The sequence below is a fragment of the Pelobates fuscus genome, chromosome 6, assembly GCF_036172605.1.
Source record: "Pelobates fuscus isolate aPelFus1 chromosome 6, aPelFus1.pri, whole genome shotgun sequence".
NCBI lineage: Eukaryota > Metazoa > Chordata > Amphibia > Anura > Pelobatidae > Pelobates > Pelobates fuscus.
The window spans coordinates 87,099,618-87,238,005 of record NC_086322.1 but is presented as its reverse complement, the minus strand read 5'-3'; the positions used below and the strand labels follow the sequence as shown (position 1 = coordinate 87,238,005).

Below are 138,388 nucleotides of genomic sequence, written 5' to 3'. Positions count from 1 at the left end.
GGAAATATAGTCAAGTCAACAATTTCCAACAAAGATGCATTGACCTACCCTTTTACATCTCATTTTTCAGCTCACCACAACATATTGTCTAGTAAATAAACCCTTGATAGTTTATTAATAACATAACAATGCCACAAGTTTAGTATAGTATTATTTTTGTCGTGCCTACATATGAGGTCCAATGTTCTTTTAGCAACTTTAATATCTTCCGGGCTTTAGCTGATACATGGTCACAGGTATTGGTGGAAGGGTACATGCCTAAATATTGTTTAATGCCCAGTGTTAATTTTAGAGGCAAATTTTAATTTTGTTTTAATTATAGTCTTTTGACTAAAAAGACATTTTAGTTTAAGTCGTATTTTAGCCATCTGACTTGTTTTAGTTGTATTTTAGTCGACTAAATGCCCAGTAGTTTTTAGTCAACACGACTAAAATCTAATGGGTTTAGTTAAAGCCTCTATCTGTCTCTTTTGTCACTTCTCCAGCCCGTCTGTGTCTCTTTGTGTCCTCCCAGCCCCTCTAGGTGTCTCTCTCCCAAGCCCTGGTCTGTCTCTTTTTCCCCTTCCACAGCCAATCTGTAGGGCTCCCTCACACACCAGTGTTAATTTTGGCAGCAAATGTCCATTTAGTTTTAATCATAGTCTTTTGACTAAAATGCCATTTTAGTTTTAGTTGTATTTTAGTCATCTGAATTGTTTTAGTTTTAGTCTAGTTTTAGTGAACTAAATCTTGAAAATTTTAGTCGACTAAAATTTGACTAAAATGGTTAGTCGACAAAATTAACACTGGTCATGCCCTTAGATAATGATGACATTTAGGTATCATAAAACACAGCGAATTCACCACGTGCAAGATATAAATGTCAAGCCACCGGATATTACGCAGGAAAGAACTAGGTTAATAACCAGGGCATAACCCTAAACACTGAATATAAAAAGAAGGAGAGTTGGTCTCAGAAGAAACTGGAATCAAAGCTTAAAATTTTTACCACCTGAATATATGAATAGTCCATTTATACATAACTAGCATAAGAAAAAATAGTAAAAATTAAAAACAAAAAAGATTTTATTATATATAATGACGTACATAGAAAACACAAGAAAAACAACAATAGTAAATAAAAAAGGAAGAAAAAAACACTACAAAAAGCCTAAAATAAACACAAAGTGGTGATGTGTGTAAACGATGTGAATTGTAGTGATTTAAAAGAGAGAACCAAAAAATCTCAGCGCTTATATCAGTATTAAGACCTCAAATAAGTTTTGCGGGTTAATATATATAGCCCACCCAGGGTATAAATATGAATTGAAAGAAGTTTGAATCTCTGGTAAAGGTATCAAATGTATTTGAAATTAGTTAGACCAAAATAGTACTTAGGTAGTCGCTAGACAAATTACTTTCAATCTGAGAGGGATAACTAATGTCATTTAGAGGTTAGATTCAATCAGCCTCTGATAAAGTTATGGTATAACTCAGAGATTAAATTGCATCATTGACGATACTTGTAGCCACTTAAAGGGACATTAAAGTCACCTGAACAACTTTAGCTTAATGAAGCAGTTTTGGAGCCCAGTCTGATGGATTGTAACTGAAAGGCTCAATCCCACTGTACCTAAAGGACTAACACCTCCTCCTGATAGCTCAAGGGTTATTACCCACTATCCTCTAATTTCAGTTTGATAAGTGTTGTTAAGTACTAAAAGTGGTCAATCTCCATGGAAACCATAGGAACCAGCAGGCATATTCTGTTGGTGACTGCACCCTTCTACATATTTACATCACTTTTCAGAACACGACACTTTTTTTAATTTATTTTTTCAAATAATCTTCTATTGTTCTGGAATTGAGTTTTGAGGCCAGTTCAGTAAGTTTTTCTCTCAAGAAATTCTTGACTATTGAGAGTTGACTATTATCAAATGGGACTGAGCCTTCTAGCCAAGCATAAGTAATGAGAGATGTTTCCTGGTGTCCATGATTGTAGAACGACTTTATGGATGCTGTAACAGCTACAGGTCTGGATCCCAAGCTGGACGCTAGTCACTAGAGTGAGATTGGTTACAGATTTAAAGGGACACTATAGTCACCTGAACAACTTTAGCTTAATGAAGCAGTTTTGGTGTATAGAACATGCCCATGCAGCCTCACTGCTCAATCCTCTGCCATTTAGGAGTTAAATCCCTTTGTTTATGAACCCTAGTCAGACCTCCCTGCATGTGACTTGCACAGCCTTCCATAAACACTTCCTGTAAAGAGAGCCCTATTTAGGCTTTCTTTATAGCAAGTTCTGTTAAATTAAGATTTTCTTATCCCCTGCTATGTTAATAGCTTGCTAGACCCTGCAAGAGCCTCCTGTATGTGATTAAAGTTCATTTTAGAGATTGAGATACAATTATTTAAGGTAAATTACATCTGTTTGAAAGTGAAACCAGTTTATTTTTTTCATGCAGACTCTGTCAATCATAGCCAGGGGAGGTGTGGCTAGGGCTGCATAAACAGAAACAAAGTGATTTAACTCCTAAATGACAGTGAATAGAGCAGTGACATTGCATGGGGAATGATCTATACACTAAAACTGTTTTATTTAGCTAAAGTAATTTAGGTGACTATAGTGTTCCTTTAATAGAGAGCAGTATTTAGATACATAGTAACAAAGAGAGTAGGTAAGTGTGGAGTAGTCTTAGATTCTAGATATTCTAGGTTGGGTACCTGTGGAGACTGGACTATGATTAACAACAGATACTCATGTAAGACACATAGTCACCTTATAGCCAAAGACCCACACATTCCCCAATTAAAGTACCCAAACAGCAGACACACTACCAACCATAATAACATATGTTTACAGCTAGTTTAAAATACGCATAAGGGGACAGTAAAGAAATCTACACGTAAATCAAAGGTTTGCTTTGATCTATATGGTCACTAGCATCCTAATTAAAGCTTAGTTGACTGTAAATTCTATCCTCCGCTCACCTTACTGTATTGTGGCACTACCCCTTAAGGTCTAGGATTGCTAAGTTCTATATTTGAAAGCTACATTTAGTATATTGGTTCCCTCGGGTAAAAAACACACCCCAAAGGCATCGGCTCGACGCGCGTTTCGGCGCTAATCTGCGCCTTTCTCAAGAGCAATGAGGGGGTCCCAATCTCCATGACTTTTAAAGGCGTAGGACCCACCTTCCACGACATCATATAACCAATCACCGAAGTTGGCCAGAGGACTGTGATGCCCATTACTGATTGCTGATATTGAAACTCTGGCTAAGGTAAATTAACTCTTGCCTTGCCAATTGCATTTATGACAAGAGTCAATGTATTAGCCCAGTGTTATTCACAACACTTTTTAGATTAAAGACAGATTCTTGCTTAAAAGTCTTTTATACATTTGTTCAGTAGAACACATTTAATTTAAAGGTAATATACTTTTTGAGACATTGTTGGCTATATGGTATCAGGATAGCCTTAGAGACCTATTTGGAAGAATAGACTGGGACTAAGAGAATACATGTATAAATTGTAAAGCAGGTCTTTATTTATGTTTTTATTTTCATTTGTTTAAGTGTCTAATTTGAAGGGTAAATAAACGAATTATAAAAGGAAGTATAAAATAACATTTAGGTATCATGCAACAATCAGTTATATAGCTCTGAAATTTTAATTAACTAGCAGGTATTTTATCATTATCGTGGAAATTAATGCCCTTGGATTCCGAAAATTTGAAAAATCAGGACTATTTCTGGGGCATTTGATGATGATGAACAGGATGCAAAGGAACTGCCTGCATAATATGGCGATACCAACGTCCATTTAATCCCAGGTGTAAATTACACATAACATGGCTTGAGGAAACAGCCCTGGATCTCACGTGAACTGGACTGCCTGTAGCTGCCTAACCAGACTTCAAATAAGAACTACTATTGCAGGTAGGAGTTACAGAACTGAGAAAAAGGACAAGGTATGTCCCGTAAATACACAAATACAGGAGAAGAATTAACAGGAACATCACATGACCTTTAACCAACATGAAACAATACTATATTTCAGTGGGACCTTGCTGCAAACCCTGTGTACACATGCATGTAAGTGGTATACTAATGTAAGTGGTTACATATTTATTCTCATATTATTTTCTAAATAGAGCAATTACTGGATAAATTGCACATGGAGGGTGAAGACCACCCTTATCATTTGTGCAATCCTAGGAGAGACTACTTTTGTTCATACTGACACGTACCACACGTAATTGTAGATTATGCTAACGTAGTGTACCTATAATCTTAATTTTAATAATGACAGGAGGCGAGTATTTTGCATAACTTTCTTTACTTTATGCCTCCAGCAGCACAAGTCAATCAGAAAACTTTAAACCAATCAGTAACAGGCATCACATCCATATATAAAGCCCTGACAGACACATGATTTCCTCTTTCTTTGATGCGAAAACAGTCCATTATAACGTCAGGGAATTCAAATAACAGTCTTGAGTAACGTGTAGAACATAACTTGGAACATGACTTGAAAAAACCTTCCAGCTTTATCTTGATCTTTATCTTTATGATGGTTACTCTGAAAAGAACAGAAATACGTGAAAGGTGGTGGAACCCAACTGATGTCCACATTAAAAAAACAGTACTATATGCATCTATATTTATATTACGTTAAAAATTTTTAACATTAAATAACCATGGTTTACTATAATAATCGCCACGGCTGTAACATCCGTCAACTATATAAGCATCCCATAAATATACTGAAATATCCAAAATCTTATAATTAGACTGAAAATGATAACCAGAAAAATTCGAATTTCCCAGAGTATAGGGAGGGAAACAGGGAGGGAAAATACTCGCCTCCTGTCATTATTAAAATTAAGATTATAGGTACACTACGTTAGCATAATCTACAATTTTATCACATGACAGGAGGCTTCGTATTTTGCATTTTTAAAGCTGCGGTATGATCGAAAGGATGCGTGTGCGGTTGACAAAATAAATATACGGAAGTTGTCTCGCCGTGTCCAATTCGCCGCCTGTAAAAAATATAGAGGCCCCTCATGAAGGCCGGAGAAGCAGCCGTGCCTCGTACCGAATGAGTACCTAAAGCACGTCTCCTCCCCCGTTAACGATGACAACCAGTGAACCCATCTAGACGGAGTGTTCATGGTAACTGGCTTGTATGGTTGTTATAAACCCCACCGATGTCTTAATGTGTCAATCTAAGTATTGTCGGGATCTCCATATAACCAAACACCGCTATAACTGCACAAAGACTGTGAAAAAAACGCCGGGAACAGGGTAAAACACGGACGCGAAAAAGATTTAGTTCTACGAGAACCGTAGAGGTCCTTCCTTCAGGTGATACCGAAAAACCATATACGTCGAACTCCAGAAGATCTGTTATCCGACGAAAATCCAACATTATGTGATTATGACTGACGGCGGGATAGGTTCGTGTTATCTGACTAGTTCCGAAACAAACCCAATCAAAGTCTCACAACAGTGATACTTTAACTCATGGTTTTGGACCGTATGCTACCCCACGGAAAAAACGGTCTATCAAAGGTTCTTGATCGACCGGAGTGTCGTGAATCGTACTATGCGCTGTCGAAATAACGGAACGTATCCCGTTAATGGAGCGGTCGAATCGTTCCGATCGGCCCGTCGTGAAAAAATTATGGGCAAGATTCAATATCGAGGTAGCTAGGGGTAATAAAAGGATCGTAGTCCCTTTCCATACCCCCGTGACTTCCAAGTGTTCCATGTGGATAAATCATTTCGGGAAATACCTGTTGTCCATGAGTCTCATGACTCTAGTTGGTTGCGATAGTCCCTTGACATACCCGTCTCCCTTGGAAGACACCAATCCACCAACTCTAGCCGCTCCTGCGTTAACAATCGATGATGTTCTCCCTTTGATCTGCCCGAAGGCAAGTTAAAACTGAAGAAGCAGAGGATGATCCCAATTAAAGACAATCATTCTAGAAGTCCCGCTTAGCTCCTTTACCTCCAACAGTGGGGGTAATATCCATTGTGTTCCGATCTGGCATACAGTAACAGATCGTACTCCGTGGTTATCAGCCCGTCCTAGGGCGTGGGGATTAGACCCCAATATCTATATGTCCTTAGCCCTTCCGGGTCTTGGTTGGGTTCTCTGACTTCCTGAGGTATGTCTTGCCAGACCTCCTCCTCCGAGGGAGAGTCCTCTGCCCTCCGTTCGTCTATGATTTCTAAGGACGATGGAGATAATGGTTCCTCATCCTCTCATGAGGGTCTTGTGGAGTGTCTGACACAATGGTAGTATGATTTTTTCCCGTCTGTGGGGAGACAGAGTATACGTCAGTGCGTATGTGTCTACACAGTGGCTTCCACGTACAACTGGGGGGTACCCAGGTACCAAATAATCAGTACCACTAGGAGTTTGACTAGTGGTCTGAAGAGGGGTCACCCTCTTATCGACCGGGGTGAACGGTCTTTAATGTTGGGACGGAGCCCGGTAATGGTCGGGACGAAGCCCGGTAATGGTCGGGACGGAGCCCGGTAATGGTCGGGACGGAGCCCGGTAATGGTCGGGACGGAGCCCGGTAATGGTCGGGACGTAAGCCCGGTAATGGTCGGGACGGAGCCCGGTAATGGTCGGGACGTAAGCCCGGTAATGTGAGGTATCGAAGACCTCAGTACGCTTTTGCAAGGAGTCACCCTTGTGTATGGAATTTTGTGGAAATTTTGCCATTGTGGATTGTGCGTACTTCGTTATAAGCCCTTGATTGGGCGTGGTGGTCACCCTTGTACAACAAATTGTTGTTGTTGATTGTTTGTATGTAGTGATTTCTGGGTAGTTCTTCAGTGCTTTGTAACAATCATCATTGCCTTCTGAGTGTTCATCTAATTGGGCAGTGCAGCCTGAGCCTGATGGGAGTTGTTCCTGGTTTGGTGTAATACAATCCCAACGGTGAGTTACCTGCAGTGGTCCTTTAGCACAGAGCTGTAGGAGTTAACTGCAGTGAGGAGTGTGCTTAGCCTGATGGGAGTTGTTCCTGGTTTGGTGCAATACCATCCTCACGGTAAGTTATCTGTAGTGGCCCTTTAGCACAGAGTTGCAGGGGTTAACTGCAGTGAGAAGAGTGCTTAGCCTGATGGGAGTTGTTCCTGGTTTGGTGTAATACCATCCTACTGGTAAGTTATCTGTAGTGGCCCTTTAGCACAGAGTTGCAGGGGTTAACTGCAGTGAGAAGAGTGCTTAGCCTGATGGGAGTTGTTCCTGGTGTGGTGTAATACCATCCTACTGGTAAGTTATCTGCAGTGGCCCTTTAACACTGAGTTGCAGGGATTAACTGCAGTGAGGAGTGTGTTTTGTTTCACATTATATTATGTGAGCATGAAGAATTAATTCAAATAATAGGATAAACAACAAAACTTCTCAGTGTACATGACAGAATATTTTGTCAGCTTCAGTGTAAAGCAATCATAATTTTTTGCTCTTTCAATCAAGTGGTGTACCTGTGATGGCACACATACTGTAATACTTTAATGGCACATAAAAACGTTAATAGAAGCAGAAAATCTGTGCCAGTTCGTGGGAATCACGAACTGGCGAAACTAAGATGGCCGCCGAGGATCTCGCGGTATCGCGAGATCCAAGATGGCCGCCGTTCGCGCGCAAATTTGCCGCGCAGTCCGCGACCGCGGCACGCAATTGCGGTCCGACGGACTCGGTCTGCACCCCCTCGCGCCCCCCTACCCACCCCTCGGTACCCTGGGACCCTTAGAGGAGCCTGGTGGTCCCGCGCGATCGCGGTAAAATGCCGCGAATCGCGAGGGACAAACAGGCAAGCAAGCAGACAGTAACAGATCCCAGCAGGGGAAACACAGTGGGAAAAACCCACCTAACAGTCCAGGGAGAAGGATGGATTTAGCAGGGGAAATAGAGGAGGCAGATGAAAAGGAAGGCCCCAGACAGGGGGAAGAAAAGAAAAGGTACAATACCAAAACCAGTTAAAGGGACCACAAGATCAATATGCATTATATATAGAAAACAGTTGAGAGCTTAATACTCTGACCTGTGCCTTGGCTGGAAGCAGCAAAGAAAGAGGAAATCATGTGACTGTCAGGGCTTTATATATGGATGTGATGCCTGTTACTGATTGGTTTAAAGTTTTCTGATTGACTTGTGCTGCTGGAGGCATAAAGTAAAGAAAGTTATGCAAAATACGAAGCCTCCTGTCATGTGATAAAATTAGCCACACATGCATAACTAGACATGCACACTTACAAAACTTGCCAACCCAATTAGAAACACATTTACAAATGCATACATATGGATAGATGGATTTAGTACACAACCACAGACTCGCTAACCTCTATAGATATACCAACACTAATCTATACACACGGCACGCTATAGGATGCATCCGTGGGCACAAAATAACACACATGCACACAAATACACAAAGACACACAAAAAAAACATACATTTGGACAAACATTTTCTTAATTTTACTCTTTCAAACTCTTCATTTCCTGCTGCTCTCCTTGCTAAGGAAAAGAAAGAGGGAGCTTCTATTGCATTTCCCTAGTGTTTAGTGTGGGACTTACCCCTAGACTCTGCTAAGCCTATTAGGCAGGTAGAGGGTGACAGCCTATGATTATACATATTTAAAAAATTAAAATAACAAAATAAAAAAAAGAGTCTCCTGTGGGTGGCGGACGGGCGGCAGCCAGGCGGAACGACAAGCCATGTGTTAAGCCGACAGTATTCTTGCTCTCAAACATCATGAATGCACATACACGCGCTCAAGTCATTTCACCAACATACATCCCCAATGGGGGGGCTAGATGACCTCGTGGTGGGGCTTAGATACATCCAAGATCTCACAAGGTGGCGTGGACCTACCTTAAAATTACGCTTTGGTTTATTTCCAAGTTCAGAAATTAGTTAATACAATTCATGGATAGCCATTGGCATGGACCAGGCATGCAACCCAATCCTATCTGTGTGATAAATTGTTACTGCAGTGGGAGAGCACCGCGCCGGCTAGGGTGACCTCTGGCTGATCGTGGGGCCCTTTGCTTCCGTAGTCACACGGATTCCCTCGTTATTGTTACCTTAGTGGCCCCCACTAAGTGGTCCCCCTTGGGCTGGTCCCTCCCTCACCGTCTCCCCTTATTTGCTGGAACATCGATACCGGGTTATCCCTCCGCATGCTCGGTTCTGAATCTGACACGGGGACTCATCAACATCAGAGAACACACGCACTTACATAGATTTCCCAAGTCACGCACACCCTCCCTGACCGGACTTCTGTGGCATTACCTCGCCCTTTGATCCCCTACTCGTAAGTTAAAGCCTGTGCCAGGGGCGTTCCCCTTAGTTGTGAACCTACAGGTAATCCATGTTACACAGAGGGAAGCACCCGGGGAGTGGTGTATCACCAAATTAATATATATATAGATTACAGAAGGTTTGTCTACATTAAAAGGTATTTATTTAGAAGACAACAACACAATACTATAAATGTATCACAAACACACAGCCCAGACCCACGGAGCAACAACCCTTTTAAATCTATCTATCTATATAGTAGTCCCCTTCCCCACATGTTTGATCTCACCCACGGTTAGGCCTTCACATCTAGTAATGGCTCACTTCTGCAAGTCCAACATCACATCCACCAAGGAAGAAAAGGAAGCAACAGAGTATAACATGGTTCACCATGATAGCACATGGCGTCTGCACATCTGTTCAGTAGCACAGCCAAGAAGGAACAGAGAGGAATGAGGATAAGGGGGAGTGGCTATCTCTCTCCTGACTTGTAAAGGTATTAAATTACCTACTTACCATAAGCTTATCCCCCTGTAAGAAAGATCTACATGAACTTGATCACATGACCCCTGGTCACCATGTTAGTTTGATGACAGAATGTCACCACACGGGGCACCAGTTTTAGGCCCCATCTGAGTCCCCATCACCTGTTGGAGCACAGACAGATGGAGGCAGCGCCTGTCATAAAACCCGCGGCTCATTCTTTTGGTCTCCCGAACAGCAGCTATGTCCTACCGTCCTAGCCCGCTGAGTGTTCTCACGTAAAACTGCAGGAGATTGAACATCCCGGAACGCAGGACGCCCCTTCTTTGAAGACTATGACAAAAACGGATCTCAATTGCTTTCTTACAGGAGACACACTTTCAGGAGGGGTCGTCCTCAGTCCTGAAGGACAGCACGTACTCACGCAGTGCTTTCAGCAACCACCATACTTCCAAAAAGGCAGGTGTCACCATTCTTCTGTCCACGCGACTGGACTTCACAGAAATGGACAGGGTGACTGACCTGGAGGGCAGACATATTTCCTCAAATCACACTTACACGCTAGTATGTATGTTTGCCCCCAAATGAAAGCAGTCACTCTACATTACGCCTTCTACGCCCTCTCAGAGTTCACTGAAAGCATGCTCATCCTGGGGGGGGGGGGGTGATCTTAACGTCCCTCTAGACCCCACACTGGATTCCTCATCGGGGCATAGCAGCATACCGCAGAGGGAAAACCGAGGCATACAGAAGGCCCTCTGACATTTAAGATTGGTGGATTGCTGGAGAGCACTGCACCCCACGGTAAAAGACTATACGCACTACTCGGGGGTCCACAAGAGATACTCAAGGATTGATTTCCTATTCCTCCAACAAGAATCACTGCCCAAGTTGCAGAGAACTGACATTGAAGCTGCAGCCTGGTCGGACCATGTGTCGGTACATATGGAGCTAGACTCACCACTCTCGCGACCCAAAACCATGAGTTGGAGACTCAACGAACCCCTGCTGATGGATATAGAAATCAGGGAGCAGATCGACTGAGCTTTAGAGTCCTACTTCACAGTCAATGTGCCGGGGGAGACCTCCAATGCCACCATCTGGGAGGCGCATAAGAGTGTCCCTAGAGGCTTACTTATTCAACTAGCAACTAAGAAAAAGAGAGACACCTCATGATAATGGACGACTTACTCGCCAAAATTGGGGGCATCAAGGCGAGACACAAAAGGACTCCCTCATATGAGGATTATATGGAGCTGCTAGACCTTAGGAGACAGCTGCAGGCAATGCTTGTAAAAAAGCACTACAGAAACATACAAAGATCCAAGGGATTTTTTAGCTACACGCGAATAAAGGAGGCAAACTCCTTGCACGAATGCTCAGAGGTCAACAGATTCATGCACAGGTGCACAAACTGAAACTAACAGGGGGCAAGATGACGCAAACGAATTCCCCCCCGCACCTCTCCCCAACCCCTAGCCCAATGACACCGCTGACCAACAACCGCCGGATCGGAGGGATCCTCACATCTAGGGCCTGGAGCTTCTTCGGCACAGGAATTCATCCCCATCCACAAAGTACTAGATGACACGGGACTGAAGCCTTTGCTGGAATTGAATGACAACTCAACCCCGACACATCGGCACTCCTTCCTATACATCATACATGCAACTACAATACTTCTACAATTCACTTGAAAACAAAACGGGCATCCACAGAGTCCTCACACCGTTCGAAACCCTTTGCCAGAACAAGACGACGCTAGACAAGGCAATCTTGTACCTCTACCAACTTACCCTGGTAGGGAACCGATCTGAAATACACATGTTCCAACGGCAGTGGGAACACATCGCGCTACATTCACATCAACTCATTGGAGAAAAATACTCACCCTACACCAGAAATCCTTGGCAAGTACCCGGTACCAGGAAATCAACTATAAACTCCTGTCCCAATGTTATAAAACACCAGCACTTCTACACATGATTTTCCTGATGATGGAACAAGTCCTGTTACACTCCACGCAGGGGACAATCTCGCATTACAAGAAATCCATTCTGAGGCACAGGCTCGAAGCAGCAAAGGTACTCATACCCGCTATGTGGAAACACACACAACCCCCGACACTTACGCAATGGTACAACCAGATGGAGGAGATCTACTTAGCGGAGACTATAAGGGCATCAGTGATGGGCAGAAGCAATAAGCATGTCAAACGTTGGAGACCATGGATTGAATAAATCGCGAGGAGGGAGGTTGGATCTGGTGGGGATCCGGGGGCAGATGAGGGGGGGGGGTGGGGAAAGCTCACAGCACATGGATTAGTGATACAAACTCCTTCCTTACTGGACAGGCTCTCCTTTCCTCGCGATACCATGATAGAACACAACACCCTGCAACGTACAGACATAGGACTGTTACCCAGCACCCGGGCAGAGAATAGGCGACCAACCTGTGGGAAAGACAGGTGCTTACCTGAAAATACCAACAAGAGGCATAAACCGCAGGGAATACCCGCACACTACAAGAGAGCAAGTGAGACCTGAACGTACACACACCCGCAAAAACCTTAGATTAAGATGATATTCCAGGAGTCGGGCTTTGGGGCCCATGGCCGGGTCGCTTCAGGGACCATACCGACAGATACAGGGAGGAGAGGTGGCAGGGACGCTGGCTCGGGAGCCAGGGCGTGCAGAGTGGGTGCCCTCAGCCCGGACCTGGGGGGGGCGTGGGGAGCGGCCAGCGCAACCTAAAGACCGTCCCTAGAACCATGCAAGGAGGGAGACAAATTCACGCAGCTTAACAACGAACTGTAGAGGGATGGTTCCCCAGGCCCAGCCTCCCTTAGCCCCATACAGGGAAAATACATCACAAGTAACCACATAGAGCCTAATTCCCATGAAAAACACTAAGTAGGGATAGGGGTCGGAGGGGAGAGGAGAAGGAGGGGGGCAACAAACCCTGACAAGTCAACTAAAAGGAGATCCTGAGACCTGACAACCACATATGCTAACTACATACCTTCATCTCAGGGTCTGCAATCACACATGCATACTTATTTAACCCCATAAGGACCAAACTTCTGGAATAAAAGGGAATCATGACATGTCACACATGTCATTTGTCCTTAAGGGGTTAAATAACCAGGGAAATGCAGCAAAATGAGACGTGGAGGTTACCGCATTTAATGATTGTGACATATGATACGAGATGAGACCGACGAGTCCCCAAACCATGCAGTTATAGAAAGACGTGCGTGTCTTTATTGCTTTGTTTTTGCATTTCAATATGTTGCCATTAACTTTGAAAAACATGCGTGACCTGCGTGTCACAAACTCTAGATGAGATGTATGTCCTCATGATCTGCCTAACAAAAAAACACATAAATAAAAATGATATTTACAAATGGTTATGTGGTGGAATTTCGGTGAATGTAAATTTAGTAGGCCAAGATTTCCATGTGGCATATGTGTATGTTGTGTCAGTTAGTTAGCTACACGTAGCTAGGATACTGTCATCAATGTACTGAGCATGTGCAGGAATGCAGGAACTGAAATTGCACTTATTTCCTTTGTCTTGGATGAGCCATGTGGTTTGACCAGATGTACAAGTCTATATTCTGCTCATTGATTGGTTAAAGGTATATGTGGGTGTAGCTATTAATGGGAGGAGTTATAGTGCTATATAAGGAATGTACACCATGTGTTGGTCTCTCAGATATTTTTGGAACAGGAGTTCATCTGAGGCCCGATCGGTATGTTAATAAAGACTTCTTACTTCCTGAAGACCTGCATCCATTTCTCTGTGTTTGGCTTCTGCTAGTTTACTCGGTAACAATTATACATATCTGCACCTGCTCAGTGTTACTGTGAAAGATACATTAAAGTGACAATTGAACTATGAATAACTAGGTGCACATGTTGAAGGATTGAGCCCAGTCTGATGGTGTCAGGGTACCTGAGGCCTCTACCTCTAAGGGAGGTAGAGACTTGGTGGTGTATCCGTCCAGGCGAGCTGTTTCCTCCGTTCCTCGCGGTTCATCCAGTCACTTAAACACCGGCCGCGAGGAATCCACGTCCTTTTCTAGCAGGACGCTCAATACGTGACGTCATGACGCTAGCACGAGCAATCTGTCACTCAAGTGTCCGATATCCAATCGGTACTTGTCAGAGGCGTGATTTCCATCCAGAGCCAGGGTATTTAAGCTTACTCCTTACTTCAGCTCATTGCCCTGTCGTGGTTCTAGCTTGTCTAGTCACTCAGTGCTCTGGTATTCTAGTTTGCTCTATTGGTTTTGACTCGGCTCGTTGTACTACCCTGTTTCTCTGTTATCCCTTGACCCGGCTTGTCTCTCGCTTATCTGTCTTCTCGTTCCCTCGACCTCGGCTTGCCTCTGACTATTCTTTACTCTCGGTACGTTAGTCCGGCCATTCTAAGGCCCGGTATACGTACCTTTCCACTCTTTGTACTCTGCGTGTTGGATCCCTGTCCCGATCCTGACATTACGACAGGGCCAATGGATCCTGCAGGTACAAACAGTCAGCTTGGTTCTTCGGATCCCAGGTTTGACGCCATGGAACATAGGATGGATCAGATGGCTTTGGCACTACAGGCACTTTTGTCTCGTGCTAGTAATCCACCTGAGGAGACACGTACTCCTTCTATCTCTCCTGCAGTCTCAGGTCTAGAGGTAGCCACTGTAGGTGCTTCTTCCCGTATTACCCCACCAGTACGTTATGGCGGGTCACCGGAGAAGTGTCGTGGCTTTCTAAACCAGATTAGCATCCATTTCGAATTACAACCCCGCTCTTATCCTACAGATAGAGCAAAGGTTGGATTTATTATTACTCTGCTCATTGAAAAAGCTTTGAGATGGGCCAATCCTTTATGGGAGAATGATAATCCACTCGTCTATAATTATAATGCCTTTGTAGCTGCGTTTAGAAGAACTTTTGACCCTCCTGGCAGAAAGGTCAATGCAGCTAGATTAATGTTGCGCCTTAAACAGGACAATCGAACACTTGTGGATTATGCACTAGAGTTCAGATCCTTGGCGGCAGAAGTTAAATGGAACGAACAGGCTTATATAGATGTGTTTCTGAATGGGTTATCAGATGTAATTCTTGACGAGGTCGCTACTAGAGAACTCCCTGAAAATTTGGAGGATTTAATTTCTTTCATATCTCGTATTGATGAACGCTTAAGAGAGAGGCAGAACACTCGAGATAGGACCCGTAGACCCTCCTTTAAACTAGCGCCTACCTTTCAAATCTCTGAGTTCGAAGACTTACGTATTCCTGAACCTATGCAGATAGGCAGTACTCATCTCACTGAAAGGGAGAGACAGTACAGGAGAAGGGAGGGTTTATGTATGTATTGTGGAGTCAGGGGTCATTTACGCCTAAATTGTCCCAATCGTTCGGGAAACGCTCGCACCTAAGTTCCTCTAGAGGACAGGCCTTGGGTGTTTCTACTTTGTCCTCTATTCACAACTACAAGGAGCTCAGGCTTGTGTTACCCGTTTCTTTAAAGTGGGAGAAGGGAGTAGTTAAGACTATGGCACTAATCGATTCTGGAGCTGCTGAGAGCTTTATAGATCAGGGTTTTGCTGCCAAGCATGCTATTCCATCCCAGTTAAAAGAGACACCTCTGGCTGTCGAGGCCATCGATGGTAGACCGTTACTTGAGCCTGTTATTTTCCATGAGACCATACCGATTAACTTGACTGTTGGCATCCTGCATAAAGAGGATATATCCTTGATGCTCATTTCTTCTCCGTCTATTCCCATAGTTCTGGGGTACTCCTGGCTGAGGAGACACAACCCTATTATTAATTGGGAATCAGGGGAGATAGTTTCGTGGGGAGAGAATTGTCAAGAAAAATGCTTGCGGAAGGTCTTACCTCTTGGATTAACTAATACATCGAATACCTCTGACAATCCTACAGAGACACAAATTCCGTCTCAGTATCTAGATTTAAAGGCAGTATTTGACAAAAAGAAAGCCGATACCTTACCCCCACACAGGTCCTTTGATTGCAAAATTAACCTACTCCCTGGTACCATGCCTCCCAGAGGTCATGTATACCCATTATCTATAAAGGAGAACTCAGTCCTAGAGGAATATATTCACGAGAATTTAGACAAGGGATTCATCAGGAGGTCCTCCTCCCCTGCCGGGGCTGGATTTTTTTTTGTTAAAAAGAAAGATGGTTCTTTGAGACCTTGTATTGATTATCGAGGCTTGAATAAGATAACCATTAAAAATGCCTACCCGATTCCCTTGATCACCGAACTCTTCGATCGTTTGAAGGGCTCTACAATTTTCACCAAGTTAGACCTCAGAGGGGCATATAACTTGGTGAGAATCCAGCAGGGACATGAGTGGATGACGGCATTCAATACTCGATATGGCCACTATGAATATACTGTCATGCCTTTTGGGTTATGCAATGCGCCAGCGGTATTCCAAGATCTGATTAATGAGGTTCTTAGGGAATTTCAGCAAGAGTGCGTCATTGTATACCTAGATGATATACTCATTCATTCTAGTGACATTGAGATTCATCACAAGCAAGTCAGGAGGGTTTTGCACAAGCTTCTCCAGCATGGCTTGTACTGCAAGTTGGAGAAATGTAGCTTTGATCAAACCCAGGTAACCTTTCTCGGCTATGTGATCTCTGGGGAGGGATTTAAGATGGATCCGGATAAGCTCCAATCCATTCTAGAGTGGCCTTTACCCACGGGTCTTAAAGCCATACAGAGATTTATTGGTTTTTCCAATTATTATAGGCGCTTTATTAAGGGCTATTCTTCCATTATTGCACCTATCACTAACATGACCAAACAGGGGGCTGACACTAAGAATTGGACTACTGAAGCTCTCCTTGCGTTCAAGACTCTCAAGGAGCTTTTCGCTTCCGCTCCAATTTTAGTTCACCCTGACACTTCTCTGCCTTTTTTGCTCGAGGTAGACGCATCAGAGACTGGTTTAGGTGCTGTTCTATCTCAAAGGTTGGGTGTTGATAAACCATTACATCCATGTGGATTTTTCTCTAAAAAATTGACCGGTACTGAAAGCAGGTATGACATTGGTGACAGAGAATTACTAGCGGTTATCAAGGCTTTGAAAGAATGGAGACATTTATTGGAAGGTACATTACATCCTGTTACCATCCTGACAGACCACAAAAACTTGTCCTATATCGGAGAGGCCAAGCGTCTCTCCTCCAGGCAGGCTCGTTGGTCGTTGTTTCTTACCCATTTCAATTACGTTCTGACTTACAGACCTGGGTCAAAGAATTCTAAAGCCGATGCGCTATCTCGCCAATATGAACCCTCTGCTTCAGTTGAACCACTTTTGTCTTCCATTGTACCCAAATGCAATATTATTGCTAATACCAGTCTCAAAATTCATTCTCCGCTACTTGACCAGATCTTGAAGTCACAACATCTAGCTCCCGGAAACACTCCTGAGGGAAGAAACTTTGTTCCTCCTGAACTTCAACTGGAGCTCTTACAATGTTTTCATGAAAGTAAAATAGCTGGTCATCCTGGTATTCGCAAGACATACTCTCTGATATCCAAGGATTTCTGGTGGCCTTCACTTCGAAAGGATATTGAGGAGTTCGTCGCAGCTTGTGAGACTTGTGCCAAGACTAAACTACCTCATGCATCCCCATGTGGCCTGTTACACCCCTTGGACATTCCTGAGAAACCTTGGTCCTGTTTGTCCATAGACTTTATCGTTGATTTGCCTGCTTCCAAAAGACAGACTGTTATTCTCACGGTGGTGGATAGATTTACTAAGATGGCCCATTTCGTGCCATTACCTAAACTTCCGACTTCTCCTGAATTGGCGGAGATTTTTGCGAGAGAAGTTTTTCGCCTACATGGGATTCCTTCAGAGATTGTTTCTGATAGAGGTTCTCAATTTGTCTCACGTTTCTGGAGATCCTTTTGTTCTCAAATGGGCATCAAATTGAACTTTTCCTCTGCCTATCACCCTCAGTCTAACGGAGCTGCTGAACGTACTAATCAAAAGATCGAACAGTATCTGCGTTGCTTTGTTTCCGAACACCAGGACGATTGGGTCGGTCTGATTCCTTGGGCGGAGTTCGCACACAATAACCTTGTTTGCGATTCAACTCGCTCTAGCCCTTTCTTCATGAACTATGGCTTTCATCCTTCGATTTTTCCTTCGGTTTCCTCTTCTCAGGGGATACCGTCGGTTGATGATCATGTCGCCAACCTGAAGAAATTATGGGATCAGACTCGACAAATTCTATTACATAGTTCCTCGCTGTTCAAGAAACACGCTGACAAACATAGAAGAGCGGCTCCTGTTTTTGTTCCTGGGGATAGGGTATGGTTGAGTACTAAGAATATTCGCCTAAAAGTTCCGTCCATGAAATTTGCTCCTCGCTACATAGGCCCTTACAGGGTTCTCACTCGTATCAATCCGGTTGCGTATCGCCTTGCTCTGCCACCTGCCTTACGCATCCCTAACTCTTTTCATGTCTCCTTGTTGAAACCCCTCATTTGCAACAAATTCTCCTCTAAGGTCCCCTCGCCTCGTCCTGTTCAGGTGGAGGGTCGGGAGGAGTACGAGGTCAGTTCCATCATTGACTCCAGAATTTCAAGGGGAAAATTGCTATATCTGGTCAACTGGAGGGGATATGGTCCTGAGGAGAGGAGTTGGGTACCTCAGGAGGACGTCCATGCTTCTCGCCTTCGCAGAGCATTTCACCTCCGCTTCCCATCTCGCCCCGGTTCATTCCGCCCGGTGGGCGTATCTGAGAGGGGGGGTACTGTCAGGGTACCTGAGGCCTCTACCTCTAAGGGAGGTAGAGACTTGGTGGTGTATCCGTCCAGGCGAGCTGTTTCCTCCGTTCCTCGCGGTTCATCCAGTCACTTAAACACCGGCCGCGAGGAATCCACGTCCTTTTCTAGCAGGACGCTCAATACGTGACGTCATGACGCTAGCACGAGCAATCTGTCACTCAAGTGTCCGATATCCAATCGGTACTTGTCAGAGGCGTGATTTCCATCCAGAGCCAGGGTATTTAAGCTTACTCCTTACTTCAGCTCATTGCCCTGTCGTGGTTCTAGCTTGTCTAGTCACTCAGTGCTCTGGTATTCTAGTTTGCTCTATTGGTTTTGACTCGGCTCGTTGTACTACCCTGTTTCTCTGTTATCCCTTGACCCGGCTTGTCTCTCGCTTATCTGTCTTCTCGTTCCCTCGACCTCGGCTTGCCTCTGACTATTCTTTACTCTCGGTACGTTAGTCCGGCCATTCTAAGGCCCGGTATACGTACCTTTCCACTCTTTGTACTCTGCGTGTTGGATCCCTGTCCCGATCCTGACAGATGGATTGTAACTGAAAGGCTCAATCCCACTGTACCTAAAGGACTAACACCTCCTCCTGATAGCTCAAGGGTTATTACCCACTATCCTCTAATTTCAGTTTGATAAGTGTGGTTAAGTACTAAAAGTGGTCAATCTCCATGGAAACCATAGGAACCAGCAGGCATATTCTGTTGGTGACTGCACCCTTCTACATATTTACATCACTTTTCAGAACACGACACTTTTTTTTATTTATTTTTTCAAATAATCTTCTATTGTTCTGGAATTGAGTTTTGAGGCCAGTTCAGTAAGTTTTTCTCTCAAGAAATTCTTTCTCATGTCCACTTTATTGTCACTGCCTGTCTCCCCTTTTGGAAACACTGGTATGTGTAGATGTTATTTGTGCTAAGCAATAAATTGTACTCATTCTTTGCTGCATGAAGCTTAATTTCTTGTCTGGGGAATATTAACAGAGAGTTGACTATTATCAAATGGGACTGAGCCTTCTAGCCAAGCATAGGTAATGAGAGATGTTTCCTGGTGTCCATGATTGTAGAACGACTTTATGGATGCTGTAACAGCTACAGGTCTGGATCCCAAGCTGGACGCTAGTCACTAGAGTGAGATTGGTTACAGATTTAAAGGGACACTATAGTCACCTGAACAACTTTAGCTTAATGAAGCAGTTTTGGTGTATAGAACATGCCCCTGCAGCCTCACTGCTCAATCCTCTGCCATTTAGGAGTTAAATCCCTTTGTTTATGAACCCTAGTCACACCTCCCTGCATGTGACTTGCACAGCCTTCCATAAACACTTCCTGTAGAGAGAGCCCCATTTAGGCTTTCATTATTGCAAGTTCTGTTTAATTAAGATTTTCTTATCCCCTGCTATGTTAATAGCTTGCTAGACCCTGCAAGAGCCTCCTGTATGTGATTAAAGTTCAATTTAGAGATGGAGATACAATTATTTAAGGTAAATTAAATCTGTTTGAAAGTAAAACCAGTTTTTATTTTTCATGCAGGCTCTGTCAATCATAGCCAGGGGAGGTGTGGCTAGGGCTGCATAAACAGAAACAAAATTATGTAACTCCTAAATGACAGTGAATTGAGGAGTGAGACTGCAGGGGAATGATATATACACTAAAACTGCTTTATTTAGCTAAAGTAATTTAGGTGACTATAGTGTTCCTTTAATGCTATGTTGTGTGTTAGAAGGGTCACAACCCTAAAGTGTCTTGTGCTGGTGGGATAGCCAGTATATCTCAGTTTGTAAAAGAGTCCACATGGTTTGTCATGGAACCAGCAGAGGAGGAAATAGAAGCCCATGTAGATGGGTAAGAGAGGCAGCAGCTCCTGGTGAAGATATGGGATCTTATGTTGCAGACGAGTTTTCAGAAATTATGGCTACCTAATCATCTGTGACTATTGGTCCAACCGAAATATATAATAACTACTCATAAGAGTGCACCTACTTTTGTAGGTACTGATTACTGCACACGTAGAGGTATTACAGTTTGTTTTAGTGTGACCATGTATTTGGAATTTTTTCAAAATAGTCTGTTTCTTTGCAACAAAGATTAGCCTGCTATGAATGCTAGTAGTCTGGAGGTTTGTGTTGTGGTTGATTTGTTATTTTTTGTTTAATTTGGGGCAAATATAACTATAAATTATTTTCGTTTGTATTCAGTATGCCTGGGATTTTTTTTTAAACATAATACAAGATGGATATTTTGTATTCGTGTAGCAACTTATTTAGCTACCATTCCCTCTAACAAATTAAGTCAGTAGCTAAAACACATTCCTTTTGAGGTGGCTTTTTATGTATTCTAATAGCCCAATCTATTCAGGCATTTTGCAGCATGTTTAATGACTAGCACTTCGTGAGAACTTTGCTATACCATGCCCAGAAAATGACACCAGAAATAAAATAGCTTTTGAAGACGCAATACATTAAATATGTGATTGTGTGGATGCATGTGCCCGTCCATTACACATTCCTTTAATGACATCACATTATGTCCCACACATTCTGGACTTTGGACATGATGGCAGTTCCGAACGTTCTGGTGTGAGCAGGGTTAACTCCCCCCAGGTATCAATTGATACCCGTGGCCATATTTAGTGTGTTTTCACTTAGACTGTTTTCAATTTCAATTTAAAATTCACTTTGAATCTCTGACAATTCACACTTTAATGATTAACACTATGAATGTTTCACACTCAATAACATAAGACGGGCTGTTCTCTAACAGGAATCTTCACTAAATGTCCCAAATTGTCGAGAATTACGTGTATTTTAAATTTTAGGCCACAAGACAAGAGCCGCGCAGTTGAAAACTTGGAAGGAATTTATCCATTCTGCTTTTTTGTCCCTAAATTTGAAACTCACTTTGAATTCCTGACAATTTAGTGAATATCCCCAAAAATTCTAATTTTAAATAAAAATTGCTAAATCTGAGGAAATAAACAAAAAACAACAACAAATTAATTACCCTATATTTTGACTCCAGCTGTTTTGACTTAAAACTAGCAAATCTAACCCCAAACTGAAAACAGCTACATTGAGAATGTAGCACAGCTCACATTTTATTTACCATAATGTTTTATAAATAAAGTTTTCTCAAGTTTTATAAATAAAGTTTCCTCCCTCCCCCCAGCGGCAGGAAACGTAAACTAGCAGCGTGGACGACACGTCACCAATAGCTGAATGCGCAAAGCCTTTCGGAAGTTGTAGTCCTGCTGCTTGCTGACTGCGCTTTGGATTGCATGAGTGTTGGCGCAATGCATGCCGGAAGTTGTAGTTTGCGCTGCCACTTTGACAGTAGTCAAAGGAGAGAGGCCGCGCCAGGACCACAGCTCCGGTACCGGTCCATTCCTGGTCCCACAGGCATGGAGTGACCGGTGACCGGTGACAGGTACTGTGTGAGCTATCATTAGGCACTTCCCATACATGCTGCAGATTGTACCATGTATAGTGAATTATAGGGAACACATGGTTAGAGCCATGTAACATCAATGGCTTTTATTACTGTGTATTAGTAGACAGATATCCTATTGGTCATGTTTAATTTCTACTGCATTTTTTTTTCTGGTATCTGCTTATACTGACATTATATTACATTTATAACATAAAATATTTAATGCATTATCTATCTGCTTACAATGTAATCATTTAATAAACACCCACCCTTTTTATTTGGAAAATTGTATCCATTCATTATATGTGGTGTTGGCTTCAGTTCCTATAAGAGGCATGCTATGAAAGGGGCATTCTTAATATAATTAATTAAAGAGTATCCCATTTGCCACGGCAAGGTTAGGATAGGATAAAATGTTTCTGTACTGTAATGGCCTCATGTAATTTAATTAAAATGTGTTCTTTAAATTTCTCACGTAACCATGGTAACCACAAATATTCCCCTAAGGTTATGAATTGGCTGCTTCTTGTGCTTTTATTATCTTAATTAAGTACCAATTTTAATTTCCTTATCTTCTTTCCTTTCACATAAATGTGTTGGCTTTTAACCCCAGAGTCACGACCCAAAACTCAGTTCCCATGCTATTTTTAATAGATTATTTTTGGTTCATTTTATTCATTGGGCCTAAGGCAACTGTCCACAATAAATGTCAAGAATGGGTCACCAAGATAATGTTTTGTGTGGTTGGTTTTTTTTTTTTTTTGGTTCCATTAAACATGTATTAGCCATGTGTTATTTTTGATCCTTTTTTTTTTATTAACTAGTCAAGATGTACTGTGATATATTAATGAGACACAAACGCATGCAGCTTGCTATTAAGTCGATATTATAATACACACACGTCAAGAGGAATACAATTCCTGCCATATAATCCCCTTTACCCCCAAAATTTATTAAGTGTGTTTTTACAGTTAATCTGCAATAATAGACCTGGAGATACAATCCACCTTTCAGCAGAAATTAAATTCTCTTTAAAGGGAAACTCTGTTTTGATGTACCAAAATTGCGCCTTTTTAATGTGTAGAAGCTGAACTTTTTCTCAGTGTAAAATATTGTCTTTTTTTGAAAAGCAGCACTGTTTACGTGTGTCTGAGGACACTCCTCTAGTGGCTGTCAGGCTAATAGCCACTTGACTAGAAGCACTAACTGCTTAAGGTCTTCATGTTTAAATCTATGATGTAGCTCATGATGTTGCAAAATGCCACTAAAGCTTCTTATAAAGAAGTACTGGATCCAAGTAATGTTTTAACAGAGTATTCCATTAATCATTCTAGAGTCTTTATAGCCAGGATGAGCAATAGTAGATCCCTAGATGTTGTACTGCTGCCACTTCCATGATGCCTTGACATTCTACATGTTGGCAAACCATCATGACAGTCATAGTATTACAAAATCTGGGGGTCTAACCTTTGCCTAGTCTTGGTTTAGAGCATTATTCTATTAAATCTAGAGACCGTATTTTGGAGCTGCACTTGTTAGCGTCCATAGTATCTTGAGAGCAGACGCTCTCTAAAATAAGATCAGAGCTCTAATGATGCAGCACAAATGCAACATTGCTCAAATAACTTTCATTATGATAAACAAGGTGTTTTAAAAGTACAATTTAAGTGGAAACTGAAGTACCAGCGATGAGACTTTTAAACCGAGCTGTGTAGCCTGTATCTGATGATATCCAAGGTAGTGGCAAATGGCTAATGAAATTATTTCCACATTTTACCCTTTGCAACCATTTAAATTCAGTATAGATTGATCAGTCACACCGTTAAAATCACTAACAGTTGAAGCGAATAACATTGATTTAATGTGTTAGTAGCAGGAAAATGGGCAAATAAAAAGGTCTGAGTCACTTGACAAGGACCCAACAGTGATGGCTTGACAAATGGGTCAGAGCATCTCCAAAATAAGTCTTACGGTTTGTATCCTGTATGCAGTGGCTAGTACCTACCAAAAGTGGTGCAAGGAAGAACAGATGGTGTACTGTCAGTCATGAGCATCCAAGGCTTATTGATGCGTTTTGGGACCGAAGGCTTGTTTGTCTGGCCCAATGGCACAGAACAACTATTGTAGCTCAAATTGCTAAAACAATTTAATGCTGGCCATGATATAAAGATGTCAGAACAGTCAGTGCATCACAGTTTTCTGTGTATAGGGCTGTGTAGTCGCAGACCAGTCAGCGTGCCCACTATGACCCCTGTTCACAACAGAAAGCGCCATCAATGAGGACGTGAGTGTCACAACTGACCATGGAGCAGTGGAAGAAGGTTGCATGGTCTGACGATCGCATTATCTTTTAGATCAGGTGTGTGTGTGTCATTTATCTGGCATTCATGTGTATGTTACCGTGACAAGTGCGACCTGCCAAGAGATTGTTGTAGACAACGTGCACCCCTTCATGGCATTGGTGTTCTCTGATGGCAATGGCCTCTTTCAGCATGATAATGCACCCTGCCACACTGCAAAAAATTGTTCAGAAATAGTTTGAGGAACATGACAAAGAGCTCAAGGTGTTGCCTTGGCCTCCAAATTCCCCAGATCCTAATTTGATTGAGCATCTGTGTGATTTGGTGGAACAACAAATCCCATTCATGGAGGCTCCACCTTGCAACTTGCATGACTTAAAGGGAAGCTATAGTCACCAGAGCAACTACAGCTTAATGTAGTTGTTTTGCTGTCTATAGCCTGTCCCTGCAGGCATTTTAATGTAAACCCTGGATTTTCAGAGAAAATGTAGTGTTTACATTGCTGCTTAGGGATACTTACAGTGGCATTCAGTCAGACGGCCACTAGAGGTGCTTCTTGGGCGCTCTGTATGGAGGCGGTAAACTTTTCCCATAGAGCTGAATTGATTCACTGAGTAGATGCTGATTCACACAGCGTGGTGTTTTGCCATTCATGCGCTGTTGCCTCCCAATGCTTTCGTTTTGGAAAGCATTGGATTGGCTGAGATTGCCAGTTGTGCTGAACTCAGCCAAAGGAGCAGTGTGGGTGGAGCCAGCGCCAGCAGATGTGCTTAGACCTACATGATATTAGACAGGTGGTTTTAATATTGTGGCTGATCAGTGTAGAGTAATTATCTGTTTAAAATTGTATATGTTTTTTTATATCACTTTTTCTCTTCTGTTGGTCTACTAAATTAACATAGTATTATTATGCCTGCATCTTCTCTGCTAAAGCTAAAAGTTGATCAGATCACATTTTTATACTGGTCCTATCTGACCAGCTGTGTGGTGAGGTTTATGTAAAGTACTGAGTAACTGGAAATGTGGTCCCTACTTAATTTACAGAAGGTGATGGAAATTCAGAATCAAGTACCTCCTTTTAACTTTTTATTTTTTAAATATGATTACAATTCTAGCTTTGGGCTTTTGGTTTTTTTTTTTTTAATTCTTTATTTTTTGTTGTGCAGGTAGGTACATAGATAGATCAAGCGCCACAACAGCGCACACGTTGTATACATGGAAAACAATGGCAGCAGTACATGCACATTTTTATATTTAGGATTTTAACAATTCTGTCTGAGCCAATATAGTATGCTTAATAATAAGTAGTATACATGTTAGGCAATGGTGAAAAGTTAAGTAGTTATGCCCGTGAAGGCTTGCTAGGTATAACGAAGAAAAAGTAACTTATATGGTTAACTTAGAGCGTAAGCAGGTGCGTTGCTAGAGTGAGTTTACAAACAGTATTGCAAAATTTAACATCGGGTAATTCAGTAGTGATGGTGGTTGCAAAGAACGGCAGTTTGGTCGGGACCCTAAGGTGAGGGTAGATGGCAGTGGCGATAAGGCACCGTCCTGCATCCAGCACAGTAAAAAAAGGAAAATTCAAGTCGGTCCTGCTATCTACATACATGCGGCTCTTATGAAATAACATTATGACTACGAGAGCCTAGATATTCATGTCTGAGTGCTACGTAAGGCTAGAAACAGGTGCCCGTTCAGTTTTACTCTCATAACGCAGAGGATAAATAGGGTTTCCCAAAACGTAAAGTAAATTAACGTAAACCTCAGCGGGATGAAAAGTGTGTAATTCTAATTGTAAAGTTAAAAATTAAAATGCTTATGGACATGGGTATCTTACGGGCATGCCCAGGCACTGTGTAGTGGATCTGTAAGCTTGGGGACGCGTGTGATGTATGTAGTGTGATTGCCTATGGCGTTATTGCCGTGCTGTGGGTAATATGGGGGCACGATGATAGTACCAATTTATAGAGGTTATGCGCAAGCATAGAGACATATATGGCAGCATAAGCAGTTCTGTGAGCAAAGTGTTAGCGTCTTATTAGTCCAAGGAAGCGCATACAATGCGTTGCTCTGGATAGGAGGGCTGTTAAGCAGCAACTTGCCCTAGGTCGCCAACGGGGCGCCAGATGATGCATTAACCGCCGACCTTGTGTGCTAGCAGAGAGTCTTCGGTGCCCAGGATTTTGCAGCAATAAGTACACACGAACTGGTTGAGTGTTGCATGAGTAAGTTGGTAGGAGGCCTCCTACTGGAGTAAATGTCCAGGTTTAGGTAGTGGTTGCTTTATAATTATCGTCGTGGGGTCTTCGTGGTACAAAGGGGGTTGCTCCTGCCGGGTCCCACGTGTGTGTCGGTGCTGAGGCGCTCGATGCTCCGGTTGTGAGTGCATCTCGTGGGAGGCCCAGAGTCTCTAAGATGGCCGCGGCTCCTTCGAGATCCCGGATAGGGTATGCGTTGCCGGCCTGGAGGACCGTTAGGACATGAGATCCCCGCCAACGATAGGGGATGTCCTTGGCTCTGAGCATTGAGGTGAAGGGCTGCAGTGTCCTGCGCCACCCCAAAGTGCTTCCCGATAAGTCGGCGAAGAAGGTGAGATTCGAGTGCTCGAAGTTGTAGGGGGTTTTTCCCTTGAGTGCCCCCAGTACTGCAGCCTTGTCTTGCTTAGTGTGAAAACGGACAATTAAGTCCCGTGGGGCCGTGGAGGGTGCCTTTGATGGTTTCGGGATGCGGAACACATCTGCGATCATCACCCCTTTCGCCTGTTTAGGTGCGTGTATTGCCGCCAACAGCCTCCTCACGCAGTGCGGTGTTTCTGCGTCCGGGATCTCCTCGGCAAGGCCTCTGATCTTAAGGTTGTTGCTGCGCCTGTAATCTTCTTTTGCTGCGAATCTCAGTTCTGTGGCTGCGTGGTTTCGGTGGAGTGTTTGGATCTCCTGTAGCAGGTGAGTAATTTGTGCCTTTGTGTCGTGTGATTCTTTTTCCACAATACCCATCCGACCGTGTAGGCCCTGCAAGTCTTTGCGGAAGGCCGCCATGTCCCCTTGGAGGTCTCTCCGCAGGCCTGCCAAAAGCTCCTGCATGTCCGCCTTGGTCACCGGTGCGGAGTCCTGTTTGGTATTCGTTGTTACCAGTCTCTGGCTGGGCTCTTGTAGGGAGGGCCTGTGAAAGTCCTCGGGCTCCATGAGCTGGTCGTCCGAGAAATCGGAGCTCTCACCCATGTAGGCGGCCATCTTGGGTAGAGAGGCACCATGTGCCTGCCTCCATAAGTCTCCAATGCTGGAGCCTGGCTTCGGCTTGTCCGGTTTTTGTTTCTTTATTTTTCTACCCATCCCGGCTCGGGTTGCCTGGGGATCGGGTTTGACTCGATTATTTGTGTTTGAAAGCTTTTAAAGTAGTTTATCTGGTTGCTGATAACGGAGCGCGGGTATCATGCGACCGTTCAGCTCCGTAGCTTGACCCCTCCCTTTGGGTGTACTTTTAACGAAAAAAGTCTACAACATTTAAGTCCAATGTAATTTTAGTTTTTTTTTTCTTTCCTTGTATTATCACTTCAATTTTAAGTTCTCACAACAAGTTATAAGGTATGTGTGATGATATTCTAACTTTATGTGTATATGGTGTACATGTGTTTTACAGTTCTCACACACTGATACTTGGGAGAAATGGAAGCTCCCTGGCGTCAAGGTGGCAGAGGACGAGCCAGAGGCCGAGGCACATCTGCGAATGGTCATCCCCAGGTACCGGGACCAGAACCAGATCCAACAAGAAACGCATCTTTCCCAAGAGGTGCCCATGTAGATGGAAATTTTGCCCACAGGCCAGGTGCTGGAAGAGGAAATGGTTCCTATGCATCAGTCACCAAACCTTTTGGTACTGCAAACTTGAAAAGTAAAACCAACTGTAAGTATTTTGACATATACTTATAATCATAATAATAATAATAACACCAGCACATTCCACAACACTGTACAATGAGAATATAAGAATAAAAAAATACATGGTTTGGTATCTTTGGAATTGATGTGATATTTTCAGAACTAGTCCCTTGGAAACTGCAGATCATTAATCGCTAACTCGCAAACTAAGATTACATTTATTGAGGGCAGCTTGGCTCTTTCCCATGGTATGAATATCTGGACTTTTACTTGCTCTGTTCCATCGTCGATTCTCCTGACATTGCTTACCTCTCTTCCCCCAGCGAAGCCACAAAGGAGGCATGGCCTCTTACACGATGGTCCAACCCAATGCTCCTCATAAAATACTGGTTCTACTGTTCATAACGAACATTCATTAAGCTGTAATTATGGGATATTTAGCAGTTACCTTTTTTTTTTTTTTGTACATTTCTAACTAATATGACCATAATAAGATCTATATTTTTTGTTTGTAGTGGAAACAAATAAAAAGAAATTTGAAGAAATCCAGAAAGCTAATCAAGCTGCAGCGAGAAAATTAGCAGAAGATCATTATAGCTCTTCCGATGAGGATAATGGAGATGAGGACACAGAAGGAAAACAAATGGCGATATTGGACTTAACATTTACAACTTATACTAATCAAACGGGTAAGTAATTAATGTGTACATTCCCTCCCTCATTTTTAGTGCATTCAAATTGACACTCCTCTTTATATAGGGTGGGGCATACAGATCTCCAACATTATGAAGGGGTATAACAAAAAAAATGAACAAATCTATTTAGAATATTTTTAAAATATATTTCTGAAAAGTACATATAAAACAGTTTTGTTTTAATGGGTTTTAAAAATCATATCAGACAAATGGCGGCATTCTTAGGAAATACATTGTTGAAGACGATCCCGGAATTTCTCCATCACTCTCCAAGTCATCTCAGGCGAAATGGTGCCTATTTCCTGTCTGATCCTTTCCTTCAAATTCTCAAGAGATCGAGGATGATATTTGAAAACCTTTTCCTTTAGGTATCCCCAAAGCAAAGTCACATGGGCTTAAATCTGGTGACCGTGCCAGCCACCCCAATTCTCCCTTTAAATAAATCAAAAACCCAGGGAACATTTCCCTCAACACTCCATGCTGTGTGAGCTGTGGCCCTGTCATGTTGAAACCACACATGTTCTGTATCCACATCGCCAAGTTTGGGGTTCAGTAAGGTCTCCAACATTTCAATATACCGGTTGGAGGTCACAGTTACTGTTGCACCACCTTCCTCAAAAAAAATACGGGCCGATCACACCAGTTGGCAAGTTGGCAACTGCACACCAAACCATTACACAAATAGAGTGGTGCAGTCGTTTGTGGAGTTCACAGACCAGTAGTGAAAATTCTGCTTGTTTATGGCTCCACTGATATGGAAGTTAGCCTCATTGCTACTCAGAAGGACAGCTGCAGTGGAAACCTGTTCAAGAATTTCCGCATTTAAGGCTGTGCAGTTGGCATGATCTCTCTCACTTAATTCTTGAGCCAACATAATTTATGTAGAATTCTCCTCAAACTCCAACTTGATGCCATGGCATGCTTATGAGCGGAACGCCTTGGCGATTGCTGAATGGATGCTCTTACTGCTTCCACATTTTCTGGCGTTTTAATTCTTTTCAGTATGGATTCAGTTGCCTGAAAATTAGAAATCCATAGCAAAATCATTTTTCAATCTGGTACAGATGCATTTTGAGGGAGCGCAAAGCATGTATGGAACGCATTCTGCGCCGTTATCACAGTATGTTTGTTCTCATAATACGCTTGAACAAAAAAAGTCCAGATGTTCACCGGTCCAACTCATGATGGGCACTGAAAACGACAGAGCCCAACCTACCGAATTTAACCGACTCCACCTTTCTACCCCCACTACATCCCACACAGTGCCTCACTAGAAATATAAGAGATCTTTATGCCCCACCCTGTATAAAAGTGCAATCCAATTTTAAAAATAGCAAAATGTAAACCTACAGCTTTTAAAACTTTGTTTGTTTCAAATGCAAAGGATTTGCAGCTGGTGACGTGAGCTGCCCTCAAACTATAAAGTAATTAAAAAGTTTAGCCAATCCTGGTACTGTCCTAGCTTTGTATTTTCATATTTCTACTGATGGCTATACAGTCCACAGTTGGCTTTATTCTTAGTTACACTCCAGGCACCATAACCACGATACCCACTGTAGTGGTTACATTTTGAATTACCATGCAGCAGTAGTGAGTGACAGATGTTTGCTGGGTATGGTCTTTATAGTGAAGAAGTACAGAATCAGATAGATGACTGGACACTGACTTACTGTTATCTCCACTCTAGCAAAGTAACCAGGAGAAACATTGATCAGACGGTTATTGCTTGTGTACTGTATGAGCGTTTCTCTGTTGGGAAGCTTGGCCTGTTAAAAAAAATCTCTTCCTTTGTATTTGAGTGGTTTTAGAGTTTGACCTGGAGTTTAAGGGTTTTCACCCAAGTCTCGGGACAAATGGGCAAGATCTAGAGAAGTCTATAGATGACTCTCTCATGCGTATATGCCTTTGCATCCCATTTGGAGCCCTCATTTGATATGCATTTGCGTCCGATTTGGCTGCAGGAATGCTGTCATTCCTTTTAGAAAATCATTGTGTTTTGACCTGCTAGGGGTCATACAAGGCTTGGCCATCTGAAAATGACATTTTGTCCTTTCGTACTAACATATTTTATGTGTGGGCGTGGGCTTTCATGTTATTGTTTTCAATAACTTTTTATTTTTTATTCTTCTTTCTGTAGATGGCGATGCTAGCGAGTTGGCACGTACGAGACAATACGTGAATGAGGCTTTTCAGTCAGGAGCAGTGACCTGCTTAATTTGCATTGCTTCGGTGAAAAGAAACCAAGCTGTGAGTGCTATTCAATCTTTATAATCATTGCAAATGGGTGAAAGTAAGAAAGCAATCATTTTGATGGTGTTTTAAATTTTATAAACTTTTTTTTTTTTTATTCTTTCTTTTTGTTGTGTAAAGAGAGTGTACCGGGGAGGCCTCCAGGTGAGTGGGCTGCAGTCAGCGTAGGGAGCAGCCGCCTCCCTCACTTTATCTGAGTAGGCCTCTTGTAGGCCTCAGGTCTATCCCCGGGTAGAAGCTGTTGATTTTGGTCGGGATACTTGACGATTATCTTTGAGTTCTTGGGCTCCCTTCTACAGGTCATTTGGCTGTCGAGTTGGAAGGTTTTTGCCCCGATTTTGCCTGGTTGTGAGAGCGTTTTTGCACGGAGCTCTTCTAATGTGCGACTGCTCAACATGGCTGCTAGGCTCCGCCCCCTCATGGAAACTACTTTTTAAACTATTCCAAGTACAAACATCTATCGAGCTTTTCTTTGGCATTGGTTAGTACCTAAACTCTGAAAGCATTTGCTAGATTTCAGTAATACTTTAAACTCCATCATGCAGCTTTACAATATTTTTGTATTAATTACCTTGGTCACGCAAGGCACCAAAACGACAACATTTTAATGTAGTTTTGTAGTATTTTTTTTTTATTATTTTTTTTTGGAAAATGTAAATCATTATTTAGTCAATAATTGTCCAAAACCACGCTTCTGGGTGATTGTCACTCTGACAGTCACTAGAGCTTCTTTCTCCTTAAACGGATACTCCAGACTAATAAAACACTTCAGTTTGCTGATAAGCTTTATGTGTGAATGAGTGCCCCCTCTTTATTTCATTTTGCTAAAAGTGCAGACTTCAATAGAAATTGAAATTTTATAAACTGACATGGTTACACCCACTCTGACTTTCAATCCGACAACTGGTCCTGTTACTTCCTGGTTTGTTTAACTCAGTGGAGCTAAACCCAAAAGGCAGCAATAGATCAGAACACCTGCCTTGCAAAGACTTCTCATCAAGCTTCATTGAGAAGTCTGTGATTGGACAGTCACAGAAAGGAAGTGGAGGGATTGCAAAGGCAGAACTGTAACTTTTGCAACTTGTTTTTAGATATACCCCAATTAAATTAAATGCATGCAAGTTTTCATTTGAGGTATGTCTACTAAACAGTGATTTTTATTGATTTATTTTGTATTTGGGCAGTGGAGGGTCCCTTTAAGACCTACAATTTTCATGATGTTTAAGTTTTAAATCATCACACACGATGACATTGAACACGTCCAGTGTTTCTCAATGCTTTTCTATAATTGGGAAATTTGTAAAACTTATTTTTTTCCCCCCCTTTTTTTTAAAAAAAATAAGAAAATAGTGGGCACGTTAATTTAAATACAACAGGGAACACCCTGACCTTAATAAATATATTAAGGCTTACAGAGGGGGCAGCGTTCCATTCTCGGGAACCACGCCACTTGCAAAAAAAATATTTTGAAAAAGAATATTAAAATCTAAAATTAGTTCTTGCCATAAAACAGTTCTTTCTTCCCACTCTTCTTATCATAATTTTATTACCTCTGGTGAGATGTGCAAAACAATGTGTCCATGTGAGATCAGTTGCTGTATTCTTATTGTAAACGTCTTCTTTGTAGGTCTGGAGCTGCTCTGGTTGTTTCTGCATTTTTCACATGCCGTGCATCCAGAAATGGGCCAAGGATAGTATATTCCTTGTTTCTTCTCCACTTGATGATGGTGACTTTGAAAAGAAAGATTATCCTTGGCCTTGGTAAGTGAACACATTTATTCTCACATAATTATTACATATGCCTTTTATTGGTTGAATTAATCAACATTTCATCTCCTTAAAGTATTTGGAGTTTCCTGTGTTCCTTAAAGAAATACAAATTTGAAAGCGAAATTATTTCCTCACTTTTGCGAAAACCAAGAGAAAGGTATCTCTTGTTGCGCTAAAAAAAAAAAAATCTTTTATTCACTGTACTAACATGTATTCTTGACACTATGGTTGTAAAAGCATTCTTTAGGTGTCTCTCAGTAAATTGTTTTTCTCCCCTTTTTTCCAGTGCAGCGACAGTCTTGTCGCAGCTTGCCCTGCCTTGCCGCAGCTTGCCCTGCCTTGCTCCACCTCCATGGTTGAGACCATCAAATTTGACTAGCTCAACCAATCCAATGCTTTCCCATAAGAAAGCATTGGGAAGCTATTGTGCATGCACGGCAAAATGCCACTCTACACCAATCAGCATCTCCTCATAGAGATACATTGAATCAGTGCAACTCTATAGGGAGCGTTCAGTGTCTCTATGCAGAGTGTGTACCCAGGAAGCACACTGTGCAGCACTAACCCAAGAAGCGCCTCTAATTGGCCTTCTGAGTGACTGCCACTAGAGGTGTTCCTAGGCAGAGGTCCACTGAAAAGGCAGTGTTTACATTAAAATGCCTGCAGGGACAGGTTGTAGACACCAGAAGAACTACATTAAGCTGTAGTTGTTTTGGTGACTATAGTGTCCCTTTAAGGTAAGCGTAAGCAATTTATGTAAATGAGTTAATGCTCACAGTGAAAATTCCAAGCATGCATGTGCACATATGGAATTTCTCTGCCCATGCACACGCTGAGGAAAGATACCAAAATGCAGTGGAGTTTAACTCTGTTTGTTTTTTACTTATCTGGGCTGCTTTGTTCACCCCAATAAACTTCTCCAGAAGTTGACCTTTTTAAAATGTCATCTTGAGCTATATTTTTAAAGGACCACTATAGTGTCAGGAAAACAAACTCGTTTTCCTGCCACTATATAATCCTTAGGTGTCCCCCACCCTCAGGGCCCCTCTCCCACTGTGCAGAAGGGATTAAAACCCCTTCAGCCACTTACCTTTATCCAGCGCCGGGCTCCCCTGGCACTGGTGACCTCTCCTCCCCCTCTGACGTCCGCTTCCAAGTGGAGCCGCATGCACGACCAGAGCTGCGTGAACATTAAAAAACGCCCATAGGAAAGAATTTCTCAATGCTTTTTTATGAACATTCTGCGTGCTCAATGCGATTTTCGCATTGAGCGTCGGGGAAGCACCTCTAGCGGCTGTCAGGAAGACAGCCACTAGAGGCTGGATTAACCCTGCAATGTAAACATAGTAGTTTCTCTGAAGGGTTAAAACCTGGTGGACCTGGCATTCAGACCACTTCATTGAGCTGAAGTGGCCTGGGTGACCATAGTGGTCCTTTTAATAAAAATTGTATTAAACATTTTTGGCTGTACAGTTACTCAATAGTGGTTTGTTTTCATTGTTTTCTCACCATTGTTTTTCTTTCACCTTTCCCATTTAAATATACTAATCAATTTTGCAGATGTTAAGGAATGTTGTACACATTAAGCTCTTTTCCTCTACTATTTTCATTTTTGTGTGTTTATGGCCTCTGTGGAATGTCCCATTATATGCTTGATGAAATTAGCCACAAAATCTTTAGCAAATTAGCTTTGAGATTTTTATTTTATTTTATTTTTTTAATGGAAATTAATATACAGTTTGGTCCTTGTTTTGTTTTTCTTTCATTTTCAGCCCAAAGTGCCGCTATGAATATAAGCGTTATGAGACGCCGACTAGGTATCACTGCTACTGTGGAAAAGTAGAAGATCCTCCTTTAGACCCATGGCTCGTTCCTCATTCATGTGGACAAGTTTGTGAAAGAGAATTCAAACCTTCTTGTGGTCACAAATGTTTATTGTTATGCCACCCAGGTAAAGTATAATAATAAAAAAAGCTTCATCTTAAGCACTGCAACATATTTTAACTTTATATTGCAAAATACATATTCATTGAGACAAAACCGTTTCACTTTAAATAAAGTGGCATTAACAGTACCTAATAACTCTGGTGCTTCCTTTTCCTTGTTACATAGGTCCATGTCCCCCCTGTCCAAAGATGGTCTCTACAACATGTTTTTGTAAAAAGGCAAAACCTGTGCCACGCAGATGCAGTACCAAGGAATGGTCGTGCCAGAAGCCATGTGGGCGGTTGTTGTTGTGTGGACAACACAAATGTGAAAATCCCTGCCATAAAGGTAACATTATGTTTTTTTTTTTTTTTTCTTTAAAGAAAACATTTAGACACATTGTAAGGACGATCATATGGATGTTGAAAATATTCGTTAAAATTAATGTTTTTTATGTCCTGAGCCATGAACATTTTTTTGTGTGCGATATTCAACAAATTGGATATTTCTCAGTGAAGCATGCAATTACTAGATAAATTATATTGTAATGTGCTTACTTAAGAAAGAAATAAGAAATGCATTTAATGTTTCTTTCTTATAGGAGATTGCCAGCCATGCCCAAGAGTTAGCCAGCAGAAATGTCTATGTGGGAGGGAGGTTACCAAAAGGTTTTGTGCTAGTCCGTCTTGGCAGTGCGAGAAAGTGAGTTACACCTAATTGTTTCATATTCTCTTCTGTGCTGTAATGGTGTTGTAATGTCTATAAAAGGAATATGTGTGATGGGCCAGATTAAATAAAATATCTTTCTAATATCTTTTACATAGCTTTCCAATATCTTTTTCATAGCTTTCCAGATATGTCTTGATTTAAAAAAATACACTGTCTTGATAAAAAAAAAACCTAAATGTACTTTCTGGTTTTAGTTGTACTGACTTATCCAGGATCAAAATGTCCATAGTTATATTTTATTTTAGCTTTTTTATATAAATAAGATTTAGCTAGGCATAATTCCCAGATGTGTAATGACAGACAGGATCTGCATTGCAATCTCTCCTTCACCCAAAATCTGACATTTTAAACGTCTCTTCTCTCATGCCCGAGGTCACAATAGGTCTCTCACACTACATGCTCTCCTAATGTAGACTTGATCAGTAAATAGACCTCCATTAGTCTAGCAAAGTACCATGGGAGTTAGTGTTCCAAAACAGCTGGTTTATTTTTGTCCCTCTGCTAAAGGAACATATATTTTTATATATATCTTTTCATGTTAATTGAGTTGAATTCATGGTAGTCTTCATGTGCCTCTTATAGGAAAGATCTTTAAGGTCTTGTAAACTCTGCTCCGTTTGCTTATGGTTTGACACTTACTGGAATCGGTTGAGCACCCATTGTGTTGAGAAGTGCTGTCTCACTGGTCTTAAACATGAATAATCTCTAAAGTTGGTATGCTAAGCCAGAAGCACCGCTTTCACAGTCAACGCAATGGCACTTTTGGCACCATAACACTCTATCAACCTATAGTGATTATGGTGCATTGAGTATCTTTTTAAGGGACACTATAGATACTATAAACATTTCATCTCATGAATTGTTTCTATTGCCTGGGATGACCTACCACTGTCCCTCCATTCAGTGTTAGACCATTTTCACATGGTTTAAAACTAAATCTACTCCCCAGCCCCCACCATAGGTCTAGTTTAGGCAGAGATTATAAGACATTACATATATAAGGCACTATCTCTTGTTTAGGTTATGAGATTGATTTCTTTTTGTATATAGGCATGTGGAAAAACCTTGCCATGTGGTAACCATACATGTGAGCAGATTTGCCATGCAGCTTCTTGTGGCCATTGTCCTCGCTCAGGAAATCGCTTGTGTCCGTGTGGAAAATCAAGTAAGATGTAGTTTTGCTTTGTTGGTTTGGGGGGGTGCTAATTTATTTTTCAAATTTTTCTTAATTCAATTTTTTTTTTTAAATGAGATACATAGTCTCTCCACATGTGTATATTAATTTAGCTTAATTCCACTGGATACTGATGGCTCTCTGATTGCAAAGTTGCCGTGCTCACTAATGACTGCATTCTTTTTAATCTATTTAAATCTCCCTTGCAGGAAACATTTAGCAATTTTGTAATACACAGCTTTTGTTATTATTATTTTTTTATGAAAATAAATTGAAATCTGTTACATTTACACAGTTTGCTGTATGTGGATTCTGTTTGCTTTTAACAGTGAATGGCAGTCACTATTTTATTGCTCCAGTCTGAGCAACTTCTCTTCACTTGTGTTTACTGAGCATATGCTCAATAATAACCCTGCAGAAGTGCCATGCAAAATGGACTACGAGGAACTTCCTGGTTAGAGTGGGTGTATCGGAACCAGTGACGTCAAATCCTAGAGTTTCATTTTAAATGAATGTTTTGTCAGTTACTCATACAATTGAAATTTTGCATAACTCCATTCACGGTAATCTCAAAACAACAGATAGCTCGACAGATTATATTGCAGTAACAAACAATGCATGTGGGTTTATGGGGATTTTAGACATACTTGTTTGAACTTTTTGCTTCTCAGCCCTGTAATCTTCTTCTTCACCCACATCCTCAGCTTCTGGCTGCTTCATTCGCAAGCGAGAGTTCTAAATTTCCCTTAGTCTTTAAATGCTGTTTTAGTTGTGCGTTATGATGATGATGATGAACATCATGACTGTTCCTCTCATTTGATGTTTACTTAATAGAGTTGCCTGTATGATTTCTTTGATTTCATGTGTGTTACCTGTGTTTTTAGATTAATATAACACATGATTTTGAATAGCAATTTGACCAGTTTAGAACATGGATATGATGATTAATGCAGATAACATATAATTGTTGATCCTCGTTCTTTTCTCGCAGAATACACATTGCCCTGTACCGAGGATGTGCCTACATGTGGAGACAGTTGTGACCGGGTTCTGGAGTGTGGATTACACAAATGTTCGCAGCGCTGTCACCGTGGACCATGTGAAACCTGCAGACAGGTCAGCTGATTTTGTTTATATTTAATCTGCTTTCTTCCCTGCTTGGCTGACAAGTAGTGCTTTAGCATTTAATTTGACTCCTCTAGCTTAGCAATATAACAATGCGTGTTAGTGATGCCCAGAAAGAAAATTAAAAATTGCTCACACCACCTGGTTACCAAACTTCTTAATTATTGGTTAAAAATGAATTGGAAGAAGAATTCTAATTTAAAATGTATAGAATGAACCATGAGCAACGTTCCAATAGTCCTCTCTCATGGAGTGTTTCCTAATTTGTTGGTCAAGTGGTAAGTTGTAGCTGGCCTTAAAGGGTTTTTTCAGGCACACGCAAAGAACTGCTGCACATACAAAAATATTGTAGTGTTTTTCTGGAGGAGTAAGTCTACGCTGACAACATCATTGGTTTCTTGTTCCAAGCTGGCTAATGTTAAATTTCTGCATAAAAATAAAATCCATTGTCAGCACACGTTACATGCTGGTAATGGGTGTCCAATGGGTATCCTCTCCGTGCCACCCTAAATCCTGTCTCTGTGACATCCATCCTTCCACCCTGCCGCCATATTTTTTTATTTATATTTCATAAAGGTGGTGACCTGCCACCAAGGTTTACTCCATCAAAAGTCATTGTTTTAGTATAAAAACAATTTGTCATTGGAGTATCCCTTTAAATATTAGCTGAACTCAGACACTAACAGACTGGCATATGTCTCAATTGTTACACGTTGGCAAGCTGTTACTAGTGATCATACATCCATCTGATGTTTTGAATCATTTCAATTTTTTGAGAAAATTGTATGAAATTTCAATTTCAGACCATTGTTGTTAAGTATTTCCCATGTAATTTATTGCTGCAATATCCTTTCCTTTTTAAACCTGATCAGTTGCAGTAAGTGTTGGAGGTTTTCAGTAATTCTGTGGCACGCACAAACATGTCCAATTACTGTCGTATCTACTTTCCTTGGTATTGAGTTTGCATATTCCAGTGTCCACTTGCGAAACTGTCTGGATGTTTTTCCTGTGTTGGATATATATATATATATATATATATATATATATATATATATATATATATGTGTGTGTTACTAAATATAAAACCGTTGCTGCTGTGTAAGAAGGGTATTGAAGACTTAGAATAATGTAAATGAGCTTGTTTTTTTTACCTAGTGAGTGCTCTGAAGATGCTTTTTAGTGTTGGTGTTCTAATAGGTGAATATTAGGAGGTTATTCTGTAAGATGAAATAGGAGGTTATTCTGTAAGATGTTGATGTCTCCATTGAATAACACAGAGGATACCAATTTGAAGACCATTTTGTTTTGATCCCACCCTAGCGTGCAGATGTGGGGTTTTATCTTGCAAGCACTTTGTGGCGAAACCAGCCTCGCCACTGGGCATTGGAGAAGACTGATTGCCAGCCTCCTGCCATGTGACTATGGCCCCTGGGATGTATTGCCCTTTAAGAAACTTATTTGGGCTTATTGTGTTTTGAAACACTTTTTCTGCCCCTTTGAATACATGGGAAGGTGTGCACCTCCCCCGTTTCCTGTCTTTCGTTCTCCAGCAGGGCGTTGTCCCAGGGACACTGCCAGACCAGTTGGAACTTGCTGTTTTGCCCCTCCTCTGTCTCTCATCAGCCCTTGCTCTGGTTTAACCCCATGGCGATTTGACTGTGGTTGTGGGATCTGAGCGCTGTTCGGATATAGTGAGCGCTCAGATCCAAGCTATCTGGGCATAGGTGGATGTGGGGGTTCTGTTCAATATAATGGTAATTATGTATTTTTAGGTATTTTACTGTTGTTGTAAATGAAGATATGCCCTGTACTTGAGATAAGTAAGTTACCACACCTAACTTTTAAACCATTGGAGGGAATGGTATGATTTTTGAGTATGTTTGTATATGGAGTATGCTGATTCTGAAAATGTATGTGAATGGCATGTATATTTTGGAAGTTATTAATATTGTGTAAAAACTGTATATTTTCTGACTGTGATAATTAAGTTAGTCTATTGTGTTGAGATAATTGTATCATAGGCAGAGGGGAGGATTTCTGCTGGTATGAATGGGAGTGTTTAGCTGTGTTGTAATGTATTGTTTGGTTGTTCTTCAAAACCCTGTGGGCAGTACTATGTTTGTAAAATGGGCATAAAAGAGTGTTGGATTAAAGCTTCAGTTCTACTTCACCCTCAATTTGGAGTGCCGTCGCTTATTGGGGGAATCTGCTACAAGGGATTGCTATGTTTGTCATACTCCCTTGCTAAATCACTACTAAGCTCTTGTAAGAGATTGTTCCTGCCTTGCTCTGTGGAGGAGTCTACGGTGGTTATGGTGTCGGCTGGAGTGCTTGGAGCCCTCAGGAAGCGCAAGGAGCATCCTTCAACGGAGGTACCAAGTCGGGGTGCCCATTGATCCGTTACACACTTGTTTTTTCAAACATTTGCTGACTTGAAACCAGAATGAGACAGAATATGCTAATGACACAAGACATTGATCCCAAATTGTGGTATGTTTTAGAGGTGTGCTGGGCTGACAACTGCAGGGTTATTTACTGACCTTAGAATTTTAGCCAACTAAATCAAATGGCAAAATCGAGGCTTAAATAGAAAAGCAGTTACTATAATTGAGCTGGAGTTTTTTCCCATCTATTTTGACCTCTGTTTTTCCATTCAGATTTAATTTGCTAAAATTCAGTCTTTATGGGGAAGATTTAAGTGTAGCCATGGGTAGGCAAGTAATGCTGATAATGTACCCATGTACATAAAGTGTTATCCTCTTGCAAAGACAGAGATGTTCTGAGATGAACTGGCACAAGTGTATTTAAAGGGTTACTCCAAGCACCATGACTACTTAAATGATTTGAAGTGGTCATGGTGCCTGAAGTCTGTATGTGCAACGTTTCACAATGGAAGGATTTGTGAGCCTATTCCCTCTGAAGAGGGCGGTCTGCTGCGCATACTATAGGCGAGCGTCTAGGGAGCTATGATCTTCCTGCTCTGCTCCTTGCACGCTACTTAGTAATGCTAGAGCTGAAATATGACTTTAAATATGACGACCCCAGCATCACTAAGCGGCGCACGTGAGTGAGCAGAGCAGGGAGATCAGAGTTCCCTTGCTGCATAACTACAGTAAGCACAGCTAACCGCTTTCCTCCACTCTCCCCCAGCCGCCCGCTGGATCCCAGGGAAAGCTAATCCACTCCAGGCTGCGTGAAGTTACATTTAATTTACAATATAAAATAATTTGTGTTTGTCTGGCACTGTATGTATGTGTGTGTGTGTGTGTGTGTGTCTCTCTCTCCAATCGCATGGGTATGGTGGTTTTTAGTCCCCTTTATTCCCACGCTGTGCCAGTCTCCCTGTGGCTGAACCCATCTGTATGACTGAGCTAATCAAGATTGATGATCTCAGACAATCTAATGCTTTCCCATAGGAAGCTTTTGCGCATGCGCTCTAAAATGCTGTGCCAATCAACACCTCCTCATAGAGATGCATCACACTGTGCAGCACTGAGATAAGAAGCACTTTAGTAGTGTCACTAGGTAGCAATGTAAACACTGCCTTTTCTCTGAAAGATGTTTACATTGAAAAGCCTGCAGGACCAGGCTATAGACGCCAGAACCACTACATTGAAGGGACACTGTAGGCACCCAGACCACTTCAGCTCATTAAAGTGGTCTGAATGCAGTGTCCCAGGCCCCTTAAAGGACCACTAAAGTGCCAGGAAAACAAATTTGTTTTCCTGGCTCTATAGGGTCTTTGGGTCCCCCCCCCCCCACCCTCAGGGTCCCACTCCCCTGAAGGGGGAGGAAGGGGTTAATCAATTACCTTTCTCCAGCGCCGGGCTCCCTCAGCGCTGGGGACTCTCCTCACTCTTCTGACGTCAGCTCTGCATGCGCGCGCAGTCAGTCCATAGGAAAGCATTTCTCAATGCTTTCCTATGGACGCTGGCATCTTCTCACTGTGAAAATCACAGTGAGAAGCGCGGAAGCGCCTCTTGCGGCTGTCAATGAGGCAGCCACTAGAGGCTGGATTAACCCTAATGTAAACATAGCAGTTTCTCTGAAACTGCTATGTTTACAGCTGCAGGGTTAACCCTAGATTGACCTGGCACCCAGATTACTTCATTGAGCTGAAGTGGTCTGGGTGCCTATAGTGGTCCTTTAACTCTGCAAAGGTAATTTTTGCAATTTTTAATAAACTGCAATAATTACCTTTTGAGGGTTTGCTCCTCATCTATTGGCTGTCTAGTGACAGCCTCTACATCTAGGGGATGGGAGAGCGGCACAATAGGAAGCTTTAGTGCCAGGAAAACAACTTTTCTAGCACAATAGTTTCCCTTTAAGCTGTAGTGGTCCTGGTGACTATTGTGTCCCTCTAAGAATTGTATTTTTGTTGTTGAAAATAAAGCTTTGTAAGTTAAAAAACAAACGAAAAACTCTCTCCTAACTGTTTTTAGCTGGATCCTAGATTCAGTCCCTGACCTTGATGTTAGTTACTCTAGCCACCAAATGTAATTACATTTTGTTCGGAACTAAACTGACACTTTGATCTCCGGATAATATGCATGGAAAGCCAGTTGGTTGGAAGACTGCTCGAGCGATGTAATATGCAGCTTCTACCCAGGTGCAGAAAGCTTTGATAATTGGCACATTGCTCTAGTAGATGATCCCAAGTTGTGTAACCAGTTACATACACAGAAAGTTAGATAATATTTTAGCATCGTGCATATTAATTTCTTACAGCTGGTAAACCATGATGTAGCTTATTAGAACAGGTAGAATGTGTGCCAAGGGTAAATCCTAAACATATGGTGTGATTGGCATAAAGTTGAGTGTAAAAGCTTACTTCAAACACTAGAATATATTTCATATATATTACAGCTCAAAGCATAGTTGGTTTACCACTATACAAACATTTTGTGCATTAATGCTTTGGGAGTAAAAATAATAGAACGCTCCCTTCTGAATATCCTTTGTCTGCTGGAGCTCTGGTCCTCCTCCAGTGGTATCTTCTTGAACAAGTGAATGTCTTGAGTCTTGGTCCTATTGCTTTTAGTGGTAAAGCTGTAGGTTTCCTATAATCCCATACACAAAATGTAGTTACCAATATGTACAAGTACATTTAATGTTTTATTAAAGTAGAATGAGTATTTAAAGGGCAGTTGAATTGTAAAACATTACATTTTAAACTAAGATATAAATTAAATCCATTTCACGTTTTTGTTTGTTTGTTTTCCCATTTCATTCCACAATTAATGGCTTTCAGGCAGTTATTGCTTTTGGAATGTCATGAATTGGACTTTGTTTTCAAGGTCAGTGTGTCCTTGAGTGTTTGGCCTGACACATGGACAACTATTTTATCCAAGGGATTTTTAATTTAACTTTGTTGCAGCCAAGTGGCCTCAAAGGAACAAACTGTTTCATTAAAGAGTGTTGAATTTATACTGTCTACTTAAGGGGCAAAAGGGTGAAATTGCCTGAATTCCTAATTATCATTTTATTTCTATTTCCAGGAAGTCGAAAAGCAATGTCGGTGTGGAAAACATACAAAACGAATGCCTTGTCATAAGCCTTATTTATGCGAAACCAAATGTGCTAAAACACGGGATTGCCAGAGACACCAGTGCAAGAGAAAAGTAAGTATATTCTGCTTAAAAACAAACACAAAAAAAACACACAGGTTTATTCACTAATTGAGATTTGTCAGGAAATGACAAAGTGAATTTCAAATTTTAGACCATAATAGACAAATTGTAAGAATAGCTGACTTTGTGAATGGTTGCTATTTTTGCTTTAACCCCTTAAGGACCAAACTTCTGGAATAAAAGGGAATCATGACATGCCACACATGTCATGTGTCCTTAAGGGGTTAAATGTGAAATTCACTTTGAATTCCTGACCATTCTCATGTGGGTAAATAACCCTGTAAATAATATTTATAATGACAACGTAACCTGGCAGATTATGTCAAAGGAATAAAATCTCTGAGATGAAACGTGCACATCAGACTCTGTAGGCAGTACTTTCCTTTAGTAAAAGTCTAAAGAATGTGATGTTCAAATACTACACATTCATCTGTCGGCTTACTGTATCTCGTAAACTGGACGTTAAATTTCACCAATTATATAGACCTGGTATATGTTCAGGTAAGTAGATTATTAATTTTATTTGCTAGCATTTATGTAACATCAACATATTCCCAAAATTTTTCAGTTATAAAAAAATAAAGGAAGAGGCGAAGAAGGCTCTGGTCACACTAGCTATTGAGACACTATAGGCACCCAGACCACTGTCACATGCTCATAAGTTCTCAAGCACAGCCATGCAGCATTGTCATGTGAATAACAACTGTCCAGGGTTCACAAAGCTTGCGTATCTGGTATGCACTGCCACTACACAGCCTGATTGCCCTCTCGTCTGCTGTCAGACTTGATTACACATTATAGTCATTTGCTCATCTAATGAAGTCTCATGCTTCACTGCTGTCATGTGTAGCCACAAATCATGGTCACCAGATAATCTGTTATCAGGTGTAGGCATGCAGCCATGTAGAAATTGCAGTGTGCCCCTTGCTTCAATCTGTTGCAGCGTGATCACATGGACAGGGTTAGCCAGTGCAGGACAGGCTTATTTTTCAAGTCGGGAAAACAAAATCACTTGAAAAACCCACTGCACTAGTTCAATTTCTACTCCATGTTTATTATTACAACATGAAAAATCACAGCTTGGAACTCTAAACTTCTTACCTTTCAAAGGGAGAAATGAAGAATAATCTTTATGGTGGAACCACATCTCTTTCAAATGATTTCTCATTAAACGAATATCCTATGCAATGGAGTGTTTTTTTTTGTTTTTTTTCCCCAAGATCTTTTATCAAACATATGGCAACTGTTATTTTTGATGTGTATAAATATATATATATATATTTTTTTTTTCTTACAAGCTTAATTTAACACCATCTGGCCAGACATTTTCTTTCAGCTCTTTGCATGAGATCCTCATCTTTATTATATTTCTTGACATAATTACAAGATGGGCATGCACTTAACATACAAATCATTCGTGATTAAGTGAGCCTTAACATATTCATTTTCTTTGTCCACTATAACGAATTGCCTGCAGTAAAGTAGTGAACTGTACTTTACATTTGTGGGCTTTGCCAATAAACACAATTAACATGGCACTACTGAATACATCAGGTGCTCAGTAAAGGTCGTCTTGATGGGTTTATAAATTGCTAAATTTTGTTTCTTACACTTTGTATGAAAAGCACATTTAGGTTTTATGATTGCACAACTATTTCTAGGTGAGTGGTTGAAAAGTGCATTTGATAGATTGCTAGAATGAAGCCATGCAATGCCAGTGGAAGACTGGGGATACATTTTATGTATTTTTAAAAATCTAATTATCTTGATGAAATGTAATACTTTAAGTGTCTCTGGACAGAAACACAATTCAGTGCATTTTTGTTCTCCCAACTGGTATTAGAATTGTTTAGATATTTGCATCCTACAGAGATAGCTAGCTGACCTATTGTGATTTTCATGGTTAATCATTGAACCAGTAATAATCAGGAATTGACCTGGCACCGTCCATTTTAGGTTAAAATACCCAAGCTGGATAAATAGGAGAGTAGGAGCTTTTTCCAATTTTGCCGATTTGGCTTAAAGGGACACTAGAATCATCAGAACAACTTAATGTTGAAATACATTTTGTATTTCTGACACTGTATGGTTCCTTTAAGTGCCTGCTATGGCACAATCTGTACAATAACAAAAACTGCATCGACCTCGTGTAAGGAGCATGGCACGCCGCCACCGGCCTGCGACAACCAGATCCCCCGCACCTACCACGGACGGGGAAAGAACGTGGCATCTGAGAAGTCCGGAACCCGAGGACTATTGATGCAGGCACTCACACAAGCCTGGGGCCAGAAGAGGGCCTTGTTTGGGCGTGGATACGCTGGCCACCAGCCGAACCCTCCTGGCCATGTTACCACACCACAAGACTTTTCCGCATTCACTCAGAGGTTCCCACCTCTAGGAGTTAGCTGATACTACCTCTCAGCCTACAGCTTTGGATCCAATTCCTACCCGACTAAAGTGGACGCTGTCTACCATACTTGCCTCCTGCAATGTGATTTCTCTTTATTAAGTTTATTCTGTGTTATGCACTAACAAATCGGTTCACTCAGCTCCAGTGATCTTACTTCTCCCTAGCTATATAGCATGTTTAAAAGCAATACTGAGTAGCAAGTGGTCCGGACTGCGCTATTATTGCCACCCTTTATATTTCATTTTAATTTAATTTCCTTATACAGCACGAGGATCTGTACACTGTTAATGATGCCAGAGGTTAAATCACCTGCTAGTTCCGCTTGCTAGCCTGTTTACGCTAATGCTGAGGATGTATCTAGTAGGCAGTAAATAACATGTTTATTAAGTTTGTTTTGTCTTAATCCACATGTCTGACTTTCCCTCTCCATTCACAAGTTTAACACCAGATATTAATGTAGACATGTCAGTTGAGCCTGCTTCTGCCTGTTCATAAAATACAAAAAATGAGTATTGCCAATCACTTGTGAAATGCTATGCACTAATTGTACATTGTGGACGCATTCATGATCCACTCTGACATTATCCCCCGACCCCACAGAAGAGTTACATTATTAGTGCTGTTTAACCTCTCTCTAGGCACTAATTTGTTACACATTCAAAGTGCCAAAAACGGTCCTAAGCACTTTGAATGTGGCTAATTTATCATTGCGGTCACATCTTAGTCTGCACAAGCTACTGATTTATTCCTGCTTGCACCTACACAGGACAATCATGTAACTCTGTGTTTCCTACAGGTACTTTTCTGCTACATATATATTAGATGCTTTTTGCAAAGCATGGTTTACAGATCATATTTCCTGTATATGTAGCGAATATTTACTCTACTTATTATTATTTTAACTCTACTATCTACCAATTTATTGCCAAAAACCAAAAGGTTTTTTTTGCACATTACTAGGAGATTGATCCTGAAAACTTTTGAACAGGACCTCCTTTCTAAGATCTAGAGCAGTGGTAGTCAACCTTTTTCTACCTACCGCCCACTAATGCATCTTTTTGGTTGAAAAAATTTCCTTACCGCCCACCAGTTTTCGCGCAAATGCAGAATATTTTTAAGAAAGGGGGGTGTTTTTAAAAAAAATAAATGTACGTACATTTATCTTTTTATTTCTACTTAATGCAGGTTTATAAGGTTTTTAACTTTATAACGTTTAATGAGAAAACAATAAAGTAAATTGAAATTACCTTTACTAGTGATTAATGAGATCCTTGAGGTTGATGCTGCGAGACTAAATATTTGATATCTGGTTCGATTTTCGTAAGGAACAAACAAAGGTCTCTTTCAGTGATATTCAGACGACTTCTCTGTTTGCGCATAATATGATTTCTCATTTGTGCGTCAGCTCATCTCCTCTCCCTCCTCAATTCCCCTCCCCACCGTTTATTCCCCTTTTTTTCTATTTTTTAACCGTCCTTATAGCAATGCCCAGTAGGAAGGCTGAGCTAGGTAGCCCACTTACTATAGTCCACTATAACATACAGACACACACACAAAGACACAGACAGGCACACACACAAAGACACAGACAGGCACACACACAAAGACACAGACAGGCACACATACAAAGACACAGACAGGCACACATACACACACACACACACGTATGTGTGCCTGTCTATGTCTTTGTATGTGTGTGTCCTGTGTGTGTGTGTCTTGTGTGTGTGTCTTGTGTGTGTGTGTCTTGTGTGTGTGTGTCTTGTGTGTGTGTGTCTTGTGTGTGTGTGTCCTGTGTGTGTGTGTCTGTATGTGTGTGTCTGTATGTTATAGTGGACTATAGTAAGTGGGCTACCTAGCTCAGCCTTCCTACTGGGCATTGCTATAAGGATGGTTAAAAAATAGAAAAAAGGGGAAAAAAAGGATGGGGAGGGGAATTGAGGAGGGAGAGGAGATGAGCTGACGCACAAATGAGAAATCATATTATGCGCAAACAGAGAAGTCGTCTGAATATCACTGAAAGAGACCTTCGTTTGTTCCTTACGAAAATCGAACCAGATATCAAATATTTAGTCTCGCAGCATATACATACAAACTAACAGGCACACATACAAACAGACATGCACACACACACAAGACATACATAGACACACACACATGCAGACACACAAACAATGACACATACATACAGACAGACACATACACACATACAGACACACATACGACACACACAAGACATACATACAGACACAGACAGGCACATATACAGACACACAAGACACACATACATACACACACAAAGACACAGACAGGCACACATACACACAAGACACATACATACAAACAGACACACAGACATGCACACACACATGCAGACATACATAGACACACACACATGCAGACACAAGACACACATACAATGACACATACATACAAAGACAAGACACACATACATACAGACAGACACATACACACACACAAGACACATACAGACACACATACGACACACACAAGACATACATACAGACACAGACAGGCACATATACAGACACACAAGACACACATACATACACACACAAAGACACAGACAGGCACACATACACACAAGACACATACATACAAACAGACACACAGACATGCACACACACATGCAGACATACATAGACACACACACATGCAGACACAAGACACACAATGACACATACATACAAAGACAAGACACACATACATACAGACACACACACACATATATACACAGACAGACACACACACAAGACATACATACAAAGACAAGACACACATACATACAGAGACACACACACACACATATACACAGACAGACACATACACACACACACAAGACATACATACAAAGACACATACAGACACACACACACACATATACACAGACAGACACATACACACACACAAAGACACATACAGACAGACACACACAAGACATACCTACAAAGACACACACACACATTATATTTAAGTCACCCTCCTGTTTCCTACCTTTAAGGTGCAGGAGGGTGACTTTCCCTGGGGTCCAGTGGTGGCTCAGGTGGATGGGAGTCAGAGTTCCCACTCTGACTCCCTGGTGTTCCTCCCGCGCGGCTCTCAGTTTTAGCTGGGAGGAGTGACCGGGGAATCACTTCCTCCCAGCTCTGATGTCATCACAGGGGGCCCGGTCGCGCTGTTAAAGCGCCCAGCGCTGACCGGGCCCCCTCACAATCCGCATCCATCGGGTGGCCCTGACAGCATGGGCCACTCGATGGACACTTTGGAAGGCGGCCCCGGCGGTTTACCGGGCGGGCCGGAGCCGCAAATGGTCACAGCGGTACCCAGTCGCACGGGTACCGCCGGCTCGCACCCGCCCGCCCGATCAACCTGGAAATCCCTACCGCCCACCTGGAATCCTGAAACGCCCACTAGTGGGCGGTAGGGACCAGGTTGACGAACCATGATCTAGAGTGTAGTTTATTTACTAGTAAGTTAGGTGTCCACTCACCATTAAGGTAACTTATTACCACATAGAGTATATATATATATATTATTTATTACTATTGTTATTCATTTTCCTGATACATGTAGCCAGGAAACGTCACTTTTTAACTACACTAGTAAAAATTATATTTTATATTTCAGGGCACTCACACTCTCCTTTTTCATTTCCACTACTGCTGTAGTCCTCTAAGGGTTAACCCCTATATGAGTGCATACCTTTGCTTCCAATCCTCTCTTTTTTTCTATTGTTTAAATTGTACATTGTATACTTAACTCTTGAATGCTTGTATTGTTCTATTTACCTCAATAAAACAAAGAATTATAAAAAAAAATGATTTAATGCAGATTTTTTTTAAAGACGTAGACAATGTCTAAATCAGCCAAAATAAAAATATGTGCTTATTTATTAGATTATGAACATTGTAATACTTTGATATGCTGTTCCTATAATTTTTTCGCCCAATAGATTAAGCTCTAACCTATTGCTAGAAATGTTTTAATTTTAATTTGTAATATAAAATTACTGTATAATGTCTATTTATCCATTTTAATTTATTTTAATGATTTAATTATATTTCTAGTGCTGCTCTGGAAACTGCCCAGCATGTGATCAGCAGTGCGGACGTTCATTAGGCTGCCGGAATCATAAGTGTCCCTCTATATGTCACCGAGGTAATTTATACAGTGCATTCTAAAAGATACAAATCAGATGTTAATGGAACACTGCAAGTGCTTAGCAAATACACTAAACTGCTTTTTCACTCGACCAGCAGGTCAGGTGAAAATGAATCAGAGAGGATAGTACCAGTCTATCCTGTCCATGATCCTTGTAGATTAGACAACTACAAAATGGTGGAATACTAGGTTCCAAAAACTGGGGGAAGGAATCTTAGAGAACAGTGGTAATGGTGGAAACTGGTTCTTATATTGCAGGAAGTAATCCTATGGCCATAGGTAACAAGGTACTAGTGATGTATGTATCTCCCCTTGTACACCCTTCTATGACCCAAAGGAGAGTATAAATCGGGACAGCTAGCCAATACCTCAGCTGTTCCAAGGAAAACCGCCTAATACCAGCATAGGACAGACAATGAATACCTGCAATAGATCATAATACCCCAGGTTGCTGTGCTAAGCCAGCAACTTGCCAATACCATTGTGTATGTTATGTTGCTAGGAAGTTCCCTTGTCCTAGTCTCACTTATTGCAGTTTTTTTGTTTGTTTGTTTTTTAACTGTAGCTATGGCCACATTGCAGAAATAAGCTATGTGGATTCTTGGAAAATTATAGAAAAACATTTAAAATCCTCAGCCTGTCACATCATAAACGACTTAGCAACCAGGATTGAGTATAAGTGGTTTTTATTTTCATTAATTCTGTAGAATGAAATTTGGTCTATAAGGACTCACTTGCCCTCATTTATACCCTCGGAATGTTTACCTGATAGACAACCTTTGGCACTCCATATATTTTGGACCTCACCTCCCCTGATGCTTTGCAAGTATTCTGGCTGTAAGAATATAGAGGGAGATGTAGACTAAAACATCTGGAGTGCTGAAAGTTGCCTCCCCTGACGCAGAGGAACACATTTTTCTGCCAGATGCCACTGGTCACTGATTTACTGCAAGTTTGCTCAGCCCCTGCTTACAAACAGTAAAGGAAGTTTCAGTGGCTCATATCATTCCTACAGTCGGTGAGGGAGGGGTTGAGGGGGAGGGAATGTCTCTACATTTTGTTGTTAGCATTATTTTTTTTATAAAGGCTGAACGAATAAGTAAAAAATAGAATTTGTGTACATTTGCCTATTTAAGTTTGTCTGCAAAGCAATATATATGCAAAATCTTGTCTTATATGTAATGTTTACATTCTAGCTATGCATTCCTTGCCTTAAATAAATGCTATGCTAAATTTTTAAATTAAAAAACTGCTCCTTAGTGAGAGGGTTAAACTAAATTGATCTGTTTTAACTTCACTTATGTATGTAGTTATCTCCTCCCACTAACTTTTTTCCCCTTCAGCTCAACAATGAGATAATGATGGTAGCTGGTGCATTAAAATGTGCAAATAATGATGAAATAATAATTGAAATAATTGCCTTTGAAATCTTCTTGGTAGTTTAAATTATGTCAGTTCCATTCTGTCAGTAGGAGTGCTGTATTTTTTTATAATCCACTGGTTTATATGATCTGTAGTTCTCCGTAGTATCATACATGAAGACATGAATAAAACTAATTATCAATCTACTAAGAGTAGTGCATTTTCTCTTAACCCATTAAATTGAATAATTTGTGAATTTCATGACTAAAGCTTTTTCCAGCTACCGTATAGACTATCCCATAGAAAGAGTCTACAACTAAATCCCCATAATTTTAACTAATAGGAAAAAAGAAAACCGTAACACAGTAGCTTCTTCCAACAAAGCATCAGCAAGAATAATAGGTAGTTATGCTATTTGGTGTAATAATTATCATCATATAGTCCTAACATATTCCTCAGCACTTTATAATCATAGAATGGGGATAATTGACAGAAAGTAATTGACCCTGTTCAAAAAACGTACAATCTAAGCTCAACCTCTTGCTTATGAACAAGTTGAACAACGACCTATTTGGTTTGGTAACTCTTATTTGTTTTGTTTTGCTTGTTTTTTCTGTTTTGTTTATGTTGAGAAAACCGCAAAATAGTGAAATGTAACTTACCGAATAACTGCTTAAAAGCATAAATGATAATGTCACTCGTGTTATATTCGTGTACCATGCATTCACAATAAAAATGGTTTTGGGAAAAAAAAAAAAGCATACAATCCATGAGGAATTGGTATTAACACACAAGTTGAATAATAACATGTCAAAGGGACAGAGTGATTGATGCATAAGATGTGTCAAAATTAGTTTGTCAGAGTGGTGTGTGGAAGAATGGAGAGTAAGCTATGCTATGGAGGTGAATTAACTGAGGAGGGTAATTGTAATGAGCGAAGCGTCACCCAGGAAGATGGTAGGGTTTTCTCAAGAGATGTGTTTTTATTGACTTCTGAAAGAACTGGAGATTAGGGGCGAATCTGATGGCACTGGGTAGGAAATTCCATCACAACGGGCAGCCTTTAAAAAATCCTGCAGATGATAGTTGGTGGTGCGGGAATGGGTACATGCAAAAAAGAAGGTAACTCACAGAAAGAAGTGAACGAGAAAGGGTGTATGTGTTGATTAATCCCTTAAGGACCAAACTTCTGGAATAAAAGGGAATCATGACATGTCACACATGTCATGTGTCCTTAAGGGGTTAAAGAGAAAATACAGTGAATAGTGTCCCTTTAGGAGTTTTTTGACCTCCAGTAAGTAGCTGATTGTTGGCTAATTTATCCTGCTGATAGTGTTTTTACCACATACTGTTGCAACAAGTAAAGAAAAATAAAGAACTCGCACATTAAGCCAAAATGTTATGGTCCTAATCTGGAAAAAAAACACATCAATTTTCTCAGTTCTTTGAAGCCTGGTTAGTCTAAAATAACACACTGACCTTATTTATGGCCCTGTCACTGCTGGAATGTTTGGCTCTTGATATCCTAATCATTTGAAAGGTTGTGATGAACGCTGATATTCTTTATGAGGCTTTATGCCGTGCTGTGGCTTTCATTTGCATTTCAAATGTGATACAAAAATGAATAATGGGACCTTTTCATAAATGTCACAAGGTTGAAATTTCTCGCAACCTTGGTTATCTCCCAAAAAGCCTGAATGTCTGTGATTCTAGACTAACAAAATTTGCTTTTTTTTTTTTATTGTTATACAACTGACATTCTGCTTATCTTATTAAATCACATGGAATGACTACCAATTCATCAGTTTGTATGAGTGAACAGTCTTGCATTTATAAATAAGTTGTTTGAGCTAGAAGTGCCATAACTATTAATTTCTCGAAGATTTCCCGAAGATACCCCATAGGATCAGCTGGGCATTTATGAATTAGTGGGTACTGTAGATCATGTGGTTGTCATAGGCTAGCTGTTAAAATCATAATTTATGGATATAGTCCATGGAATGGTATTGGTGATCCTGACATTGTGTACTAGTTTGTGGAGAACTGCTAAAAACAGCTGTAGGACATAATAAACATTTTACTGTTGACTTTTGCCCTCATTAGCGCATTAGAAAATAGTTACGCCTAACTAAAACAGTGTTGTTCTATGTACGATGAATGCTGGTGAGCTGTCTGTTGACCACGAACGGGGTAAATGTTTTTCAAAGCTATAGATAGCTTTGTGTTTGTGTATACTATTCCTTTTCTGTACTAAAACAAGAAAACCACTGTTATTTGTGTACCTATTAAATCACAGTCATGACTTATCGCTTAAATTTTTATTAAGGTTACTACATATTTGATGTGAAAGAAATCGTTAACATTTGAATCTTAATTTTGGGTCCTACTTTGCTTCTCTGTAAATTGGAAATAAGATCTGATTCTCTCCACATTTGTTCTTTGCTAGTGATTTCTACAGAGTAATCAGTCATAATCCATGAATATAGCTGATAAGTTAAATAATCGTTTTCTTTAATATATTTCTATTTACTCATGGTCATAAAGAACATTTTAACATTTCAGGAAGCTGCTACCCTTGTCCAGAGACGGTTGATGTGAAGTGTAATTGTGGAAAAACTGTACTGACTGTGCCATGTGGCAGAGAACGTAGCACAAAGCCACCCAGGTGCAAAGAGGTTTGCAGGTTGGTACATCTCATCGTTGTGATGATCTCTGCCGTTTGTGAACTGCTTTGCTATTACCAAGGTGCATACACTTCACACAATAGAAATGTAGCTTCTGGAGAGGTTTTAGCTGCCTGCCTAATAAAGATGTAATGTGCTAGCATAAAAACTTATTTGAATTGATATATGCAGAATAATACTTGAAGCGAAGTTGCCACTTCTCTGTAAATTACGTTATTGAATAAAACATCTGAATCGGTGGTCCTTATACCTGGTATAGGAGAAACCAGTCCCTTTCACCTATTGTTTTCGATGACAATAGCCCTTGCAGTGATATCATCAGCTCATTTTCTTATTTAAACATTATCTTTACACATTGCTACTAAAAAGATAGGACCCAATATCCACTGTGAACCACATACAACAATGATCAAATTAAACGTCTCTGGTAACAATAAAACATACACCAGTGAAAATCACCTATAACGTGTTTAACCTTTTTATATGATGTTCCATTTTCATTTAAAATATATATTAATGATTTAACAAGGGGCATCACAAGCCAGTTGAGTCCAGGTAAGGCCAGATAACACATTGCAATTGAGGAACAGAAACATTGTCTTGGTTTCTGCTATTCCACCATATTCAAAGTCAGTGAGCCAAGATGGAGGTGCCCAGGTCCTGGATAGATAGATGTGTGGATTTCAACATTTATTTTTATTTTACAGAACTCACAAAAAATAATTTACTAAATATAAGGGATAAAAAAAAACAGAATATTAGAATTCCTGGAAAGTGATAGAACCCCTTTTAAATTCAAAATGGCCGTGGTTTAAATGTAAGATTTTCTTGTCAAATCATGAGTTTGTGTCAAAATAATTGCCTACTCTGTTTTGCGTTTTTTTCTTTTTAAATAAAATTAGAAACCTTTTTTTTTTTGTTTCTCTCTCTCTTTCACCGAGATATTAATTTTCCTTGTTTCTTTATATAGTAAGCCTTCTACTTGTCACCATGAGGTCAGAGAACGTCACCGATGTCATTTTGGACCCTGTCCTCCATGCCGTCAAATCTGTCAGAGGGCTTTGCAAAAGTGTTGTCATTTTTGTCCCATCCCTTGCCATGATGAAGCGCTTGTGAAACAGACAAGCCAGGTATAGAATAATATTATGTTTTATTTTGTTCTCTATAATTCCCTTTGTTCGTGGAGTTAAAACGAAGTTTAGAATTTTTGCACAATTTATGCTGTCTGAATTTGACAATCAATGTCAAGTTATGTTTTCTCTTTAATGCTGCCATTGCTATAAGGCATTGGTGCATTGAAAGGACGTTCTAAGCACCAAAACTATTTAAGCTTAAAGACCCTTAAAGCACTTTATCTTGCTAAAAAGCTTTATGTGTAAAGAGTATGTCCTATTATTTTCATAATTTTGGTTTGGTTAGATCTGTGGAGCTAAACTCAAGAGGCAGCTATTTGGCCAGAGCACTTGCCTTGCAAAGAGTTCTCATTGACCTGCATTGGCAAGTCTGTGATTGGACAGCCACAGAAAGTCTGGACGGGGTTAGAAGGGGAGGGTTTGCAAAGGCAACTGGCATGACGACTGTAGCTTTTTCCAAGTTGTTTAGATATATCCCAATGAAAAAATACATAAACAAATGCAAGCAAATTTTAATTGGGACATGTCTACTAAACATTGATTTTTATTTATTTTGTATTTGGGCACTGCTTTTATGAATAAAACATTTTATTTTCAATCAGATCTTACAGCGCAGTGTTTTCACTTCATGAGTTCTTGTCTCCTGCTGTGTTAAAGGGACACTCCAGGCACCCAGACCACTTCTGCTCATTGGAGTGGTCTGGGTGCCAACTCCCACTACTCCTAACCCTGCAACTGTAATTATTGCAGTTTTTTATAAACCGCAATAATTACCTTGCAGGGTTAACTCCACCTCTAGTGGCTGTCTATTAGACAGCCACTAGAGGGAACTTCCTGCTCTATAGCACAGGAAACCTGTGCTAGAGCGTCGCTGGACGTCCTCACGCTGTGTGAGGACCTCCAGCGTCGCTCAAATCCCCATAGGAAAGCATTGAAATTCGTTTTCAATGCTTTCCTATGGGGAGACGTAATGCGCATGCGTGGCATTGCCGCGCATGCGCATTAGGTCTCCTCGGCCGGTGGGCGGGATCAGTCTCGCCCACCAGCCGATGGAAAAACAGGGAGTAGCGTCGCGGAGGAGGAGACAGCGGCGAGGGGCATCGCCGCTGCCTCAGGTAAGTGACTGAAGGGGTTTTCACCCCTTCAGCAACCGGGGATTGGTGGGTGGGAGGGAGAGGGACCCTCCAGTGCCAGGAAAACGGATCGTTTTCCTGGCACTGGAGTTTCCCTTTAACTGATCTTTGATCACACACATGAAACTTCTGCGTGCTGCAGCACGCCATTAACAAAGCAGGAGATAAGAAATTATAAATAAAACACACTGCAGTAAGAGAAGCAAAAAAAAAAAAAGAGGTTCTGGATGTGTCTATGGAGGCTTTTTTAATCTCAGCGAGGGGTGTGTGGCTAAGTGATTAAACTGCTAAATTGCAGATAATTGAGCAATGAAACTGTGGCGTATGATCTACACACAAAAACTACTTCATTAAGGAAAAGCTTTGGTGCTTAGTGTGTCCCTTTTAATAGTTCATAATATCAAGTATTACAATTTTAGGAATAATTGTGCTTGATTTGGTAATCTTAAAAAGAAAGAACATTATTAGATTCACATTGCAAACATGTTTAAAATGTTTGTTAGGAATTAAATGTAGTATTTAGAAGACAGATAAGAGTTCCATTTAATTGCCTGTGGAGTACTATATAAAATGCTCTGTTAAATTGTTAGTAGCCATGGCTGATTTAGATTCAAGTACTGTGGTATAACAAAATAGGATTTGTACTCAAATTCCAAATTCAGATGGCCACTTCTCTCTATATAAAGCATTCAGACGTGTCCGAGAAGTTTAGTTGTTTAAATTAAAACTGTAGTGTTAAGATAACAGTTTTATATTCCTAACATTACAGAGTCCCCAGGTTTAAACACGTTTTGTACACTTACCTGATTCCAGTTAAAAACTTTTTGTACACTTAACTGATTCAAGTGCCTATGTCCCTCGGTGCTATGTCGGGCTCCTTCTCTGAGGATGTCAGTCAGTGGGGGGGGGGACCTAATGTGCTTGTGCGGCGTGCGGTGTGCGCCACGCGCATAAGACCTTCCCAACTGGAAAGCATTGACTCGCTGTTTTCCTACCGGGATTTTAAAGACATTGCAAGTCCTCATGCAAAGCGTGAGAACATCCAGCGCGTTTCAGAGTCAAACTCTGTGAAACAGCAGGAAGCGCCTTTAGTTTAGAGGCAGTCTTCGCACAGCAATGTAAACATTGCAGTCTCTCTGAAACCGCAATGTTTTACATTGCAGGGCAAAAGGGGACTGCACAGAGACCATGTCAATGAAGTGGTCTGAGTGCCTATAATGTCCATGTGATCTAACATTAGAATGGATAAGATCTTCTTATGCTCATTGTACGATTGCTGATGATTGCATAGTGGTTCCAGCATTTCAAAGACGGAATACAGAGATTGGAGTAATACACAAAAACATCCAGTAAGCGGCAGTATGGTTCACGTCAACAATTTTGTAAATGAAAAGTTGACAACATGAATGTGTGATTGCCTAATCCATTGTGGATAATGCTTCCTGGGTGACTTAGACCTTCTTAGAATATGTTGACGATTTAAGTGCATTAAGATGGTCGCATACAGTTCTTTATTGCTACAGTCCAATATTTGTACAAATTCTTCCAGGGGAGTAAGGTACCATGCGACAAAACACGCATCATCTGGATCCCATAATATAACCGTGAATTCAGCTTACACAAATAGCCTGCTTGGTCTTCAAGTATCTTTCCAAGAGACCACTTTCGGCAGAGGTGGAATGGGAAGATAAACGTATGGTTAAAATTCATGAAATGTGTGATTCTATCAGGTTAGGATAAACCCAAATCCCCAAAGAGTTTTTAGTTACACTATGGGCACCAGCACAACGTAAATGCATTCCTCACAGTGGCCACTGATTGTATTTTTTATTTTTAACCACACATTATAAATGAGCAAATGAGGTGTTGCCATTTCTGTACATTGTAGCTTCAGTTTGTTTGCTCGTTTTTTGTGTTTTTGCTTAAGCAATTTTCTTAATATTATAATGCTTTGTCTTATTTTGTTCAGCCTCAGCTAGCTGGTCCATGGGAGCAACCCTGTGAGCCCGCATTTATTCAGAAAGCCTTACCCTGCCCTCCATGCCAAGTTCCTACTCCAATGTAAGTATTAAACAAATGAAATGATGCGTTGTATTCTTAATTCCAAGTCTACATCTTCAGGTTTATGTCAAGCTACTTATTACTAGCCTGCATTAAGCATTTTGAGCAATGATAGATAACAATGTTTTCTGCTTTCATTTTTACAGTTTCTATTACTGTAGGCTTTGGGAATTGTTTTCAATAGACTCAGGTTCATGTTACCTTAATATCCTTTACATGCATTTATTACTTCCTCTGATCCGAGATGTTTTATGATGATGATATGTCTGGCCTTCCTTCTGTGACAAGTTGAACCTGACCTTGTTCTTTCAGCCCTGTATATATAACATTTCCAGATGCCGTGTCTGTGGTGTTTTTGTGGTTTTTATCAATTACAAAGTCTAATAAAAACAAAAGGTTTCATATGGTTTTGCCATTAGTAAAGATAATATTCATCCAGGTATCCGTTTCCCACAGATGCCAAGCACAGCAATACTCAAACTAATATGTAAAACAAACAGATTTAGTGGATACACAAAGCAAAATGATTTTTCTGACGTGTCGAAGGAAGCTTGCTTGTCATAAACTTACATTTTGAGCACTTGATTAAAGACTAAAAAAACAAAAAAACAAAGATCATGGCTGTGTATGTAATTTCATTACAACGAAACCTTAAAAATATGACTTTATCTTTACCAAAAAACCCTACAAATATGAATTTTGTCTTTGCCCTAAAACCCAACAAATATGGTTCTTAATCAAGTACCTTGTAGTTAAAATATACTCAATAAAATTGTCTTTTATTGTCTTTGGATAGTAGCATTAAGAAAATATGCCAGAAATACTTCATTATCAGAAGTATGCACACAGTCTCAGCCCCTTGTGAGCTGCTTTTAACTCACAGAAACTACACACGAACAGGTGATATCCTTACTACCTGCCTCCCTTGTTGTCCTCTCCTTCTAATGCAGGTTGTTTTGTAGTTCAAGTCATTAAGTACTGTCGTTTTGTAATTCATGTCATTCAAAATGTAGCTGTGTGTCTATATTTTGATAAAGACGTCTTTCTGGAGTGAGGGGACATGGCTAAGTAGGCAATCTTATGATGCCGCATTCTGCAAAACATTTATTTTATGCAAAAACTATAGCAATCTATTCATGTAAAAAAGATACAGCATATTAATGAGGCCAAAACCTTTCAAATGTATTAAAGTTGTATTTGTGCCTAGAGTCTTCTTGATAGTATAAGGAAATCTTAAAGGATCACTATAGTGCCAGGAGAACATACTCGTTTTCCTGGCTCTATAGGGTCCTTGGGTCCCCCTCACCCTGTGGGTCCCTCTCCCGCCGGGCTCTAGGGTGAGGAAGGGGTTAAATTCCTACCTTTTTCCAGCGCCGGGCTCCCTCGGCGCTGGGGAATCTCCTCCTTCTTCTGCCGTCATCGGGTGAATACGCATGCGCGGCAAGAGCCGCGCGTGCATTCAGCCAGTCTCATAGGAAAGCATTCTCAATGCTTTCCTATGGACGCTAGCGTCTTCTCACTGTGAAAATAACAGTGAGAAGCGCAGAAGCGCCTCTAGCGGCTGTCAATGAGAGAGCCACTAGAGGCTGGATTAACCCATTTGTAAACATAGCAGTTTCTCTGAAACTGCTATGTTTACAGCAGGCAGGGTTAATCCTAGATGGACCTGGCACCCAGACCACTTCATTGAGCTGGTCCTTTAAATTAAACTGGCAGCTGTTGGCAGAAAACTGACTGAACTTGTATATGAATCAAATACTGTACATTAAACTAAAATCATGTTACAAAGGCATTTAAAGTCAAAGGGGCACTATAATCACTAAACTACAGCTTAATGTAGTTGTTCTGGTGCATATAGTATGTCCCTGCAGACTTTGTAATGTAAAGGCAGTGTGTACATTGCTGCCTAGGAACAAGTCTAGTGGAAGTCACTCATGCGGCCACTAGAGGTGCTTCCTGGGTCAGTGTCTCCACACTCTGTCTGGAGACTCTGAATTCTCCCCATACAGATAAAATGCTGAGGAAATTGGCCAGCATGGCATTTTGCCGTGCATGCATAATAGCCTCCCAATGCTTTCCTATAGGAAACATTGAATTGGCTGAGATCATCAAAATTGATGATCTGAGCCATGGAGGTGGAGCCAGCAGCAATGAGATTGGCACGGTGTGAGAAAAAGAATAGTAGACTACCTTTTGGGGGGGAGAAGGGAGGTAAGCAAGGAGGGATGGTCACCTCAATGGTGTTTTCACACCTATAGTGGCCGGAGTGTATATTTGTATACCTGACACTATAGTGTTTCTTAAATGCTGGAGTTGAATACACAGAAGGACTTTTTTTTTTTTTTTTTTTTTAATCTTGCAAAACCAGGTTCTGATGAGTCTGCAGAGATATTAAATTCCCAAAGGATAGATAGCGTGTTAAGAATATCTGTCAGTTAATAGTTTTTTTGTTTTTGTTTTACCTATTCTAATATGCATACATGCTTGACTGAAGTCCATTTTCCATTGTAACCATTCCATCTGTTGAGGCAGTCTTCAGTACCCAAAATGATTTTGCTATACTAAAAATGTTGGGAAATATGTTTAACTTCGCTTGCTTTTGTGGCAAAATATTAGCTATAAACCTCATGTAGATGTATTTTATCAAGTCATTTCCGTTTCTCATTGTAAACCAGTTATACAGATATTCTAACAATTTTTGTAGTTGGTTGTCTGATTCCTCAAGGGCAATCTGTTGTCTTTGTCAAATCACTATATTCTTGTCAGCAGCCTGCTTTCTGCCATGTTTCATGTTATCCCAGATGTTTGTTAGTTATAGAAAGTCTTCTGAAATGGCCCAGCATAGTTCATTGAGAAGAGTATTTTTAATTACTTTTTTGGGGAATGCTAGTTAAAGAAGGCAATGGTGACAGAGGTTTGGTATCCGGCACTTTTCTTGCAAGTTTCTAGTCATCTAGATTTGTGGCCTAGTGAGTGCTTTGAGGGGAGTGACTGCCAACATCATTGACCGGGTCTCAGTGGCTTAATCTTGCTTGGGCCTGATTCCCTCCCCTGTCCCCCCTCTGGACCAGTAGGTGTTATCCCGGTATTGATGTCTCATACTTGCCTAACCTCTGGCGTATCCTCAGTCTGCAGCCGCGAGATAGATTAATTACTCTATAATGGCGGAGGTTCATGCAACATCGCAAAAGCCGGCGAAGGAGTCAATGCAGAGATGGGATCATGCCTTTTTTTGCAGCATTTGATTAAATTTTTATGCAATTTTAATGCTCAGAAGCGACAGTCTTGTACACCTGATGTACAATCAGATCCTAGTGATGTCACAGTCCATTCCATACTATCTGGGTCGGGAACCCAGAAGGGTCCTAACCCTGAACACCGTTCACAAACTCAGGAAGCTTTTTCCGATGTAAGGAACTTACCCAGGACTTAAACCCAAATACCTGCAATGGAAGTGTCAGTGAACAATGTGTCCTGTTCTCACTAGGTCTTGGAGCTGGAGACACAGTCACTTTGCTGCACTATATCTACGCTTCACTGTGCTGGTTTCGCTAGCCTGGGTGTATGCTGAAGTAGTAGACTACATGTTGAAACGTGCCATTTTGTAGCATATTTTACCAATACAGCTGCATCTTGTTTTCATTTTCTACAGAAGAGCCTTTGTAAGGTTTTAATTTCTTGTACATGGTTAATTAGCCTCTTTCCCTAATTGGTGGCTTTTCACTAGCATGATCTTCTAAGCATATGTTAATGCCTACAATCGCTCGTTCAATTATGTTGTGATATCTGTGCACTTTGTCTCATTATGAATTGTGCCACAGCATTCATGTTTTGTATGTTTATTTGCTTTTATTCTGTTTTATATAAAAAAGAAACAATCACTGCTACATGTTTTCCTACACTTTCTTAAAACGTGCAGTTACATCATCTTGAGTATATTGTCTGTGTTTAATTTAAAAGATGCTTGAATAATCTTTATGTGGCTATGAGCGTGTTTTTCATCTAGCATTGAACACATGTCACCATATTGCTTCTCTGACAAATTAGCTAATACAAAAACAGTGTCTGTTATAATTGCGCCTCAATAAAAAGAAAAATGATCATTGACGAAAAAATGCTGCGTTTTACCCCACATTTAATTTTTATTAAGCATGAGATTACTAATTCATTATCAATTGGTGGTCATATAAATGTTCCAAGCCAGTCTTTGGTGTTCATTACTGTTTATTTTTGTTTTCAGGGAATGTCTTGGGAAACATGAGGTAAGCTCATAAAACTAGGGGTTTTGTTTTTAATATACTTTGCATCTGCACATTTCAATATTCCACCAGATGTTTTGACAATTCTTGGCATAGCTTATATCATCAGCTTCAATAAGTCTGATTATTTGAGTGTATAGGCACACATTGGATTTTGGTTTTCTGTGATTATAGCATATGGTGTATCAGACCTGACTAAAGGGTCAGGAACACGAACATGTAGCCCCACAGTGTTAAAAACACTATCTAGCCCCCATTGAATTAATGCATTTCTATGAGGAAAGTTCAGCATCTCTAAAGAGTGGCCACTCAGAAAAGACAGTGTTTACTGCAAAAAGCCTGCAGTGACGGACTACACTCACCAGAACAAATACAATAAGCTGTAATTGTTCTGGTGACTATAGTGTCCCTTTAAGGGCTCTACAATATCGCTCCTCTAAACAGAGCTTTTTGAGACTGTTCTAGATGTTTCAATGTAACAGCATGACCAATATGTATCCATTGTATTTCTTTTTTTTTTTTTAGTTTAGTGATTATATCCACCTCTGGATGCTGATTAATTATTCATTATTTCTATTATATTGAAAAACAAATCTGAGGCCTCATTCAGTAGTATTTTTGTATTAGTATTAATAATTTATTTTTTTGCACTCTGTGTATTGGTTAACTTACTAAAGGATACCATAGAGAAACTCTAATTAAACGGTTAAAGATGTACTTGGAATGGTTTCTAATTAGTATAACACAATAAAGCAATACCATAAAATGCTTTACAATTTTATGCTCACAATACTCTATTACACACGTGTGAGAGGCTGAATTGCCAATAAGTTTCAGTTCATTATCACAGAAGGGTTAAATTAGCAAATCACAGTCTGGTTTTATAACAGAACTGAGTGGCTTGGGCAGCAGTTTGAAGGGCATAGACACACAATTGTATGCATTTATCCCACCATTTAGTTTTTCATATCTGGATTCTTCATCTCATCATAAGACCGCAGTTAGACAGAGACCATCACAGTTTTGTAATTGGGTTGTGGCAATTGTAGTACACAAATGTTAACTGGTCAGCATTTCCATACAACACATTATTTCAGGGGTGGAAGTGTTAATCCCTCTAAAATGTAACTCTGATATATATAAATCTGCTGTTATGTTAAATGCCTTGTTCCGCTTGTGCAATATATATCAATATCTGCATGTATTTTAGGTGAGCCCCTTGCCGTGCCACGCTGCTCGTCCTTTCTCTTGTAAAAGACCATGTGGCAGAAGGCTTGCATGTGGCAATCACTCTTGTTCAAAAGAATGTCATAAAGTCACTGACATTGATGGCAGCAAAACTAAGGTGAGTAAAACAGTTGTTTTGGATATTGGGAAACCTCTGTTTGGGCATTCCATGTTACTAAATCACTATCCTATTTGGCTTTAATTTGTTCTTGCTATGTACAAAGGTGTTTACTGTAAGACGTTGCCTTTCTTCATACCCAAGTTTTCTTCCCATCTGTCACCTGACGCCAAGGCCCTGATTTATTTCCTCAAAACTGGCTGTGCCCTAGTTGGCATTAGCTTTGATATGCCCTCTTTGCCCTCTGATTAAAGTAGTATAGTATATAAAATTACATTTTTTTTTACACTGCAGCCATTCTTGTTCAACCACACTATTGACCGTACGTGTCCTTAGCTTAAGGATTACTTCTTTTAAATCCATTTTGGCAATCATTATTTTTCTTCATAATAGAATCTATGCGTATAATGGTATGTGTTTTTCAAAGACATACTAAATGCATTCAAAGCATTTTCATTTTCAATACATCTCACAGCTTTTATTGTTCAGTGAAGCGCTCAAGTACACTGTTTGTATTGTTTTCTTTGTGTCTTTGGTTATTCATTGACATTGATTACCAAGGAATATGTGGTATTCTTTATGGGTTCAAAATCCTGTATCTCTTTGTGTCTTTGATTATTATTTTTTTTATTTTTTTTATTTTACGGTCTCCTTTATTGGCCTGTGGTAGAACACTGTCTGTGAAAGCTGACCACAGTAAATTGAGGGAACAACAGTTTATATTTGATAAAGTCTTACAAGTGCTAGGAGATATAAACTATACTGCCAGAAGCAGGGCTAAGGTAGTGTATGTGTCCTTTTAGAATGTATTTTGTTTGTGAAATTCTTAGGGATCCTCAGTGTACTTGACCTTCCTGTACTTATCATGTCTTCTCGTTCCTTATTTTTTTTTTTCTAGTTTTATCTCTCCTATATTTAATTTTAAATTGAAATTTCAGCAGTAGCCGTGTTATTTATATTGATGCTCTTAATGTTTTGCTTTGATATTTCTGGCTTCGTTCCCAAGGCAAGGTTATGTAGATAGTGCAAAGTCATTACTGATTTGCAAAGTCAGTGGATTAAGTGTTTCACTTTCCTGCATCAATATGAGCTGTGCTGTGTACCAGAGGTGTCGAACTACCAATTCCCCAACCATTGCAAATACTTTTGCCACACCAGGCAATTTTCAGTTTGCTACCCTTTTTCGTATCCCCCATCTCCCTCCAGTCTTTTTCCCCATCACTTCCATCCTTCTTTCTCACAATCTTTTTTTCAGTGTCTATTCCTGTTTCATACTTCCCTTGATTCTTGCCTTTGTCTTCACTCCATCCCCAACCTTTTAACCCTTGTTGCTCCTCCGTCTCAGATCCAATGTTTTGTCAGTCAATATTTTATTGCCAGTGTCACTAGTCCATCTCCTTTAGTCTATTTCATCATAGCTCCAACATGATTCCTCTCTATTTCATGACGATCTATTTTCCCTAGCTTTCTTTAGCATGCCCCACTGTATTTTTACCAGTCTCCATTACATTCCCGTGTAATGGAATTAGTAGTGTTTGATTGCACATGTCATGTAGTAGGTGGTGTGTGGGAAAGGACTTCATGCGTGTGAAATGGAAGGTGTGTTCTGTATGTGTGATGAGTCAAGTGTGAGCGTGTTGGGGCTGAATGTTTATTACATAGTTATATAGACTAAAAAAAAAACTTGCATCCATCAAGTTCAGCTTTTCTCACATCTGTTTTTACTGTTTATCCAAAAGAAGGCAAAAAAAAAGAAAAACAGTTTGAAGCGATTTCCAATTTTGCAGCAAAAATTTGAAACAAAAATCAATTTCAACCCCAGGATGGCAGTCAGATCTTACCTTGGATCAATAAGCTGTTACCACACATATTAAAAGTTATATCCCTTTATATTATGTTTTCACAAGTATTCATCCAATTGCTGTTTAAACATCTGTACAGTTTCTGGTCATCTTTAGGCAGAGAATTCCATATCCTTATTGTTTTCACTGTAAATAACCCTTTCCATTCCCTTCAACTAGATATCTGTTCTTCCAGTCTAAGTGGGGTGGCCTTGTGACTTATGTATAGTCCTGTTCATAAATACATTACCAGACAATGGTTTGTATTGGCCCTGAATATATTTATATAATGCTATCGTATGCCCTCTCTCCTTCTAGTGTGGTCCGGAATGTTCAGCATGTGAACAAGAATGTACCAAACCTCGTCCGCGAGGGTGCCCTCATCATTGTAACTTACCATGTCACCCAGAAGATTGCCCTCGATGTGTTCAAATGATCAAGACCAAATGCCACTGCAAGATCACCAATTTGTACATTGAATGCATGTATGTTTTTGCATTTCCATTGACCTCCTTTTTCTCCCTCTTCTTTAGATATTTTTACTTGCTTAATTCAATTCTAAAATGCCTGAGAGATTTCTCTATAATATGAGACATTTCTTCTTGCTATGATCTAAAAGTGGGTGATTCAAATACAGCTGACGCATATTAGGTGCTTAAAGGGGCATTATAGTAACCAGAACAACAGCCTATTTTGTTTTTTTCTGGTGACTATAATCATTCCCTTCGTGCTTTTTGCAAGCTAATTCGCCAGGGCTGTGTTGAGCTCGTGCTGGCTTTGCCCCTGATCTGCCTCCTTGACAGTCTACGACAATCCAATGCTGTCCTATGGGAAAGTGTTGTAATTGGCTCAGAACACCACTTCTGATGAAGTCAGCCAAGCAGGCAGATCAGGGGCAGAGCCGGCAGCAGCAGCAGTCAGGAATAAAGGTAAGATTTTACTATATTTAGAGGGGCAGGGTGGCTAGATGGTGGTGGTTGGAACACTATAGGATTAGGAATGCATGTTTATTGTTCCTTTAATCATTTGAGATTTTAGGAAGTATTCCCCAGGTAATGTTGAGGTGGAGTAGGTAGAGTTAGGATTATTTAGATCTCTTTTATATTTTTTACTAGAGAGCTAGCACAATTTTGGCAAAAAGGAAAGCAATCTTTAATATATTAGTTAACAAATGTATTTTCAATTAGTTGATGCATTTTTGGTTGCCAGCCCAGTTATTAGAAAGATCCTTAAAGCAGTAGTTCTGTGATTCATCAACATGAACCTTTGACAAGGACATCCTTATTGAGATGCTTATTCAGCATTCTTCTCATGCATTATTAAATATGTCTAAACATCAGTACTTTATGAAATGGTGCCATAATCTGTACACTGTTCACACCTCTTTATCTTGTTTGGGAGGAAAACAAATCCTTTGACCAAAACTTTTTATTTATTTAGAAAAATTACTTTGGCTGACCAAAAAGAAAAAAATGTTTTGACTTCGTGCAAAAACCAATGTCCAAAAGAGGTAAAACTTCATATTTTGTCTTGTTTTACGAGCAGCATTACTTTCCAAGTATAGCAATTATTATATCCGGTAAAATATACAGGTTTATTATTATAGCAAGATGTCTCGTTCAGTGGTTATTACATGTTTATAAAATATTTTTGGCGATATAATCCCACAATTTCCAATATCTTGTGCAGTTTATTATTTAGCGCCATGTTCAGATTTACTGAACGTTGACAACAACAGACAGAATTTTGATGCCACCAGCAACTCTTTGTAATGTAATTATGATTTCTATTAGCTTGCCATTTTTGTTTAAGTGATCTGATCTAGTTGTGGGTGCCCGCATAGAAAACTACAAGAGAACCTGTCAGTTAAAGTTCTTCTTTGTGCATATGCCAAATAAGAACTTGTATGGTCAAGTGCCCATGCTCATTTAAGTATGGGGGTATGCTTATTGCTGCAGCGACTTGCATATTAGTGTACGTATAAATGTGCATGTTGTGTAGGCTGGCACTTGGTGGGTCTATTGAAACATCAATCAGTAACTGTTAATCAGATACATACATTTAAAATGTTCTAAGGAGAAATGCTGATGTTACAAGAAAAACTATTGCACATCTTTGTGCAAAACCTATGGCTAAGTTCTCTATTAATTAAAGGGACACACCTAGATAGATTCTATATCAGTATTTAGTGCATTAATGAAAATTAATAGATGGCAGTCTTGTAACAAACCCGTTAAGTATTGTTTAACCAGCAGCTGATTGTGCTCTGGAAGACATTCTCTAGTTTCTTTTTCATTCTTATAGGGGAATCTCTTCATATGTGCGTGTAGCATCATCAATCGAATCAACATGCTTTGACTTGCATCTGTGTTACACATGTACAATCAGATATAGCTGTGAAACCTCTGTCTATGTCCAATAGTTCCCAATATTCAATAAAACCTATTTGGCAATATACAGTTATCAGAGAGGCAGGGTGGACATAGACATAGATGGGGAAATAAAATCCTACTTTGAATTCATTTCGTGGCCATTTAAGAACCACACTTTAGGAATAAAAGGGAATCATGACATGTCACACATGCCATGTGTCTTTAAGCTGTTAAGGGAATAATCTAAGCACCATAATCACTGCAGCCACTGTAGTGTTTGATTATGGTGTAAGTTGTCTCCTGGTTCCATTAAGCAGTCGGAAACAAAGGGTACTCGGAACCTGACCTTACACTCTGCATATTGCTATTGTAAAAGTTACACTTCCACATTAGCAATATCAATGGCGTTCAGATTTGCAGAAGTGTGAGATGATGCCAAAAGAGGGGTGTTGTATGTGCCAGGAGGACTGTTGGTTTTTGTCAAACCACTGTAGGAAAGGATTCATATTAAACCCGGGGAGGCTTACTGGCCTCATAACTAGCTACTTTAATGAGCTTTAGTGGCTTTGGTGCTTAGAGTGAATCTTTCATGTAAAATGAAACAAAAGCATCAACATTAAGGATTTTTGGCAAAACAAACGGCCTTTGGATTTGCAATTAAAGGACCACTATAGGCACCCAGACCACTTCAGCTTAATGAAGTGGTCTGGGTGCCAGGTCCAGCTAGGGTTAACCCTTTCTTCTATAAACTTCTATAAACCATGTTTATAATAGGGTTAATCCAGCCTCTAGTGGCTGTCTCATTGACAGCCGCTAGAGGCGCTTCCGCACTTCTCACTGTGATTTTCACAGTGAGAAGACGCCAGCATCCATAGGAAAGAATTGAGAATGTTTCCCTAAGGACTGGCTGAATGCGCGCGCGGCAGAGTCCCCTGCCCGGTGCTGGAAAAATAGGTCAATTTAACCCCTTCCACCCCCTAGAGCTCCTTCCACTATAGTGCCAGGAAAACGAGTATGTTTTCCTAGCACTATAGTGGTCCTTTAATAGTCATGAATGTCCATTTAAATGCTGCAGAATTATAACACGGAGAGTGCCTGTAAGTTTGTTTTATCTTTGTTATTATATGTGATTGTTCTTTATAGTCTATGTTAGTAAACTAACCTGCGCACTCCCTGTTTTATAATCTTTGTTAGCTGCTTCTAGTTAACGAATAAAGTAACTCACCCAAAAAATGGTATTAGCCTGTAGCTTTTAAATACATTTTTTAAAAGCGTGATTGCCGATAACTACAAATTTGTGGACAAAGTACAAATGTAGACTAAAAGCATTGTACATGAAAAGATGTACATATTCGATCATATATTTTTTTTTTTATAAATTCTTTATTTTGGAAAGTTTTACAAAGGTTATGAAACATGGGGTGAGGGTACAGAAAAGAATATAGGGAGTTACAGTTTGCGGTACAAATTTAATCATACATTTATGTGCTTTGTTTTTCTTTAGTTAATGGTGAGTTTACATTTCATTCCTGCTATTCGGTTGTTTGTCTTTGGTCGTTGCCTGTGTTGTCGTTAGGTAAGCCTTTATTGTCTCTGTTTCGTCTCCCTTGATGGGTTAGTCTTTGGTGTGGGGTGGGTTACAGAAAAAAGAAAGAGGGGTATGGGAAGGGGTGTCTCGTCTTGTACCTGTCGCTTGTGTTTTTGTAGGCGGACGTTTCTGTTCTTATGTGGAGTAGCGCTTATGGTAGGCTGGTTTTCCTTTTTGGTTGTCTCTGTGGACAACATGTCTGTGTTATCGTGCCTCTTTTTGAGGCTTCCGGTTAAAGGTACTTGCGGTCCAATGGTGCATGATGTGGTGAGGATGGTTCCCTCTGTGAGTAGATGCCATTGCGGCTGATGACTTAGGAAGATGGGATTTTGTAGGAAGTATGGCTGTGGTTGTGTGTTGTCGAGTGTTTCGTGTTGTGTTGCTTGGGTTGTGCGCGGCTTTAGGAGTTCGTGTCGTGGTGGGGGTATTGTGTCACTTTTTGAGTTTGGAGGTGTGGTGCGTTTTTGTTGTGTTTGGTAGCTGGGTCGTGGGGGGATGCAGTGGGATTCCTTGGTGTTGGGTTTCGGTGTCGGGGTGGGTGGAGTGAGTGTGTTGTCGGTATGAGGTGCTCTGGTGAGTGGGTTTTATGTCTTAATTCCGGTGCGCGTGCAATACTGTTGGTGTGGGGGCGTCCCTAAGTTGTCGTCTGTTGGGGTTGGGGGGGGTGTAGTTGTTAGGTTGGGAAGGGAAGGGGGTAAGTGGGGAGGAGGGGGGGGGCAAGGGTGCAGACCGGGGGGTCTCCCTCTGTAGGTCTGTGGGTGGGATGGCCTTGGGCAGATTGGAGTGATACTAGTTTCCTGTATTTTAGGGTTAGGGTGGGGGAAGTGGGAACTCGTAAAGCCATGGGTCCCAGATTTTGTTGTATGCGTTGGTAGAGTCGTGGACTATGGCAGAGAGTTTGTCCATCTTCCTGGTTTCGTCTATTTTGCGTAGTACTATTTGTAGTGATGGCACTTCTGGTCTGCTCCAGGCTTCTGCGAAAGCCCTTCTGGTTGCTAGGACGATTTTAGCTATTAGTTTGTTTTGGCATCTAGGGGTTTTGAGAGGAGCCATGTCTAGGGGTTGGTTAGGACCGTAGAGTGAAGTACCCTAGATGTCAATTGTGAGACTTGGAGCCAAAGTGAGGCAATCTGAGCGTATCCCCACCAAACGTGGAGGTATGTGCCCTTTTCCCCGCATTGTTTCCAACAAAGATCGGAGTTAGAAATTCCCATTTGTTTTTAGCCTGAGAGGGGTGAGGTACCATCGCATGAGGGTTTTGTAGGCTTGTTCCTTATGGTTTACACATATGGAGACCGTGGCTGTGGCTTCCCATATGGCTCCCTAGTCTGATGGATGGTCGGCTCTTCCAAGCCGACACATATCTGAGGGATCCCTCTGTAGGGGCAGTGATTATGGTTGTGTAGAGGTGGGAGATCTGACTTTTTTGAATGGGGCTTGACATGCAAGCTTTTTCAAAGGGGGTTAGTTTTGTGGTTCCCGCTGTTCTGTGTGTCGGGGTGTCTAAGAAGCTTCTTATTAGCGAAAGTGGTCGAAGGTGGTCAGCGGTGTTTGTTGGGGTAGGTCTGAGAATGGTAGCAAGGTGCCATTGCGGTAGAAGTGGTAGAAGCGAGTGAGGTCGTTATCTTCAAATCTGGTGAAATGTTGGGAAGTCATGCTGGGACTGAATTGTGTGTTGCGCAGTATTGGGGTGAGTGGTCAGGGGGTTGTGGTCAGGGAGCTTTTTTTGGCGACCCTATCCCATATGTTGATGGAGTTGATTATTGCTGGGGTGGTGTTGGGTAGTTGTGGACTTGCTTGTTTGGGTAGCCACATATAAAGGGATGGGAAGTCCCTGCCAAATATGTTGTGTTCCAGGTCCACCCATCTCTTTATGCCGTATGGGGCGTGCATATGTTGTACCTGGGCTAGTTGTGCCGCGTGGTAATAATGTATGTAGTGGGGGAGGCCCAACCCTCCTGCTCTATTCGGGATGTAGAGGGTTGCTCTTTTAATTCTGGCTCTTTTGTTGGCCCAAATAAAATGGTCTATCTGAGTTTGCAGTTTCTTAAAGTCAGTGTTCACAATGGGTATGGGAAGGGCCTGGAACAGATAGAGGAACCTGCGGAGCAGGTTCATTTTGACCGACGCCAGTCTCCCTAACCATGATATAGAGAAGCTGGCCCATGTTTGTAGGTCTTGTGTTGCCTGTTGTAGTAGTGGGGTATAGTTACATGCATATGTCTGGGTGAGGTCTTTTGGGAGATGGGTACCCAGGTAGTTTATCTTTGAGTTTGTGAGGTCAAACGGGTATAAGTTTGCCAAGATTGGAAGTTGTTGTGGTTCTATGTGGATGGCAAGGGCTTCCGTTTTTCCTATGTTTAGTTTGTAGCCCGAGATGGTAGCATAGTCTTGTATGGCGTTGAGGAGAGTGGGTATGGAATCTATGGGGTTAGTGATGGTCAGGAGCACGTCATCGGCATAGGCCGCTGCTTTATATTCCTCTGTTCGTATTTTAAGTCCAGTGATTGCATTGGTTTGTCGTAGTGTTTGTAGGAAGGGCTCAAGTGAAAGGGCGAAGAGAATGGGGGATAGGGAGCAGCCTTGTCTCGTGCCATTTTGTATGGTGAATGATGGTGGGTGGGTGAGTGGTAGCAAGAGGTTGGCAGTTGGGGAGGCGTAAAGTGTCTGAAGGGCCGTTATGAAGGGCTGTGGGAATTGAAATTTGCGTAGGGTCGCGAATAGGAATGGCCATATCAGGCGGTCAAACGCTTTTTCAGCGTCAAGCGACAGTATAGGGTGGGGATTCTTTTTTGTGTTGCGGTCCATATGAGGTCGTAAGTACGTCTAATGTTGTCGCAGGCTTGTCTATTGGGGATGAAACCCACCTGATCCGGGTGTATTAGCTTGTGTAAGAAGGGGTTGAGTCGGTTGGCCAGAATCTTCGTGAAAAGCTTGATGTCTACGTTTAGTAGTGAGATGGGGCGGTAGTGTCCTGGGTCTAGTAAAGTTTTATTTGGCTTTGGGAGGAGGCAGATATTTGCTTGTAACATTTCACTAGGTAGTGGATCTCCTGCCAGAATCGAGTTGTAGAGTTTGCAAAGATATGGGGAGAGTGAGGTTGTGAACGTTTTGTAGTACAGTCCTGTGTATCCATCTGGGCCTGGGCATTTATTTGGTTTGTGGTTTTTGATGGCTTTAGCAACTTCGTCTTCCGTTATCTGGGTGGCAATTTGTTCTGCCGCTGAGTGTTTGAGTGCTGGTAGTGTGGTGGAGGATAAATAACGACCCGTGAGGTCGCGAAGAATGTCAGGGTTGAGGCGCGCCTGTGGGTTGTGGTCGTATAGATTGGCAAAGTATCTTTGAACTACTCTTGATATTCGATCATATATAGATACAAGAGATGTCTTCTTTTGCTGTACCACCCACCATGTGAAGATTAAATGAATTCCACTTTGAAGTGCACTAGCAAATCTTTTTAAGGACAGAGACATTTTAAATATATTTTCTGCTGCATTTAGATAAGTGTCTCAAAAGATCTTCAAGCAGATACATAACATCTGACCTTCCATTTTCACTTGAACTATTTTTAGAGAATCAATAAAAAAAAAGCATGTTTCTGCAATTAGATTAGTGAAGGTAGATGTAGCACTGATCCATGAAATTGATTTAGAACACTACCAGCTATTGTATTTCCTTATTTTGCACTCTGCATACTGGAATCTATTTGTGAATCACATTGCTGAATATCTTGAAGGGCAGTGTACTAAGCACTCTTGTGTATGGGTTTCCTGTCAAATGTGTAAAAAATAAAATAATCATAATTTATAGTATGACATTCTAGTAAAAATGCTGAAGGTCATTAGGGTCAGCGATAATGCGGTCATTTTTTTATTTTGTTTGTTACTTGTTTTTTAACATTGAATCAAGCTACTGTGGGTGGTCTGGTACAATATGTTCATTAGTATCTAAAAAGTGTAACAGTTATTATAGTACAATTTTTTTTTTAAACTAATTAAAAACAAGGGTCTGACTCCAGTTAACAGAAAATTGTGGAGAGCGCTCATAGACCTATATAGCACTATTAACGCCACAATGAGCTGTAATTGTGCTTGAATTGGCTTAAGGGTTAGGTTTGTGCAACAGTGATGATGTTCTGCTTTTTCATTTTTTTTTTTTTAACAAGTAAAATACGTATTTAATTCTGATTTATTCTTGAATTTAACTGATAGTATATCGGCATAGATGACCAAATAAGAATGTCAAACTCAGTCCTTTCTAAACATCAAACAGCAATGTGTATAATTGAGAAGCATGGCGTGACTTATTATGAAAACCCACTGTGTGAAGTCCCACTGTTGGTAAAAATTAGTTTTCGCATCCTTTATTTAATATCCTGTACGTCTGTTGCTTAACACATCAGGTCAGAAGAATGATCGATCACTTTCTCTGCTACTGCAGGAGAAGTAATGAGTCTTGAGAAACTACTGCTGGTCTTGAAAAGAAATCAAGCGCATTAAAAGATTTCCTATGAATCTTAAATAAAAAAAATAAAAAAATAGTAGCATTTACTTTGCTAAACATTATGAACTTGCTGTCCCTCAACCTGCTAAGGTCATTACTGAAGTTAATTGACAGTTTGACTGCGTGTTAAACTGAGCCCTTCCTTTGGCTTCACATCCAACATAAAAGTGTTTGAGAACATTTCCAGCAGCAATCCCCCGTGGGAGAATAGATTGCCATTAGGAAACGAGCAGTAATTTTGAAGAACGATCCATCACATGCAATTTGAACTTCAATTTTTTGATGGAATTCTAATCACCCTGTGATAGTGACTCTGTGAGATTCTGTGGTCCAACTCACAGGGTGCACGTAATTGTTATTCCGTCCTAGACGTGTGCTATGTTTGGCTTGGCTGTACGGAAGTGTTTTTTTACCTTTCGTACAAGTGCTATGTCTGACCTCTGTTTCTCTTTCTGAACAGTCATGGCTTTATATAACTGCACATGCAGACTGGAAGATCTGTAAACATTTAAAGTGTACAGGTTTTGGGGTTTTTTTTTTTGCCTTCACTTTCTGTAATTTGATGGTAACTGCCTGGCTTCCTGTGGAAGGAAACAAACTAAATCGTAGATATGAGACCGTATTAATGAAATTACAAGAAGACTACATTTCCATCTGTTTTTGGCACCTTATGAAAGTATGGTTTTAATATCAGAAAGCTTCCACAATAAGAGAAATATTAATGATTTCAGAAAATGCCTTTTACTCGACTCTGAAGGTTTTTATATTTCTAGAGTGGTAATTTAATCTGTAATTTGTTTTATGGAAATGTCAAAATATAGAGATTTGTACACAGTTTAAAAATACATTTCATTCAAGTTGTTGTAGTATTTTGTGTCACTTGGTGCTGTATTTCTGTTGAGTATTAAGCCACAAACAAGCGTCCAAAGCAGACCATCGCCAGTGTGCTGCTTGGGCTAATGAGGAATTCTTAGACTGAGCATCATTTAGCAACTGTGAATGGCTGAGCGTGTCAGCCTCTCAAAGCACCCATTGCTGGTATGAAAATCGTATTGATAGAAGGAAGTGTGTAAAACCTCCAGTAAGGGGCCGGGCTATGGCCTGCCAGAGACCTTTTTTTAGTGTTAAACTTCTCGAAAACTTCTCCATAAACTTTAACTAATTCTGTGAGATGAAATGGACATGCCTCCAGTGTTCATTGACGTTTGTTTTTTAGTCCGTCTATTGTGCAGTAATACTGAATGTGCGGGCACTTTATAACTAGCATCAATATTGTGATGTTTATCGATTTGTAATATTGCTTGAAACAGAGTGTTAATTACTAAAGTGTAAATTATCAGGGAATGAATGTAAGCAATGTTTAGATAGTTTTTAAATAAGAAACATTCTACAACTTTAATATGTGTTTGTTCACCTGTAATTTTCCTGTTTTGTGTTAAGGGAGAAGCACACCATTTCTTTTTGTGTCCCCGTGCTGTGTAGCTTAGCTCTTAACAGCTCGCAGAACCTGTCACAGACCTGCAGCTGCTCCCTGTGTGTTTGACCACACACGGTGATATGATCAAAGAACAGTTTTAATGCCCCTGCAGACTGTGGGGGAGCTCTAGGTATTGGTTTGATACCCTGATATCCCCAGTGTGAGGAGGCCGTTTATCCTGCAAACACTAAAGCACTCATTTTTTTTTTTTTAGGACGTCATGGAATGTTGTATGAGCTTTTGAAGGGTTTATAATTCAATTTCTCAGTAGCTTACAGTTGACTAGAGAGTTTATAGAGCCAGGGTTGTGGAGTCCATATGCAAAACCTTCTGTTCTGACTCCTCAATATATGGTACCACCGGCTCCGACTCCTTGTATTATATTATTGCAATGACTGTATTACAATTTACCGTATAAGTCAACATTTTAAGTGTAAAAAAAAAAATCCTTTTTTTTGTGTGTGTGTTTTCCCCAGTTAACCTGTGGCCACAGATGTAAGGAAATTTGTCACCCAGGCAATTGCTCCAATAGTTGCGTTCAGAAAGTTAAACTTCGATGTCCCTGCCGAAGAATTAAAAAGGTGAGCTTAATGTTACTTTAATGTAATTTCAGGATCGTTTTGTTTAACGTGATTCTAAGTTATTTGAATTAGTGGCACTCTGATATATTAAATCTCAAGAAACCAATAGATTCACTAAAACACTGGTGGCTAATCTTGGTACTATATAGGTATGCTGGCTGGGCATCAAAGGATTTGCCAATCATTTCCTTCACAACTCTTAACTATAATAACCATATCTGAGAACTTTACTCCATGACTACATTGAAGTCTTTCCTGTTACAATTCTGATAAATAAATGGGAAAGTGATGAAATTAGATTATGTGATGTGGAGCATTAATACTTAAAACAACCCTCAGGCCTCATCTCACACTCATACTCGGTGGAGCTCTGCATTTAACATCCTGCAGCAAATCCAACAACCTTCAGGTATTGACTGAAGTTTGGAAAATACTCCACCTCATTTATTCTTGGATTGCTACCATATTATCATGTGTTACTATAGAATTGTTGCCATTTATACCTGTAGTTTGCCACTGTAATTTTCTGTGCATGCAGTTTGTATTATTGTCATTTAATGTTTCTGACCAATATTTCATGTAGACAGTTATTAATATTTTGGGTGTTAGAATTTGGTTACTAAACTTTTCAATAGTATAAAAACACATGGCTACTCTACTTTCCCCCGTCTTTCCTATTCTCCTCCCAGCTGTAAATACCTTCATATAACTGTTATAACCTTCAGGCCTCATCTCACACTCCTACTCAGTGGAGTTCTGCATTTAACATGTTGCAGCAAACCCGACAACACTCACCACTTCTCACCCACCCAAGTTTCCCCTAAATATATTGTGTGCTCCTCCAGCTGTTTGAGATTCTCCCTCAATTACCTATCCATTCCCTTCACATTTTACCAATAGCTGCTTCTCTCTGTTAACTATTTTAGCCATCACCTCCAAATTTCCCCTGATACTTTTTGTCTCAAATCCCCATGGTATCCTTTAGGTTGTAAGCTCATGGGCTTTCTAGCTAAGCACTTTATATAAATTAACTCCAATGGCTAGTTATCGGCTTACGGGCAGGACTCTCTCGACCTCTTGTATTTGTCTGTGCATATTGTACGTTCTCCACTAATTGTATAGCGCCGTGGAAACTGTTGGCGCTTTATAAATACCAGTAATAAATAGTCTTACAAAACTCATTCTTCTTGTATAGTTGCTGTGTATGATTTGCTAAATGAGTAGCAGTCTCCTCCAGCAGTTGGATTGCAGATAATATCTATTCCTCTTTGTTGAAAGATGTGTAATGCTGTGCCAGCATTATGGCTGTGAGAGCATTATGGGAGATGTAGTTGAGAACATATGGAGTTCCAAAGGTTGCCGACCCTCTCCTACCATCAGAAAAGTGGAACCCTCTTGTTTTTCTAATAGTTGGCTTCCATAGTGTTTGCTCCCTTTTAAAACATTTCCTTTTTGTAGACTTTATAAACTCTCCTGTGTGTTTATTACTTGACTGTCTGATATTGTTCATTGATATGCTCTGACCATCCTTCTCTGCCATACTATCATGCTGGCTTTCCATTTACAAGTGCTACATCATATACAATTTCTCCTATGTATTCAATGTTACTGTAGTTTTGGAACAATTAAGATGTTGAAATTGTTTTCCAGACTCCACAAGCAATTCATATGATGAGAAAGTAATCTGAGGTTGTCTCCAAGTCTCTTTTGAGGTTTGGTATTTTGCCACTTTGTACAAAACAAGCAGTTCACTCATGTGTAGTGCAATGGATACCCATAGGAAAATGCAGCAATTCTCATAGTTTTAAAGTGTCCGTATCACTTAATTCAGCACAGTGCAATGACTATTATATATTTTAATATATAATTAATATTGTATATAATATATATATATTTTGAAATTCTTTATTTTTGGTGTGCATTAAGGCATGACAGTTTAGCATGCAATGCCCCCCAACAGCATATACAGACACAGAAGACAACGTTTCAAAAATTATTGGTCGGTATCTTAGTGATGTGGCACAGTTTTAGGCTAATGGTGTTAACGTGGACCACGACATTGGTATGTTAGTGTATTGATATAGCAGTCGGGATATAGCATATCAGAGCCACTGAGATTACATCATGGATAAATTAATATTAAAAATAATTGGTTGAGCCGAACAGTATAACAGAGATATAACTTGAGCGTAACTACTTGAGAACAGATGCCAAGAGCTCCTCGGGCTGTAAAACCAGTCAGGCGGTGGCTGCCATAGTATTGGCTATTGACACAACTTATTGGGGAGGTATTAATAGGCAACCGATGCCCCAGGTGGCGCCACTTCCTAAAGTGGGCTGATAAGGGTGGTAAGCAGGGAAGTTCCCTTAAGGGCTGCAATGCTGAATGCATACCAGAATGTGGTGCGTCAGTTTGTGGTATTATGGTGGGGGCTGCGGTATTTACGATTATAGTGTCCCCTGGGCATCCAGGGGGGTGGGGGTGGGGGTGGGGGTAGTGCAAGCATGCAACAGATTCTCTGAGGTCCTCACTAGGCATGGTGTGAGCAGACGACATAGACATATGGCATATGTACCAGAACATAATAAAAAAAAAAAATGAAGTAAAGATAAAAATTACATTAATAAAAGGGAGAATGCCAGTACCTATACTGATAAATGTAAGACAGGCACTTATAAAAGACAACTAGAACTAGGTGAATATGGAGTCCATGGGACTGCACGTAGTCCGAGGAATTGGATCCTTACTGGAACAAGCGCTTCAGCCAGTGTCCACTCTTGGGCGAGGTACGAAGGGGGTGATGTGCTGCATGTCCCAGTTGTTGCGCGTGGGGGTCTGGTGCTGTATGAGGCCCAGCTCCGTGAGGAATGGGTTGGAAGCCTGGCGATCAAGGTGTGGAATGGTCCCTATCTGTAGGTAATTCTTTCCTCTGAGCGCTTTCGTGACTCCTTGAACGGAACGCCTCCACTCCAATGTGGCCCTGCAGAGGTCCTGTAGGAAGGCAAGTTGCATTCCCTCAAACTCGAGTGGGGTGTTGGATTTGAGCACTTCTTGTATCGCCTGCTTATCCTGAAAAGTTAGAAAGCGGAGCAGGACGTCTCTGTGGGCTGCGACCGGTGCCATTGGGGACTTAGGGAGTGTATACTGTTGGTGGGAGCATGTTTAGTGCACCGTTGGGGCAGTAAGGCTGAGAAGAGGCGCCTGAAGAAGTGCGTTAATTCGCCATCTGTAACAGACTCTGCTACGCCCCGGACTTTAGATTATCGTGCCGGCGAGCATCATCAGGTGCGTCCAGCCTCCCTTGCATTGCCGCGTGTGAGGTCTGCAATTGTTGGATCTGCTCAATCGAGCCGGCTTGGCGTTGAGAGGGTGGATATGTCTTCCTCCGTCACCTTGACCCTATCTGTGACCGCTGCTACTTCCTCCTGGTCCGCCACCAGGTCTGCGTGGAAGAAGGTGCTGATATTGACTATAAGGTCCATAATGTCATCTTTGGTTGCCAGTGCACCCCAGTCCTCTGTCTGCAGGTTAGGTGTCGGCAATGATGCCTGGTATAGGGTCAGGGGCATCCATTAGGTCGCCGGAAGAGGATGTGGAGCAGGAAATGTCGGGCGGCGGCGTCATCTTGGATTACTCTCCCCCGACATTTTTTTTGGAGCACTTTCCCATGGTTTCCCCGGTATCAGGGTGTGTTGCAAAGTCGGGTTGCTGAGTTGTAGGCAGTATTTTGTCTGTGTAAGCCGATATACTGCCGGACAGTGATGTATACTGGTTTTGTGCTGCCCTAGGTAGGACAAAACTCAGGCGCCCCACCCCGCCACCCCCACCCCGCATTCTAAATACACACACATTCGCTGACATATACGCATACACTAGCTAACAGAAACACACACTCGCTAACAGAAACACACACACACACTAACAGACAAACACACTCACTAACAGACACAAACTAGCAGACACACACACTCACAGTCAGACACACACTCTAACAGTCAGACACACACAGTCACACAGACACACAGACTAACACACACACACAGTCAGACACACACACAGACACACACACACACACACAGTCAGACACACACACACACACAGTCAGACACACACACACACACTCACTAACAGACAACACACTAACAGACACTCACCCACACACACACTCACCCACTAACAGACACACACACTAACAGACACACACACTAACAGACAGGGGCTCTGGACACATACTGACACATTATTGATGTCGGCACCTAACTCTCTGCTTATCAATTGCTAAATTACCGACATCAAGTTCTTTCATGTCCAGCATCTCAGGAGTGCACTAATAACTTAACACTAATTTAAGTAAAAAGAAACAAAGATATAATTCCTGGTAAACCAGGAAAAATAAATGGGTGGATTGGCGCTGTTCAAAGAAGATGCAACTACTCCCAAGTGCTACAGAATCACCAAAAAAGCACAATAGACATACATAGAAAATAGCAAATTGGATTTTGGGAGGTGCAACAGAAAATAGATAATAAACAGATTATACTTATATTCAGTGAATCCTGATATGAACGATCTGCAGAGCCTTAGGAAGCAGGCTCTGGCTGTACAGGCATGTGAATAATAAGCTTATTCAAGCTATCTCCACTGGTTCTTGGTGATAAGGCACTTTCTCTCCCCCACAAAGGACAACAGCAGAATAAAGTAAAGTAAAAAAGGTTTTACTGGTTTAAAAATTAATAAGAACAAAGGCACAACGCGTTTCGACCGTGACAGGTCTTCCTCAGGTGCATAATCCATAAATTACATTTCATTCTGTTTTATACACATGAATTAATTAAACAATCCTAAACACATGATTGGTTGGAGGACCATATATGGTCTTTCCGACTTGCCTCTGCCATATTGGGAAGGTCAAATTAATACAAATTCATACAATCTACAAAAAACATTATTATCCAACATTATAACCCTAATTGGGCATCATAAACTATATAAACGTTTACATTAATAGTATAAAAATACTTTGAGAGCCCCCAGTTCTCTTCGAATTTTTCGGCACTTTTTTCCTCATCCGGGATTCCAAGATGGCGATCGGGTGTCTTCCGGTTTTCCTGACGTCATAGCGTCAACGTGATTCGTCCAGACATGTCATGTGATCGGAAGATTCTTCACTTAATCAAATAGTAGAAAAAGTCCTTTTGGCAGCAAGAAGCCATTTTGGAATTTGGCATAAAGTCCTTTTGATAAGCATTTTAAAGGAGAAAACTAGTGATAAAAACAAATGTCAGAAACTGGATAATCAACTGACAAACATATTCGAAAAAACCTTTATAAAGATAGTTAAAGTTAAATGCAAAACTTTCTTCAAACAATTTGACATAATTAAATAATTTTGGTTTGGTCAAATTAAATAAGGGCTGCCATTTCGAAGTCCAAGTTTAGCCCACTTGGAGATAGAGTCTCCAAATTGAAAATCCATCTCATTTCACTACGATTCAGGGTGGACTCAACTTGGCCTCCTCTCCAATGGCAGTTAATTTTTTGGATAGCATAAAAAATAAGCCCAGTAGGGTCTCCTCCATGAACATTGAAAAAATGGGAAGACACATTGTGTTTAAGAAAACCTCAATTTATATTATATATATGCTCACGTATCCTTGTTTTAAGGCTCCTAGAGGTCCGCCCTACATACTGGAGTCCACAAGGACACGTGAGCAAGTACACAACATTCTTACTGTGACAAGTAATAAACAACTTTATTTTGAAAATCTTAGATCCCATTTTTGATTTGAATTCTCCTAGCTGTTTGGGTTTATTTTTAAGGGTTTTACAACCCACACATGCTCCACAATAGTGGAATCCCTTATTTGATATTTTATAATTACTCAGAAAGTTGTCTTTCTGTTTTGGCACGTCTAAATAACTGGATGTTAATTTTTGTTTTAAGTTTTGTGCTCCCCTAAAAAATTAATTTTGGTCTTTCTTCCAAATAGGGTAAATTACTAATTTAAGTGCTCTGTACATACTTTTTTCTCTTTCTTTTTCCTTTATTATGTTTATATGGGGGGAGATTGATAAGACCAGGCATTTTATTAAGGGGTGCCCTCGAAGGCACAAGACAAGGCACAAGGCACAATGAATCTTTATTCTATATGCCTTCCTCTGTCACTGTCTGTATATTTTCTACTACCTAGGCAACCTGTTCAAAACGGTTTGCAAACCCTCTCTTTATCTTACTTTGACCTACTATTTAGATGCAGCTAGCACTTAGGCAACTTGTGTGACTTTTAACCGGTTAACTGCTGCCTGTCAGCAGTCCTTCACAGGTGAGCTACTACTTTGTGCTCCACTGTGGTAAAGCATAAGATAACTCAGTGCAGGCAGCCGTTGTTACACTAGAATATACTGCTAGGTATCTTGGAGAAAAGACTGAGCCAGGTCAGCAACCCCTTATTTTACACTTTACTGCTTGACAACAACCTTAATTTATTATCAATACGCTGCTATGATCTAGGCAGCTTTTGTGATATTTAACTGGCTAATCGCCGTCTGTCAGAAATCTGTCTGAGCTGAACCATTATCTTGGATCTTTCAGAGGTTAAGCACCATAGAACATTATCAATTATTGTATGTTGAGCTTACCCATGTCGTTAGTTGTACTATCATGTAGGGATTTACTTATCCATAAATCTTTTAACTATTGACAGCACTGGTTTAGCAGTCGTCTTATCTCCCCCTCTTGTTACAGCTATTAGTCATATATAATATAGTATCACTTCTTTTACTTGGGAATACACTGATGTTATATTGTAGCAAAACAGTATTGCTTCAGCATTAGTGTTATGTATACACTTTTACAGCTTGTATAAGTAGTCAGAGTTTTACTCACTGTATAGTCTCCACCCACTCCTGTTGTTCATATGATTTTTCTTTAATATATTTTTATTTTAGATTTATTTATTAAAAGTTACTTTTTAAGCATATTATCCTCTCAGTAAATCATACACAGGTAGAATGGCATTTTTTTCTTTTTTTGTTTATTCTCTATGATATACACTAACAGACACACACTAACAGACACAGACACACACTAACAGACACAGACACACACTAACAGACACAGACACACACACTAACAGACACAGACACACACACTAACAGACACAGACACACACACTAACAGACACAGACACACACACTAACAGACACAGACACACACACTAACAGACACAGACACACTAACAGACACAGACACACTAACAGACACACACACACTATCAGACACACACACTATCAGACACACACACTATCAGACACACACACTATCAGACACACACACTATCAGACACACACACTATCAGACACACTAACAGACACAGACACACTAACAGACACAGACACACTAACAGACACAGACACACTAACAGACACAGACACACTAACAGACACAGACACACTAACAGACACAGACACACTAACAGACACAGACACACTAACAGACACAGACACACTAACAGACACAGACACACTAACAGACACAGACACACTAACAGACACAGACACACTAACAGACACACACACACTAACAGACACACACACACTAACAGACACACACACACTAACAGACACACACACACTAACAGACACACACACACTAACAGACACACACACACTAACAGACACACACACACTAACAGACACACACACACTAACAGACACACACACACTAACAGACACAGACACACACACTAACAGACACAGACACACACACTAACAGACACAGACACACACACTAACAGACACAGACACACACACTAACAGACACAGACACACACACTAACAGACACAGACACACACACTAACAGACACAGACACACACACTAACAGACACAGACACACACACTAACAGACACAGACACACACACACACACACAGACACAGACAGACACACACACACACAGACACACACACACACAGACACAGACAGACACACACACAGACACAGACAGACACACACACACAGACACACACACACACAGACACTAACAGACACACACACACACACTAACAGACACACACACACTAACAGACACACACACTATCAGACACACACACTAACAGACACACACACACTAACAGACACACACACTATCAGACACACACACTATCAGACACACACACTATCAGACACACACACACTATCAGACACACACACACTATCAGACACACACACTAACAGAAACACAGACACACACACAGACACACACACAGACAGACACACACACTAACAGACACACACACTAACAGACACACACACTAACAGACACACACTAACAGACACACACACTAACAGACACACACACTAACAGACACACACACTAACAGACACACACACTAACAGACACACACACTAACAGACACACACACTAACAGACACACACATTAACACACACACACACACTAACACACACACACACTAACACTAACACACACTAACACTAACACACACACACACACTAACAGACACACACACACTAACAGACACTCACACACTAACTCACACACACACACTAACTCACACACACACACTAACTCACACACACACACACACTAACTCACACACACACACTAACTCACACACACACACTAACTCACACACTAACTCACACACACACTCAACCACACACACACTGACCCACACACCCACTCACCCACATTAACACTTTTTTTACATTTATTTAAACACCCCCCCCAGCCTCCTTACCTTTGGGAATGCTGGGGGGGGGGGTGTCTCTTCCTCCCTGGTGGTCCAGTGGCTGCTGGGCGGACTGCTGCTGGGCGGGCGGCATTGGCGAGGGAGCACTTCCTCTGAGCTGTCTGCTCAGCTCCCTCGCGCGCCGCAGAGTGAGGCTGGGAGGCGGAGGCGGAATATGACGTCATATTCTGGCTCCCAGCCTCACTCTGTGGCGCGCGAGGGAGCTGAGCAGACAGCTCAGAGGAAGTGCTCCCTCGCCAATGCCGTCTGCCAGCGCCGCCCGCCAGCGCCGCCCGACCGCCCAGCAGCAGCCCAGCATGTCTTGTTAGCCGCAAGGCTAACAAGACATTTGCCTTGGGCATTTGGGAAATGCCCTGGAAAATGCCGCCCAAGGCAAATGCCTTGTTTGCCTCGCGGCTAATACGCCCCTGCTGCCGGAGCTCCGTGTGTATGCGACCGCTCTCTGCTCCCTTCAAGTTTTGGTAAGTTTTGTAAACACAAATATGGTTTTGAACTTTTTTTTGTGTTTTTGTTTATTATTTTTTTATTATTATATAAGACCCTGAACTGTAGAAGTGATACTTTTTAGTCTGTCTGTAGTGCATTAAGGTGATTAGCAGTTAAGTCTTCATATATGAGGGTGATAAATTTGAGATAAATTAAGCTATGTAGTACCCCAGCATCTTAACTGATATAGCTGGAACCCCCTGTATAGTTTCCATTCTTGGGATTTTATTCCTTATGGTGTTCACCCATCACTCTTCACCTCTTCTCCCCCAACGTGCTTTTTTTTTTTTTTAAACACCCCCTTTCTCAAAAAAGTGCCCCTATCACATGCATAGCTAATTGATCTTATTGTACCATGTTGTGTGTTATGTCATAATTAACAATAAGATAAGTGATGTAAGTCAATGCACGGTAATTCTATTTCGAATAAATTGTACATGTGGATTTTATTATCTGCACCCTGCTCTACCAGCTAACACTCACCTACCTGTAAAGCTGTTGCTTAAGCATCCATTCAGCATTTTTTCCTCTTTCTTTTTCTTTCCAGGAGATGCCTTGCAATATTGCATGTGAAGGCCAAGTGGCATTAGAATGTGATTTAGTGTGCCAGGAAATGAAGAAAAAAGGAATGGAGGTAAATTCACCCTGTAAATTGCTTCTCCTTAGAGTTTCCTAAAAAAGATACTACTATTAAATGTAAAATTCTAACATTGTGCATTGCTCAAGATTTGCCTTTTGTTTAGCTAATTTGCATTGCTTTGTTGCTGTGGAAAGACTTTAACTGAATTAATAACTGCATATCCCATGTCATCGTGGCATGACAGCCATATTGTATTTTAAATTATTTGAAAATGGTGCCTTATAAACAATTGTAAATATTCTAAACCATCAACTTCTGCACTGCTTAACCTTCTAACAAAGGTAGGATGTGTCAGTAGCTGGGATTTAACGTGGTTATGGTGTATTGACAGGTCAAGTGATTTTGGTGTGAGCAGGGTTAAATGCCTACTCACATAATAGAGCCCCCTAGGTGTCAGCTGGGGCCAGTTTTAGGGCCTTTAGACTTGGCAGATGAGTCTTTAAATATAGCTCTTTAAATGGGGATTTAAATCTCCATAGATGGCAATGCTGTGTGAGCAACAGTAAATTTCTGCTCACACTATGAAACCTCAGTTTTGAATAACCCCTTAAGGACACAACTTCTGGAATAGAAGGGAATCATGACAGAATATTTCCGGCATAAGGGGATAGATACCCGGGGCTCCCCTCTGCCAGCTGGTGCCATTTTTAGTGGCCCCAGAGTAACCGACGAGCTGTATGCAACGCTGCATACAGTCCTTTAAGTTCACGGCTGAGTGATCCCACTCTCACAGTGATCCCACTCAGCTGCAATGTTTGTGGGCTGCAGGCTGCTGAAGGGAGACCCCAGTGTCTGAACACACCCTGACAGAGCCTCAGTGCATGTCCCCAAGATGATTGTGATCAGTACTGTGCTATATCCTCTGCCCAGCACCAATCACAGTGTAATTGGCTGAGGAAGCATGCTATATTCATTATTACAGCCAGTAGATGGTGGTAACATACCACTTTCTACTGTTTAAACTAGGGAGCCTATCTGCTGATATCATTACTCATTAACAGAGGGTTTGCTTTAGTGTAGGGTTGGCATTTGGGTAAAGGTTAATGCTATTTTAGGGTTAGGGATAATGTAGGGGTAATGTTAGGATAGGTATACATTTAGTGTTTGTGTAAGAGGGTACGGGATAGAGTTGGTATAGTTATAGTTTGGCAGTTGGCAAGATTAGCATTAACGGGACACTATAGTCACCAGAACAACTACAGCTTAATGTAGTTGTTCTGGTGAGTATAATAGCTCCCTTCAGGCATTTTCAGAGAAAAGGCAGTGTTTACATTGCCCATAGGGACACCTCCAAGTGGCCACTCCTTAGATGGCCACTGGAGGGGCTTCCCGACACAGGGCTGCACAGTAAGCAGCCCTGCCGTTCAGTGTCCCCACGCTTTGCATGGATACACTGAATTTTCCTCATAGAGATGCATTGATTCAATCCATCTCTATGAGGAGGTGCTGATTGGCCAAAACAGTGTTTGGCCCCACCACCTTGCCGATTTTAGCCAATCCAATGCTTTCCCCCCAAGGGGGTGTGGCCAGCACCGGCAGACCCGTGGAAAGCTGAAAATAATGTGAGTTTTAACCCATTCTGAAGGGCCAAGGCTGGGGGGCAAGCCACTTAAATGGCGGTTTTTCACTATAAGGTCAGGAATACATGTTTGTGTTCCTGACCCTATAGTGATCCTTTAACTGCTAAAAATTAATTTAGACCCTAGGCCTATGTGGAGCATTTAACAATCAGGACTGATACATTAATCTAGATGTAGTTCTTTGTCTCTAGTTGCACTGGATATGTAAACATTATCCTAAGCAAAAATGTGGAAAAAAATATTTTGTTTTCCTTATTTGTAACATTTTATTCACACTTAAAGCTTTTTCTGCCCATTTAAAAAAAATATTTACAGTATGTTTGGAGGCACTAAAAGAAAAATCCTTAAATTAATTAAATTAATGTGAAAGAAACACATTGCGCAAATTCTAGGTTTCAAATTGTAATTTGGATGAAAACTTGAACAATTGGCTCTGTCCTTAAAGAATTTAAGATATGTTAAAGACTAAGAATAATAGAAAAGCCGATTTATATTGCCATATTGAATATGCGGATGCAGATCATTTTTAATCCATCAGATTTTAGCATATGTATAGAAATGTAATAACCCATACGCTTGTTGCAATATTTACATCTCACTAATAGCAGCCTTCAGGGAATACAGCCACAAGAGGCTTACCAAAGGCAGTAGAATGAGTAAGTGATATGGGGAGTCAATAGTGTGAGGTGAGCGGATAGGTATGGATCTGAAATACACAACAGAAAGGACACGAGCAAGGACAGGGCCTAGTTTGGACTCCTACATTTCTTATAGCAGGCCAGGTCTCTCTTCAGGTGCAGAATGGACCCTAAATCTAACTCAGACCGTTTCTAGGCTCCATTTGGACTTCCAGTGTAGTTTGCAGTATTTGATATCAGATGACTGGAATGGTTTTAGATAGTGATACAATAGTTATTCAAATGGTCCATTAATAATTCTACACAATTACAGTTTTTGTATTCTGCATTATTCATGAATATCTCATTGCCTGCATCACTGTTGTCCGTGGCTCACATCACACCTTATGCTGATTATGCCAATAATTGACTGCATAACGTGTAGCATACCTGAATTGAAATAAGAAACTGAAATCTCAGCATCACACTGGATACGTTAAGTGATCAATCATTACATTACAAATATTCTAAAACACACTGGGAAAGATTTTGAAGCCCTTGGGAGAAAGTTTTAAACCACGGGATTAAACAAATCTACAAGCTTTCCGTTTTTGTTTTAATGAATGTGCTTATTCAGCGAGACACTTGTTGAAATACTTTCAAAATCACTTTTATTCCTTTGTGTTCTTTTCTATTAATTCCGAAAACCATACTTTTATTACCTTTTGTCTAACTTTAAAGTGACATTTGTGTATTTAAAGATTTTTCTGTACAGAAAACAAGGCATGCAAGGTATGTCATTGTTATTTCCTGTTTAATTTTACAGCTCAAAGCCAAAGAAGAAAGAGCTGCTATGGAAGAAGAAAAACGTAGACAGCAGGTACAGGATATACATAGAGCAAGAGTCTGTGTGATAGGTGCAGTAATGGGAAGATGGCTTTTTATTTAATGATTTTGTGTAGTCTGTTACTTCTACGACCTCAAGCGCCTCATTTGTCATGCAGTTGTAAAAACCTGCAAGATAAATGTATCTGGTAAGTGTCTACAGGAGAATTGTTAATTATGGCATGGAATTAGGTTGTCATTTGCCGTCAGTCATAGCCACCTTTGATTAAATTAAGTTAATATTATCCAGGGGCTGAAGCCAGGTGGCTGAGAAGGGTCATCAAGTGTTGCTTTGGGTTCAAACACAGAGTGTTTCTGGAACCTAGCAACACTCCTTCTGAATCTCAAATATATTCCAACACAGTCAAAAAGAGTCAAAACAGCTACATAACAGCATTCCATCAATTTGAAAGTTGTGATAGAGTACCTTACGCCCACTCTCCTTGCTAACACTGGCTGATAACTGCATAAGCTTTTTTTAATGGCATTTTTGATCTTGAAAAAAAAATTGTGGGGCCAATCCTGCCTAAAGTGTCCCTTCAATGTCTGTTACAATGGTATGTTTAATTCTGTTGTACTGTCATTGTAAATCAGTGTAGGAATGTGTGTATGACTTATGCACAAAGAATATTATTCTGTCATGCTACTCTGTGTCTGAGCCTGCGCCAAAGACTCTTTAAGCTGCATTTTTGTAGTGGTTACACAAAACGTTATATGAGTGTTAGTCACATGCTAGGGATTTATTGGATATCCATAATACTACCACTACAAGCAATGGTAGGGCTAGAATCGACTGTGAGAACCAAGCTACTTCATGGTGCCTTCCCACCTCCTCCCCCTTCTGCCCTGGACTAGATATCATTAAGCTAATCCTTGTCTTTCTATTGTTTTCTGTGGGATTGATAAGACTCCAAAAACCTATGTTTAGAATGAGTTTTTGGGATTTGTATTTCAGCCCTCAAAAGCAATTTCATACATGCAAAATCGTGAAGGAAAGTGCTCCAAATAAAAAATATGTTAAGCAGCTTCTATCACCCTGCTACTACACTCTGTAGATAAACAAGATTATCAAAGATAGGAAGGAACCTGTATAGCCTCCTGAGACCCAACCCATTAACTTCTGTCCTCTGGACATTTCGTTCACCTGCTCCTCCTTTTATTCTTTTGAGCTACTCTTATCAATCCCTGCAGTATTGTAAAGAGGGCATCCTGGGCTTTCCAGTGATGTCATGTGATCGGCTGGGATCCTGGGAAGATCCTCTTCATTAAAAATGGATGGCCTATTGGTTCCCAGGAGGATAGATGGCATTTAACCACAGTGAAAATGCATATTATACAAGTAATTAGGTGATGTGAAGTGTCCACGACATTTATCTACGGCAATATTTAGCAAACTGCTGTAGTTAATCTGCAGACAGTGCAGAGGCGAGGACAGGGCACATCCTTGCTCTATAACGTACAGAGGGAGTATAGTGTACGTTGTTTTGAAATGCTCCTTTAAATTCCAACAACAGCTGGAGCCGCTCAGCTGCACAGACCGATTCCCCTACCTGTTTTAGTTGTTGTCGCTTTCAATTAGCTGCATATTGCTGTGGTCGCTTTGAACTAGCTGAGCACTGCTGTGCTCATCACATTTGGTTGTAATCTTGATCCTATAACACTATGTTTTGCTCCAGGCTGAACTCGAAGCATTTGAAAACAGACTTAAAGGAAAACGGAAGAAGAACAAGAGAAAGGATGAAGTGGAAATCCAGCCGTCTGCATGGCAAAAATACAGAAACTACATACTAATGCCTTTATGCGGCGTTGTTCTTGCTGTGTTTACACTGTATCTCACGCAAGTTAATGTCTGAAATATATACTTTAATTAGAATTCTCATTGTTGGCATACTCAGAAGAAGAGATACTGTAACTATTGAAAAATACTGTAGATGAGGGCGTTTATATACGTAGATCTATTAGTGCTAAATAAAATGTACAACATAACTGAAAAAATATATCCATGACATGAAAAAGAAGTTTCTAGCTTCGTTATAGTTAAGGTTTAAAGAAAAACTTTTATTTCTCCCAGGTTGATGCAGAATGCTGCCTATTCAAAGTTATTAGTAGAATGTGATTGGATAAATAAGGCCTTGGGTCTGCCATTTGTTTACACACCATTGATTTGCTTACCTGTGGTTTCTGGATAAAAGAAAATTGCTTCTTGGCAATTTAAGAGATTGAAGAGATGTTGTTCTGTTCAAAAGAGTTTCTTTGTTTATTAGAAGGTTACAATCTTGAAAAAGTTGTATTACTTGGATTCATTGTGACACTTAAGCTTGACCGCAATATCTAACTCAATGAGTGGTAGAAATACTTTAAATAAATAAAATGGCCATGTAGGGTGAGTAGTAAATTTTGTATTAAGCATAGATTTGTATATTGTATCACATTAACCTCTTTCATTTGTATGTAGGTAGAAGCTAAATCGGTTCACCATTGTCGATAGTTTCCCCATGTTGATTTGGAAATCACTTTGGCTAATGTGATTCAGTATTTTCATTGTGATTTATGAAAGAACACTGATGGTCTGTACCGAAATAAAACTGAACCTACTGTGCTGTAATAGAAATAGTTGTTTGGGAATTTATTTAGATTCCCTTCCATCCCCCCCTGTAAAACCCCCCCAACAATTTAGGTTTGTAATTTTGGATTTGAACCTGCAATCATTCACCAAAGACATTGAATTTTGAAATGCCTGTTATATGCCACATCATATAAAATGTTTGAGTTTTTAATGTTTGCTTTTACTGTTTTTGTTTGTTTGTTTGTTTGTTTGTTTTATTTCTCAGGCACAGTTATTTGAAAGAAATCTGTGAAACCGGAGTTTGGGTTGAATTAAAAGGCGGCTAAATTTAATTGGGGAGCTGTCACTTCACAGAATTTTCTAATATTATATTTACTTATTCCAGTAATTAGAAAATAAGTATTTAAATGTAGAATTTCACACCTCTGTATCCTGCATCTGGGCACCTCCATCTTAGCTTCTGCCAGTAATTGTTATAAGCTATGTCCTTTGTGGCTGCCCGTCGGCATGGAGAAAGTAAACAATGTTTTTTATTTCTCCTCCTTATTTGCATTGTTTGCCCTGATTTTGCCTTGTTTGAACTGGACGTGATGTAAATTGCTAAATCTTTCATATTAATTAAAAAGAAAACCAAGTATCACATGAAAAAACGTAACACAAGTTATAGGTGATTTTTAATGAGTTATTCGCTAAACTCATTTTTTTGGCAAACTAACCAAATGTCAAAACTGATCTAAAAATAGCTGGTCAGGTCTTGACTTGGCTTATTTGCCCCAATTTTACTGTCCTGATTTAATCTGTTTATTTTTTTTTGTTTATTTTTTATTTATTTTTTCCAGTTATGTCATTTCCCAAAAAGTGAAAGTTCTCCTTTAAAGCTGTTAATGCGGCACTGTCACCTCCCACCCTAAAAAAAATTGTATTGCATTATGATAAAATCAAATTCTGAAAAATCCCCAGATGCTGACAGTGCGGCTTTAAGTTGATCATTGTCTCCTATCAGTCACAATTGTTTTTTTTAGGCACAGTGTAACTTGAAAATGGGATTCAAACAGAATGTAAAACTTTACATAACTGCATGCTAAACATAGTTACATAGGCTGAATAGAGCCATTCGCCCATCAAGTTCAGCCTTTCTATGAATGCCTTGTATTTATCCATTTAGTATATGCAAAGTTTTGCGTCCAATGCACAGGTCATGCTGTTATGTGTAATTATATATTTCTAATGGAATATGTTGGGGGATATAAAACATTTAATATGCCCTCTTCACTCTCCTGCAGAAGAAAGAAAGGACTTTGTGTTGAATCTTTATTGAATGTTATGTAGGCTGTATTATTCCAATAAATCTTTTAGAACATTCTGTATTCGTCTGCATATTATTATAAGTTACATGGTGAATGCACATTTACCGGAATCCCCTGGCACTTCAAAATAACAATAAGGCATTAGCATACATGTGGTTAAATTGTATTCCTATGTTACATAGTTACATAGCTGAAAAGAGACTTGCGTCCATCAAGTTCAGCCTTCCTCACATATGTTTTTTGCTGTTGATCCAAAAGAAGGCAAAAAAATGTCATTTGCATTACAACCGAGCGGGTCAAATGTAACATGCCATATTACATGCAGGCTGCACCTGTTACACACACATGGCATTGTTGACATACAGCGCCTGTGGCACATTATATTGGATATCCTTCTGACAAAGTGTCGTTCATCGTTATCCATGCCACTCACATGACCGCTACATCATATCCAGTAGCCACTTGACACCCATTTAACAGAACCCACATGATTATCAAATACAGGGTGATGTGTATATACATTATAGGATAGACACGTCTATTATACACGTCAACAGCATGCATATCACATACAGCATCTACATGACACATGTGTAATACAGAGCTCACATGCTACCAATGTCACATTTTGCACCAATGTTTCATATACAAATCTGATCCAATAGGGATTGTGGTATATGGGAATGGTGCTTTTCCATCCTATGTGCTCTGTAAGTTGAAACTTTGAGGAAAGAAGAAAGGAAACCATATGGAGACAATCATGGAGCAAGTTTGCTATCCTTTTCTCTACATAGCATTGATGTATCAGAACAAATCTTGATGGTCTAAACTCTCTTAGCCACTTTCACAAAACGTATCCTTTGATAAGGACTCCTGCTATTCAGTTTTCGCTCTGCCTTAACTTGCAGCCAGACTGTATACATGTGTTCAGTGGTACCAGGTTACAATCATACCATATTTATGTAACAACACTCAAGTTAATTTCATGATATGAAATAAATAAATAAAACAGAAATTTGATTATTTTCCCAAAACTGTGCAATATAAGGTCCAGCAAAGTCAGTTGATTATATTATTTTTTAAAGTAAGATTAATTTGAAGAGCTGACCATCATAGCTCTGCTTGTGGAGCTTGTTATACACTTGGATACACCAACAATATGGAATGTCTAGAAAAGAGGGACATTAGGATAGAAAAGAGGGACAGAGGGATGGATTTGGGTTCAAAAAGCGACTATCCCTCCGAGATAGACAGTTGGAAGGTGTTCAATCCCCTATCTTATAGAGAAAAGTGCTGCACATACTATTTGTGTAATACAGTTTCAATTTTTAAGTAGTAACCTAAGAGTCTTATATTTAGTGTCAGATACTTTAGAGGTCAACAATGAATTCAGATCGATGGCTATGGATTTAAAATATATTACTGTAGAAGCGGTACGATGGCAACCTTAATCTCCTCTCAGAACATTTGAGATAATTTAGCATTTATATTAGAAAATGTAATTGGTGTCTAGAAATAGATTGCTCGGCTTACAGCTACGAATCTGGATATGGAAAACATTTCTCAAGTTACAGTAATTATTTAAATTATTTTTAATGAAGATTAGCATTTCAAGGATCACACTAAATTAAAATTTTCAATAAAAAAAAGAGATGTTTTCTTAAGTGTCCAGACTATCTGATGAAACATTATAACAGAAATCGGTAAGATAATACAGTCTGAACATGATATAACTTCTATATGGATAAATTGGGTGACTTGGGAGGCCATTGGCAGATGAGAATTCAATACAGATACAGTCATGTATTTTGGAATACGGAATCCACAAGCCACTTACACATTAAAAGAGATTGAGTTAGTGATAACATTAAATAAAAAGCGCTTGGAAACAGTTATAGATGACAAACTAGGCAACCGTATGCAATGCCGGTCTGCCATTGCAAAAGCTAGTAAGGTGCGTTCATGTATAAAAAAAAGAAATTGATTCACGTAATTAAACTCAACCGTAATTTTTGCCTCTTTATAAGAACACACCTTGAATACGCAGTGCAATTATAGGCACCAGTTTAAAAAAACGTATTGAAGAACTAGAAGAAGTGCAGAAGTGAGTTACAAATTAGTAAGGGGTGGAAAACAGTATATTAGGCTAGAAAGCTGTATTTGTTTTCTTTAGAAAAAAAAGAAAAGGGCTCATCAGAGGGGATATGATACAAATATATACAGGGTTAGTACAAACCACTATATGCTAACCTGTTCACCTATTGACACTGTAAGAGAGGAAAGGTTTCCTTACAGTAAGAACAATAAAGGTGTGGAATTCTCTACCTGAAGAGGTTTTCTTATCAGATTCTATAAATATTTTTTAAAAGACCTGGATGTCTTTGTTTTTTTTTCTCTTTCTCTTTCAAAAATTCAATATGCATTAATATAATTAATCAAAGTTTGCAGGAATCTATGATCTACAAACGTTCTTTGTCTTAGGTATGAGCATAACCACCTAGCAAAAAAGAAAAGAATTAAAGGACCCAACAGTAAAGGGGAACAAGGAAATATTTAATTCATAAAGACATGAGATGGACTTGAAAACGTTTGCATACTGCACACAGCTAAACAGATAACAAGGCAACATGTATAAGCTTAAGAAAGTATCAAATAGACACTGAAACTGGAACATTCTAAATTGCAACAAAATAAGTTCTGTAAAGAAAAATGAAACATTGTAACAAGTCTCAGAGCAGATTCTTTATGCAGGGAACCCCTGAAAATTCAATATTGCAGATACTACTAGAATCCAATCTTCCTATTTCGGTGGATCCTTGGTTTGTTGGTCTTGTCTTGGAGTACGGTTATAGTCTGTAAAAACACAGGTGGTTATGCTCCTCCCTAGGACAAAGAAAGTTTGCAGATCATAGATACCTGCAAACTGATTTGTCCTCTAGGAGGCATAACCACCTAGCAAAGCTAGTGGGAAGAATAGCACACACCTGATGGTGGTCTTAAGAAACTTAAGGTGTTCAACTTCTGATGGCCTCCAGTAAAATCTAACAAAGGTTTTACTGGATAACCACAATGCAGTTTTCAAGATACTAGGGAGAGGGAAGGCCCTTTGCTGCTGCTTTAGTAGCCGAGGCGCCGATAATAGAGTGGCCTTTGAACACAGAAACATCAAAACCAGCCGAAGACATGGCAGAAAGAAGACAAAACCTCTAATTGTATTATCATTGGCTGGACAAAAGGGATTCCTTGATGTAGCATGTAAGCTCCCTCTAGCATGTAAGCTCATTGGGCAGGGCCCTCAACCCCTCTGTTCCTGTGTGTCCAACTTGTCTGGTTACAACTACATGTCTGTTCGTCCACCCATTATAAAGCGCTGCGGAATTTGATGGCGCTATATAAATAACATAATAATAATGTAATAAATAATTGACTGATATTTCTAAACGCAGCAGAAAGGTCAAGGTACGATTTGAAATGAACTGACTAAACATAAGTCTGGTTTAGAAGGATCTTGAACCAAATCCAATTCCACTGGACCTGGGGAAATATGAGTGTTTTTTTGTCTCCCTTTTAGTATAATATGGAACCCTCCCGGGGCCGGGGTCTGAGAAAACCGTGGTTCTGAAATATGGATTTGAGTTAACTCAGCTCCTCTAGCTGCCAAGGCCAAAGGCAGCAGAGAATCCAACTTAATAGCAGTCTATCTTAAATCAATTTTAGCATTAATCAAAGAATTAAGGAAATTTAATAGGAGGTCTACATCGCAATTAGATGTGTAACATGGAGTATATGAGGGGCAGACTTACCATATTTTTCGCTCCATAAGACGCACCTAGTTTTTAGAGGAAGAAACCCAGAAAAAAAATATTCTGAACAAACTGCCCCATAGTGTTTCTTACTATGGGACAGTTTGTTCAGAATATTTTTTTTCTCCCCTGTCCCATAGTGTCCCCCCCTCCCATAGTCTTCTCCCCCCCTCCCCATAGTCTTCATCCCCCCTCCCCACAGTCTTCATCCCCCCTCCCCATAGTCTTCACCCCCCCCCCTCCCCATGGTCTTCATCCCCCCTCCCCATGGTCTTCATCCCCCCTCCTCATACTCTTCATCCCCCCTCCCCATACTCTTCATCCCCCCTCCCTCCCCATAGTCTTCATCCCCCCCTCCCTCCCCATAGTCTTCATCCCCCCTCCCTCCCCATAGTCTTCATCCCCCCTCCCTCCCCATAGTCTTCATCCCCCCCCTCCCCATAGTCTTCATCCCCCGCCTCCCTCCCCATAGTCTTCATCCGCCCTCCCCATAGTCTTCATCCCCCCCTCCCTCCCCATAGTCTTCATCCCCCCCCTCCCCATAGTCTTCATCCCCCCCCTCCCCATAGTCTTCATCCCCTCCCCTCCCTCCCCATAGTCTTCACCCCCCCTCCCTCCCCATAGTCTTCTCTTCTCTCCCATACTGTCCCCCTCCCCTTGTCCCATACTGTCCCCCTCCCCTTGTCCCATAATTACTTACCTGTCTTGAAGCGTGGGCTGGCAGCACAGGGCGCACCGCGGTACTGGAACTTCAATTTCAGGTTCCGGTTTCCGGCGGGACTGAAAGGAAGTGTGCACACTGAGCTGAGTGCGCACTTCCTTTCAGTCCCGCCGGAAACCGGAACCTGGAAATGAAGTTCCAGTACCGCGGTGCGCCCTGTGCTGCCGGCCCACTCTTCAAGACAGGTAAGTAAAGCTTCATATTCGCTCCATATGACGCACAGACATTTCCCCTCACTTTTGAGGGGGAAAAAAGTGCGTCTTATGGAGCGAAAAATACGGTATAACCCTTTTAGTAATCTCAAGTACAGAGCATCCTGAGTAAGGTTAGGGATAAGGAAATTGAAAGCAGATCCATATGTCTTGATAGTACTGACCGCTAAACCAGAATGGAACTCAAGGGTAAGAAATTCTAAAGCCAATGGAATGATATCCGATTCCTGAGAAGTAGATAGAAAAGAAACCTCAGCTGCGGAAGCTTGAGCAAAAGATCGCTGGTTCCCTGAAAGCAGTCCACAGTCATGCCCAATGGGATCTTGGTTCCCTTGACAAACTGATGGATCAAGGGGTACCAGGATCTGGAGGTCCATACTGGGTAAAGGAGAACTAAACTCTGTACCCTGTCCCTGCAGGTCTTCTCCAGAACTTTCATCAGTAAAGATGGAGGGGGGAAGGCATAAGGGCCTGGACCATCTGTCCATTGGAAAGACAGTGCATCTATTTTCCAAGCTCCCTTTGTCCAAATCCTGGAGACAAACCTGGGAGTTTGTGCAGACCTTTGGAATGCAAACAGATCTACTTGTCTCTGGCCAAAATTGCTTTCTATCCGTTGGAATAGAGCAATCTTTAATTGAATCGTTGCCAGAGAAAAACTCTGGCGAGAGAGAGAATCTGCGAGCTCGTTTGCTTCTCCTGGAACATATTCTGCGTAAACCCGAACTTTGTTTGCTAAAGTCCAAGACCAAAGATCTTGAGCCTCCAAATTAAGACCACTTGATCTTGTGCACCCTCTGTGATTTATATAAGCCACCACTGTCCTGTTATCCTATTGGACTTTTACCGATGTCGGTATCTGGTTTAGAGGAACTAGGCCCTGGAGAACTAATGTTATTGCTCTTAACTCCAAGATGTTTATATGAAGGAGTCTCTCTCTTGGTCTGACTAAATTCCTCTTATCGCGTTCTGGGTTGAAAATACACCCCAACCGTGATTTGAGGCAGCTGATGTCAGAGTAACTGCAAACTGCTGCTCTAACAGGGGATGAGGAAGTGGGATTTCTAACCCCCGAATAGACTTACACTCTTCTCTGACCTTCTGTCACGGTTCTCGCCGCGACATCCAGACTGCAAGTCGAGGTCGCCCCAGAAATACCCGATGAGGGATTTGAACCCAGGTACCTTGCTATCCTGAACCTGCTATTTTGCCTCTGAGCCACCATATCAGCTCTAGAGATAGCCAGAAGTACATCTTGCCTTGTATCCAGCACTGGGGGCTGGCCGTTATCTGTGGCTGCTCCAATACTCTCGCACACCTGAAGCTGATGGCCGTTAGCCAGGTATATAACCCTGCCTCTCCCAGAAGGCAGGGTCAGTTCATTGACTCTGGTTCCTGTTATTCCGTGTTCCTGTTGTCCTGTTGGTTTTCGGCTCCTGACCTTGGCTTTGTTCTTGTTGATCCTGTATTCTGGCATCCTCTGACCTCCGGCTTACCCACGACGATTCTCCTGCTCTTGTCCTTGTCTGTACTTCGACCCGGTGATCCTGAATCAGCCCCCGTGCACAGACTCACAGGCCAGGTGAGTTCTTCCCTGACCACCTCGGCCTGTGTTTAATTGCAAGGGTAAGCACATCTCTGCAAACTGGACTCCCACCAAGGTAAGCCGTGACAGAATGAACTGACCATAATGGAGTCTGCAGAGATGTCTCAATTGCTTACCCAGCAAGTATCCAGTCTGGCCCAGACTGTCTTGGAGCTGCAGCGAGAAGTCAGTTTTCTTAAAGGCACGGTACGCCCAGCCCTGGAACCTGGTTATCCTGAACCATTTACCGTTATGCCGGAGAAATTTGATGGTAACCGTGCTTCCTTCCTGTGCTTCAAAACAGATTGTGAATTGGTGTTTTCCCTGAAGTCTCGGACTTATGCTAATGACTTCATAAAGGTCCGAGCAGCTATTAACCTGCTGTCGGGAGAAATCAAACAATGGGCACATGAAAGGTTGCAGTCTCAGAGTCCTGTCCTTGCTGGATGGGATGCTTTCATGACTGCCATGGAGGCACAGTGCAAGATTTCTAGCAAGACCGCTGTACCTAAACCAGCACCACGTCCCAGAGGATCCCAGATTCCAAGAAACAAAGGGAACCTATACCATTACCACAATCCCGTGCTGCCTCCTTATGCTCCTGTTCCTAGGGAGGTCCCAGAACAACCCTACCTTCCTCTTGATTCTGATGAACCTATGGAAATAGGATTGGTCCAGCGCAAGGTGACTACTGAAGAAAGAGACCGGCGGAGAAATCATGGTCTTTGTTTTTATTGTGGTGAAAGAGGGCACCTTATCTCACACTGCCCAATTCGCCCACATCGGCCAGAAACCGTTCAAGTTGGGGTTGTGCATACCCATCCGGCCAAGTCTGCACCTCTGCCTGAGACACGCCAAAGTCACTGTCAGTCTGGTCCACGCTCCGTGACACATATGAGTACTCAGACCACGGTAGTTAATACTACCTGTGTTTCTCTAAAATCAGATACCAGTGCCTCTGAAGTATCTCTGCCTCCAGTCCCGGAGACTTCTGTACCTCTTCTTGAAGAAACTGCTGTTCAAGCAAGCACCACTTCCTACCTGCCCAGAGGAGAATTACCTACCAATGCACATAAGGAAAAAGGTACAGAGAGACTGACTCCTGGGATCAAGGTACTTACAGCCTCCTCCAAGTCTGGTACCATAAAATCCCAGGATGTAAAAAGACTCTGCTCTGGATACCTGAATGATAAAGACTACCTGAGTGAGATTGAGACCGAAGATGAATACGATTTCCAAGCAGAGCCTGTTCACGCCCGGAGGGCGTTCTTGACGGGGGGGTACTGTCACGGTTCTCGCCGCGACATCCAGACTGCAAGTCGAGGTCGCCCCAGAAATACCCGATGAGGGATTTGAACCCAGGTACCTTGCTATCCTGAACCTGCTATTTTGCCTCTGAGCCACCATATCAGCTCTAGAGATAGCCAGAAGTACATCTTGCCTTGTATCCAGCACTGGGGGCTGGCCGTTATCTGTGGCTGCTCCAATACTCTCGCACACCTGAAGCTGATGGCCGTTAGCCAGGTATATAACCCTGCCTCTCCCAGAAGGCAGGGTCAGTTCATTGACTCTGGTTCCTGTTATTCCGTGTTCCTGTTGTCCTGTTGGTTTTCGGCTCCTGACCTTGGCTTTGTTCTTGTTGATCCTGTATTCTGGCATCCTCTGACCTCCGGCTTACCCACGACGATTCTCCTGCTCTTGTCCTTGTCTGTACTTCGACCCGGTGATCCTGAATCAGCCCCCGTGCACAGACTCACAGGCCAGGTGAGTTCTTCCCTGACCACCTCGGCCTGTGTTTAATTGCAAGGGTAAGCACATCTCTGCAAACTGGACTCCCACCAAGGTAAGCCGTGACACCTTCTTGGAGAGAGAATTTTGATTCCCAATGACCACCCTGTCTTAATCGATTCCCTAAAAACTGCTGACTTCTTCTGCAAAGTAAAGTTTAATCATCGTAGACTGGGGTGACTAGGGGTTTGGGTCACCTGGGGGAGGGGACATTTTTTTTTTAGGTCTTTTAGCCTTTTGGTAGATAACTCCCTAATACCGTGGGAATTAGGGAGTTATCTACTAAGCGGCTGCAATAGAAGTTCCGAAATTCCAAAGTGCCGAATTTCCGAAGTGTCGAAGTTTCGAAGTCTTGACGTGCCGAAGTCCCGAATTCTGAAAATCCCGAATTTCGGAATGCCGAGCTGAACCGAACCGAAAATTTTCCCCATGCACATGCCTAGTGTATGTTCAGTAAGTGAGTGTGTATGTGTGTCTGTTTGTCAGTGAGAGTGTATGTTCAATAAGTTCGTATGTCTCTGTATGACTATCTGTGTATGTATTCAAAAGGAATAAACGCAGGCAACACTCCAATAGTAATAATGGCAGATTTATTGATAGGTGAACCACCCCAAAGAAAGTGCAACGTTTCGGCTCAGCAGAGCCTTATTGCATGATTAAGGCTCTGCTGAGCCGAAACATCACACTTTCTATGGGGTGGTTCACCTATCCATAAATATACCATCCTTACTATTGGAGTGTTGCCTGCGTTTATTCCTTTTGAGGACTTTACTGGTAGATCCAGTGATGTCTGCCTGACCCGGAGCATCTACCACTGTGGATGGCCGGAGCATTTACACGGTATCAGTGTGCAGGGTTCTCTGTTTGTCTGTGTATGTATGTCTCTGTATGCCTTGTCTGTATGTCTCTTTATGACTGTCTGCGTATGTATGTCTCTATATGCCAATCTCTATGTTTCTTTATGTCTGTGTCTGTATTTTTGTGTGTGCCTGTATCTGTATGAATGTATGTCTGTGTTTGTACGACAATGTACCTGTATGTGTAGATTGTATGACTGTGTTTGTTTGATTGTGTGCCTTTTATGACTGTGTGTCTGTATATCTTTGTGACTGTGTGCCTGAATAATTATGTCTATGTGCTTGTATGTCTGTATGTTTGTGTATTTGTGCATGTATGTATTTTTGCCTGTATCTATGTCTACAGAAAGGGACTGACGTGGAAGTAAGAAATACATAAGAGGGGTTGTATGGGACACACTAAAGGGGTGTGTAAGGCACAAAGGGACCAGAGGGGTAAGAGAATGGATATGCAACACTAATGGGGGGTAAGAAATTTAAAAGGGGGGCTATGAGACACAGAGGTGAAGATGCATTGGGTGTTTTTGGGTGCGGGGGGGGAGGCGTCAAAATGCATCTTCGCTTGTGTAGTCAAAAATCCTAGCACCGGCCCTGCACAGGACCAACAGATCCACATACACACAATTAAGAAATGTTCCAACATGTTTTTTTCAGGACATTGTCCTTTTATTACAGTGTCTTCCGTGTAAAAAGCAGCAACGTTCCAACCTCAACTTTGGCCTTTGTTGAGTTTGTCAAAAACCACAATGAAGACATTGTAATTAAAGGACACTGTGCTGAAACATTTTATTGTGTGTAACTTTGTGGCAGTTTGTGTGAATACTGCTTGTAGGAATTAGCATTTTGGCTAACTTTTAATGTTAACTGTCAGATTAATGAACTGCTATTGTTGTTTGGAAAATTCTATGCTACACATTTCAGGTTAAAGATCCTATATAAATACTACCTTGTCTCTTTTTCAGACGTGTACCTTAAACCGGACTTTAATTTATTATTCATAGTGATAAAAGGGACACTAAAGAAATACAAAAAAGGAAAACAGTGATGGAATAGCACTGACAGTAGTAACTGTGACAGTGGAGGAATAGCATTGATAGTCATAACAGTGACAGTGGAGGACTAGCACAGACAGTCGTAACAGTGACAGTGAAGGAATAGCACTGACAGTCGTAACAGTGACAGTGGAGGAATAGCGCTGACAGTCGTAACAGTGACAGTGGAAGAATAGCGCTGACAGCCGTAACAGTGACAGTGGAGGAATAGCGCTGACAGTAGTAACTGTGACAGTGGAGGAATAGCATTGACAGTCGAAACAGTGACAGTGGAAAACTAGCACTGACAGTAGTAACTGTGACAGTGGAGGAATAGCATTGACAGTCGTAACAGTGATAGTGGAGGACTAGCACTGACAGTAGTAACTGTGACAGTGGAAGAATAGCGCTGGCAGTCGTAACAGTGACAGTGAAGGAGTAGCGCTGACAGTAGTAACTGTGACAGTGGAAGAATAGCACTGACAGCCATAACAGTGACAGTGGAGGAATAGCATTGGTAGTCGTAACAGTGACAGTGAAGAACTAGCGCTGACAGTAGTAAATGTGACAGTGAAGGAATAGCACTGACAGCCATAACAGTGACAGTGGAGGAATAGCACTCACAGTCGTAACAGTGACAGTGAAGGAATAGGACTGACAGTCGTAACAGTGGCAGTGGAGGAATAGCACTGACAGTCGTGACAGTGGAAGAATAGCGCTGAAAGCTGTAACTGTGACAGTGGAGGAATAGCATTGACAGTCGTAACAGTGATAGTGGAGGACTAGCACTGACAGTAGTAACTGTGACAGTGGAAGAATAGCATTGACAGTCATAACAGTGACAGTGGAGGACTAGCACTGACAGTAGTAACTGTGACAGTGGAAGAATAGCGCTGGTAGTCTTAACAGTGACAGTGGAGGAATAGCGCTGACAGTAGTAACTGTGACAGTGAAGGAATAGCACTGACAGCCATAACAGTGACAGTGGAGGAATAGCATTGGTAGTCGTGACAGTGACAGTGAAGAACTAGCGCTGACAGTAGTAACTGTGACAGTGAAGGAATAGCACTGACAGTCATAACAGTGACAGTGGAGGAATAGCACTGACAGTCGTAACAGTGACAGTGGAGGACTAGCACTAACAGTAGTAACTGGGACAGTGGAAGAATAGCATTGATAGTTGTGACAGTGGAGGAATAGCACTGACAGTAGTAACAGTGACAGTGGAGCAATAGTATAGACCAGGGTTAGGCAACCTTTGGCACTCCAGTTGTTGGTAATTATTTGCCAGTATTATGGCTGTAAGGTCATTAAGGGAGATGTAGTCCACAACATCTGGAATACCGAAGGTTGCCTACTTTTGGTGTAGACACTGGTGGACAAAAAACACCAATGCATCAATCAATTAACTTGATTATGTATTACAAAAATCATTTAACCATGTAATTTTTCTATAGATGGCTTCTTCACGATATGGGCCATATTTGTAAAATACAGTTGAGCTAGTGACTATGTAATGTCAGTTGAATAGGAGCCTAAAATAATACATGACGTATGATAAAATATTTTAGGATGCTAAAATAAACATTCACCTCTATTTTTACACACTTCACAGGATATACATTCTTCAAATAGCAGACAAATTCATAGTTGAGATTAAGATGACACCCAAGAGATAAATAAAATACTATGAAATTAAATATATTTACATACTGAATTATTCCTTTTTCTTTTGGTTTAACCCCTTAAGGACACATGACATGTGTGACATGTCATGATTCCCTTTTATTCCAGAAGTTTGGTCCTTAAGGGGTTAAATAATTTTTTATTTGGTACACAATAAGTCAGAGTTAAGTATGCATAACTAACCAGGATTTTTTCTGATAATCATTTACAGCGTTAAGTAAGCCTTGTTTTTCGGTGATGGAGTTCTGAAAAACCTTGTGGTTGTACCAAAGTGGTATATCGCCGTAGGCGATACGTGAAAATGTTTAGTAGTAGGTAGCTTATATATAAATTAAGAGCATTTCCCAGACCTCTCCCTTGATGTCCTGCAACGTGTCACCTCTTGCCTTCTTCTATCTCTGATTGAATGTGCTCCCGCTTTCTGAAACTGAATCTTTCCAAAACAGAACTTCTTCTCTTTCCTCCTCCTAATATTAATCCTCCTCTCTCGCTCTCCCTTCAGATTGGTGGCACCCATATCAGCCCATCCTTACAAGCACGTTGTCTTGGTGTTACTTTTGATTCTGGCCTCACCTTTGAGCCTCACATCCGGTCTGTTGTCAAATAATGCCAATTCCACCTCAAAAACATCTGCCCCTTTCTTACACAAGATGCTACTAAAGAGCTTGTCCTTGCTCTAGTAATCTCTCGCATGGACTATTGTAACTCTCTCCTAATTGGTCTTCTCAAAGGCCGTATTGCCCCACTACAGTCTGTGAATGTTGCCGCCAGACTGATTTTCCTCTCTTGTTGATCCTCTCACACATCACCCCTCTGTCAGTCCTTTGATTGGCTTCCTCTATCCTATAGGAGTCAATTCAAAGTGCTAACCCATACCTATAAAGCACTGAGTAATCTTAGCCCCTCTTATATCTCCTCACAGATCCATAGGTATGCCCCTTCTCGGTCTCCCCGCTCTGCCCGTGACCTTCTTCTGTCTGCTGCTCGTATCCGCATGGCCAACTTGCGCTTGCAGGACTTTTCACGGGTGGCTCCCATCCTATGGAATAGCCTGCCTACTGCCATCAGACTCTCCCCTAGTCTCCAATAATTTAAGAAGTGCCTTAAAACTCATTTCTTTAGGAAAGCCTATGGTCTCCCAGACTAACCTCTACCTCACATACCTGTCTCTTGCTCTCTCCTAAAGGGCAGTACTCTACTCTCCCCTCCAGCTCTGCTCCACTCCCACCTAATTCAACTTCTATTCCCTGTCCTAATGTGTTTTATACCCCACCTCCTATAGACTGTAAGCTCGTTTGAGCAGGGCCCTCTTCAAACCTTCGTTTCTGTTAGTTTTCTTGTAATTGTCCTATTTATAGTCCAAATCCCCCCTCTAATAATATTGTATGTATGTGTGCCTGTCTGTTTGTATGTATGTGTCTCTGTTGGCGCTATATAAATGGCGATAATAATAATAATAATAATAATAATAATAATAAAAGAGCACGTTATGTAAGCAACAATGTTTACGCCTAACAGTTAAGTTAAAAGGGTAATCCAGATGTGGACCTGTACCTAGAAGGGTATCAGCTACACCTCACTGATGAGGTCCAGGGAATGCTGAAACGATAGTCTGCAGTTGCTGTATCGCTCGTGCAGAGGGAACTTGCTGGCATTTCGGTTTTGGACTGCCCTTATGGGTGGGATCAGTCTGATATTTTTCAGAATATGTTCTCTCTAATGACACAAGTGAGTAAAAATATATCACTTGACTGAGCATTATGAGATGAAGGCAGGAGTGCTAGCAGAGAGAATGGAGTAGGTTACTGGATATTTAGTACATAGAGATCAAGTAGGGTTTGTCCCATATAGGTCTATGACAAACCATATAAAAATATTGTTGCAATTTTAGAACAATCTGGAAAATAAAATGTTTCCATGATGACCCTTTCAATGGATGCAGAGAAGGCCTTTGACTTTTGTTTATAGAGATTCTTTGGAGCCCTTTGGTTTTGCAGGTAAGATAATTGGAGCAGTTATGACTCTATGTGGGGGTCCTAGTGGCAGAATTATTGTCTCAGGTATAAAATCTGATTGGTTCTGAATCTCAAATGGTAGACGTCAGAGCTGTCCTTTATCTTCATTAATATATATACTATTTGGGGCCGGGCCCCAAAAGGCTGCCAGAACCGGGAGAGGCTTGCTCCCGTAGTTCTAGTCCCCCAGGGGGGGGGGGGGGGGAGATCTGTGCTACCTCAAGCGGGACCTTCCTGGTGGTGAGTGGAGTGGACGGCTGCCGCTCCACTATCCTGCCTAACGGAGCCCAACAGCCACGCTGCAACTGTGCGGACCCGGTCCCGGTCCTCACCCCATAGCCACAGTGGGAGGCCATATCATAACACTCCGCTGCATAGGCCCGAAGCCTAAATCCAAGATGGCAGAAGCCATGTGTGGACGAGCTGACTCACAGAGCCCGAAGCGGACCACCAATCCCTGCTGGCCAGACACACAAGGGAACCGGCAACGAGTGAGCATTGCGGGGCCCCAACTAGAAAACTACCTTCAGAGGCCGAAGGGAGACGAGGAGGGGAGACGCAAAGCAAATGGCAGCACAGCAAACACCGATACCGGCGCCATGCACCGAGCTACTTATCTACTGAAAGAGCTGAAAAGCCGGAGCCCGAGGCACAACGCTGCATCCCCCTCCAACACATCGAGCAACACCACCCACCCAGCAGTTCCTCAAAAACGATACCCCAAGACTATGGACAGCAAGGAACTAGCACTGGCTAACAATAGCCAAGCGGAACAAAAGGACGGTACACCACTTACGACCCAACCTCACGGAACATACCCACGATAAGGCAGCACACCAGCCCTCCATTCAGGACTCCCCATGTCCAACCAACGCCGAAAGGCCATACACACTGCCACAGCTGTCATGGGGCGGCTCAGAGACACTCAGAGAGGCTAGCTATACTCTAATCATTACAGTGATCGGATCTCCCTCATTGTGATGGTGTCACTGAATATTTGGGAATCGTTATTCTTGTTCTTATTGTTATTATTTTTATTATTATTTTCTTTAGCGCTTCTCATACCACCGACAATCTCTACCATACCCTCACGCAACAGACATGTCCGTGCACACACATGAAGACTGGTAGGTATCGCTTACTTCAAACGCTTACACGAGGCTCTTCACAGACATAACACAGCAGACTACCCGACCATTCAATATTATACAAACGCAGGGGCTCCTGCTTCTAAGGGCTTGGGGTGACCAACTTAAGCCAATGACTCAATCTACCTGATACCAACAACACGATCTTATAACCGAAGCCTAATCGACTATCATTCCTGTTATTATATCAAAATGTGGACAGTATCTCGCTCAACCAAGCTTGATGTAAATATGCATGCCATCGTAACACTGCTAATCCTTCACCTAACTTAGAGACACACTAGAATTATTACACTCTACGTTTTACCTACTTAGATAGACATGTAATGTTATAAAGGATTGGTATATGACTAATCAGTCCAGATGTCACTGTAAGGAATGCCTGTCCCTCTTTGAATACTTAAAAGTTTACGCTACTCGAGAACCTAAACAACTGCTAATTTGTTAATGTGCCTGACTCATTTACCACAACCTGTAATGCAAATGTTCAATATTGTACCCTGATGTCGCTGTTGTGGCGCACCAAAGCTTGTGATTACTCTTGTGCACAACAAAAATAAAGAATTGAAAAAAAAAAAATATATATATATATATATATATATATATATATACTATTTATTGAATCTCTGCCAATTGAAATAAGATCAAAGAAAATCATTTTAGGTTTTGTCGACAAGGACAGTGAGAAAATTAAATTATATGCAAATGATATCCTGCTAACTATTAAATATCCATCTGAATCAATCGATGAAGTAATGGATATTATTTAGAATTACGATAATTACTCGAATTATAAATTACTGAAAAATCTACAATATTATATATAAATGTAAATCAGACTGCTCAAGATATCATTGCAAGTAAATACAAGTTTAACTGGGAAAAAAAAAAACTTCAATTACCTAGACATTAAGGTCTCGAATAATCCAGTGAAGTGGATAGAACTTTATTTACTTCCTCTGATTAAAGAGATAAACCTTAAACTAAAAATGTGGAAGTACCTTGAAATTTAATACAATAACATTTTCTATGATCCCATTAAAGGGACCCCCTGCCTCCTCCCCCTGAGGTGCAGAAAAGGTTATCAACTCTTAATTACTTACCTGAATACCGCTCTAATGTCTCTTAGCGCTGGGTCAGGCACCACCTCCGCTCCTCCCGCCACATTGGGGACCTCATGCGCATTAATCAATGCTTTTCTATGGGGTTTTAGCTGACGCCGGATGTCCTCGTGCATACGGTGAGGACATCCAGCATCAGTTAGGCAACCAAAAGTCACCTAACACGGAAGCACCTTAAGTGGCTGTCTGGTAGACAGCCACTAGAGGTTGACTTAATCTGCAATGTAATTATTCCAGTTTCTCAATAACTGCAATGATTACTTTTGCAATGTTAAGGAGACAGGTGCACTGCACCCAGACCACTTCAATGAGCTGAAGTGATCTGGGTGTCTATAGTATCCATTTAAATATTCCTAATATGTGGGTAGTTGATTTAGCTCTTGATTTAGCACTTTCACTCCGGGAATAGGGAGACTCTACAGCGCATATACTCAGCCGGAGTATAGGGGATCCGTAAAAGGTCTTGTTATACCTTTTGAGATAATTGGATAAAAAAACTGTTACTTTTTCCTCATTTCTCTATTTTTTTCTGTCCTTATAAGAGGTTAGATTTTTCCCCATAACCCCCTGCACAGTATTGTCGTTATTTAGTGCATGTCCGCAGCATATAACACACTCTAACCACAACTGTTGTGATATAAACTTGTACACGTTTTCTCTATTTTCTCTGCTTCAGGTTTATTACTGCACTTCTGTGTTTTTCTGGCATCCGTTAAATTTAATGGTCACACTGGCGTACATATAGCGGTCGCAGCTACAAACCGCTGGGGCCGCATGTTAAGGTGCCCATCGGGTGGCCCATGCTGTCAGGGCCACCCGATGGGTATGTATTTTCAGGGGGCACGGTCAGCGCTGCGGCGCTTTAACAGCGCGACCGCGCCTCCTGTGATGAGATCATCACACGCTGGGAGAAAGTGACTCCCCGTCACTCATCCCAGCTATTACTGAGAGCCCGTGCGGGAGAAAGCAGAGGGAGTCAGAGTGGGAACTCTGACTCCCATCAGCCTGAGCTACCACTGCACCCCAGGGAAAGTCACCTTCCTGCACAAGAGGGTGACTTAAATATTGTGTATGTGTGCCTGTCTGTTTGTATGTGTGTGCCTGTATGTGTCTGTCTATCTGTCTGTATGTATGTGTGCCTGTCTGTTTGTATGTTTTTGCATGTATGTGTCTTGTATGTTTCTTGTGTTTGTGTGTGTATGTATGTGTGCCTGTCTGTTTTTATGTATGTATGTGTCTTTGTATGTATGTGTGTTTTGTGTGTGTGTGTGTCTGTCTATATGTATGTGTGTGTTTTTGTATGTGTGTGTATGTATGTGTGCCTGTCTGTTTGTATGTATGTGTCTCTGTATGTATCTGTCTGTGTGTGTCTCTGTATGTGTGTGTGTATGTCGGGGGGGGTGTTAAAAGGGGGTAGAGGGAGGGGGGGGCCCATGGATCAGTTTCACACCGGAGCCCCATGGGTTGTGTGTACACCACTGAATGCTGACTGCGACTCACAGCCACATGTCAAATCATTTCATGTAAACTTCATTCAAACCTGAACTATGCTTTATACCTTGATAATCGACAAAATATATTGTGACCCATGTTTCTGATTACAGTACAACAACACACATGGATGAAGTCTGTCTGTTGTACGTTATCAATAAATCATTATTAGTCACGTATACAGGAGTATATTTTTCCATAGTTGTATGTAGTTTCCAAACCTCCCACCCGCCAGAAATAAAATGCGATAAGCTTATTTAGAACATTAAAACTTAGAAATATTCCATAAACTTTACAAAACAAGCCAAGACACCGTTTTAGAAAATGCTAATAAGTTTATAAACGGTTTCCCATGGGTCCCAACATAGTTCAAAACCTTCCTGTCTTCTAAGGAGGTAGAAAGCTGTCCAATTGCAAGAATTCACGTTTGAATTTGGATATAATTCCAGATCTAACATTTGAGCTACTGATGAGGTGACAACATGTGTATTGCCTTTCCGTACAGTCAAGAGCAGTTTTTTTGTATTACTTAAATGCCATCGCATTCATTTTACACTTTGTGTTTCTTTTGTTCCACTGCTTTCCAGAGATTTCTGAAAACTTGCGGTGCTACTTACATTGATGTTTGATATAGAGCTTATTTGCTACACACTATGCTATATTGTATTAAAACTTAATTTGCTTAGTTAAGGGAAAGAAAAAAATTGGGAATATATCTGTTCTAGAAAAATGTTTTTCAAATGTGTTATTTAGACTTTAATTTCCCAATGCGTTGTTCACTTTGCGATTCGTTGTTTAGTATCCAATATACTATCAGCACATTTACACACTGTATCAACATAGCTCTGATTTGAACGCCCCTTGTCTTATTTTACGTCAAAAGAAAAGAAATCTCAATGTATTCTATCTGATATGATTTTGGGATCACAGTGCACTGGTAGAGCCCACTCACCTCTAGAAATTATGGAACTCATGATTTTGTGGCAAAATGGGCAAACAGATCTGTGTTTACAGCCAATATTTGTGAGTGTGTGACTGTCAGCATGTACAAAGGTCAGATGCCAGTCAGATTGATTAAAATAGTTACCAGGAGCTCTGAGTAATATGTTGGTGGTTTAATAAGACAGATCTAGGGTTCTTGATTTTATATTTTAAGCGCTTCTTCTTGCATTGTACCCTGGAAAGAGAGCAAGATGGATTCTAAATGTGGACATAACACCAACATCAATAGTTAGATACCAAGGCAGAGGCTTCTTTGGGTACAACTACAGAGCATGCTACTTGGAAAGATGGCGCCTAAAATAAAGATCTCCAGACTTACCACTGAAATCCCTTTACCACTGAAATCTCTGAGGGGCTACAGCTATGATGATGTTACAGTGCACCGAACTGTGCAGCGTACGTTTTTCTAAAGAGCACTCTATAAATGGAACCAAGTGAAAATGCTACAGTGGCTTTTCATAGCTATGCAGATCGTTGGATGTTTTTTGAGCAAAAGAGGAGCAATAAGACTAGAACACTCTAGGAATGAAACCGCATGATGTAAATATAAGTATTCGTAATGTATAATATCTGGAGATTATATATAAATTGGAAACATAATATAAATATGAATCATTGTGCAGCAGTTTCTTGCGTACCAGTAATTGTTTGTACCATGTACTCACCTGACCCGGTGTGGTAGGTTGATATCTTCTCAACATCCGCATGTGTTTCAAAGCCCACCAACCTAAAGTGTCTTTGATCTGACACTTGTTCATATCATTTTATTAGTTGTTGTTCTGTTGTATTGGTATAACCATCATGTACTGGTTTTTACAGCAGAGTTACCATCCGAGTACATTTATTTAGTAAAAGAATGTGGGGGCTCTCAGAAAATAATCTTTTTGTGATTGATTTGCGTTGTGTACTTGATGATGTCTTTCATTATGTTAAAATGTATTCTTTTTTTCCCTTCTTTGTGCAGCGTGGGTTGGCTTTTGTCTTGTTGGCACTGAAAAATCTATGTCTGAAAATTTTTAATCCAAAAATTCAAATTGACATGAAAATACAGGTCAAGTAGTCTTTGGAATTTTAGTATTGCATTATCCTTTCAGTCTGTGCACTAATATGACTAGAGAAGATGTATCATTCAAGATGTTCCATTAACCCTACGTTTTAATATATTATTAACAATTTCAATTCCAGCTATATGAGCTTTTAATTTCAACAACCATTTTTTTAAAGATAAGAATTGTTTCTGTAGGGGTTTTCAGTAGCATGTTTAATATAAAGTTCAGTAATCTGCATGGGGGACAGGAGGACAATTGCTTCAGCCACCAGTATCGGCCAAGGGGTTTTTTGGACAGATTCTTCTGAAAATAAAAATAGCGGAAGGTATGTTTGGGATTCTGTTATTACAGTGTTGCAGAATGAGGCAGCAGGCAGGAATTGTGCCATTTATCTTGCTAGTCTGACACTGTGTGAGTTTATGCGTGGGCTGGTGGCCTGTGCTTTCAATATTTTCCAGACCTGGTCTGCCATATTGGGAAATGTCCCGGTGGACAGTGGTATCTGTGGCTGACCAGGTGTCACTGGAGTTGTTTGCCAGTGCGAGGTGAGATTAGATGGTGATCATGACATCATAACACATGCCAGTTCTCAATTGTACCAATAGAGTTTGTGGGAAACGGAATCTGCATCTCTTGGGCATGCAGAGATTTCTGTGAATGTTTTGTTCATACTGTGGTCATACCTATACAGGTTTCAGGGATAAATGATGGCGCACCTTGCAACTCCAGCAGCCCAATCAGTCAAATCTATATATATTGCTTGCTCCATGTGAGTAGGGCCATCCACATGGACATCTATGAGTTTTGTGTGCAAAATAAAGTTATTCGTGAGTACTTGCCCACCAGTCCAAAAGTTGCCAGTCCACTGGTAGTCCTGCAACTTACTGTAAGAAAATGTGCTATTTGTTGAAGCCAATTTAGTCATTTCTAATTGATTTCAAGTGGTAGAATTGTACAATAAACTCAGAATTTACTAGAATATTCATAGAAAATTAATTAGGGCGTTTGGTGGAGTTTAGGTGTCAAAATGTCTGGGGTAGTTCACTAAATTAACTCCCCCTTAAACTTTTAACTTATGGAGAGGAACTCTGAATAGGAGTCTATGTGAATTAGTCTAACCTTTTCTGAAAAAGTGCATAATAACTAAAGTGCTTTAAAGAACAATTCCAAGATTGCTAAATAACTCATAGTGTATCCAGAAGACTATTTCAATAAACAAGGAATAGAAACTAGGAACACCGGATCCCCTATTCCCTCACCACATAGCTGGTGAGCCATTGATCATCCCCTGGGGCTACTGATTTGGGGGTTTTAACTCAGGGATCCTTCCCCCCTTTACCCATGCAGAGCTGGGGAGTAGATTATATTTACAGCAGCTGTCCACCTGGGCTGTTTAATCTGGTAGAAATAAATCTTAATTTGCTTTATGGGAGACCTGCCCAATGAACCACCCAGCCCCATCATTTGATGAGCAGCAGGGGATGGGTTCAAATTAAGTGGAGGTCTACTGGACCTCTTACCTACAGGTAATAATCCCCATCAATATCACCAAGTCTCTTCTGAATCAAGGACTTCTTTCTTTCTCTATTCTCTCATTCGATGCATGTCCGTTAAAATCTGGTGTTTGATATATATCCAAAAGCCATTTTTGCATGGCATACAGAGCTTTTCTGGCACACGTCCCAGAGATCTCCCATCTGCAGTGTTATTTCAAGGTGTTTTTCTTCTGTTTAAGACGTAGAACAAATATTGAAACATATTAGAGATTCCCAATAGAAAATTTCAATTTCTGAGATCATATAGAAACATAGAATGTGACGTCAGATAAGAACCATTCGGCCCATCTAGTCTGCCCAATATTTCAAAATACTTTTAATTAGTCCCTGGCCTTATCTTAAGTCCAGGATAGCCTTATGCATATCCCACGCATGCTTAAACTCCTTTACTTTTTTAACCTCTACCACTTCAGCTGGAAGGCTATTCCATGGATCCACTACCCTCTCAGTAAAGTCATGCTTCCTGATATTATTTTTAAACCTTTGTCCCTCTAATTTAAGACTATGTCCTCTTGTTGTGGTAGTTCTCCTTCTTTTAAATATAGTCTCCTCCTTTACTGTGTTGATTCCCTTTATGTATTTAAATGTTTCTATCATATCCCCCCGTCTTGACTTTCCTCCAAGCTATACATGTTAAGTTCCTTTAACCTGAAATGAAGATTTAATTTCTCCTTCTTAATTTACTACACAAGATGCATTAACACAACTACAGCAGTAAAATAGTGTAAATTATGTTGTACATACAGTTAGGGTCTAGGTTATTGTACATGATTCACATTTATTTTATAGAGCCAAATTTTATGTAACATCCTCAACAAAAATAAAATAAACTTGAAAAACTTATGGAATCAGCAAGACATATAGTAGTTAATATGTCTGATATGTCTTCATATTCTTTGTTACATACATGATAGTTAATAGTCTTGAGTTTGGGAATATAAAACTTAGGACAGTTGGGAAATGTAGCAATAATGATAGTAAGTGACATACATCTGTGAACAGGGCAGTTGGCAAACACCGTGCTTTCACATGTCACATGTATGATGGTATAATTGTTTGTGAATTAAATATTGCGTTTTAACTGGCATTTTACTTTAAGAATTTCATTCATAGGTGTGCACAAGATATGAGCTAGGTGTACCCAGGAACATCCGTATGGATGGTCATTTTGTACGTCCTGTTCTGCATTTAGATCGCAATCTTTTGAATTATTTTAATTGCTCGTTAAGTTAAAGATTGTGAAAATGTCATATGTTGATTTATACAGTTAGGTAGGAAGATTGAGTTCATGGACCAATAAGCAAGTTAGATTAATTCTCATGGTAGAATTATAGGCTATAGGGCATAATTAAGCACCTTAAAACAAAAGTTAAACATAAATAGTTTGCCTGGTAATCCCCAGTCCTCTGCAGTAAGCCATACGGAAGAGGATTTGGGGTGTTGACAGGCAAAAGGTAATGGTCAGTAGGTGTTGCCAGTGCCACCAAAGGGCATGTACCCGATTAAATGTAAAGATTGAGAAATGTCAATTAACTGGCAAGATGGTTATGCTAAACAACTTGGAGTTCTGTGCCTACTAGGCCTTGCAGTAATATATTGTGAGGGATAAAACTGGGAGATTGGAGATCAATAGCTCCTTTCTGTCTAAAAATCGGTACTAAATGCACAAAAAAGCTGACTGCTGTCTTTATTGGATCCTTAATAGCAATAGTTTACCGAAAAAACAGTCTCCCTTTATAGTAGCTATAGCCTGACCAATAAATCAAATGATGTCGGTGGCTAAGGTCTGGTTACCAAAAAGCTAACAAAGAAATCCCCATAAGGTGCATTGGCAGCAATAAAAAATCATAGGATAAGGAGTTACAATACTGGTTAAATACAATGTTGCAATGATCAAAAAGTGATCAGCTAAAAGTAATTCCTTCCTTCCTAATTCTGTTTGGGAGGTATAGGTTGGAGACCAGTTCCCATAATATTTGTGTAGCGACTTGTAACCCACTCTTCTGGTATCTTGTCTAACCGAGAGCCTGTACACCAGTCCCTAATAATCTCCCAACACCTTCAAGGGTGTTCTAATCTGTTACTGACTCTAAAGTAGAGCAAAATGCTGCCTAATGTGCCATCACAATCGCTGCAAGGACATCACTGTGAAAGTAGAAAAAGATTACATTAACCAGTGAGGGTCTAAATACCCATAGTGTGCAAAACAAGTGGTGAGGTGAAAAAAATAAATAATAAGGCTAACGCCCGACGCGCGTTTCGGTGTACTCAGACACCTTCGTCAGGGGCTAAGGATTTGTCACCTGGGAAAAGCCGGGACTTTTAAATCCCCTGTGTCCAATCACCATCGTCCGTACCTCCTTCGTGGGCCGGTCACATGACCGGAGTCCTGTGACGTTAATCATGACGCCCTGCATCATGTGACTAGGGCGTCATGTTTCCCTGTCCGCCCACGTGACTAGCCGTGGGCGGGTTGGTGGGCGGGGCGAAGTGTGTTTGGCAGTTAGATTGACTGAATAGCAAACGTCAATAATGACGCCCTGCCTCACGTGACTGTCACTGGGTGGAAGCAGTGGGAGGGACCCTGTGACGAGCATCGATTTTGATTGACGGCTTCTGTTGGAATAGTGCCAGTCTTCAAATGGTTATGCTCCTTGGTCATCATATCTAGATGTATTTAATACACAAGATTTCCTCCATGATCCATTTGCTGTATATTCTCGACTTGTCAGTAAGGGTGGTAGACTTCGTATGGATGTTGATTGCTATGTTTTATAGTTAACTTATAGTGTCACATTCTGATGTCTTCCACTTCAAAAGTGTTTGAAAACCGATATTTCCCTAGAGGATTTTTGTACGCTGAGTAATTATGGTAATCCTCAACGGATGTCATCCTCTATGGGGGATATAGTACAAAGAATATTTATATAGGTATAGATCAGAGGTTCATTTATGTAAATGATGTACCAGGATGATGCTGCACAGAGAGACGGATTGGGCACAGGTAAAGGAAATATCTGTATGTGCTGAGTGGTTAACTAATTTATTTACAGTGAATTATTTACAGTGTTGGAAAGAATATATGTTCCATATATTCATCAAGTTGTCAGTCGTTATGGATAGAGATTATGTTATAAAGGGAGTGTATGTGAACCCTTCATTCAGTCCATTGGGGGACAGGGTTTTCAACCGGTAAATCCAGTAACACTCCCTTTTTCTAATTTGTTGGTCCCAGTTTCCCTTCCTTTGATCCTGTTTGATCAATTCAATTCCCTGAAATTTCAAGACTGTAGGGTCTCCACTATGTGCATTCTTTACATGCCTAGAGATAGGAGTCTCCATATGTCTGGTTGTTTTAACGGAATTGATGTGTTCAAGGATCCTCCTTCTGAAGGGGCGGAAGGTTTTCCCCACATATGCTATTGAGCATTGGCAGGTGATTAGGTACACTAAGCCTTTTGAGCTACAGTTAAAAAAGGAAAGTGTGTCAAAGTGCTGATTTTTGGTACTGTCGGTGAAGGTTTTTGAGTCTTTTTTAATGTATTTGCATGCCTTGCACCTCCCACATTTGTACGTACCTTTGAGGTTATTTGTTAGCCAATGCGTTGGTGCTTTAGGTCTCTGAAAATGGCTGTGTACCAAAGAATCTTTAAGGTTCTTACCCCTCCTTGCTACAAGCGCTACCTGTGCTGGGATGATGTCCCTCAGGTGTTCGTCCTGTTTTAACAGTGGCCAAAATCTGTGCATAATTGATCTTACACAGTTCCATCCAGCATCGTACGTGGCTATACATCTTAATTGCTTGTTGTCTTGTTCCATCAATTTCTTGCGTGGAACAGTGTCCTCTCTTATTAGGCTCTCCCTGTCTACTAAGAGGGCTCTGTGATAGGCCCTTTTAAGACATTTGTTGGGATACCCCTTAGTCCTGAACATTATTCTTAAGGCCCTGGCCCTGGTTTTAAAGTCTTCAATATCTGTACAATTGCGCCTGAGGCGTAGATATTGTCCAATGGGGATTCCCTTTTTCTGGGGTGTTGGGTGGTGACTCTTCCAGTTTAATAGGCTATTTGTGGCCGTGCTTTTCCTAAATAGATCGCTTTTGATCGTCCCATTTGGATTGGGGATCAAAGTAAGATCTAAGAATGTCAAGTTTGGGGTTCCTACTTCGGTAGTAAATCTGAGGTTAAGGTCGTTGATGTTTAGCAACTGTACAAATTCTAGGAACTGGTCGTGTGTTCCAGTCCATACAATCACTATGTCGTCTATGTATCTTTTCCAATAGTGGATACATTGGACTAGTTGACTTTGTGGGTGAGCAAATACTATTTTTTCCTCCCACCATCCCAGGTGCAGGTTGGCATATGAGGGCGCACAAGACGTCCCCATAGCTGTTCCCTGCACCTGGTGGTAGTATACCCCATCAAATAAGAAGAAGTTGTGTGTTAAGATGTCATATTTTTTATGTATCTTCGGGAGGCTATAGAACGTGGCAATGCGTGGACTGTCCCCTATAATGAACTCATATTCATTTTTGGATATTACATTTTGGTTAAGTCCTATTTCAAGGATCGTTTTAAATTCCTCCTGAAATTTCTTAGTGGGGTCATGAGGGATAACTTTGTAGGTATTTAATATGAGTTCATTATAGGGGACAGTCCACGCATTGCCACGTTCTATAGCCTCCCGAAGATACATAAAAAATATGACATCTTAACAGGGAGACCTATAGTCTCGGGTAACAACAATTTAACCCAAAATGCAAGCATTTATATTGACCAAATACTAAAACCATTGGTTACTCAACTCCCATCATACTTAAGAGATACCAAACAGACCCTAGCTGAACTAACTAAGATACAGATGCCCCCACATTCGTTATTGTGCAGCTTAGATGTGGAATCTCTGTACAGCTCGATTCCCCACTCCTTGGGTCTAGAACACACAAGCTACTTCCTACGTCAAAGAGGTACCCAATTATATGAACATAGCGATTTCACTACACAACTACTCAAGTTCATACTAACACACAACTTCTTCTTATTTGATGGTGTATACTACCACCAGGTGCAGGGAACAGCTATGGGGACGTCTTGTGCGCCCTCATATGCCAACCTGCACCTGGGATGGTGGGAGGAAAAAATAGTATTTGCTCACCCACAAAGTCAACTAGTCCAATGTATCTACTATTGGAAAAGATACATAGACGACATAGTGATTGTATGGACTGGAACACACGACCAGTTCCTAGAATTTGTACAGTTGCTAAACATCAACGACCTTAACCTCAGATTTACTACCGAAGTAGGAACCCCAAACTTGACATTCTTAGATCTTACTTTGATCCCCAATCCAAATGGGACGATCAAAAGCGATCTATTTAGGAAAAGCACGGCCACAAATAGCCTATTAAACTGGAAGAGTCACCACCCAACACCCCAGAAAAAGGGAATCCCCATTGGACAATATCTACGCCTCAGGCGCAATTGTACAGATATTGAAGACTTTAAAACCAGGGCCAGGGCCTTAAGAATAATGTTCAGGACTAAGGGGTATCCCAACAAATGTCTTAAAAGGGCCTATCACAGAGCCCTCTTAGTAGACAGGGAGAGCCTAATAAGAGAGGACACTGTTCCACGCAAGAAATTGATGGAACAAGACAACAAGCAATTAAGATGTATAGCCACGTACGATGCTGGATGGAACTGTGTAAGATCAATTATGCACAGATTTTGGCCACTGTTAAAACAGGACGAACACCTGAGGGACATCATCCCAGCACAGGTAGCGCTTGTAGCAAGGAGGGGTAAGAACCTTAAAGATTCTTTGGTACACAGCCATTTTCAGAGACCTAAAGCACCAACGCATTGGCTAACAAATAACCTCAAAGGTACGTACAAATGTGGGAGGTGCAAGGCATGCAAATACATTAAAAAAGACTCAAAAACCTTCACCGACAGTACCAAAAATCAGCACTTTGACACACTTTCCTTTTTTAACTGTAGCTCAAAAGGCTTAGTGTACCTAATCACCTGCCAATGCTCAATAGCATATGTGGGGAAAACCTTCCGCCCCTTCAGAAGGAGGATCCTTGAACACATCAATTCCGTTAAAACAACCAGACATATGGAGACTCCTATCTCTAGGCATGTAAAGAATGCACATAGTGGAGACCCTACAGTCTTGAAATTTCAGGGAATTGAATTGATCAAACAGGATCAAAGGAAGGGAAACTGGGACCAACAAATTAGAAAAAGGGAGTGTTACTGGATTTACCGGTTGAAAACCCTGTCCCCCAATGGACTGAATGAAGGGTTCACATACACTCCCTTTATAACATAATCTCTATCCATAACGACTGACAACTTGATGAATATATGGAACATATATTCTTTCCAACACTGTAAATAATTCACTGTAAATAAATTAGTTAACCACTCAGCACATACAGATATTTCCTTTACCTGTGCCCAATCCGTCTCTCTGTGCAGCATCATCCTGGTACATCATTTACATAAATGAACCTCTGATCTATACCTATATAAATATTCTTTGTACTATATCCCCCATAGAGGATGACATCCGTTGAGGATTACCATAATTACTCAGCGTACAAAAATCCTCTAGGGAAATATCGGTTTTCAAACACTTTTGAAGTGGAAGACATCAGAATGTGCAGGGGCGGACTGAGCACTTGGGCAAATCGGTCATGGACCGAGGGCCCGAGGCTCTAGGGGGCCCGCCCGCCTGCCTGCCGTGCATGAAAGTAATAGCTGGGCTGGGGAGTTAAACAATCTCCCCAGCCTGCATGCAGTCAGTCAGGGGCCCGCACGGCACTCCGCGGGCCCCTGTTACAAAATACATATCCCCCATGTTCGGGCAGGCACAGTAAGAGACAGCTAAAGGGCCTTCCTAAAGACCCACTATGCTGTCTCTCACTGTGCCTGACTGGTGAGCAGAGCAGGAGAGCTGTCTGTAGGGCTGATCAGGCAGCTCCGTGCGGCTCCTGCTAGAGGAAATGACATCATGTGTCAAAAGGTCAGGGAGCCATGCGGAGCTGCCTGATCTGTGTTAGAGGCAGCACTTCAGTGAGAGACAGCATGCTCCAGTGCTGCTGGGAGAAGGATTAACCCCTCTGGCCAAAGGTAAGGCTCCTCTTCATCCAGCAGCTCCTCTTCCTTCTACCCCCTACTGCCCCTACCCCTACAGCCCCTCTACCCTCTGCTGCCCCTTGGCCCCCTACTCCCTGCTGCCCCTCTACCCCCAGTAGACCCTCTGTTGCTTCTCACCCCATACTGCCCCTCTACCCCCTGCTGCCTCCCACCCCTCTGCCTCCCTACTGCCCCTCTACCCCCAGTAGACCCTATGCTGTCCCCCTGCTGCTCCTCACCCCATACTGCCCCTCTACCCCCTACCCCTCTACCTCCTGTTGCCTCCCTACTGCCTCTCTACCCCCAGTAGACCCTCTGCTGCCCCCCCACCCCTCTACCCCCTGGTGCCCCTCTACCCCCTGCTGCCTCCCTACTGCCCCTCTACCCCCAGTAGACCCTCTGCTGTCCCCATGCTGCTGCTCCTCACCTCATACTGCCCCTATACCCTCTGCTGCCTCCCTACTGCCCCTCTACCCCCTGCTACTCCTCTACCCCCTGCAGCCCACTACAACCCCTATACCTACCACAGCCCCTACCCCTACAGCCCCTATACCCTCTACTGCCCCTTTGCCCCATACTCCCTGCTGTCCCTCTAGCTCCTGCTGGCCCCCCTATCCCCTGCTGCCCCTCTACCCCCTGCTACTCATCTACCCCAGCAGCCCCTTTGCCCCCTGCTGCCCCTCCACCTCATGCTGGCCCCCCTGCCCCCTGCTGCCCCTCTACCTTATACTGGCACCCCTATTCCCTGCTACCCCTCTACCCCCTGCTGCCCCTTTGCCTACTACTCCCTGCTGGCCCCCTTAACTCCTGCTGGCCCCTTTGCCCCCTACTCCCTGCTGGCTGCCCCCTACTCCCTGCTGCCCCTTACCCCCTGCTGGCACCCCCTACCCCCTGCTGTCCCCTCTACCTCCTTCTGCCCCTCTTCCCACTTACTCCCTGCTGCCCCTCTACTCCCCGCTGACCCTCAACCCCCTGCTGCTCCTCTACCCCCAGCAGCCCTTCTACCTACTACAACCCCTATACCCACCCCAGCCCCTACCCCTTACAGCCCCTCTACCCTCTGCTGCCCCAGCAGACCCCCTGTCGACCCTCTAGCCCCAGAAGACCTCCCGCTGTCCCTCTACCCCCTGCTGCCCCTCTAGCCCCAGCACACCCCCTACTCCCTGCTACCCCTTCTGCCCCTTTGCTCCCTACTCCTTGCTGGCCCCCTTACCTGGTGCTGCCCACCCTACCTCCTGCTTGTCCCCCTACCTCCTGCTGGCCCCTCAACCCACTTACTCTCTGCTGGCCCCCTACTCCCTGCTGACCCCCCCCTCCCCCCCCCCATACTCCCTGGTACTCCTCTAACCCCAGCAGCCCTTACCCCTGCAGCCTTTCTACCTACTACAACCCCTATACCCACCACAGCCCCTATACCTTACAGCCCCTCTACCACCCCAGCAGACCCCCTGCTGACCCTCTAGCCCCAGCAGACCCCCCACTGTCCCCCAACCCCCTGCTGCCCCCTACTCCCTGCTGGCCCCCTTACACCCTGCTGCCCCTTTGCCCTCTACTCCCTGCTGGCCCCCCTACCTCCTGCTGGCCCCTCTGCCCCTTTGCCCCCTACTATCTGCTGGCCCCTCTGCCCCTTTGCCACCTACCTCCTGCTGGCCCCCCTACCCCCTTCTGCCCCTCTACCCACTTACTCCCTGCTGGCCCCCTACTCCCTGCTGCCCCCCATACACCCTGCTACTCCTCTACCCCCAGCAGCCCTTACCCCTGCGGCCCTTCTACCTACTACAACCCCTATACCCACCACAGCCCCTATACCTTACAGCCCCTCTACCACCCCAGCAGACCCCCTGCCGACCCTCTAGCCCCAGCAGACCCCCTGCTGTCCCCCTACCCCCTGCTGCCCCTCTAGCCCCAGCAACCCCCCTGCTGCTCTCCTACACCATGCTGCCCCTCTACTGCCCTGCTGCCCCCCTACTCCCTTCTTCCCCCTACTCCCTACTCCCTACTCTACAGACCCTGTACCCCATGCAGTCCCTATACCCACTACAGCCCCTTTACCGCATGCACAAACCGGATGCCTATATATTCCTTACAGCCCTTATCCATTATTATATTATTTATATAGCGCCATCAGATTCCGTAGCGCTGTACAATACCCCACTACACCTCCTATAGTCCCTATACCCACTACAGTCTCTATATACCATGCACCCACTACAGCCCCTATATCCCATAAAACCACTAGAACCCCTGCAGCCTCTACACCCACTACAGCTGATATACCAACTACAGCCTCTAAACACCTGCATCCACTACAACCCTATATCCATGAAAGCTCCCATGCCCACTATTGCCCTTTTTCCCTGCAACCACTACTGCCTTTATTGCTGTCTGCACTTACTACAGCCCCTATCCCCCTGAAACAACCACAGTCCCTATGCCACCCCTGCAACTACCACAGTCCCTATCACTACCCTGCACCCACTGTAGCTTCTATTACCCCTTGTCTCCACTGTAGCTTCTATTACCCCTTGTCCCCACTATAGCTTCTATTACCCCCTGCCCCCTCTATAGTCACTATTTCGCCTTACCCCCACTATGGCCCCTATTATTCGCTGCCCCCACTGTAGCCTCTATACCCAATACAGCCTCTGCCCCCACTACAGCCCCTAAAACCACTACAGTTTCTATGCCCCAGCACCCACTTCAGCCTATATTCCCCTGCCCTTTCCCACAGTTTTTATTTACTTAAAGGGAAACTATATGCCAGGAAACATTTTTTATTTTTCCCTAGCACTATAGCTTCCTAAAGTGCCCCCCTCTTTTACAGGGTTAAGGGACCTGGGACACTGTACCTAGACCACTTCAATGAGCGGAAGTGGTCTGGGTGCCTATAGTGTCCCTTCATAGATACTCTGTATTTCGTGTTAGGATATGAGGATTCAAAGGCATACATATATTCACTTACAGTAAATATACACAGAAACATTCACCACACATGCACATACAATCAAATATATTTTAAATCCTAATATCCCAACACGACTTACAGTAAGTATATACAGAAACATACATTCACTTCACATGCACATACAATCAAACATATTTTGAATCCTAATATCCCAACACAACTTACAGTAAGTATACACAGAAACATACATTCACTTCACATGCACATACAATCAAATATATTTTGAATCCTAATACCTCAACACGACTTACAGTAAGTATACACAGAAACATACATTCACTTTACATGCACATACAATCAAATATATTTTGAATCCTAATACCTCACACAAAGACATACATATATTCACTTACAGTGAATATACACAGAAACATTCATTCACTTTACATGCAAATACAAGGTACATTACAACAGTATATATATATATCTGGAGGGGGCCCAGGTCCTAATTTTGCCCGAGGGCCCAGGACTCTCTCAGTCCGCCCCTGAGAATGTGACACTATAAGTTAACTATAAAACATAGCAATCAACATCCATACGAAGTCTACCACCCTTACTGACAAGTCGAGAATATACAGCAAATGGATCATGGAGGAAATCTTGTGTATTAAATACATCTAGATATGATGACCAAGGAGCATAACCATTTGAAGACTGGCACTATTCCAACAGAAGCCGTCAATCAAAATCGATGCTCGTCACAGGGTCCCTCCCACTGCTTCCACCCAGTGACAGTCACGTGAGGCAGGGCGTCATTATTGACGTTTGCTATTCAGTCAATCTAACTGCCAAACACACTTCGCCCCGCCCACCAACCCGCCCACGGCTAGTCACGTGGGCGGACAGGGAAACATGACGCCCTAGTCACATGATGCAGGGCGTCATGATTAACGTCACAGGACTCCGGTCATGTGACCGGCCCACGAAGGAGGTACGGACGATGGTGATTGGACACAGGGGATTTAAAAGTCCCGGCTTTTCCCAGGTGACAAATCCTTAGCCCCTGACGAAGGTGTCTGAGTACACCGAAACGCGCGTCGGGCGTTAGCCTTATTATTTATTTTTTTCACCTCACCACTTGTTTTGCACACTATGGGTATTTAGACCCTCACTGGTTAATGTAATCTTTTTCTACTTTCACAGTGATGTCCTTGCAGCGATTGTGATGGCACATTAGGCAGCATTTTGCTCTACTTTAGAGTCAGTAACAGATTAGAACACCCTTGAAGGTGTTGGGAGATTATTAGGGACTGGTGTACAGGCTCTCGGTTAGACAAGATACCAGAAGAGTGGGTTACAAGTCGCTACACAAATATTATGGGAACTGGTCTCCAACCTATACCTCCCAAACAGAATTAGGAAGGAAGGAATTACTTTTAGCTGATCACTTTTTGATCATTGCAACATTGTATTTAACCAGTATTGTAACTCCTTATCCTATGATTTTTTATTGCTGCCAATGCACCTTATGGGGATTTCTTTGTTAGCTTTTTGGTAACCAGACCTTAGCCACCGACATCATTTGATTTATTGGTCAGGCTATAGCTACTATAAAGGGAGACTGTTTTTTCGGTAAACTATTGCTATTAAGGATCCAATAAAGACAGCAGTCAGCTTTTTTGTGCATTTAGTACCGATTTTTAGACAGAAAGGAGCTATTGATCTCCAATCTCCCAGTTTTATCCCTCACAATATATTACTGCAAGGCCTAGTAGGCACAGACCTCCAAGTTGTTTAGCATAACCATCTTGCCAGTTAATTGACATTTCTCAACCTTAAAACAAAAGCAATTTAAGTAATATTAGAAGTCATATTTATCACTTGGTAGTATGACTATTTTATTTGAGTAAATAAAACAGATATAAAAAAAAATCTTTTTATTCTTAAAATATTCTGAAGCAAGCTAAAAGTCTTATCACAGCTTGCAGGTTTTATGAGTTTCCTATTTTAAAGTGAAATGACAGACATCAGACACTTGTTAAATAGTTGCTTGTCCCATTTACCCAAATGATATTTTTATTGTAAATCCAGTCACATTGAATTCTTTCTCCAGCTTAGTTATAAGAAAGTGGGATACGTCCAATATATTCACATAATCCCAGCTCAAGCAGCAATTTCCTAGTGTTTGTCTGCCAAATATAGAATCAAATCCACAGGTTTGGCCTACGTTCTTTTTAATTCACAAACAAGAGGTAATCTGGAGAAGACAGAAGGGAATTTTGAACAGTTTTAGAACAATGTGTTTTCATCATGGATTGAGCACTGCTTAATTAAATTAAAGTTGGTCTGTATTTGTATTAACTATTTTAGTATTATGGTTGGTGGGCCATTTGGTTGGCCAGTTGTCTACAAAATCCAAACCAGGGAACTCCACTCTTACCCTAAAGCACAAACACACACGCCGTGTGTATATGTATATATATATATATATATATATATATATATACATACACAATTACACTCTTGCATACATACATGCACAGACCCGCACTCATATAAATATCAGTACAAACAGGCTTGTAAGGTGGTGGTGGGGCTATTAATGTGGGGTGTGGGTGTAGTAAGGTGGGAAGTTGGGCTTGTAAAGTGGTGAGTGGATCTAGTAATGTGGGTGATGGGTGTAGTAAGTTGGGGAGTGGGTCTAGTAAGGTAGGGAGTGGGTTTAGTAAGGTGGGTGGTGGGGGTAGTAAGGTGGGGAGTGGGTCTAGTAAGGTAGGGAGTGGGTTTAGTAAGGTGGGTGGTGGGGGTAGTAAGGTGGGGAGTGGGTCTAGTAAGGTAGGGCGTGGGTTTAGTAATGTGGGTGATGGGTGTAGTAAGGTGGGGAGTGGGTCTAGTAAGGTAGGGAGTGAGTTTAGTAAGGTGGGTGGTGGGGGTAGTAAGGTAGGGAGTGGGTTTAGTAAGGTGGGTGGTGTGGGTAGTAAGGTAGGGAGTGGGTTTAGTAAGGTGGGTGGTGTGAGTAGTAAGGTAGGGAGTGGGTTTAGTAAGGTGGGTGGTGGGGTAGTAAGGTGGGGAGTGGGTCTAGTAAGGTAGGGAGTGGGTTTAGTAAGGTGGGTGGTGGGGTAGTAAGGTGGGGAGTGGGTCTAGTAAGGTAGGGAGTGGGTTTAGTAAGGTGGGTGGTGGGGGTGGTAAGGTGGGGAGTGGGTCTATGTAATGCTCAATTGTTGACAAGATGGAAACAACTGCAGATTTCTGAACTTGATATTGTTTATTGCTTTTAAATAAAAAAGATAATCAATTTGAACTGTCTCTTTAATTCCTGGCAGGTTATAAACAGCAGCGGAGTTGAAGTTGTTTTAAGATAAGGCAAATTTAACACAACCAGCGAGAAGTTCCAAATTAGGATGCAGATGATTAATTAGTAGGTGTTGAAAACAAGGTTAGGAGTTTAGGTGGAGCAGATAGCGAACCACTTAGAATTAGGATGGTTATATATTAAGCTTGAGCCAATCTGGTTTACTTAACTTATGAAGGAGCGATAATCCAAATTGGTGATAGAGATTCCACAGAGAATCGAGGTTGCAGCAGGCAAGAGAATATCCAAAAACAGTCCGAGGTCGTAGGAGAGGAGAAGGAGGGTAAACGATTAAACAGTCCGGGTCCGATACACAGTAGAAGTAGTAAATATTCAGTTTGAAGTTCGCGGGAGCTTTCGAGTTGATCCAGCACTGTGGTGTTGACGCGGTCTCTCTATGAATCCTGGGAACGACCGCGTCATAGGAGGGGGAGTGGCCGCGCTCCGAGAACCCGGAAGTCCACGGTTAGCGAATGCCGGAAGGTCTGACAGTCTAGTAATGTGGGTGGTGGATGTAGTAACATGCGCATGCCTGTGGCCACAGCATTCTACATTGCCCCAGCTGCTTTAAAGGCAGCCACAGGGACTTGCAGGCCCAAACCAGTTGTAGGAGAGGTGGATAGCATAGAGAGGCCATCAGTCACACAGTATACAGTCCTTACTGCAAGTGGTGTTTAACAAGAGCAAGGGCCAGCCCAGCCGCATTTGACCACGTACCAGAGAAGGCTCTTGGTCTCTGCCACGACAGGGGAAGATTGCAGTAGGTTTCGCACTGAACACGATCTAAGATAGCCGGCACACAGCCTCTGAATGACAAGGCCCAGAAGAGGCCTGCAGGATGCTCAGACAAGGGGGGGCAACTCACAAGAAGGGAGTTGCAGGACAGAAACAACACAGGAAAAAGTAGCTAGGACTCCAGACAAGAGGAGTGCAATAGCATAAGCCAATAATACAATCAATCTAGGCCAGTGGTTCCCAACCCTTTTCACTTGCCAGCCCATTTCCATAAATCATACCCCTCAATATGTTTGTAATTAATACAGTTGCTGTTATTTCAAATGTATATGTTTTTCTCTGCCCTGTCTTCCCTTGTCCTCTACCCCAGGCTCTCTCTGCTTCTTCTCTCCCCCAATCTCCCCTTCTCTTTGTCTTCCCCATGCTCTCTTGCTCCTCCTATGCCCCAGGCACCCCCTGGTTCTCCTCTGCCCCAGGCATATATATATAGTATATGCAGTGCACACACATGCAGATACACAGACATACACACTGACACACATGCAGATACACAGACGCACAATACACACATGCATATACACAGACATACAGATATAAATACCGCCACATATGCAGATGTACAGACACACAACTAGAAACAGTGACACACAGATACAGATATACAGATACAAACATTGACATACTTACAGATAGACACACACAAAGACACACATACAGATACTCAGACACACAAGAAGACACAGACACAAACACTGACACACATACAGATAGACAAACACACACACTGACACACGTAGATACACCGATACCTACATATACACCAACAGACCGCTACAATGACACATACAGATTCACAGACACACAAATACAAGCACTGACACATATACAGCTGCACAGATTCACTGATACACACACTGACACACATGCAGATACACACGCACTAACATTGACACACATGCAGATGCACAAACACACAAGCACACAGATACAAACACTGCCACACATACTGATACATACACTGACACACATACAGATGCACAGACACATGGATACAAACAATGACAGATACAGACATACAGATGCACATACTTACACACATGCAAATGCAAACACTAATTACATACACATACAGACACACAGATTGACACACAAAAACACTTGAAGACTCACATACTGGTCAAAGTTTTAGTAGCCACGCTCCCGTTTCCTACCTTTTGGGTACCGGAGGGTGGCTTTTGCTGGCTGGGGATGTTGGAAGTTAGGGTTTTGCTCTCCCAGCAGTCCTCCTCCCCCTCCTCTCTGCCTCCTGTGCGACTTTGTCAGCTTTAGATGGGAGGAAGTGACAGGCTCTCACTGGATGCAATATTACAGGGGCCCGGTCGCACTCTTAAAGCGCGGCAGTGCACGATCGGGCCCCTGATGATACATGCCCATCAGGTGACCCTAAGTGCAAGGACCACCAGATAGGCTACCTCAGCCTGCGATTCCCAACTTATGCTGTGCAAATGCACCAGCAGTAGTTCAGCCACTATGGATTTTGTTTCATGTACCCCTCATAGTACATGTACCACAGGTTGTGAACCGCTGATCTAGGCAACCATAAATAAATAGTAATAATAATAGCACAGAAATAGTAGAGACAAAATACACTGACCTTATCCAATAGAGCAGCAAAGAAAGAGGAGGTGCTTAGATCACTGCCCAGTATCTGTAAGCTGTTTTTGTTTCTGGGTCTTTTTTCTGCTGCTGTGCTATTTTCTTTGCTCCTGTGAAGGAGTAATGCAAAATATGAGCCTCCTGTCATGTTGTAAACATTTCCTTTTTCCTGATCTGTTAATAGCCTTCTGACCCTGCAGGAGCCTCCTGTGTGTGAATAAAGTTCAATTTACAGAGCAAGAGATACACATTTTTAAAGTAAGTTAAAGGAACACTATAGCAACACATGTATTCCTGACCCTATAGTGTTAAAACCACCATCTGGCCCCACCTTTCCACCCTAAATATTGCAAAATGTTACGTTTACTTCAGTCTGCTGCTGCTGGCTCTTCCCCTGATCTACCTGCTTTACTGAGATAATCAAAAGTGTGAATCTGAGTCAATCACAATGCTTTCATATAGGGAAGCATTGGATTGGCTGAGGTTGTCACAGAGGCAGATCAGGGCAAAGCCAGCACAAGTCAAACACAGCACTGGCCATTCAGCATCTCCTTATAGAGATGCATTGAATCAATGCATCTTTATGAGGAAGGTTCGGTGTCTGCATGCAGAGGGTGGAGACACTGACTGAATATCAGTCACACTGTGCAGCACTGCCCCAGGAAGTACCTCTAGCAGCCATATGAGGAGTGGCTAGTGGAGGTATTCCTAGGCTGTAATGTAAACACTGAATTTTCTCTGAAAAGACAGTGTTTAATGCAAAAAGCCTGAATGGAATGATTATACTCACCAGAACAATTACAATAAGCTATAGTTGTTCTGATTGAAAATAAACAGTTTTTTTACCCATGCAACCTGTGTCAGTTTCAGCCAGGTAAGGTGTGGCTATGGTAGCTTAAACAGAAACAAAAGTGATTTAACTCCTAATGATAGAGAATTGAGCAGTGAGACTGTAGGGGTATGATTAATATTCCTAAACTGTATCATTAAGCTAACTCTTCTTGATGCCTGTAGTACCCCTTTAATTCACACTGAAAAATGTCTTCTGCAGCTCAATCAATCCTTTGTGTCCTCAGCGAAGGAACGTTTTATCTCTCATCCGGCCATGGGACCACCTCTCTATGCCAGATCTCGAGTAGTATGGCCCTGCAGGTGGCGGCTTGGGTCCTCTCTTGAGTAGTATATGGGGGTAAGGGCTTTAGTAGGGCTTGCTGGGGCCTAGGGTAATCCCTTGACCCCTGTCATTTGCCTGATGCCCAGTCTGGGCCTGCTGGTTACCATTGGTGGCATTGTCTGAATGCTCCATAATACTGTGCAGGTCATACTGATTGATTTTGCAGTATTATATTATTATGTCACACCTCACAACTCCAGCATTTGAAGTCAAATCCATGGCATTCTTGATTTGTTAAAGTGGGTTGGTCACAATGGAGTAATGGCACAAAGCAAAAAGTAGTTATTGGTTTTGCCCTTAGATGTCTTTTAAAATTCAACATTTTTTTTGTGGTTTGGTTTAACCCCTTAAGGACCAAACTTCTGGAATAAAAGGGAATCATGACGTGTCAGACATGTCATGTGTCCTTAAGGGGTTAAAAGAGGGTTTTATACCTGATGCCATTAAAAACATGAATAGAAATTGCTGGAGTGAGTGTAGGTTGATCTGTATTAAAAATAAAAAGGGACAGTTCCTATTTGAAGAACATGACAGTATACTATGCAGCACAAAATTGTGTCCCCCTGTGCACAGCACTGTTTTAGAACCAGCAATAATGATTTCATATTTATGACACTTGTTGTTCTGAATCATACCACTAGGGGGCTTTTGAAAGAATGTTCTCTGTCCAGATGCAGTGTATCTATCGTTAACCAGAATACTGATTCAGTTTCACATTACATCACACGTTATTAGATTTTGCTAGTGATTCATAATTAACTGTTTTCCCTTTTATAATGTTTCCAGTTTATTTATTTATTTATTTTTATAACCTTATAAACTGGATTTTTATTGGTAAACTTAATTTACTAAACCTGGTGTGATGAAAAAGAAAAATGCACATTTTCTGAAACTCTGCACTTTTACTTAAAAATTCAATTTCCCGTGGCAATTCTCTACAATTGCCCGTTTAGCGAATATCCAATATTAAAGTCCTGATATTTATCAAATGAAGGTACAGTGTTGGCCAAAAGTCTAGGTTTATAGTGCCACCATTAGGCTACTGTACCTTTGCACTCCCTTATAAAAAGATGGAGTTTGCTCTAAAATACAGTCTAATAATGTTTAATAAATATTCATTTCATTTCAAAGTGGCTTGCTATAGAGATGGAGTCCATAGCTCTTCTGACTACAAGTCCACTTTTTAAATTCTCGATGTATCCTAATTTTACACCCTGAGGCAATATCTATTCTTCATCTGTGTTCCAGCTCAGGTAATAGCATAGCATGTAAATCACTTTATAGTGTGTTACCTTAAATACCTTGAATTGGCCTATTACATACATTATTATTTAGGGGCTTAGTCAGTTTACCTTGTGTTAGCCCTGGTGGGATAATTCTAATGGAAAAACTGAACATTTAGGACAAAATAAAATACAACTTTGACAGATAAGTGGGTTCTATGTGTGCCTAAGTCTATACCAGAGTTAGTTTAATAAAACACGTTTTTTGGTTGTAGTGACCTTTACTGGCATAGTCCCCACCCACCCACCCAAAAGATAAAAAAAAAAAATGAAGAAAGGAAAACATGCCTACAATCCCACATCAAGGCCAAGTTATCCCTGCAGCCCAGTGACGTGTCTCTCTGTATGCTGATAACAGACACCAATATGCACAGATTTAATATTAGCCGGCCAAGAACTTTAGCAGTCTCGATGGCTGGAACTGGAGTTACTTTAACTCTGTATCTACAGCATTACAAGCTCAAACACTGCACATACAGACTCCAAAAACACCCTTTTAAAAAATAAATAAATATTTTTTATTTTTTGCAGTGCATGAGAGGGTTACAGACGGGCATGAGGTACCCCAACGGCATTCCTCGTGCATAACAACATATTGTACTTTTGGGATATTTGAGAATACATACCCAATTTTATATTATGTAGGGAGACCAAAGTTAAAGGACCACTATAGTGCCAGGAAAACATACTCGTTTCCTGGCACTATAGTGCACTGAGGGTGCCCCCACCGTCAGGGACCCCCTCCCTCCGGGCTCTGGGGAGAGGAAAGGGGTTAAAACTTACCTTTCTCCAGCGCCGGGCGGGGAGCTCTCCTCCTCCGATCCTCCTCCTCTCCTCCCATTCGGCTGAATGCGCACGCGCGGCAAGAGCTGCGCGCGCATTCAGCCGGTCTCATAGGAAAGCATTATCAATGCTTTCCTATGGACGCTTGCGTGCTCTCACTGTGATTTTCACAGTGAGAATCACGCAAGCGCCTCTAGCGGCTGTCAGTGAGACAGCCACTAGAGGATTTGGAGGCTGGATTAACCAATTTATAAACATAGCAGTTTCTCTGAAACTGCTATGTTTATAAAAAAAATGGGTTAACCCTAGCTGGACCTGGCACCCAGACCACTTCATTAAGCTGAAGTGGTCTGGGTGCCTATAGTGGTCCTTTAAAGCAAGGAGGTTATGTAGTATGGTAGATATGTCTAGGCAGATCCAAAAACACCAATCTGGTTATATATTGATCATTTTGTGTCTCAATTTTCATTAGGGGGTGATAGTATGTATGATGCTTGGAGGGCTTCTTTAATTACTGGACCACACGATGGTGACCTCTACATTCCTGAAACATTTGAAAGCCATGCTTATTTCTCCTCATGAAAGTTAATAAAATGATTTCAGCTTCAGCGGAATACTAATAATATTATCAAACAGCGCTGTGGTATGGAATGTAATGATGATGGACACTCATGTTGTTAAACCATTTTAACAGCTGCTGAACACATTTAATGAGTGGAAGATATCTAGTTCGCAAAGAGGAAAATGCCATTATTAAAATATGTTATTGGATCTTGGTGACTCTCAGAAATAAGCATTGGGATGACTCCTGTGCACTGTCATCCCACTTTTAGTTCTGATACTAAGCAATTTGATTGACACCATGTTGCATCACTGACACACTTCATTGGGTCCAGTTCATATAAGGGCCTGCATACAACTGCCTGCTGATGGCACTGGTAGCAGTCCATACCTGTCAACTTTGGGAGGTATGAGATTGGTACAGGTGGTCAGGTCCAATGGGGGCATCGCTATTGACACAACTCGCATCATTGAGCAAGTCTTTCTGGAAAAGGGAGCAGGCCGCCTACAGAAAGGGCTTGTCTGGCCAGCCCCCAACTTACAGGATCTTACAGAAAGCTCTGGTGTTGGGCTATTGTAGAGTCTTCGTGTCCATTCACAGTGCGAGCAAATCCACCACGGAACAAAATCAGGATGGCGTTACAGGACCCCAAGATCAGGACTTTTGGTGTGCCTGCAACATACGTGTTTCAACGCAATGAGTGACTGTGCTCATAATTAATTTATTTCACATTTTTCTATCACCAATTTTGAAACCTCGTTTGCATTTTTCATGTTCTGTGAGATTTAAGTTTTTGGGCTTATTTGGCAATGCCCCTAAATGTATCCAAATAAATAATGTTAGATTTCAATTTAAATTATTATATTTATTACTAGTAGTAAATTTGTGTGCATTTATGAACAGAAATAGAAAACAAATGTACCTATGTGGAGAACATAACTTTTTTTTCCCCATATCCATCTGCTGAAAGTACGAGACTTCCTTCTGAATCTATTGCCAAGTTGCAAGCAATACAAAAAGCGCAACAAAGACACCTGTGTTCTAGACAGGAAAGAAGATTTTACTTAAACACGTCATGCTTTATTTAACTAATGTATTCACACCTATAAAAACATACATTGGTACCGTTTTGTAAACTGGACAATGTTGTCTTGAGTTTCCATGCACACACTTGTCCCTGTGTGCACGTTACATAGAGCAGATCTGGGCTTTTGACAGCCTGAGTATAAAGAAGATTAGGAATTTATTTATTATTTTTTGTATGAGAGAGACACACATTCACAGATACACATAATCCACCAGTCATCTCAAATTGCAGGACATTTGTTTTGAAACTTGAATAAAATGCTGGAACATGCAACTAGCAAAAGTGTTTAAAGTGAACCTGGCTAAATCAGCCCCAAATACATTGAAAACATCAAATATCATAGAGAAGCATGATGTCTTCCCTGTAAAATCTCCGGGTGACTGGCAGGAGGGAAGCGCACTGGAGGGGAGGGGGCAAAAGAAGGGCACTGAATGGGAGGGAGGCTAAACAGGGGGCAGGAGGGGAGGGGGCAATACAAGGGCAAAAAGGGGAGGGGCATAAGAAGTGCAAAGGAGGGGAGGGTGGCATAAGAAGCACACAGGAGGGAAGGGGTGGGGAGGGGAGGGGAGGGGAGGGAAAGCAAAAGAAAGGCACAGGATGGGAGGGGGGCTAAACAGAGGGCAAAATTAAGGCACAGAAGGGGAAGGGGCTAAACATGGCACAGGAGGGTAGGGGGAAAAGAAGGGCACGTAAGAGAAGGGGGCAAAAGAATAGCACAAAATGAGAGAGGACAAAAGAAAGGCACAGAAGGGGAGGGGGCAAAAGAAGGGCACAGAAGGGGAGGTGGGCTGAACAGGGCACAGGAGGGTAGGGGGAAAAAGAAGGGCACAGAAGGGGCAAAAGAATGGTGTGAGTGACTTTGTTAAGGGTCAGACAGTGGCTAGATGGCTGGGTCAGAGCATCTACAAAACGACAAGTCTTCTGGGGTATTCCCAGTATGCAGTAGTTAATACCTACCAAAAGTGGAAGGAAGGTCAACCAGTGAACCGGCATCAGGGTCATGGGCTCCCAAGACTCATAGATGCATGTGGAGATCAAAAGGTTAGCTTGTCTGGTCCAATCACACAGAAAAGCTACTGTAGCTCAAATTGCTGAAAAACTTAATGCTGGCCATGATAGAAAGGTGTCAGAACACACAGTGCATCACAGTTTGCTACATATGGGACTGTGTAGCCGCAGAACAGTCAAAGGGCCTACGATGACCTTTGTTCACTGCCGAAAGTGCCTTTATTGGGGATGTGAGCATCAGAACTGGACCATGGAGCAATGGAAGAAGGCTGGACTTTTTTATTTTTATTTTTTTTTAGATAAGATGGATGGATGGATGGGTGTGTTTGTGTTGTTTACCTGTGGAAGGTAGATCAGCCTGATCTAAAAGAAAACGTGATGCTGAAATATAATACCAAGAAAAAGAATAGATCCCACTCTAAATAAGAGTAAGGAATACCCGGCTGGTAACTAAATATAGATTAAATACATGAAAAATCACAAGGAGATCCAGGAGAGAAATGAATCATTAGCAAAACCAGCTGAGAATGAGCAGATTATTGTCTATAGAAGAGAGCTATTGGAAAATAATAATAATAGTACTGTTCAATTATAATGTGCTTATTGGCAAAGCTCTTATAGAATTATAGATACACCAGACAGCTCCTAGATACACTATACCATGAGGAAAATACATGAAAAATCACAAGGAGATCCAGGAGAGAAATGAATCATTAGAAAAACCAGCTGAGAATGAGCAGATTATTGTCTATAGAAGAGAGCTATTGGAAAATAATAATAATAATAGTACTGTTCAATTGTAATGTGCTTATTGGTAAAGCTCTTATAGAATTATAGATACACCAGACAGCTCCTAGATACACTATACCATGAGGAAAATACTAGATATCTATGTAAATAAAACCTGCAGCTCCTATGACAGCACCTTCATGGGTGCTCTAATCTAGAGAGAAAGGGTAAGCCTACACAGCTAACTCCTGTGTAACACCTTCAAGGGTGTTCTAAGCTGGAAAGGCCACGCCTTTATAAACACCTTCTTGAAAGAAACAAGAGACTGCACAACTGACTCCTGTGTAACACCTTCGAGGGTGTTCTAAACCGGAAAGGCCACTCCTATATGAGCACCTTCTTGAAAGAAAAACAAGAGACTGCACAACTGACTCCTGTGTAACACCTTCGCGGGTGTTCTAAGCTGGAAAGACCACTCCTTTACGAACACCTTCTTGAAAGAAACAAGAGACTGCACAACTGACTCCTGTGTAACACCTTCGAGGGTGTTCTGAGATAGAAAAATCTAGTTGCCGAAGTAGAGCCGTCCTCTTCCCCAGTCCCTATCAAGATAGATAAACTGAAACTCTAAAGTGCTAACTGTGCATAGTGCTAACTCAGTAAGACCCATTATATAGGTCAGTTCTTTTAGAGATTTAGTTACCAGCCGGGTATTCCTTACTCTTATTTAGAGTGGGATCTATTCCTTTTCTTGCTATTATATTTCGTCATTACAAGGGTTAAGCCCTGGGTGGATCTGGTACCACCCACACTGACCTTGCTGCTCATTGATCCAGGTGTCCTGAATTAATGATAGTTATTTCCTAGTTCTCCAAAACGTGATGCTGTATTGGAAGAAGGCAGGCTGGTGGAGTCAGTGTTATCTGGCAATGTTCTGTTTGAAAATCTTGTGTCCTGGCATTTGTATAGATACTACTTTGACGTACCACCTACCTAGAGATTATTGCAGACCATGTACACCACTTCATGGCAATGGAATTTCTTGATGGTAGTGGCCTCTTTCAACAGGATAATGTACCCTGCCACACTGCAAAAATTGATCAGGAATGGTTTGAGGAACATGACAAAGAGTTCAAGGCGTTTCCTTGGCCTCCAAATTTCCTAGATCTCATCTTTTGTGTAATGTGCTGGAACAACAAATCCAAGCCATGGAGCCCCCACCTCACAACCTGCAGGACTTAAAGGATCTGCTGCTAATGTCTTGGTGCCAGATACCACAGGACACACTCTGGTCACATTGTGGAGGCCTTGCCTCAACATCTCCGTTAAATTCATTGGAATGATATCCCCTATACTTCCCTCTCCAGTGGAGCTGTTCAAACTCAGAGCCAGGGGTGATAGGGCTCTGGTCCATGTGAGTTCTCCTCATTACCCCTTATTGTACATTACACTATCCAGATTGTCTGCACTATATTGTGTTTTTTCTGTTATCTATAGATCAATTTTGTCATCAGTTCAAGCTCACTTTTTTGTGGTAATATTATAACACAGAAGTCACTGAGAAATGACGGTTAC

At 41.5% G+C, this 138,388-nt stretch overlaps 1 protein-coding gene across 2 annotated transcripts; it reads left to right on the top strand.

Annotated features, from left to right (window-relative positions):
- Window positions 1-21,963: 21,963 nt before the first annotated feature.
- On the top strand, window positions 21,964-92,837 carry NFXL1 (nuclear transcription factor, X-box binding like 1). Of its 2 annotated transcripts, none has more exons than XM_063457926.1 (23): window positions 21,964-22,063; window positions 28,006-28,269; window positions 28,760-28,933; window positions 31,077-31,186; window positions 32,817-32,950; window positions 34,732-34,910; window positions 35,072-35,233; window positions 35,487-35,587; window positions 36,665-36,779; window positions 37,780-37,904; window positions 43,412-43,534; window positions 50,039-50,129; window positions 54,057-54,177; window positions 55,149-55,308; window positions 58,414-58,505; window positions 62,746-62,767; window positions 63,975-64,109; window positions 66,269-66,435; window positions 67,391-67,460; window positions 76,367-76,471; window positions 86,279-86,365; window positions 89,395-89,448; window positions 91,130-92,837. In XM_063457926.1, exons 2-23 carry the CDS (start codon window positions 28,032-28,034, stop codon window positions 91,304-91,306), a joined length of 2,742 nt encoding a protein of 913 aa, XP_063313996.1. In that variant the 5' UTR covers window positions 21,964-22,063; window positions 28,006-28,031; the 3' UTR covers window positions 91,307-92,837. The 2 variants fall into 2 exon arrangements, with proteins under 2 accessions (XP_063313996.1, XP_063313995.1); XM_063457925.1 differs by having other exon boundaries at window positions 21,964-22,075; window positions 28,023-28,269.
- Window positions 92,838-138,388: the final 45,551 nt, after the last annotated feature.

Bases quoted from the DNA above. Each gene is read 5' to 3' on its own strand.
- NFXL1 (XM_063457926.1), top strand. From the start codon at position 28,032: ATGGAAGCTCCCTGGCGTCAAGGTGGCAGAGGACGAGCCAGAGGCCGA. The intron at 28,270-28,759 runs GTAAGTATTTTG...TTTTGTTTGTAG, and splicing joins CTTGAAAAGTAAAACCAACT to TGGAAACAAATAAAAAGAAA. The intron at 62,768-63,974 runs GTAAGCTCATAA...CATGTATTTTAG, and splicing joins AATGTCTTGGGAAACATGAG to GTGAGCCCCTTGCCGTGCCA.